Genomic DNA, 112,484 nt, shown 5'->3' on the forward strand with positions numbered 1-112,484 from the left:
TAGTAAGCGATTGGGTGAGTATATAGAGATGAGTTCAGAGATGTAGGGTAGGGCAGAGTTATGAAGTGCTTTGAAAGTCAGTGTCATTAATTTGAATTTGATTCTGAAAGGTAACGGAAGCCAGTGCAGGGATTGACAGAATGGCGAGGCAGAGGAGGAGCGGTTGCATCTGTATGAGCCTCGCAGCAGTGTTCATTATGGACTGGAGAGGTGACAGTCTCTGGAGGGGAAGGCCAATTAAAAGAGAGTTACAGTAGTCTAGACATATGCTAGAGAGAGACCAGAGGGTGATTTGCCTATGTGGGAAGTATACTAGCTAATACAGGTATGTCTGTTATACAGAATGCTCAGGACCTGGGGTTTTCTGGATAACATAATTTGAATCTTCATACTTTAAGGGGAACATTTACTAAGCTCGAGTGAAGGATTCGAATGAAAAAAACTTTGAATTTCGAAGTTTTTTTGGGGTACTTCGACCTTCGACTACAACTTCGAATCGAACGATTTGAACTAAAAATAAAAATCGTTCGACTACAAGTTACTGTTTTATTACTACAGAGAAAAAGGAAATAGTTTTTAAAAATTGTTTATTATTATTATTTGGATAAAATGGAGTCTATGGGAAAGGGCATTCTGAATTTGGAGCTTTCTGGATAATGGGGTTCAGGATAATGGATCCCATACTTGTAATACTAAGAGAGAGGTCAGTAATCAATGCATGGTGTATGCAAATAAAGAGGTCTGTAACACTAGGCAAGGTCCAGGGCAGGCAGCAATGTCCAAAGGACAGGAGCAGGTGGAAGACATTGAATAGGCAAGTTGTCAAAGTACATATAAATCAAAAAATCTGGAGAACCATTGAAACAACCAGATAAATGCAAGGGCATGGCAGGAACTTGTCAAAGAGATAAAAGGGCCCATTTACTATCGCAATTTGTTTCCACGAATCTCGATAAAGTTGTGATTTTCCTATATTTCTTATTTTTGTTCACACTTTTTATATTCGGATCTTTTAATAAATTCAATGATAAATTCAATAATAAATTCACACTTTTTATATTCGGATCTTTTAATAAATTCAATGACAGTTGTGGTTTTAGAGTTTGTGAGTTTAGTCGTGGTTTCCAAAACCTCTAAAATCCAACTTTTGAAAATAAGCCTAAAAAAGATTACAACCAGCAGGAGAAAGGGACACCTATTCAGAACCTTCTGTGCAAGAGGTTTGTAAATGGTTTCATTTTTAAGCAACCTCCAGATTATACGAAAAGCAGGCTAAGTATTATATTCTGCCTATGGAGTAAAGTTTGGGCCTGACCTTAAAAACTATAGAGAAGAAGGTTGTTTTCCCTATGGCTTTACTTAAGGCAAATTTAAAGCAAGATTTGTGGCCCGTTCCTTCACACAGGGATAATTGGAATCCTTTTTATTTTGCTTTCATTTTTATATGATTGCATAAGAATTCGATTATCAACAGTTTTGAGGGCCCTAAAAAACTATCTTCTGGGGTATTTTTTGTAATATCATTACATATGACAGGGGCAATGAGGGTCCCAGTTCTTATCATAAATCTAAAGGCAGGAAGAAGGCAGCACCCTTCGCCAAATAAAACAAGTCAGGACTCATCTTGGGAATGTCAGTATTACCCTCCACTGGTATTGTCTGTACGTAGTGAACTTATATAGAATGGTCTACAGGGTCCATCTCCCTGGTGGTCTGAATACATTTGAAATGTTTTTACTACTGTGACCAAAGTGACTCAGTTGTTATATCTTACAACAATAAAATGTTGTAAGAGTCTTTTTCAAGTGTGTCAATAAAACCCCTAAAATAATATTAGCAAACATATAGCACATTTAACCAGTAACTAAAATGCTTTGCATTTAGCATTGCGTGTTGCCTGCTCCAGATATTGCATAATGCTAGTAGATGTGATGGGATGCCTAGAATGTGTTTCTAATGTTATTTTAAGACTGAAGTCATAAACTATGTTTGACTCTTCATTCTTTGTACTGTGTATAGGAGTGAGCAGGGCGGAGCTTTCAATTCCTCAGCAGCCCTTACTGAAGGCCATAAAGTCATTAATGATACAAGCTAGCTAGCACACTTTTTAGAGAACCCTGACCCATAGGAATGGACTTACCCTGACGCATGTGTGTTCAATGGAGATTCCACCACCTTCAAGTAATCATTCCAGGGTTCCCTCTAAAGGGCTTTGGCAGTACAGTAGGTGCTGCATCCACTGAATCCCACACAAACATCATTATAACACAGAGCCTGACACTGTCCCAAATCCCACACAAACTTTGTGTCTTATTTGATTGCGTTTGTTTAAATGCATCAGGTGCAATTATGGCATCAGGTGCAACTCAGCAACTGGCTACAATAACACTGGAACAGTGTGTAAAATGCCTGAATGTGGGTCAGAACCATGGCGAATTGTGCCATAAATTGCACTTTGCACTTGTGTTTGTATTTCAGCCCTCATATTTCAAACAGGAATGGTTATACTGAATGGGACTCTAGTCTTGAAAAAGCTTGAAAAAGGACCAATGCCGGCCTGAAACGTTGCCTGGATCAGAGCCCATATTAAAAGTAGAGTTTAGTTCCTGTGTTGTGTGAGGCCTTTTACACCATGTCCAGCTGCCTCCATCAATACTGAGTGCAATAGGCAGTGATTGACTGTGCTTGAAAAATAATCTGTACAGTGTTGCAATAAATGATTAGTTCTGTGGATGAAGAACAATGCATTCCTAATCAGCTTTCATCCATACATAAGAGCAACAAGCTGGAGTTAATTCTACAGGCATAAACTAAAGCCACACAATGTAATGCACTGCAAGCTCTGTACATGCACAGGAAAAAGAAACTGCTCTTAAAGTAAAGTAAAAAAGATTGGGGTTCATATTTAGTATCTGCTGTTAGCATGTATATACTGAAGAACATAAAAATCCAAATGTCACATTTCTGAATCCGCACTAAAACGAGTTATGGAATCCCTTATGTGAAAACCTGTTATCCAGAAAGTTCCAAACTACAGGAAGGCCATCTCCCATAAAATCCACTGTAAGCAAATAATTCAAATTTCAAAAACAATTCCCTTTTTCACTGTAATGATAAAACAGTACATTGTACTTGTTGGTAACTAAGCTGCATAAATCAATATTGGATTTATTTAAAGGGATACTGTCATGTGAAAAAACATTTTTTTCAATATGAATCTGTTAATAGTGCTGCTCCAGCAGAATTCTGCACTGAAATCCATTTCTCAAAAGAGCAAACAGATTTTTTTTATATTCAATTTTGAAATCTGAAATGGGGCTAGACATATTGTCAATTTCCCAGCTGCCCCAAGTCATGTGATTTGTGCTCTGATAAACTTCAACCACTCTTTACTGCTGTACTGCAAGTTCAAGTAATATCATCCCCCTCCCTTTCCCCCCAAGCAGCCAAACAAAAGAACAATAGGAAGGTAACCAGATAACAGCTCCCTAACACAAGATAACAGCTGCCTGGTAGATCTAAGAACAACACTCAATAGTAAAAACCCATGTCCCACTGAGACACATTCAGTTACATTGAGAAGGAAAAACAGCAGCCTGCCAGAAAGCATTTCTCTCCTAAAGTGCAGGCACAAGTCACATGACCAGTGGCAGCTGGGAAATTGACAAAATGTCTAGCCCCATGTCAGATTTCAAAATTGAATATAAAAAAAAATCTGCTCTTTTGAGAAATGGATTTCAGTGCAGAATTCTGCTGGAGCAGCACTATTAACTGATTCATTTTGAAAAAAATGTTTTTTCCCATGACAGTATCCCTTTAATGTTTTTTTTAAGCTGACTTCAGGCATGGTGATCCAAATTATGGAAAGACCCCTTATCTGGAAATCCCCATGTCCTGAGCATTCTAGATAATAGATGTTATACTTACATTTAAATTGGAGAAGATGGTAAGGATTTGGTTGTCTATGGTAGTACCTAATAATAACATTCTCCTAGGAAAATACCCCTCCAAAAAGAGGTGAGTCCCTAAAACACACCTAAAGCTTTAAGTAAAATGATTCTCTTGACCTTTCTTGCAGGTATGGGCGCCTCTTGTCTTGTCTTAAAACATGTTCTCTCTGTAGCAGATCTTTCTGGTATTTAAATAAACCTGTTTCCGCTTCTTCAGGAAATACCTTTAGTATTTAAGCATTTTAACTATTCAGCTTCAAAGGAATGTGCACCTTGTGTCCTTGACAACTCATTGCTTGGCTGAAAATCTGTGTCACTACACACAGGAATTCTTCTTTGTTAAAGCAGTATATTTGTCCCAGTCAGTAAATAGGGTATGACAACCAAGACACTACCCGGTATAACGGCTTAGGCTCTCACCTTGTACAGCCCTTTTTATGTTGTGAATACTGTCTTCTTTCCCTAAGCTGAACAGTAAAAACTCCAGAATGATTTCCACATTTATCGTTTTCAGACAACATAATAATTCCCAAGGAAATCACCATATGGCTATTACATACATGACTATTTCTAAATGCATGCTGAATGCAACAAGCAAATATACAGGTATAGGACCTGCTATCCAGAATGCTCGGGACCTGGGTTTTTCCTGATAATGGATCTTTCAGTAATTTGGATCTTCATACTTTAAAGGGGACCCATCACCCAAAAAAAATATTCAAAATCCTATTTTTTCACATTAGTCAAGCACAATTTTATTTAATTACGCTATACAAAATGATTTGAATAGCCGACTTTGGCTTTTCGTTCTACTGTGCATGCTCACCCACGCAAAGAAAGATTAAGCTGATCGCTCCGTGGAGCTGATAGGAGCACTGGCCCGGATTGTGAGCTAAGTAAATACAATCACTTGGGGGTGCCTAACTTTTGGCACCCCCAAGTAAAGAACGTGTTTCCTTCTCCTTTAAATCTACTAGAAAATCTTGTAAACTTTAAATAAACCCAATAAGTTAGTTTTGCTTCCAATGAGGATTAATTATATCTTAGTTTGCATCAAGTCCAATGTACGGTTTTATTATAACAGAGAAAAAGGGAATGTTTTTTTTAAAATTTGGATTATTTGATTATAATGGAGTCTATAGGAGACAGTATTTCTGTAATTTGGAGCATTCTGGATAATGGATCTGATATCTGTACTGCCAGGGTTGGACTGGGTCAGCGGGACAACGGGAAAAAAATTCCAGTGGGCCCATAAGACCTGGTCCTCCCCTAAAGTGTACGTGGGTTCGGATCTAGAGTTTGGAAGTTGGCGGGGCCCCTAGTGGCTGCCATGGGGGGCATTTCATGTTGCAGCCCCAATGGGCCCCAAATGTTCCAGTCCAACCCTGTTTATTGCATGTATATGTTTCACCAAATCTAAAATCTAAGAACCTGTGAAACTATCAAATATTCATTATCACTCCTGCAGTTATGAAAATACACAGCTCCATGACTTTCTCGGATTAGAAAAGGTCAGTAGAGAATGACAGTGTGCAAAAGGCATTTCAAGATCATATCACAAAACTCTGCTCTCATTGCTCGTGGCATTGTCATATGGCCTTTGGTATTCAGCTTGCACAGTGGAATGCTCGTGTCAGTCTGGAGGCTGAAGCTAAAAAGCATTGACATTTCTCAGCCAATTATTTATTAAAAATGTCCTCTATTCACTTATTACATGTTGTAATTCTTCATCTGTACTTAAACATCAACAGTAATAGTAATTGGCTAAATTGTACAATTGAACACAATCATGCGCCAGATGCACTCCCCCTGCATGTGACCCTTACAGCTTTCTATTAATCTATGGAAGGAAAGTTGTGACTCATTTGTCTCTAGTGCCAAAGAGCATGTGTCAAGATAAAATGTTATAATCCCACTGCTTGTGGTTACAATGCTAACAGTACAAAATAACTCAGCTGGATATCATTTTAGTTAAAGCAGAATATGCACTCGAGCAACAGCAGCTCAGTTACATCAGATAGAAATATATAGAAACAGCAACATAATTGCATTAGATAGAAATATATAGAAACAGCAACATAATCACATTAGATAGAAATATATAGAAACAGCAGCATAAGTTAAAAAATGAAATATAACACTTTTGGGGTTATTTATGAAACTCAAACTTTTTTTTTTTAGGATTTTCTGATTTAACCTCATCGGGGACAACCTTGGTAAAATCAAGTGAAAACCCGAATCATGAGTTTTTTTTCCAGAGTCATACGATTTTTTCAGGCTTTCTCCTGAAAAGACTAAATTTTTTGGATTTTTGCCCGAAAAGTCCAAAATAGTCGGATTTTCAGGCTAATTTTAGCATAGACCACAGAAACTTCAAAATAGAATAGGAACCTCTCGCATTGACTTATGTACAACCTCTGCAGGTCTGAGATGCTGGATTTTCGGATTCTGACTTTTTCCATCCTCGGGGTATAATAAATCTTGAAAAATTCTAGGTTTTTTTTCCACTAAAAATTCGGATTTTATGGTAAAAACAAATAAAAATTTTTCAAGTTTTTGGCTAAATTTGATTGATGGCATATTTACACAATTTATTTTAGGAAAGTTAATTGGAACAATCATCACATTGTTCCGTTTATTCCAGATTATTTAACTGATTTCTAAAGCAGCACACAAGGTTTTAGTTGGTGAATAATTGCATTCTAATATTTTCGATTTTTTTTTTTGATTGATAAATCTCAAATTCAAGTTCAAGAACTTGAAAAAAATTCAAGATTCAAAAACTCGAGAGGGAAATATAAAAAATTTGAAATCGTTACCTTATCCCATTCATATTTTCTTAAAAACAATCATTGTCATTATATCAACATTTCCAGTTTTAAAGGAGAACTAGACCCTAAAAATGAATATGACTAAAATGCCATATTTTTTTATACTGAACTTATTGCACCAGCCTAAAGTTTTGGCTTTTCAATAGCAGCAATGATCCAGGACTTCAAACTTGTGACAGGGGATCACCATATTGGAAATTGTCTGCGACACTCACATGCTCAGTGGGCTCTGAGCAGCTGTTGAGAAGCTAAGCTTAGTGGTTGTCACAAATTATCAAGCTGCTCAATTATCATTGCTGCTCACTGGTAGGCTGAAATCAATAGATGTAACAGGGCAGTCATTCTATGTCTAACTCAGCATCTGCCTGGCATTCAGATGTACAGGGAAGTGTGCATTTTAGGTACATGATATGAACTGCAGGGGGTTAATATAGGTATAATATTCCCTCTTAATCAGGTAATTAGGTGGCACATACAAGTAGAGCTGTCTGTAGAGGTAAAAGGGGTGCCCTTTAATACCTGGGGTTCTGGATGTTCCCAGTATGTGAGGGAAAGCCAGAGAGAGACACAATGGGGCCTTTGGAGCCTGATACAAAGAATAGGTGACTGTGACAATGCCTGGAAAATGGCAGTGTTTGGGAAAGTGCAGCAGTGCAGCTGATTTGGAAATAGACTGTATGGCCTGGCTGATAAAGAGATGTTGATCTCTGAACTGTGAGTAACAGGGGCTAAACTTGTGATGGCCAATAGTCTGGGAGAGGTCCTGGAGTAGTCAGGAAGTTTATACTGTATTTTGAGCTGTAAGAGAGACTTATATTGTTGATGCTTTGTGAAGACAAGCACCCTGATAATGTGTTTTTTGAATGAATATAGTAAAGAGAAAGTCCTGTTGTTGGCACTTTCCAAAAATATGTGTATGCGAAAAGCATAGTACAACAGTTTGTTCTTTTGCATAATCTTATTATACATACAGTATGCTTAATATATTATCATTTGTTTCTAGCCATCCTCATTCTTTGTCTAACTAAGCACAATCACCAGGGCTTGCAGTCAATTACTCACTGCTTCACTGCCCCCCAATATTTGCAAGTAACGGTTAGCCAGAAGATAGCTAGATACAGGTATGGGATTCGTTATCCGGAAACCCGTTATCCAGAAAGCTATGAATTACGGAAAGGAGGTCTCTCATAGACTCCATTTTATCTAAAGAATCCACATTTTTAAAAATAAAACAGTAGATTGTCCTTGATCCAAACTAAGATATAATTAAACCTTATTGGAAGCAAAACCAGCCTATTTGGGGTTATTTCATGTTTCATTTCTTTTCTAATAGATTTAAGGTATGGAGATCCAAATTACAGAAAGATCTGTTACCCGGAAAACCCCAGGTCCCATACCTGCAATAAAAGAAAGTTGCCAGCTACAGCAAACCAATTCGTTTTTTAATGTTAGGTGGGCCATTGGTTGGGGTATGTACTATTTTTATATATATTAACTTAATAAAAATTATATATTTTTAATAAGCAGTTCATGGGATGAACATTGAGAATGCCCTGGGTACTGGGTTAAAATCCTGGAACTTCATTGCCCTGTATGGACTGGCAAATTAGACCCCCCCCCACCTTATAGCTTTCTTAATATTTTAATTTACACAGGTCTTATCAAACTGCCCATTATCAGCCTATCAGTGTTCGAGCTACCTGAGTAAAAAAAGCTTAAGAAAAGAAGACCCAGTGATGGGACCCCTAAGCCATAGGTTTGGCCCCATTGGCAATTCTAGAGTGGACCACTGGTACTAGTAGTTAACAACACTCTTTTGGGCCCCAGGGCATAGCAGAAGTTGCTGCACAGAAGAAGCATAGACCAACGTTCAGACCAAGGGTAAAGACAGACAGCAAACTGCAATCCAATCAACAAGTCAGGACAGGTGGAAAACAAGCATAGTTCAAGGTCTTTCAAGCACCAGCTTGGGTGACCAATTTCTAAATAAAAAGACTCTTTGTCACGAAGAGCTGATGCAGGAGTAATACAAAGCACACTCACTTTGTGCAAGGGTGGGTGCATACACACAGGCTATAAACATATATACGTGTTCTTGATACAATAGCCGTGGGTTAAATGATTCGTTTTGATTTGTAGATCTTTTAGATTAGTACTAAAAATTGTATATCATGATTGCAGCTAAAATTTCTAATTCATCTTGGCTTTTAAGACCATGGGGCACATTAATGCTAGCGACTTTTCGCCAGCGTTGCCACCCGCACGGACATCGCATCGCAGGCGCCAATTCGCTAGTGAATGGGACGATTGCTAGCGTTCATTCGCTCCATTTCCAGGTGACTTTTCGTTCTGGCAACCGGTCGTTACTCCGCAAATTCAGTGAAGTGTGGATTTTACTGAACGTTACCTCTTTCACCAGAGTTGAGTTTGCCACCTCAGATCAGGTGAAGTGCTAAATAGAAGCTAGATCTTACTCAATCTTTTGTCACTTACATCATATTCTGTGTGCTGAAAATGCATTAAAGTTCAAAAAACACTGTTGACTTTTCCTTTTTTAAGGGGGATTGCCTGCAAAAGTCTATTTTAAACCCGAAGTGACATCATCGGAAGTAGGTGTGATCAGAAAAATCCCCCATAGGCTAAAACATCAATTTGGCAGGTTTTAGATGGCGAATAGTCAAATTCGACAGTACATGATACATTTCAAAATTCAAATTTTTTTTTTTTTAATTTCTTTTAAATTGAACACAATTCGATCCTTGATAAATCTGTCCTTTAGTATTCTGCCCAATCTGAATCCAGAAAAAGTCCTGGGTTGAAAACGGATCCTGAACTTGTGTCTTTACAGCTTTTATCTTTATTTACTTTGAACTATGTATCTGGTCTTCTTTAAATAATGCTATACATGTAATAAATACGTACCCTTTCAATTTGAGTTTTTGTTTTTTTATATTTCTTCTGGCTGGGCATCCGCTAGCTGGACAGTGATGATGCCTATTTAATTGCTTGTATACGCCTATGCTGAAATGCCTGTATGCTACAGTGGGCTTGATGGATAAAGGTATAAAGAAACTATTTTGTTAATAAATATGTGATGAGCATGTACCACATATGGTTGCAATGATTTAAATGACAACCCCTTAAGTAGCAGTAAAATTACAGATTTAAATTCAAGTTACGAAGTGAAAGCAAACTGTTTTGCACTGTTTGCAAACTAAAATAAATACCCACCAACACACACTGACACATAATAGAAAACTAACCAAAGACAACAGAGGCTTTACTACCAAACTACACAAATAATGAATAGTGGGATTTTATTATTTGACTGCAATTTACACAAGACATACTGGTCTTATACGTACAGAAACACCAAAAATGTAAATGTGACTAAACATATATTTATATGATGTAATTGTAGAAATATTGAAGCACACCACATGGATCCGCTGCTCCTGTTCTGCTGCACTGCCTGCACCCGCAATCATTACCTCCATTTGGGATAATGTGACGGATATCGGAGCCCAAGATTTTGCATTTTGAAATGAAATCCGTCATGCAATCATCACGGCAGAAGAGGTAAAGTGGCCAGCGGATTCTCGGCCTGTGGAGAATCCTTGTCATGTGGCCTAGCCTAAATCTGCTAAAATTAGCACTAGGAAATCCAACAAAAATATAAACTTTTAATTCCACAATCTGCTACTTACTATTGATGCACTGAATCAAGGATTTGGTTGAATCTGAATCTGAGTCTTTTTCATCAGCATTCAGTTGAGTTCAAGAAAAGGCAAATTTTTAAAAATTATCTGTTCTCTAAGTTGTAAACATATTATAAACTGCAGAGAAGTAGAATATTGAAATATGATTGACATCAACATTGCACTTTTTTCAGCCGCTCTAGTCTAATCATTGTTTGCATAGAGACACATTTGTTGGGCCTCATTTATCTGCAAACTATTCTCTGAACTGTCATCACCTGACCTAAAATGTCACTTCTCTCCCATTGTAAATGCATCCGTCCTACTAAACAGTTCTCTGTAACTTCTTTTGTCTTATGCCTTCCAAAAATGTATTCCTACTCTATCTTCTCATTAATCAAATTATTACTGATATAAGGGTTGTTCATTTAAGTTTAACTGTCATATATTGAAAATGGGCAGCCATTAAAGGGGATGCCTTATTTTAGGTTTAACCCAGAATTGTTAATGGTACAGGTATGGCATCCGTTATCCGGAGACCCGTTATCGAGAAAGCTCCAAATTATGGAAAGGCCGTCTCCCATAGACTCCATTTTATCCAAATAATCCACATTTTTGATATCTTTTTTCTCTGTAATGATAAAACAGTAACTTGTACTTAATCCCAACTAAAATATAATTAACACTTATTGGAAGCAAAAAAGTCTGTTGGGTTTATTTCGTGTTTACATGATTTTCTGGTAGACTTAAGGTATGGAGATCCAAATTACTGAAAGATCTGTTATCCGGAAAACCCTAGGTCCCGAACATTCTGGATAACAGGTCCCATACCTGTACATATAGGATTGCTGTACTGTGTGGGGACGTCCATATGACTTATAACAATGAAATTTTCCTCCATACAGATTAAGATCATTGCCTCTCCAGAGTTGGACTGGCCTCCAACAGCACCAGAGAATTATAACTAGTTTTAATTTTAAGGTTTCTTAGAGTGGTCCCTGGCTGTTGTGTACACTGGTGACCCTATTAGGCCTAGTCTGATTGCATATGTGCTACACATGCATGTTAGCCATTTTTGCATGAATTAACGCTCCATTTTCTAACATATGGAACATAAACTATACAGTGGGCTCATGTGTAGGGCATTATAACAACTCTATTTTCTTTTATTAAGCTTCCCTGGACTTTTATTAAGCTTCCCCTGAATTAGCGTTGTCCTAGCAAAATTTTGCGATGGCTGCGAAGCCGTCTGTGGCGAATTTTCGCCGGTTAGGGAATTTACCCCCTTGTCTAAGACTTTTTCATCTGCAAACCTGGGACCGTCCCTTAGGGAAACATTATGGATCTACAATACATTGTCAGAATACGTTATAGGAACACTTCAGTGTAAAAACAAAATCTGGGTAAATAGATAGGCTGTGCAAAATAAAAAATGTTTCTAATATAGTTACTGTAGTTAGCCAGAAATGTAATGTATAAAGGCTGGAGTGACTGGGTGCCTAGCATAACTGAACAGAACACAACTTCCTGCTTTTCAGTTCTCTAACTCTGAGTTAGTCAGCGACTTGAAGGGGGGCCACATGCGACATAACTGTTCATTGAGTTTGCAATTGATCCTCAGCATTCAGCTCAGTTTCAAAAGCAACAGTTATGGCCCATGTGCCCCTCCCTCAAGTCACTGATTGGTTACTGCCTGGTAACCAATCAGTGGAACCCAAGAAAGCTGAAAAGCAGGAAGTAGTGTTCTGGCTTTTATGTTAGACATTTGGAACTTTTTGGATATTGGGTTTCCGGACTCCCATACCTGTTCTCCATTATGAGACCCGCAGTAAGTAGGATCTTTGAACACTTGACAAATACTCAATTTCTCAGTAAGAGCATTTATGTAGTTCCAGGAATGAGTGGAATTCCGATTTATGACTTCGGTAAAAGACTTAAGGGACCCAGGATGTCAATGCTGCTCTAAATGACTCCCAATCTCCCTGTCCCTTTCCCTAGATTTTCTTGTTGTGGGCAACCTAACATAACATACATATTGAAAGAACACCCATAATCAAGACATCCCCTCAGCCAAAGGTGGAATTGTATCTTGGGCCAGAATAAACAGTGTAATAAACTGTATAAATACATTAATTAAAAAAGCAATCATGTCCAGCACTTAGGGTGCCCACCCAGGGGTCAGTTAATGGCATTTCTCCACCCCACCCAAAGGATAATTAATACTACAACAACAATATAAGCTCTAGATACACTCATTGGAAAACTCAACATTGCACCGATTAGCTTAATAGGTCTGTAGTTGAGAATCCAATCAGTATACTTCCCTGGCTGTGCTTTAAAACCCAGTGGGTGAGGCTCATTCTCTAGGCGTTCCAATTCCTTCTGCTCTGCAAATGGATGAGCACATCTCTCTTCAATCAAAACGGTTTTCTAGTTAATACAATAAAAAAATTACACCATTTTTTGAGCCTTAAAAAAATATATAAACAAGACCAAACTAAATAACGTGTATGGGGGTCTTCATCCTGTAATCATATTACAGACATTGGGGAGTTAATTGATTTAAATAACATTTGAGGAAAAAGGCAAAATGGTTGCAAGTCTGGGGTACACTGCATGATAGCTGTCAAACACTTCAAAATCCCTTATTGTGCCTTATTTTCTTTTAAATGATTTAGTTTAAATTGTAATGCTCTCTAAGTGCTAGCAATCACAGCCACACGAATCAAAGAAATGCTGCATGTCATTAAAAGCAATTAAGCAAATGTTGTTTGTGTTCCTATGATATGTATATATGTATACAACAGGAGTAATGCATTTTATTTGTAGCTGAGATGATTTAGGAAAATAGCTTAGAAGACTTGTGGGCAGGTGAGCACTGAAAATGTTTATGGCAAAAAATATGCATTTCAGTAAATGTTGAACTGGGTTCACAACAGAAAGTTTCCATTCCCAGAAAAGCATTTTGACAGCAACACTGCAAAGAGAGAGTATACTACAGAGCTTCTATTAACAAGGCACTTTATATAGATGCTGAAAAGCTGTGATGACATCACGGCCATAAGAGCCAGGGATCCAATGACTGGAAAAAGTAATCGAGTGAAAAATCCTTTACACTTTTCTGTTTGAAGACTGCTTTAAAGGAGAATTCAACCCTTTACCCAAAAAAAACCCTACTCCCCACCCCACGTAGACCCCCTTCCCTCCTGCCTAACTGCCGCCCCAGGGAATGCCCCTAACTTTTTACTTAACCCTCGGCGCAGATTCAGGCATCGGAGTTCCACGCAGACTTCTTCTGGGTCTTCGGTAAGCTGAGACGGAGACCGGCAAATCAGTGCATGCGCAGTTGGAGTGATTTACTGGTTTGCGACAACTGCGCATGTGCCGAAATGGACGGAAATTGCAGAAGTGCCGGAAGAAGACATGAAGACCAGGAAGATGGCTGCGGTGAACTCCGATGCCTGAATCTGCTCCGAGGGGTAAATAAAAAGTTAGGGGCATTTCCGCGGGGGGGGGGCAGTTAGGCTGGGGGGAGGAGGGAGGGGGTCTACGTGGGGTTGGGGTTACAGTTTTTGCTAAACGATTGAATTCTCCTTTAAAGGGGTTGTTCACCTTTAAATGAACTTTTAGTATGATGTAGAAAGTGATATTCTCAGACAATTTGCAATTGGTTTTCATTTTTTATTATTTGTGGTTTTTGAGTTATTTAGCTTTTTATTCAGCACCTCTCTAGTTTGCAATTTCAGCAATCTGGTTGCTAGGGTCTAAATTACCCTAGCAACCATGCATTGATTTGAATAAGAGACAGGAAGGTTAATAGGAGAGGGTCTGAAAGATGAATATTCGAAGCCAAAGGATTTTACTTCGATGGTCGAATATCGAGGGTTAATTAACCCTCGATATTCGACCCTAAGTGAATGTGCCCCTTAGTGTTGAAATGTTGTGGGAGATCCTTTTTTAAAGCAGTTCTACATCATTCTGATGATGTGCCTTGCTAGGTGAGTTTTGGCTATTTGACTATTGATAGTCATCATAGTTCTGGACAAAAAGTGACATACAGTACTGTACAGTTCTGAAAAAAACTGACAATTGTGCAAGACAAAACAAAAATTGAAACATCTGAAATAAGAAATTGATCATTTGCAAATGTCCCATTATGGTAGCAGCTGTTTAAATTCAGAGCACTAACTATTCTCCTAGGGCATGTTTACACTTGCACTGCTCACAGCTAATACTTTATAGAAATGATTTGTGCTGTTTAACCATTTTTTTAAAATAAATCTTGATTTGAACAATTTCTGCAAAAAAAAAAAAGAACGGCTTACAACCTAGAGCAAAGTTGGCAATTTAAGAAATTCGGTGTTGCTAGCTTACAGTTTAATCAGCAATGAATGTACTGCACAGAGTTCTAGAAAGTTTGTGGGGAAGGGATAGTTATCTGAACCCTATCAACACACTGTAGGAGGAAGGAAGCATTGTTTAGACACAACAGTGCTCAAGAATAAATAAAAAATTAAACTCTACCATTTTTTACCCACAATACAGCATGTTACCAGAATTCCAGCATATTTGCAGGTGTATGCTACATTGCAACCACTACAAACTTGCAATGAGTACTCAATTCTGCATCCACATTTGCATCCACACTTGTGCTTGCAAACATAAATGAGGTTAAGTGCAGCTTTGCATTTTGCTCTGACTGCAAAACTGAAGCTGATGTAAGCTTACAGTTTGACAATGCATTCAGTATATACATACAGTAAGGGGGAAAAAACTTTGAATTTCAAAGTATTTTTTTGGGTACTTCGACCATCGAATAGGCTACTATGACCTTCGTCTTTGATTCGAAAGATTCAAACTAAAAATCGTGCGACTATTCGACCATTCTATAGTCGAAGTACTGTCTCTTTAAAAAAAACTTTGACTACATACTTCGGCAGTTTAAACCTACTGAGGTACAATGTTAGCCTATGGGGACCTTCCCCATCACTTTTCTAAGCTTTTTTTGATCGAAGAAAAATCCTTTGATTGGTCGAATTCGAATCGTTCGAAGGATTTTATCTTTCGATCGAACGATTTTTACTTTGATCGATCACTCGTAGGATTTGCGCAAAATCCTTCGAATTCAATATTCGAATTCGAAGGATTTTACTTCGAGGGTCAAATTCGAGGGTTTATTAACCCTCGATATTCGACCCTTAGTAAATGTGCCCCTATGTGTTCTGGTGAGAAATTAGACATTATTTTTCTCTCTTTCAGAGGGTGGTGTGACATATATACCTTCATTGACAAGTGTTCAGTTGGCAAAACAGTAACTGATTATATAGATAATATTGGTTCCTTGAAAATGGATGACATAACTGCAAACAAAAAAAAAACAACACAAACACAGGTACCACTTATATGCAAACCTGTTGACTCCCACCATAAGTATATGTAGAATAGTACAGGAAGCATTAAAGAGGGCCTGTCACCCAGACATAAAAAGCTGTATAATAAAAGTCCTTTGCAAATTAAACCAAATTCTTTTTTTTTTTCAATAAAACATCCATACCCGTTATAAAGGTGTTTAAATATCTGAGGTGTCAATCATATATTTCCTGTCAATCAATGACTTTCACTTTCCATTCAGCACTTCCTAAATGTCACTGTTCTCCACAATTCCCCCTTCACTCCTCAATCTCTATAACTGATTAATTAATTAATTACTGAACGTAAAAAAATTGCATAATATTCGATTGACTGATGATACACACCACTGCTATATACTACTATTTAGACAATAAATAGAGATCAGGATGAAACATCTTACTCTGCCATTTGTTAAGCGTATTTAAAGATAGCAAACAAATATAAATAACAAATTGTCAGGCTACCAAAAAAGTAACTAAAAAGAAGATGCCAAGAGGATGTCTACTTCTCCCCCCCCCCAAGAAAAACAGCTCACTGTGGTAGAAGACATAAAACTGTGCATGAGCAGAGTGCAAAGATGAATTACAGATGCAAATCTCATATTTGTATTCACAATGCAGTGTTTTTTCCAGCATAATCAGCTTTCCAAGTTTCCACAATTGTGGCAGATTTACCAAAGCAGATGCTATTACACATGCAGTTTGACACAAATTAAATGCAAGGTGCATCTAACATTTTCAGAGTGAGGTTGCATCACTTCAACAGCATGCTTTCAAAATAGCAATTGCATCTTATTCACTGGGTCTGGTTCAATCCTGGAGCTATCCCCAAGACCAGGGTGGGGACAGCTTCACAGCTTTAAAGTAGACCCGTCACCCAAAAAAATTATTCAAAATCCTATTTTATCACATTAGTCAAGCAAAATGAACTTTAATTACACTTTATAAATTATTTGAATCTTGTTTCCTTCAGAGTGGAAACTCATAATTATAACAAGCAGGCAGGAGCCATTTTGTGCACACTGTTATTAAGACAAGCCTTCCATAATCTCAGAATCTTGTTTGTGCACCAGAATGGGGGACCTGAAGTCCATCCCCATGCCCTGGTTACACAATTAAATGGTGAAGAGAACGGGGGAATGTGTGGAGATCAGTGACATTTAGGAAGTGCTGAATGGAAAGTGAAAGCAGTTGTCTGCCCCGCCTCAATGCCTAGGCATAGAGGGGGGCAGACAATATTTGATTGACAGCTGAGATTTTTAAATGAGTTTACAACAGCTATGAATGCTTTAATAAAAAAATAGAAATTGGATTTCATATTTAATTTGAAAAGGACTTTTATTATGCAGATTTTTGTGTCTGGGTGACGGGTCCACTTTAATTTGTGCACCGCTTATTAGAAGATCAAGAGGATGGATGCACTGGTTGCCACATGCAGGAATGTGTCTGGATACAAGTATCCTAACCAATTGGGCCAATGTGCTCTCTTCATTGCATCAATTTATGAACACCCGCACTTCAGAGTGTATTTGTACCCCTTATGTGTTTTTGTCAGCAAGATAAGAATCTGAAATTAAAAATACACTACAGGTATAGGACCTGTTATCCAGAATGCTCGGGACCTGGGGTTTTCCGGATAATGGATCTTTCCGTAATTTGGGTCTTCATGCCTTATGTCTACTAGAAATTCATTTAAACATTAAATAAACCCAATAGGCTGGTTTTGCTTCCAATAAGGATTAATTATATCTTAGTTGGGATCAAGTACAAGCTATTGTTTTATTATTACAGAGAAAAAGGAAATCATTTTTAAAAATTTGGATTATTTGGATAAAATGGAGTCTATGGGAGACAGCCATTCCGTAATTCGGAGCTTTCTGGATATCGGGTCTCCGATAAGGGATCCTATACCTGCATAAGAATTATATGATCAAGGCATGCCTTGATCATGCCTTGATCGGTTTAACAAAAAAACTAATTTATGGTCCAAAAACTAATGCAAAAAAAAAAATGTTCATCAGTTTCCATGTCCCTATCCTAGTGGATCTGACAGTCTAAGTCTCCTGTTGCATTCATGTCTAGATAATGAAGATTACATTACTGCTTGCTGGATAATGCAAAAAGCAGGTGAGTTTGAAAAAATTTAATTTACACCTGCTAATGAGGGAAGCTCTGCTTTTTTTCTTTAATGCCTAGACTCTGACCCAGCAAGCTCAAAATGAAGGAAGTGAAATATTTAGGCAGGCAAGTGTGATATTTATACAAGGGGCTGCAAAAGTCACATAAAATGTGTCTTTATCAACTAAAATGCAGTTATAATTATTTTACCCACATACAGTATAAAATATGAACAGATACAGTAGGTAAGCAGATCTGACAAACCAGAAGTGTTCTGGGGTTTCTTTCTACGTGCATTTGTACATAGTTGAGTTCTACGAGGAGCTTTGGAAAACAAAATACTGTACCTTTGAGAAGGGATTAAATTGCCTAAAATGAAGCAGTTAAGAAAAAAAAGAGTTGTGACACAATTTGCTCATTTTCAAGTAAAGATTGTTGCCATGGAGCGAATATTTGATTCAAAATTACGTGGGAGATACCTTACTACTCATTCCCATGTAATATACAACAGTAACATAAAGTTATAAATGTTAAACTCCTTCCACATAGATGTTAGTGCTCTCAGAAGTACTAAGGGGTGAGATGATGATCCCTTTTTTAATGCAAATAATAAAAACTGAGCTGGAAGTTCATATTAAAAAGGTGACATGGAAGTTTTAGACGTAATCACCCCAAGTGACCCTTCCCATAGTGGATCTGGCAAGAATCCCCCCCCCCCATCACATAAAAGCTTTTGAATGAATGAATTTTCAAATTTTCTTTTTTTTTGTTAAAACTCTGAAATTCGAATTGTGAATTATCCGAACTCGATTCGAGTTTTAATTCGAATTTTGAGATTTATCATACTCTGGCCCTTTAAGAACTCGAGTTCAACTATTTGCCACCTAAAACCTGTTGAATTACTGTATAAGTCAATGGGAGAGGTCTAGGGATCAATTTGGTGATGTCTGTAGCCTTCCTCACATTCGATTTTTTTTCTGAGTTATCGAGTTTTTTTAACTTCGAATGGAGTTTTTATAATTCAAATCAAATTCGAGTTTTTAGTTCTTCAAATTTGTTTGAGTTTAAACAATTCTATTTTATTAATAAATTTTGACTAGTTGAATTTCGAATTTAAAAAAAACTCACATGAATTCGAAATTCGACCCTTGATAAATGTGCCTCTTAAAGGAGAAGGAAAGGTTAAAACTAAGTAAGCCTTATCAGAAAGGTCCATCTAAATATACCAGTAAACCCCCAAAGTAATGTTGCTCTGAGTCCTCTGTCAAAAGAAACACTGCATTTCTTTCCTTCTATTGTGTATTCATGGGCTTCTGTATCAGACTTCCTGCCTTCAGCTTAAACCTCATTGCCCTGGGCAAGAGCATGCTCAGTTTGCTCCTCTTCCCCACCCCCCTCCCTTCTCTACTGTAATCTGAGCCCAGAGCAGGGAGAGACTCAGGCAGGAAGTGATGTCACACCACATTAATACTGCAGCTCCTATTCTAAACAAACAGAGAGTTTCTAGAGCTTTTTACTCAGGTATGGTAAAACATTCTACAGAATAAATATAGCATTCTAGCTTGCACTATTGCGGCTAATCTATTGGCAATAAAATGCCTCCGTAGCTTTCCTTCTCCTTTAAAGGAAAACTATACCCCTCAAACAATGTAGGTCTCTATAAAAAGATATTACATAAAACAGTTCATATGTAAAACCCTGCTTCGTGTAAATTAACCATTTTCATAACAATATACTTTTTTAGGAGTATATGCCATTGGGTAATCATAAAAAAAAATTGAAAAAAATTGCCATTTTAAAAAATAACGGCCACCCCCTGAGTTCGTACAATTCACGGTACACACAAACATACCAAACAAACCATACAGGTTAGGTTACGACATGAGCCAATTAACAGACAGAGTTTCTGTCTTTTGCTTCTACACTTCTTCCTGTTACAGCTAGAGCTGGAGTATTTCTGGTCAGGTGATCTCTGAGGCAGCACACAGACCAATCACGAAATTGTGGGTCAAGGCAAGAGATGTAAAAGGGCAATATTTACTTAAATATATATTCCAGCTTGGTAAGATTCTTTAATATATTCTTTAATATGCCACTTAATATGATGTAATCTATCTGTTGCTTAAGTGTTCATTTTGGGGGTATAGTTTTCCTTAAAAGTGAGCTAATGTAATTATTTACCATGTGGTAATCATCATAATAAATCAGACCTGCACTAAGTCAGGAAGCGACCATACCATCTGAAAAACCACAGATTTCTCAACTGTATGTGTCATGGAGAATGAAAATTTGTGGATAGGACCCCTGTATTCTCTATTCTTGGCTGACCACCTCCTCAAGGAGCATCATTTCTGTATTATTAGAATAGTGTAACCATGTGAGAGTTAGGAACAAACATTGAGTAACTGCTAGTAGTGCTTTATTGTATGGCCACACAACAAGTCTGAATCATTTTCATACTGCAACAGCATTTTAAAGTTACATACAGGAAGTCCTTGCCACAAATTTGCTACAAGTAATCCATATTCAACAGTGTCCATGTGAGAGGTGAGCTATAGTTCATCAAGGTAATTGTCTGTGACGTAGAAAGTCCATAAAAAAGTCCCAAAACACTGTGCTTTGCTGTAACATGCATTTTGTACCCTTTAGTAAATGAGTTCATGTTTTTTTCTACTTCTAATAAATAATTAATATACAGTACATGTGAAGCTGTGATTCCTATTTTTGTTTTAGTGTTTTTAATAAATTTTGACTTTGCACTTCAGCATGCTGTATAATTATTAGGATTATTGCAAAGAAACGTGAGGATTTAAATGTGACTATATGCAAGCCAATAATGCTTTACACCTGCTTACATAAGGATACATCACCTATAATCCCAACACATACACAAAAGACGTAAGTAAACTGCACGTGATCTTCCACACTACTAGAATATTTCTATAAAACATGCTGTATATAATTACACAGAAGTTGTAAAATAAATCATCATAAATCATAAATGCAAAGTTAAATCCATGCTAATAAACATTAGTACTAACACCCAAGTTAAGCTGTTAAGACTGTGGTTATGGCCTGAATACCAGAACTAAAACTAAATTTATCAACAATTTGAAATAAAAAACAATTTTTTATTTACATATACATATCACAGAACTCCAACGTTTCGGTCCTTATTTTCATCCTTTAAAAAGTTCCCAATAAGGACAGAAATGTTGGGGTTTCGTGATATGTGTATATAAATAAACAAGACACATCACAAAAGGGAAGTGCTGGTCCAGGAATTTTTTATTCCAGATTGTGGTTATATGACTAAGATTGACTGTTCACCCCTAAAGTTACTGCATTAGAGTGAAGGCACTTAAGGATTTATTTGGTTACATTGAAGAGAACTTAGTGATTAGGGTGGGCTAAAGGGGGAGCTGATGGAGCTGGGAGAGGGTCCTGGGATCTGGCCACTCGGTCCTAGCGCCCGCCCGCTTATCCCCTCTAGTGCGCGTCTGCACCAGAGTGCTGGGAAGCTCCCTGGGAGGTGGCTGGGTGGCATGCTGCCCCTAATATTCTGCCGCCCTAGGCCCGGGCCTTTGTGGCCTCGCCACAAATCCGGGCCTGATCACATTGGCAAAAACTGTGATTTAGGGCATTTCTATTAATTGCTAAAAGCCAGAACTATTCCAGGTGTGTCTGAGTGCATATTATGATCACAAGTCAAGGAACCCCATAATATAAAATGGGTGAAATTGAACTTTACTCTGTCTCAGTTCTGCTTATAGGAGAAGGGAGGCTGTATAGAGGAGTTCTGCTTGTAGGAGAAGGGAGGCTGTATAGATGAGTTCTGCTTGTAGAAAGGAGGGTGTATAGAGGAGTTCTGCTTGTAGGAGAATGTAGGATGTATAGAGGAGTTCTGCTTGTAGAAGGGAGGATGTATAGAGGAGTTCTGCTTGTAGCAGAAGGGAGGATGTATAGAGGAGTTCTGCTTGTAGTAGAAAGGAGGATGTATAGAGGAGTTCTGCTTGTAGTAGAAGGGAGGATGTATAGAGGAGTTCTGCTTGTAGTAAAAGGGAGGATGTATAGAGGAGTTCTGCTTGTAGTAGAAGGGAGGATGTATAGAGGAGTTCTGATTGTAGTAGAAGGGAGGATGTATAGAGGAGTTCTGCTTGTAGTAAAAGGGAGGATGTATAGAGGAGTTCTGCTTGTAGTAGAAGGGAGGATGTATAGAGGAGTTCTGCTTGTAGTAGAAAGGAGGCTGTATAGAGGAGTTCTGCTTGTAGTAAAAGGGAGGATGTATAGAGGAGTTCTGCTTGTAGTAGAAGGGAGGATGTATAGAGGAGTTCTGATTGTAGTAGAAGGGAGGATGTATAGAGGAGTTCTGCTTGTAGTAAAAGGGAGGATGTATAGAGGAGTTCTGCTTGTAGCAGAAGGGAGGATGTATAGAGGAGTTCTGATTGTAGTACAAAGGAGGCTGTATAGAGGAGTTCTGCTTGTAGTAAAAGGGAGGATGTATAGAGGAGTTCTGCTTGTAGTAGAAGGGAGGATGTATAGAGGAGTTCTGATTGTAGTAGAAGGGAGGATGTATAGAGGAGTTCTGCTTGTAGTAAAAGGGAGGATGTATAGAGGAGTTCTGCTTGTAGTAGAAGGGAGGATGTATAGAGGAGTTCTGCTTGTAGTAGAAAGGAGGCTGTATAGAGGAGTTCTGCTTGTAGTAAAAGGGAGGATGTATAGAGGAGTTCTGCTTGTAGTAAAAGGGAGGATGTATAGAGGAGTTCTGCTTGTAGCAGAAGGGAGGATGTATAGAGGAGTTCTGATTGTAGTAGAAGGGAGGATGTATAGAGGAGTTCTGATTGTAGTAGAAGGGAGGATGTATAGAGGAGTTCTGCTTGTAGTAGAAGGGAGGATGTATAGAGGAGTTCTGCTTGTAGTAGAAGGGAGGATGTATAGAGGAGTTCTGCTTGTAGTAGAAGGGGGATGTATAGAGGAGTTCTCATTGTAGTAGAAGGGGGGATGTATAGAGGAGTTCTCATTGTAGTAGAAGGGGGGATGTATAGAGGAGTTCTCATTGTAGTAGAAGGGGGGATGTATAGAGGAGTTCTGATTGTAGTAGAAGGGAGGATGTATGGAAGAGCTGGGGCAGACTAGGCCGAGCAGTTGGGAAGATTACACAATATGTGTCAGGTAAAAGCAGGAGTGAGGGCAGCTTTTGCTCTATGTAATGTAGGAAGGGCTTAGTTCCCTGGTGGAATTCCACTAGTGATCTGAGGAGTTAAAGATCAATCAAAAGAACAAAATCAACAAAAATGAGAAACATTATTTGTTGACAACCACAAGTGGCCTGTGTATGGTTAGAGGGTTTACATTACAAGCTACTTGTGGCCTCTGTGTATAAAATTATGATTTTGTAAATTAATAAACAAAAATGTGGGTGAGTGAAATCGGGTGAATTCGCATGAATTGAAAAGCCTGTGGATTAAAACACCAGCATCTAATGTGGATATTTGTTGGACACGGTTGTTGGCACCATTTGTGGAACAAACCAGCAGCCTTCCTATCCCCTTGTGTTTCCCCATTCCCCCCTTTGGCTGACAGTCTAACATCTGCGCATAACAGTCTCTTGGCAAAAGCTGCTGTTTTATTAGTGAAAGATCCACTTTCCTCTGTGTATTTACAGCTCTCTCTCTCTCTCTCTCTCTCTCTAGACACTCACAACAGGTACATGACAAGTGTTTCCTTTCCCCCACAGTTTGGAGCCAAATCACCCATTCTACAAACTGGGCAGACGTGACGTAGCGCTGTCCAATAACCAATCAGATTTCAGCCTAAGCACCTGGTACGAGCTGTGCGCCGAGGGCTCCTCCCTCAAGGCGTCGGCAAGCGAGTTGTATAGAGCGATTTTCTATCGCGAGATTATGCAGACGAGTACCGTGAGCGCGCGTTGTGTGTGCGCAGCCGGTCGGGGCCTGCAGCCGTCTGAGTGTCAGTGAGAGAGCAGCAGGCAAAGAGTGGGAGGAAGAAGGGTGTGGGCCCCGGAGCTGAGTAGAAGCGACTCCGACGACTCTAGTCACTCGAACACCGGAGCGGTGGTTCAGACCGAGAAGGATAGGTGATAGGAAAGTGCCCGTGTCTGGGAGGGGGGTGGGAATGAAGATGGCGGACGCCAAGCAGAAGAGGAACGAGCAGCTGAAGCGCTGGATCGGCTCAGAGACTGACCTGGAGCCGCACGTCATCAAAAGGAAGAAGACGAAGGTGAAGTTTGATGATGGCGCTGTCTTTCTGGCCGCTTGTTCCAGCGGGGACACTGAGGAGGTTCTCAAGTTGCTTGACCGTGGAGCTGACATCAACTACGCCAATGTGGACGGACTCACAGCTCTGCACCAGGTACCGACATCCCCCTGTTCGCACCTTTCCTATCTCAATACTACTATTATTATTATTATACAGCAGCATTCCTACACTCTCCTCCGAAAGGGATGCTGGGAGCTGTGCCTCAATAACACTTCCAGCGCCCTTGCTTGTACTTTTCAGCTTCTCTAAATTCCTACAGCTGACGGGGAGTCACAGCATCTCCTGAGCGATGAAGTTCACCAACAGCTGAAGGAACACAAGGCCGAAGGCCACACACGGTGCCCTGTTATTTATGGGAATGAACCTACCTCGGGCTGCTGTCATTTGGGACATACCTAGAGGGAAATATGCACACCTGTCTGCTGCTGGGCTACTATTGCACCCTTCTATTGCACCCTTCTACTGCACTCTTCTATTCCACTAATACACCCTTCTACTGCACACCAGGAAGGGACACCCCATCACTCATACAGTCATGCACTTCACTAACCCATTTGCTTTTGTTATTTTAGCATTGCTGCAGCAAGTTGAATTCCACAGATGCCTTTAGGCCTGCTTCACATTGCAAGCCATCTGATTGCTTCTCTCTAATTCAGACACACAGACAGTAGAGTATCTCATTTAATTATGGTCACCCCAAGCAAAACGGCAACCGCATTTAAATATAGAATGATGTTCAGTGCTGCATATTCGGCCAGAATAATGCAAATTAAATAAATCAGCAAACTTTGCTATTGTAGGTTCTTAAGCGCAGGCATCATCTGCTGGAAAATGTTTTCAAATATAGATGCACTAATATTTTGAAAGCACACCGTGTTCTTGTTCGATGGTTATAATGCTACATTTCATTTTAGTGTTCTGTACAATGTGACGTAACTACCAGTTATTGATGGAACATCTCCATGACTAAGAACTCCCATATACATGTGTAGGGATGCTGTTGTCTTCTGATAATTGTGACATGCAGTAATTACAGAGCACAGCAACTCCATCAGACGCTGTTGTGCAAAGTAGATTTCATGTTGTACCACTTCACTACTAATACAATTGGGTAGTGCTGCCATCTAGCCTATCGGGACAGCTCACTCTTGCTGAATCTACTGAACTTTAAGCAGTTTCATTTTATTGCAGACGTTTTCAGGCAAATTTATTTCTGAAAGATAGTGTTTTTGTCCTTGGTTTGCAGCTTTTGGTCCTCCATTTGTAGTTTGAACTACAGTTGTCATGATCTCGCATGTCATGGTGCAGTGATGTCTGGTTCAGCGACAGCTGGATCATAAGTTCCTCGCTTGAACTAGCAGACTAGGCCTAGTACATTGAGAATATTTGTCCTGTTTTTATACAGTGCCATTTCTTTGTTGTAATTTCTGTCAGTGGCAGTTCACAATTATTTCACATTTTGTTTTGTGCAGGTGTCCGTCTTGGAGTTTTACCAGCTCACTGGTTGCTAGGAACTAATCATAGCAGCCAGGCAACAGTTAGGAATGCAGACAGGAAGATGAATAGCAAACAGAAAAATAAGTAATAAAATGAGTATCAATAAAACTATATCTATATTTTGGTGTAAGGGTTAGCGACCCTGGAAACCAGAAAGCATTTCATGCCAGTAAGAGTCAGGTTAGAAAGTCTAACAATTCAAAATCTATAGAAAATGAAGGCCAAATAAATAATCGGTCCATCTATAAGGTGTTATAAGTTTGAACTTCCCTTTAACAACCTTGACAAAAGTGCTGCAATTTAGAGAGGCAAGGAGGTAAAATGTGCACTGCAGTGGTTGCGTGTTTTAACGCTGTATTTCTGGGCCATTTTTGGCAGCTGTCTAAATCACGCACATTAATGCCATTTGATATGTGATTTAATTGGTGTTCTTTGTTTTATTTTTCCTGTTTATCTTAATGTTTGCCTTTGCATTGCATATGAAATTATTTTTCAAATGCGGTTTGTCAACACTTCTAAATAATCACCATGTGACAGAAAAATTATCTGCAATAAAGTTAAGTAGCCCAGTTTTCTATAGATAACTGCTCAGAGTTCACGGTATCAGACCATTTTGCAGGTTTTGTGGCTTTTCTTTTTCCTCCCTTCATTCTGTCGCTGTAGTCTAAAATGTTCATTCAAAACTGTTTTTGGGATGATATATGACACTTTTCTTGTCATTTGAGTTGAGAATTTTAAACCATCTTTTTAAATTAATATATTTGTGGAAACCGTCTCCTGCTGGGCAAGTTATGTACAAGTTTTTGCATCAAAGCTAATTCTTAGTTTAACATTTCTAGTTTCATTTGTTGAAGAGAGAGAAGTGCAGTGGACTGTAGGCATGCGGTGCCTGTAAAAATGTATGCTTTGTGCATGTTCTCTTTGTAGCTGACTGATTGGAATCTCAGTTGGCCAAATAAGGGCAGGTTAGCAATGGGAGATAATGCAGAATGAAACAGGCTCTTGCAGCGGTCAACTGCATAGTAAAGTTCAACAGCTTTTTATTTCTGAAAAACCCTATTGAAGCTAAATCTGTGGACAATATTTAAACACATTTATACCAATGTAGTTCTAGAGCAATCTAAATCTTAGCTTCATTTTTAATAATAAGCATTCCTTTCAGAAAGTTCTGAACAAGTTCACTTTTTAGCCTTTTGACTTTTGATGAAATTCACTTGTCTTTGTGTGTACCCAGTTGGGGCTTGTTCTAATAAAGATAATTAGACATTTATTAGAACACGTGTCTGTAAGGAATATAATATTCACACATTAATGCCTGTGCATATATGTATGTTTGAATAGTATTTACACATACATATATAGTTGTCCATTGCATTGCTGCCAGTGTTATTAACTGTACTCCTTTCTTATTCAAGTTATACCTTTAATTTATACTGCAAAATGTTTTTGGTTTTTAGGCAGCAAGCTGGAATATTCTGGTTTGTAACCTTATTAAAGGGACACAAAACCAGACCATAAGGCTGTTCCACTGTGCCCCCTAGTTGTTTATAGAAGTTGATTGAAAACTCAATAACACATGGAAAACCACTAATGAGAATTATACTGGACAACTTAATTATCAGTACAATATAATTCACCACTGATCGTTAAATGTTTGTCAGCACTATACAGGTATGAGATATGTTGTCCAGAAAGCTCCAAATTACAGAATGGCCATCTCCCATAGATTCCAATTTTAATCAAATAATTCCATTTTTTTCTCTGTGTTAATAAAACGCTATTGAATTCAAAACAATCTTATTGGGTTTATTTAATGTTTTCATTTTTTTGTAGACAATGTATTAAGATCCAAATAAACTAACGAAAGATCCCTTATCCAGAAAACCGCAGGTCCCAAGAATTCTGGATAACCGGTCCCATACCTGTACCAGTCATCTTGCACTTATTTTGCATATAGAGATGATGTTATTTTGGCTTCATTATATTATGAACCTTACTGCTTCCAGATGCAGGAGCAAAGAACATAGAGGTAGATTTACACTGATCAGGTAGAATACATATTGTAGGATGGTTTTGCAGTCTAATGCAGCCCAGCATTGCTGCCAGAATGCTTTAAACTTGATAACATGTTAACACATTATGGGGCTTTTGACTGCTGCCAACCATATGGATTGTACTTCTGCAAAATGTCCTACATTCTGTTTAGATCTTCAGGATTCTGAATGGTATGATCATGCTTGTGATTGAACCTAACCATCCTTGGTGCTGGTCATCCTTTTCCTCATTTCCCATCAAATCTTCTGAACATTGGTCATCCTTTTCCTCATTTCCCATCAAATCTTCTGAACATTATTGTGACCTTGTGAACTGCTACACTATGGCTAACACTGGGGAACTAGAACTTGACTTTAACCACTGGTTGCTGGGTGTACATGGTTGCTTGGTTTCATTTGAACTTGATGGACTTTGTTTCAACCCAACTTACCTATGTAACCCATTTATTTCTTAAGTTGTAAGTATACATTTCTGGCACTAAAACACATTTTGTCATTTAGGTCTAATATAAATATTGTACCTACATTCAAGTACATGTTTGTTTCCCTTGTCTCCCTTACTCCTGTTCTGCTTGAAGTTTAGCAGCCTCTAGATCTCCAGCTTTGCTGGTGCTTGGAGAGGCAGGCATAACTGGACCAGTATGTCTGTGTACCTGAAAGATTTCCTTCAACCCATATCTGGCAGGTATACATAATGGTTCAGCACTGGCTTCTCCTCCAAGCATTAGTGAGCTGGACTTCAGGGAATGCTGCAGGAGCAATCACATGTACCTGATAGAATATCCATGTATTTATTAATAAACCGTTTAATTTCTCTCTTCAGTGCTAGTAACCTATGCTTACCTTATTAAAACAATACCTCTAGATCCCCTTTAAATCTTCATTTGTACATGGCTTTCGTATCCTCTTAAAGGGATTCTGTCATGATTTTTATGATGTAGTTTTTATTTCTATATAAAACTCTGTTTACACTGCAAATAATTCACTGTACAATATAAACTTTCATCCCTGAACCAGGAAGTGTATTTTTCTAGTAGTAATATTGGTGTGTAGGCAGCCATCTCAGGTCATTTTGCCTGGTCAGGTGCTTTCAGAAAGAGTCAGCACTTTAGGATTGAACTGCTTTCTGGCAGGCTGTTGTTTCTCCTACTCAATGTAACTGAATATGTCGCAGTGGGACCTGGACTTTACTATTGAGTGCTGTTCTTAGATCTACCAGACAGCTGTTATCTTGTGTTATGGAGCTGCGATTTGGTTGCCATCCCATTGTTCTGTTGTTGGGCTGCTGAGGGGGGGAAGGAAGGGGGTGATATCACTCCAACTTGCATAAAGAGTGACTGAAGTTTATCAGAGCACAAGTCACGTGACTGGGGCAGCTGGGAAACTGACAATATGTCTAACTCCATGTCATTTCAAAACAGATTTCAGTGCAGAATTTTGCTGTATCAGCACTATTAACTGATGTGTTTTGAAAAAAAAAAAAAAACACGTTTTCCCATGACAGAATCCCTTTAAGAGCACAACATTCTGCAGTGTACTATTTAAGTACACTGTAAGGCCGTTTCTGTGGATATCATAGTGACATAAAGAACTATATTGTGACTCCATCAGTATTCTTGTAAAATATAGTGATAATTGCTTGCTTGTAACCCAACTAAATTTTGGCAGTGTTCTTAAAGCATGCTTCTGGTTATATAGACACGGGTATAAATATGCATATAGGATCATTATCCGGAATTATTAGGACCTGGTCTTTACATAATTTTATTCAAGGGTACTTTTTTCAATTGCTTACCATTTTTTCATTTTGTCCGTTTTTCCAAAATTTAATCTTAAAGTTTATATTCGCATATGTTGCTGTCTCAGATGTTTGTATGGCAAATCAGCAATCCAGGTGCAGATTTTAAACTGTTCCAATTTGCTACATTAATTGATACATTTCTCAGCAGCATCTGTGGCAAATTTTCCACTATTGTATCAATTCTAACTGCTGCCTTTAAAGCACCTTCCAAACACGTTTTTTCATTTCAGTTGGTTTCAGATAGTTCACCATAAACAGATTGTTTTTCAGTTGCTTTCAATCTTTTATTTTTTACTGTTTTACCAAAATTTAAGTTTAAAGGAGTTGTTAACCTTCAAACACTTTTTACAGTTTAGTTGGTTTCAGACAGTTCATCAGAAATAAATATTTTTTTTCATTTACTTTCTATTTGTAATAGTTTTACTGAAGTGTAAAGTTTTATTTTTCACCTTCTAAACCAGCTCGGGGACGACGACGACGACGCAGACTCTTTAAAGGACCAGTAACATCAATTTAAAAAAATATGTAAATATATATATATATATATCTACTTAAAGGGATCCTGTCATCGGAAATCATGTTTTTTTTCAAAACGCATCAGTAAATAGAGCTACTCCAGCAGAATTCTGCACTGAAATACATTTCTCAAAAGAACAAACAGATTTTTTTATATTCAATTTTGAAATCTGACATGGGGCTAGACATTTTGTCAATTTCCCAGCTGCCCCTGGTCATGGGACTTGTGCCTGCAATTAAGGAGAGAAATGCTTTCTGGCAGGCTGGTGTTTTTCCTTCTGAATGTAACTGAAGGAGTCTCAGTGGGACATGGGTTTTTACTATTGAGTGTTGTTCTTGGATCTACCAGGCAGCTGTTTACTTGTGTTAGGGAGCTGTTATCTGGTTACCTTCCCATTGTTCTGTTGTTTGGCTGCTGGGGGGGGGGTGATATTAGTCCAACTTGCATTATAGCAGTAAAGAGTGATTGAAGTTTATCAGAGCACAAGTCACATGACTTGGGGCAGCTGGGAAATTGACAATATGTTTAGCCCCATGTCAGATTTCAAAATTGAATATAAAAAAATCAGTTTGCTCTTTTGAGAAATCGATTTCAGTTCAGAATTCTGCTGGAGCAGCACTATTAACTGATTCATTTTGAAATTTTTTTTTTCCCATGACAGTATCCTTTTAACAACGACAGGGCGACGATCCATCGTGCAGCGCTTGATTTCTCCTCCCTGCCTTCTATAGGAGATAGCCAGGGAAAAGAAATCGAGCGCCGCACTATGGATTGTCGCGGTTTCTTAAGAGGAGCACAAGGGGAGAATAGGTAAGTTATTTCTTAAGAGACTTAACAAATTTAAAGTTAAGTGTTTTGGTGTTTTTTTTCTTTCGTTAAGTAGAAACAAATTTGTTATTCGTCCTTTAACTGTTTTAAATTGATACATTTAGTTGATACATTTGTTATCCTTAGCCCTGCTGAGCAGAATCCCTGAGTTTCATTAAAGGCAGCTGTAAGAATTGATACAATAAAGTTAAAATCTCCAAATACTCCATGAAGAGAGGCAGATGCTAAGAGGGAAATTGTGAAGATTAACTTGATTTGTAATTAATTATATTTAGAAGGTTTATATCCATATGGTGAGGCTCATAATTTATTTATTTTTTTTGTTTTTGCAATGGTTCCCCGGAATGCTGGCATTCAGCATAGCAGTTGAGACTGATGGAACGTTTATGGACTTTTTTAAATAACTTTCAAACCTCAGATTAGCTTTATAAAAAATTAAATTAATACTCGCTTTATATAAAACTCTGTGTGTTTTCTGAAAAAGAAATGTAATGTATAACCTCTCCAAAACGTAAGGGAGTTGAGAGCTGAAATATTTTGCCATAGTTGCTCCCACACTCCAAAAAGAGACCTGCTAATTGACTCCTGAAACATTTGTCTATAGTGTGTCTTGTGTGAATGTGTTGGGAAACTTAGTTTGTAAGCTCCTCATGAGTAGGGATTGAGGTGATAGACATAAATATATATATATATATATATATATATATATATATATATATATATATATATATATATATATATATAATAAAATGATTTGTAAAATCTGCACTTTTTTTTTTTCTTATTGCATTCATGTCAAAGAGCAAGATCTGCCCGCCACTGTTTAGCTGCAGGTCTTGTGCACATCAGGAAAATGTTCTGTTTGGGGTAGAACAAAGGGCTTTTATAGTAGTATAAAATAATGTAGTTTTGGGTCTGTTTTTTTTGTCAGTAAGCGGTATCAAGTATTAAATAGGATACATATTTATATCTAAAAAAATATAAATTTTCACCACCCCTGTAACACTTTTAGTAAGCACAAAAAGGGATGTTAGACCCCTACGGGAAACTGTAGGTATCAAAAAACCTGAAATGTTCTTTTGCATGGCAGATTGCCATTTGAATCATGCAATTGGTCGTACATGACAATTCAGGTAAGGTGCCATGTAAAGATATTTTCTTGCATTTTGTTGCCCATGAGTAGGTTAATTTCCCACAGGTGACAACGCCTTTTGTGCCAATTCAGTGAATAAGAAGCAGCATGGGCTGTTTTGAAATGAATGATTAGTTGTAGCAGCGTAAAAATAAGGAACTCGTACTGGTTAAGGCAGCTGAATCCTTCAGGATAGCTGGCAGGGAGCCTATATCTTGTTACCTGCCCATTGCTCTGACCAGATTTGTGCATGATATCTTTCTGTGGCGTAAGGAGGGATTGACATCACTCCAAATTTGCAGCAGTAAAGAGAAAATAAAACTTTTCATAGCACAGTGAGAAAATAGCCTGCATCATGCCAGATTCCAAAATTACATTTTCTTCTTAAATTTCAAAAAAAAGATTGTGTTTGAGGTGTGCAATTAACTTTTTTTTTTTGTAATGAATGTTTATTGGAAAGTTGCTTAAGGTTATTTGTAATGTTTTTTTTTTATAGTTATTTTCAAGAACTAAGCAAAACAATTGTATTTTGGGCAGAGGAACTCTTGAATACACGTATGGGATCTGTTATCCAGAATGCTCTAAATTACATAAAGGATCTCTCCCATAGACTCCGCTTTATCCAAATAATCCACATTTTTAAATGTGATTTTCCGTTTTCTCTGTAATAAGATATAATTAATCCTTATTCGAAACAGAATCAGCATATTCGGTTTATTTAATGTTTACATGATTTTCTAGCAGACTTAATGTCTGAAGATCCAAATTACAGAAAGATCCATTATCTGGAAAACCTCAGGTCTTGAGCATTCTGGATAACAGGTCCCATACCTGTTATTTGACAAATATACAGATTGATTATACAGATTTCATATAGGATGATGCCATTTTCATCTGGAATTCTTGGGAACTGGGGATTTTCACATTTTTTAAATTGGATCACCACGCCCTGATTTCTACTAAAATAGAAAAAAATGAAATAAACCCAGTAGTATTTTCGTTTGACCACCAATATAGATTTATGAAGCTCAATTACTATGGGCAGCGTCATTTTTAGTTCTTAAATCATCCTTGTTCCATAGAGTACAACTAAATGCAACAAGACCTATTCTTCAGTGGTTTCGGTAGGCTTCACTCTACCATACCTGATTTACACACCCACCAACTAATGGTAACTAATGGTGGGGTTTTTTTTTTTGGAAGAGTACTGAGATTGTGGTCTATTTGCTTTGAAACTGTTTGGCTTATTTCTACATGTATTTATATATCTATATCTATATATATCTTGTTGTAGTGGACAGCACTCCGTTCCAAGTCCTTTGCCTGGGTGCTCGGTAAGACCAGTATATAAAATAAAAAAAGACCAGCAACACCAGGTTTTTTATAAGTAGAAAAGTGTTATTGCATATGTAACCGACGTTACGTTTCGGTCCCCTTTGGGACCTTTCTCAACCTTGAGAAAGGTCCCAACCTGGTGTTGCTGGTCTTTTTTTATTTTATATATATATATATATATATATATATATATATATATATATATATATATATATATATATATATATATATATATATATATATATAATATATATCGGCACATTTTTTTTTTTTTTTTTTTACCCTTATGCTGTAAGTGTAACATCAAAATTAATTTTTGTGAAATATAGTTGTAGCCTGTTAAGCCATTTGTGTTTGCAGTAAATGTTACCCTTACTTTACTGTAAATACCAGCATTATGACAGTAATGTGTAAATGGAGGTGGTTTACATAAAATCAGAATCACCAGCTGTAGCAGCAAACTGAATGTTACCCTGGTAACAAGTGCAGAGTATTCATTAAATGCATCAAAAAGAAAGTAACCGTATTATGAGTCACAGAATAAATAGGTTATTAAAGACAACAAACCTGAAAAGATGTGTATTACCTCTAAGGAGAAATGCAAGTCTTAAGCAACCTAGGATACAAACAAGAATACATTCGCTGCTAGTAAAGGTTATACAACTGTAATTATAGCTAGTATCTCTTTATTAGTAATGTGTTTATTTGTAAATAAAACTAAATACAAGTGACAACATAGTTTACTAGTAAATAAACATACTTTTTGCTACCATGACTTGCTTCAAGTGGGCAGTGGTAGAGTCCTGCACGGGTCCATTTTTTGGGACCCGTACCTGCAATCCGCAACCCGCATTCTTACCTGCTTGGACCCGCTACCCGACCCTACCCTGTACATTCCATCCTATAAACCTGCATAGGAATGGAGCAGACTTTAAAACAACAGATAATATACACACTCACTGAAATATACACTAAAAGGTTGTGATAATGTATGCAAGCTTCACAAGTATGTGCTGTCCCTATTTAGACAGTAATTCTGTACTTAAAGGAGAACTAAAACCTAAAAATTAATGTGGCTAAAAAATGCAATATTTTATATGCTGAACTTATTGCACCAGCCTAAAGTTTCAGTTTCTCAATAGCAGCAATGATTCAGGACTTCAAACTTGTCACCGGGGGTCACCATCTTGGAAAGTTTCTGTGACCCTCACATGCTCAGTGGGCTCTGAGCAGCTGTGAAAAACTAAGCTTGGGGATCGTAACAAATTATCAAGCAGAAAATAAGATATGTTTGCAATATAAGCTGATGCCACAGAGCTGATTATTAAATTCTGATGCTAATCGCACTGGTTTCTGTGCTGCCATGTAGTAATTATCTGTATTAATTACAAATCAGCCTTATATTTTTGATGGCAGCACAGAGCATGTATTTTACTCATTGTGATCTGATCATTGGGCTTATGGGGAAGAGATCAGCTTATTTGCCGACCTCACGAAGCGATGGGATCTTCCTATGTATGGCCAGCTTAAGTCATGCCCCCTCCCTCACCTTGTTTCAAGTAAAAGCAATGCACTTTGGGAATGCATCAAAGTTCCCATTCGATCAGAACTTTAGATTGTAAACTCATACTGTTGGTTTTACGCTCAAGGAACATGATTTATTCACGTATATTTAACTGGTTCTGCTATTCTGTTCATCTCTGCAACTAGTTAGCACTTACCTGCAGAGAAACTGAACCAAATACAATATAGTCTTACCTATTGTTGCCTTTTGAAAGCTGAACCTCTTGCTAGTGATACATTTGATAACGTAGTAGAACATATTTCTCTACAGGTCTGTCAACTGAATAAAATTGCTTTTGTTGTTGCATTTCTTAGAGATGCTTCATAGTTTAGACAAGGCCATGTCTTTTTTTGTTTTGTGCGTTCTCTGTGGTAGGCTCGATGACACGCCTAGGTAATTCTCGATACCTTTTCTGCCACCTAATAAATAAAAACGTAAAGTTATTGAATTTAGCATTAACATTATTTGGGTGGGAGTTATCTCTGTTTGTCTTCTTAGAAGTATGGTCATAAATGGAATCTGAATTTTTTTTATTTTTACCCATATTTAAAGTATTTCTGGTCTAAAGGTGGCCATTTGATCCGCTCATTTGGCATGGTCGCCAAACAAGCGGATCTCTCCCCGATATGCCCACCATCGGCAGGGCGATATCTGGTTAATCTGAACGTTTGGCCCATTTTTGAATGGTATTGCCCTTTTCACCTTAGAGCTTGCCATTTGTGTAATTTTAATGTAAGTGTTTATTTGAAAATGCTCAGATTAAGGCCATTTTACTATTTGGATCCCTATTTGATGCATTATTTATGCATCTGCTCCTGTGTGTCACATGGGGCAGATTTACAAAGGTTCACATGGTAAATTAGAATCTGAATCTTAAAATTTTTTTTTCTCAAAATTTAAAAACCACCAACTCGAATTTGAATTCAAATGTGAGATTAACCACACCTCGACCATGGGAACAGTTCTAATTCAATACTTTGTCTCCTAAAACCTGCCGGGTTCATGTAGAAGTCAATGGCAGAGGTCTGTTGAACCATTTGAAGATGTTAAAAGCGTTCCTGACATTCAAGTTTTTTTTTTTTCGGAGGAAAACTCAATTAGAATGCAATTCAAATTTTGGATCGTTCCTATTTGCTCGAATGTTAAGACGTTCGAGTTTTTTCATAAACCTCCCATTCAAGTTGTGAGTACATTCAAATTTATAAGTTAAAAGAATTCACATAACTTCAAAATTCGACCTTTTATAAATAACCCTGTAAATGATTGGGGCTTCCAGGCTGGTTTATTGAGATGTTGTAAACTTACCTGGAAACCTGTCGTCCAGAAACCTCCAAATTATGGGAGCGCTAACCACATAGACTCCATTAAAAAATAATTGTATTTAAATTATTTCCCTTTTCTCGGTGATTATGAATTATGTAGCTGGTACTTGCAAAAATCATATTAGTGGAAACTGTTGGTTTATGTAATTTCTTTTTGTTTGCTTTATGTAATGTTTAAGGGGCAGATTTATCAAGGGTCAAATTTAAAATTGTAATTTTTAAATTCAAATTTTGAGTTTATTTTAGTGTAATTCCACTAGGGAATAGTCCAAATTTCTATTTGAATTTAAAAAAAAAATATAGCATTTTGAAATGTATCATGTACTGTCCCTTTAAGAATTCAAATTTGACTATTCACCATCTAAAACCTGCTGAATTGGTGTTTTAGCCTATGTGGGATTTTCTACAATCAATTTGGAGTCGTTTGGTGGAGTTTTGAAAAAATAAATTTTTTGGGGTAAAAAACTCGAATCGAATTTGATCGAATTCAATTCAAATTTGATTAAAATTTAGATTGTTCTTTTTTGTTTCTTTTACGAGCTTATGGGAGTTGATCGTAGTTTTAAGAAACCATAAACTCGAAAATCGACCCTTGATAAATAAATCTGCCTCTAAATGGTTTTAGCATACTAGTAGGCTTTTTATCAAAAATCGAATATGTACAATTTTAGTAATAAACTCGCAATTTAAAGGAACTTGAATGTTTGCTTATTTATTAAAAAATACAAATATAAAAAAAACATTGAGTACAATTGTGGAAAAAAAACCCCCCTCAAATTTGTGAGTTTACAAGCTCCATAAACTTGAAAAACATGAAAATGCAGAATTTAAAAAAAAATGGCTTGAATTTTACATAGGAAAACTCCCATTGGCTTCTACATGAACTCACAAGCCCACACGCCTCAGTTGTGCTCCATAAATATAAACATTCAAGTTTTTGAAAATATAAATATCAAATTTGTACATTTTTGTTAAAAAAATAAATCAAATTGTGGTAAAAAACTTAATTTGAAAGTTGATAAATCACCCCCTTAATGTAATGAGATTCAAATTAGGGAAAGATACGTATCCAGAAACACCAGGTCGTGCATTCGGATATTAGATCTGAGAGTGTCTTACCGCGTCCAACTTTTTTGATTTTCTAACCTGTGTGTGTTGAAGCATGTGTAGGTAGGCCACAATATCTGCCTCTTAATATTTATTAAGATTTATTCATATGTATTTCCCCTGTCCACCTTATGAGGTGATTGAGGATTCCAGAGTGATTTATGCAGCTGCTTTTAAACTTGACAGTTCCCACTCAGTTTGGTAGTGCAGATTGCTTGTTGACATATGGTATTCGAGCTTTTGGGATGTCACCGTAGCTGAGAAGCTGTGTTACAGCTAGTGCTGCTTTAGGCACTATAGGGGGGAAATTCACAAAAGTGGAGGAAGCATTTTTTTGTGCAAAGGTGGTGTAAATACAATTTCCGTTTTCATAAACTGAAATCTTCCAAAATACAGACTTAAACTTCACTTTTCATTTTGTTGGTGAACGAAAGAACAGTTTACAGACACTTTTGTGGATATGTTGTTAAAATAACAAAAACAGAGAAGAAAACAAAATTTTTATCATTTTCTCCTGACATTTTTGTGTCACACATTCCTCCCCCCATGCCAGCTCTGCATTGTTTCCTTCTCCATTCACCCCACTTTTAGGTGCAGTATAGGGGACTAATTAGCATATTCATGGGGATTAGCAGCTTGTTGTCGGGGTACAAGCCCTGGTTTCTGTACAACTAGAAATCAATAACAATAGGTTTATATGCAAAAAAGCTTATATTTGATATATATATATATATATATATATATATATATATATATATATATATATTTCTTGTTGGATTGGACAGCACTCCCGTCTTCAATAATTACCCAGGTGCAAGGTAAGGAATAGTTATATCGAAAAAGACGACAGACAGGGGAACGAATGCTTCCTCCACTTTTGTGAATCCTATGGATTATGTTGATATTTTCACAATAAATGAAAAGATTTTTCACCTGACATACAGTGTGTGCTGATCCTTTCTACAATATATATATATACTACAATTGATCTTGCACCACTGGAATTACCTTCGTCTGGAGTGCTGGTACTGTGGGAAAATATATATATATATATATATATGTGCACAATCTGGTCACTCCCACCTCAAATGACCAAACTGCACTTATCCAGTCCTTTGGCCATGGATCCATATGATTGGATCTGAAGGTAATAGGCCAATTACTTCCACTACCCACCAATTGTATCTCACACACTATGACAGAACTATATATATATATATATATATATATATATATATATATATATATATATATATATATATATATATATATATATATATATATATATATATATATATATATATATATATATATATATATATATATAATTTTTTTTTTTTTTACGATATATATATAATCATTTCTATAACCAGCACCCAGGCACATGTTCTGCCATATTGTCCATTTAAAGTGGCAGGGAATCTCTTCTCTGAAGGGCACACTCATTAGTATGAGACAAATGTACAGCCGAGAGTCATCTGATAGCACACTGTCAGGTTTAGGAAGAGCTAAAGATAAATTCAGAAACAATGTTAGTAAAATGTAATGCGGAAGACAAAATCTGGAAACTGTTCTGTTTTATAAACGAATCCACAGAAGTGGAAATAGTGGTTTTACAATGCTGTCCTGGTAAAATGGTCATCAAAAATTGTAATAAATTAAAAATAAATATACATGGTATCAAATACATGCAGAAGGGAGACGGTCCCTGTCCCATAGAGCTCACATGCCAAAAGGGTCTCAGCTAAGCTAAGTAAAAATGTTGGTATTGCCAAATAGTTTCATATTAAACTGCTTCATGTTAACATTTGGGGAAAGAAACACATGCTAGATAGCGGTCACATATTAAGTTATCTGTGTATATATATGAAGTAGTACCAGTATTTTGATAACTTTGTTTGGGTAAAGCATTAGCAAAACAGGTGGGACTGCACTCTAGCTAACAAAAACCAGTCTCTCCAGTTCGTCAGCAGTATCTGCTCTAGTGATGAAATCTAGATCCCATAGTGTTTTTTTTTTTTTTTACTTACCTGAACAATGGCTACCTAGGCTGGTGTTAAATGACCAGAAACACAAAAGAAATCAGCCTGCTTTCTCTCCATGTAAATATGAAATGAAATGTACATTTTCACTATACCCTTTTGTTAAATGGAAAGTATCACCTTATTAATGAAAATTTGCTCTACTGATTTTCAGTGGGAGACTGTCATAACTTTGTACGATTGCTGTCAGGGGCAGAACATCGGCTGATCTGTTCTTTTGTACTTTATTTGATCCGAATGGTTAGTGGCGGGTCAGGAGATGGGGAAGTCCGATCGTACATTCACTCGTATGAATGGATCTTTGCGTCTGTGGCTAGCTTAAGTCTTTAACTGGAAATCTGATGCGTTAGCCAATAAAGGGCAGATTCAATTCAGTGAGAAAAAGATTTATCACATGAAATGTCATGCACAAGATTCAATTTGGTGCAGTTCAATTCAGATAAAATTATCTTACGGTTTATCACGTGAAAACTATTTGTCTATGGAAAGTGAATTTGGAGAAGTTTTTTTCTCCTGGTATTTGCTGCTTTGTGTCCGTTTCTCCTTTTGTGTCCAAAAAGTCCAGTGAAACTGAAGGGCAGTTTGCTGTGTAGTTTTTGTGCAAAGTCCAAACCACAGCTTAACTATTGCATTCTTCTGGGGCTCAAGAAGAATGTAAACTACAAGCTGCTTTATAGCAGAGACACGTGCAAAGATTCGGGGAGATTTAGTCGCCCGGCGACAAATCGCCTCTTCTTCAGGCAACTAATCTCCTCAAAAAGCCTCCCTGCCTACGATTTAGATTCTAGATTTAGTTTCCTTGTAAGGCAACTTTGGGCGACTTCGGATAACCAAGCACTCAGAGTGTCATCCTGACTGCGATTTAGATTCTAGCCGGCGGGAAGGCTTTTCGGGGAGGTAAGACATCTGAAGAAGAGGCGATTTGTCAACAGGCGACTAATAGCCCCCTCAGAGACACACGGTCAGATTCGGGGAGATTAGTCACCCGGCAACAAATGTCCTCTTCTTCGGGGCGACTAATCTCCCCGAACTGCCTTCTGAAAAGCAAAAGTGTGGAATTTTTACCTTTTTCTAGATTATTAATTGATTTAGCAATGAATAGGTTGCACAGTATTCCATGGAACATAAAAAAAATACCATATTGCCTCTGTAATGATTTTGACCGTAAAAAGTTGGCTCACAAAAATGTACCTTGTTTTTTTTTTTCATTCTAATTTTTTTTTTTTCAGGCCTGCATTGATGATAACATAGATATGGTCAAATTTCTTGTGGAACATGGAGCCAGTATCAATCAACCAGATAATGAAGGCTGGATACCACTACATGCTGCTTCATCCTGTGGATATCTTGACATAGCAGAGTAAGTTTATTTCCGAATTCTAATTAAGAGTTCAGGGCTGTGTTATTGTAGGAGTTCCCTCTTTTTTATTTACTACCATTATGAATTCAGAAAGTGAACCTTTTGTGTTACAGCCCACATGGAACTATTGATCTTAACAAAGTAAAGATCAATGGTTATCTACTGTCAACGAGTCCCTTCAATTATATGTCTCTCATTTTGTCTGGTGCTTCAGTTCCCCACTACCTTCTGATTCTCCCCATGCTTATGTTCTCCATCTCCCTTCTGGCACACCCCATTGGTTTTTTTTACTCCCTAAGAGATCTCCTTTTAACCCCCTCATCTGTGACAGACACTTTATTTTGCTGCAGTGTGCTCTAAGTAGTGTAAATTTTCCTTTCAAAAACCTCCGGTCTTAAGCTACAGTAGGACTACATACAAAGTATTACTATCCTCTTAAAAGGGCAATAACTAGATTTTGTGGCATATAGCCACCAGACAGTAACAGCAACAACAGCAACAAATGAAAATGGCAGCATGATCATGAAGGGACCTCATGGAGGACAATATCCTGTGGTTGCATCATTTTGTTAATAGTTTTATTTAATGTCATGGTCAACAGAGGTAATCTGATCTGCCTCGCAAACAGAGCCAGGCCAAGGGGTTTGAGCACCCAAGGCAAGGACTTAAATCAGCACTGCCCACCATGGTTCCTGCCTAGCACACACCCAGCAGAATTGCACCCACAAACAGTCTGTCTAGAAATGTGCCTTTTTGCCGACCCCTAGTTCTGGCCCTGCTTGCAAATGGACTGATTCATGCATGAATTGATTATTCGCTGCCTCTTTTATGATTTCATTTCATGCTATTGACAATACTTTTCACAGACCCCATCTAATCTTGAGACAAGTAATTCTTTTTAGAGGGTAGGAAAGTTTAGCAAATACAGTTAAAAACTACTAAAAACAGGGGTTAATTGCTTCAATGCTGCTATTTGTTTTCAGAAGCATTAGGTTGAATTGATACAATAGTTGCTAATATTCCAGAGATGCTGCTGAGAAATGTAACAACTCAATGTTGCAAAATTGTAACAGTTTAGAGTCTGCACCTGAATTACTGAGCTGCCAGACTCAAATACCAGAGACAGGGACATTCAACTTTAAACTTTTTGGAAAAACAGTAAAAAAAAATAAATAATGGAAAGTAATTGGAAAAATTCATTATTTCTGGGGAGCAATCTAAAAACAACTGAATTTTAAAAAGTGTTTGGAAGGTGAACAACCCTTTAAAGACATGTGTTAGAATTGATACAATAGTTGCTAAATCCAGAGATGCTGCTCAGAAAAGTATCGACTACATTTTGCAAAATTGTAATCTGCGCCTGAATTACTGAGCTGCCAGATTTAAAACACCAGAGACACAAACAGCGGGGAACATATAGTAGGGAAGCCACAGGTAGTGTAGAGTAGGAGATACGAAACTGATCAGAACTACTTTAAGATGAACAGTACAGTACTGTCTGAGGTGGGAACAGGTAAATCTTGCAGGGGTTTAGAGGTGTGAGCAATGCAAGGGTTTACAGTCTTAATCTGAGGAGTGAACAATACAGGGGCCATTTAATCTAAATACTAATACATTTTAAATCTAACACAAGGCAAGCTGTCACCGCAGCCAGACTTCAATGCTGTGGCCACACAAGGTAGACAGGGCTGCCAGTTCAACAACACTGCCTTAGGCGATTCATTACCTAATCTGTGTCGGAGCAGAGTTACAAATTGATACATTTCGTATCACCATCAGGTTAATGCTTAAGGATCTAACCGTTTTAACAATATAGAAAGCCATTAGTTTACCAATGCTAGTACAATATGCATCAATTAATAGTACTCCAGCAGAATCCTTCATAGAAAATCCATTTTTCAAAATTAACCTATATTTAAATCAAGCATAATAACCATGAAGGTGGTTTGGCACTTAATCATTATTCTAAATAGAATATTTGACTGGTTGCATCATGTAATCAGTAAGAATTGGATAACAATTAAACAGCAAGCCTCAGAAAGTTAAGTCTATCCAAGTTCTGTGCTTATACTAATTGCCTCGTCTTCTGAGCGACAATCTCTCCAAACTGCCTCAGCGTGTTTTCCCATAGACTACAATGAAAAGTCGCCTGCGATAAAGCACAAGTGGCGATGCGTTTTCAAAGTTGCCTCGCAGTAAAGAGTGACTGTTTATCAGAGCACAAGTCACTTGGCTGGGGGAATCTGAGAAACTAACATGGCTAGCCTGTTTTCAAATTTCAAAATTAAATATAGAATTTTTACCTTGTAGTGAAAATATCTCGTTGTAACTGACATTTGTTATCACTGAAACATGTATAATTATCAAAACATTATATTTGAATTACTTTAATGGGCAGATTTATCAAAATGTGAGATTAGAGCTCGCCACATAAAAACTCACCTCAGTTCATTCCTATGGGATTTTTAGAATTGTATTTAGCAAACGGTGAACCCCATTGATAAATGCACATTTAAAAATCACATAGGAATGAATAGAAAGTGGGTGAGTTTTTCTGTGGCGAACTCTAATCTCACATTTTGATAAATTTGCCCCCAACTCTTCCAATCCACAAGATGGGTTTTTAGACCACTTGACTGATTCAGCTAGAATTTTGTTAAGTTTATTTAAATGTAATTCATATACTTGGTAATAAGTATTGCAAGATATTTTATTGCTCAGTTTTTATAAAATGTTCTTGTAGGTCTTGAATCTTTGGCCTGAAAGATTTCGTACAAAGAATTTGAGTTACGTTTTTAAATGGCAAAGGCACAAGATATATTTTGGTTGTAGCTATAAAATCCAAGACAATGGCTTGCCACATAGGATCCTGAGAATTGTTTCTGCTAAAACACTCAACCTTTATAGGCATTTTTGAGCAATTATGCAATTTGGTTGTTTAGCAGAGAACTCTTTTATATGGAAAGTGTGTAGTTTTTTAGTTTTTTAAAACTCATTATGTCATTGCTTTGAGGTCCCATTTAATTCTAGTTCTTCAAACGAATAGTTACCTCAGGATTTGTTGGAAAGGAGAAGAGATTGCCGTTGTATATTTCATTGTAAATTTGTTGCGAACACCCCCCCCCCCCCCGGTTCTCGAAAAAGAAAAAATTTTGGCCCCGGTCCAAAAAAGGTTGGGGACCTCTGTTATATTGGGTTTCCTTTCCAAGTAGATGAATTAGAGCTCACTTAAATAACTGATCCCAGTACAAACAAAATCTAACAAAATAACTGCCTTTTGCACAAATTCTGCATGTAGAGAGACATCATGTCTGGTGATTTTAATAGAGTGAACTCTGATACATTTTCTAGGCAAAAGGAGCCCCCCCTATTAGACATATTGGATTTAACTGTCAATGAATATCTGACACCCAACTCCTCCCATGAAGACAGAATGAAGAGGAACGGATGCTGAGAGGAATAGAGTAGGAATAGAGGAATTTCAGAAACTGACGTATTTTTAATTGAATGTATTTAGAAAGTTTATTTCAGTATGATGAAACATATATAAAATGTTGATTTTCGCGATAGTTCCCCTTTAATACCTTGCATAGCTTAATTTGCACTAATGCTGTTTACTAGAGGTTCAAGGGTCTGTAAAAATCTCAAGATATAAATGGCATACTTTTGAGTTCCATTCTTGAAAAGTGTTGAGTGCAATTACACCTCATAAACGTAACATTATCAAATTTACTGTTGAATATAAAGAGTTCATCCTTTTGTAGGGGTGGTTAACCTTACTAAAAAAAGTTATTTTTTTAAGCAACATTTTAATTAGCTTTTTTTTTTTAATAGTTTTTGAATTTGCCTTCTGACTCTTTCCAACTTTCAGATTGTGGTCACCACTGACCCTATTTATAAATAAATGCTCCGTAAGGCTGCAAATGTATTTCTACTTTTTATAACTCATCTTTCTATTGAGGCCTTCCTATTCATATTACAGACTATTGTTCAAATCAATGCATTGTTGCTATGGTAATTTGGACCCTGGCAACCAGATTGCTGAATTTTCAAACTGGAGAGCTGCTGAAGAAACCGCTGATAACATAAACCACAAATAATAAAACATGAAAACCATTTGCAAATTGTTTTGGAAAAGCACTCTCTACAGTTTAAAGTAAATTTAAAGGTGGACAACCCCTTTAAGCGATTTAAGACCTTTTGCATACTGCTCCAAACATGCTTTCATGATTGGATATCTAACTCAACAGTGCATTCTTCAACTGCAATAATTTGCCCCAGTCCTCCTTTTCATGAGTGTTGACTTGATAAACTTGAAAATGAATATAATCCAAATTTACAGAAATTCCATTAAAGCTTGGGATTAGAATGTATCAACTTGGATTTAAAATGAATGTTAGAGAGAAAAATATTTGTCTTGTAGAAAAAAGTTCTTACGCACATTTCTGCTGTACACCAAAAATAATTTATTAATCAAGTGTGAAGTACTTTTTAGGGCTATTCCACACGGGGAGATAGCGACGCGTTTGCGGTCGCGGCGACAAAGCGCCGCGACAGTCGCCGCGACCGGCGCAGGCGACAGTTTTGTATGGGCGCCTATGTAAAAACGCCTGTGCTAACCACACGAGGCGATGCGCTTTTCAACAGTCGCCTGAAAATGCCTCGCCAGGCTTTTTCAGGCGACTGTTGAAAAGCGCATCGCCTCGTGTGGTTAGCACAGGCGTTTTTACATAGGCGCCCATACAAAACTGTCGCCTGCGCCGGTCGCGGCGACTGTCGCGGCGCTTTGTCGCCGCGACCGCAAACGCGTCGCTATCTCCCCGTGTGGACTAGCCCTAAAGGTTCTATTTCATTATACACACAGAGTAGGCACTCCGTAATAAAAAATAACCGGAAACACACTTTAAACCTTTGATATGTATTGAACTAAAATATTTTTATTTGTTTAAGGTATTTAATTAGCAAAGGAGCCAGTGTAGGAGTAGTAAATAGCGAAGGTGATACACCTCTGGATATTGCAGAAGAAGAAGCCATGGAGGAACTTCTTCAAAATGAAGTTAATCGTCAAGGTAATATCCAAATACTTAGTGGTTGATTTTACTGTATGCTATCCTTCATTTATAGTTTGTTAGAGCTTTGTGTTTAATCCCTTAGCACCCCCAAATCTCTTATCGTATCAGAGGTTGGCAGTATTTGCTTATTGCTAAAAGCCTTACATGATTGCTTAATGTCAAAATGGCAGCACGGACTTATTGTAATAATTGGTTTTTGAAAGACATTTGAAATATGGTGCCCAGTAATAAATATTCAAAGTACTTTATTATATATAGTAAATAACTTTACTATTGTTTAAAAAAAATATATATGTTTTTGTTCACTTTGCCAGTTTACATTTCTCAGTGTTTTGTATTTTGCACTTGTCATGCAGGTATCGATGTTGAGGCAGCTAGGAAGGAAGAGGAAAGGATTATGCTGAGAGATGCAAGACAGTGGCTAAATAGCGGGCAAATAAATGATGTCAGGCATTCTAAATCTGGAGGTACAGCACTTCATGTAGCTGCTGCTAAAGGATATGCAGAAGTTTTAAAGTAAGTATTTCATGGTTCAGACATGTATTCTGTTAAACCAATAACCCCAAATACAAATAACCTTTAGTTTTTCCTATTGCTAATTCCCTCTGGATTGTAAGCAAGGTGATCCTTCATACCTCTGTCCGTGTATCTTTGCATAAAACCTGTTCCATTTCTCCTGGGCTGAAAGATAATCTGTCACTTTAAACACTAGATCCTCAGAAAAAATGCAGAATATAAAAGATAGACTGCTGACAGTGAAATGATTGATGAGGGAAATTTGCCTGTGCCTATACAAACATGCTTCAGATATTTGTTTTAGCCCACTTTTGAGAAATACATTACATGATTAGTTTATATTTCAAGTAAATCTTAAATTCCATAAGTTATCTCTGTCATTAAAGGGGTCGTAAGCCCAAAAATATATTTTTCGGCAACGTTTCAATTAATGTCAATTACAAACTGTAAATCGGTTTAAAATTGTTTGTACATGTTATTACAGTATCTGCCCGTTGCTGTTTATCAGTATTGAAAACATTCACTAGAAGCCTGCCAATTAAAGTAGAATACATTGTTAGTCAAATGTTATTTTTGGAATTCTGTAGCAATCAAGGTCACCATCCAGGGGGCCCTGTATGACAAGTTTCTGGGGCCCCCGCACTCCCACACCACATGCCCCGCCTCAGACGTCACACACCACAATAAAAAAGCAAAACCGTCGTGAGCGCTAAAGCATGAGTTCTAAAAACCCATAGGTCAGTATTTACCCTATCATGTTTAGTGCAAGGAATACTAAAAGCCATAGATTTCTCAATTTAAACAATATATCCCCGTTCACAGATCTGTGAAAATGCAGATAGGCTTTGTAGTCATTGAAGTCTTGGCTAGAGGAGAAATTAATTTATGCAGTGCAGAATTAACATTTTGTAATTATGTGTATTAGAAGTTGCCAACCTATTTACTTCCCACACATGCACATATGGGATACTCCTTTTACACCATTTAGTGTTTGAATTCTGTTGGTCCGCAGCTCCAGTGGAAAAAACAATTTTTGGATATGCAAAATGTAACCTGCAGTGTAATATATATGATGTCTACATTAATACATTTCTCCTTTTGCAGGCTTTTAATTCAAGTAGGCTATGATATTAATGTAAAAGATTTTGATGGCTGGACTCCACTACATGCAGCAGCTCACTGGGGTAAAGAAGAAGCTTGTAAAATCCTTGTAGAAAATTTTTGCAACATTGAGGCTGTCAACAAAGTGGTAGGTTGCTTCTAGGGACATTGTAGTTGGATTGTTGCTGGTCACAAATGTTTTATTATACCTTTCCACATAATGTGCTGCATCTGAGAGACTTAGATGATACACTTGTTAAATTTAAACAGATGGATACAGTGCTAATAGCTATATACATGTATGGCCACCTCCCCATTGCTGAGAGTCCAAACTATCACAACTGGTTAAGACGGTAGCACTTGACAATGTTGCATCCACAGATGAACATGTGCACGTCATCTACAATGTGTCAAGATTGCCTGTCAAAACAGACCCTCAACTTGGTACACATACCCCAGATAGTCTTGGCAGTATTGTTGCAATCTGTGAATCTTTTCGGCTACATCTGGGCATGTATCGGCCACTTAAAAGGATACTGTCATGGGAAAAAAATTTTTTTTAAAATGCATCAGTTAACCGTGCTGCTCCAGCAGATTTCTGCACTGAAATCCATTTTTCAAAACTGCAAACAGATTTTTTTATATTTAATTTTGAATTCTGACATGGGGCTAGACATATTGTTTTCCAGCTGCCCCCAGTCATGTGACTTGTGCTCTGATAAACTTCAGTCACTCTTTACTGCTGTGCTGAATGTTGGCGTGATATCGCCCCCCAAGGACCTTACAAAAGAACAATGGGAAGGTAACCAGATAGCAGCTCCATAACACAAGATAACAGCTGCCTGGTAGATCTAAGAACAACACTCAATAGTAAAAGCCAAGTCCCACTGAGACTGATTCAGTTACATTAAGTAGGAGGAAATAACAGCCTGCCAGAAAGTAGTTCCATCCTAAAGTGTAGGCACATGACAGCTGGGAGCAGCTGGGAAACTGACAATATGTCTAGCCCCATGTTGGATTTCAAAATTGAAAAAAAAAAAAAATTCTGTTTGCTCTTTGAGAATTGTATATCAGTGCAGAAGTCTGCTGGAGTAGCACTATTAACTGATGTGTTTTGGAAAAAAAACATGTTTTCCCATGACAGTATCCCTTTAAAGAGATACTGACACCTGAAATTAAACTTTTTTTTACATCTATTATAATATTGGCTTTGCAAGCTACTTCTAACTTTGCCATAAAGTATTTGCATGATGCTTTTACATTACCTGTCTGATCCCTCATGTTCCTGTATGAGGGGGCTGCCATATGTGTGCAGCAGGAGTCTGTTAGCATTAGAAACTGACAGGCTGAGATGGGACAGTCAGGTTGGCAAAGTCAGAGTGTCAGAGAGTCAGGCTTAAGAACTTCAACTAACAATTATATACAAAAACAAATCTCTCAAGCAAAAAATGATCAACATGACCTATAGGTAACATTTAATGTACATTCATATGCTAAAATTCATTTTTTAGTGTCAGTATCACTTTAAGGATAAGTAAATCTAAAGTTTTTACTTTTTGCACTATGATGTAGCCTTATGCTGCTTGCCTATATCTTGTTACCAACAGTAATAAGGTTAATAAAATACATTGTTGCTCTTTCCTGACACGTAATACAATTAATTTCATCTGCCACCTCAACCACTTTTTACACGTGATCCAGTTCAAAGCAACGTCTTAAAAAAAAAAAAAAAACAGTTAAAAGAGATTTCCAGTACAATGAAAGTGGGAGACTCTCCCTTTTAAGGGTATTTAAGGGTGATCTCCACCCCCAAAACTTTACATAATGGAATATTGTTTAGGAATACATTTCTTCTAATATGACAAAGATTTTTATGTTATTTGTATATGTATTTAGTCTCAAAAGCAGTTAGATTTCCTTTCAACTCTGTTGGGCAGTGCACATAGGTGTGCCTTTTTTGTTCATGTAGAACAAGTTGTTTGCGGTCATGCAGTTGTGTTCTTGTCTGATGATAAATGGCAGTGTTTTTACCTAGACTGGAGTGTCAGTGATTTGAGAAATTCTCTTACTTAAAGAGGAACTGTCACTGTTGGCGGGGAAAAAAGATACTGTACTATAGTAGATGCTTTAATAGTTATTCTTCGCAACTAGTTTCTTCTGTGTCTGTTAATTTTTTGTATGACTTATATTAAAATGTCTCAAGTAAAAACATAATATTTGCATGTTCAGGAGAATGGTACACAAGAATATAATTTCACTTCTGTCCATTCCATGGAGGAGGGGAAGGGATCTGAAAGACCCTTGGAAAGTTTTTTGAAACAGAATATTAGCCTAGGCCTTCATAATGCACATTGCACAATGCTACACAACCTGTAAAAAGTTATTTGTAGTGAGTGACCGCTCAAAGAATAAAAGTTCAGTTATGGCAGGTGCTCAAAGCCTGTCTATTTTCAGTTCATAGTTCCAGACATTTAAATCTGGATCACTTTCTGGCCACATGTATAGTTCTTTGTAGATGTTGAGCTTTATGGGAGAGGCCTGTTCTAACTTGATTATTCTGTTCTCTTAAATAGACCATTTATTTTACTGTCAATTTAAATAGGTTTTTTATCATCCCCCCCCCCCCCCCACAAATATGACAGGCTCGATGGAACAGTGTACATTAATGTGCATTAGCTGAGACATCCTTTTGTGAACTTATTTCTTCAGAGTGGCTCTAGGAATTAATGTCAGAAATTAGAGCTTTGTCTTGTAAACTGGAGGATTGAAGGGCTCATTATTTGCTGCTGTGTGACAAGCTCTGGTCTAAAATTAGTTGAAGATTAATAACAATTACCATTGATTGTTTTGTTTTTCTTTTAGGGTCAAACTGCATTGGATGTTGCAGATGAAGATATCTTAAGCTATTTGGAAGAGCTCCAAAAAAAGCAAAATCTGGTTGGTTACACGTGTATAGATTGTGTTTTACTAATCATTTTTTGTCAACTACACCCGTTTTTTTGTTTTCTACACCGAAGTTTCTGATACATAAAGACGCACCACAATTTGTATCTTAGCATTCCGTTTGCCTTAATATATTTTTCTCTCACCTAGAATGGTGGGATACAGGCACCGTGGGGACTTGGAACCTGCAGTAGGAGAGTGGATACTAAAAGCTTAGCTTACCTCACCTGCCAACTTCCTATCTGACCTCAGTTTTCTTTTAGTGTCTTTAAAAGGAGGACATACACTGCTGGCCAGAAACAAGTTGTCAGGACTATGGTTCAATACCACACCACTCAAGGGGCCAGTAGTACTCAAAGCCCCAGCAGTCAAGTGAAGAAAAGTGTCTTCTTACTCAATGGAGGTCTAGGCAGGTTCCCCCTATCTGCGGATATGGTTTCTGCTGTCTGATATGCCTGCACCAGCCTATTTACTTCACAATAGGGTAATAGCTTTGCAGACGCAGGCTACAGTCTCCCTACAATAGGCCATGCAGGCCCTGGGAACCATTGTGTCCGCATTCCCCATGATCCCTTATTCCCAGATTAATATCAGACCCTTCAGTAGCTGATCTTTAAAACACTAGAAGCGGTATAGTTAAAACTAGGACCGCATGTTCACTTTCCAGCTACCAGTCCGTCTCCTACCAAGGAACAGTTTGCTAATCAAGGCCCATTCATCCACCAGAATTTGTAACTTCTGGATCTAACGGTGTAGCTCTTGAGGCCTTCGTTCTGACAAAAGCAGGGGTTCCACTGTAGGTCATACCGACTATACATTGTGCGCAAAAACTGGTCTCTGCCAAGATATATCCGAGTCTGGAAGGCCTCCATCTTTTGGTTTAAGTGCAATGACAATTATCCTCAGTTACAGAATGAGAGACACATCCTATCATTCCTTCAAGAGGGTCTCTCAAAGGACCTAGTTCTCAGCTCACTTATACAGATTTCTGCATTTCCATCCTTTTCCATCTATTAACAGCAGCTTGCCTTACGGCCAAACATGAGACAGGGAGCAACAAAACGGTCCCCTTTGTATAGGCACCCTGTCCCTCCCTCAGACCTCAACTTGGTGCTTTCTGTTCTATAGGAAGATCCTTATGAACCTCTAGATACCATTCTGTTGACTGACCTCACGGAAAAGGTAGCATTCCTTCTAGTGCTTACCTCCACAAGAAGGCTTTCTGAACTGGAAGCAGACTCCTGCAAACCTCCATTCATTATCCTTCGCTGAATTTCTCCCTAAGGTGATCTCCAAGTTTCACCTTAACCAGGACCTGGTGCTCCCATCCTTTTGTCCGTATCCAAAGAGCCCACTCTAAAAGAAACTCCACTCCTTGGATGTAGTGTGGCCTTGAATCACTTTATTGCCACATGTCCCATCTGAAGTGTGGACTTCCTCTTCATTTTGTTCAAGGGATCCGAAAAGGGACTAGAGGTGTCCAAGTGGACCATAGCCAAGTGGATTCTCTCGTCCATCATCAGAGCCTATGCAATCAGAGGCACTGTAGGTCTCCCCTTCATTCAGGATTCAAGCTCATTTCACCAAAGCACTAAGCACCTTTGGGGCAGTCCCACATCAGTCTTCCACTGAGGAGGTTTGCAGAGCTGCTACCTGGTATTCCCTTACACACCTTCTCTCGTTCTCTCTCACACTGTCATCGACCAAAGCTAGCATTGGGAAGAAGGTGTTACAAGCAGTGGTAGCTTGAATAGCATACCCCACCCTCATGAGTAAATTTGGGATATCCCCATGGTGCCCATGTCACCCAATCTAGGCGAGAGAAAGAAGGATTCTTTTCTCTTCACCTACATTGGGAACACAGGCCTTTCCTCCCATCCCATTCCTCCCAGTTTGGGAGGTGCGGTACAGCTGCTGATGGTTATAGAAACTGAATGTGCCAGGGTGGTTAGCTCCTTCTTCTCTGTGCTTCGTATGGATGTCTCACCTTCCTTCTTCGGTACAAGAAAACTGAGGTTGTATAGGAAGTGGGCAGGGTAGAAGCCTGGAGCAAGGGAGGAGTCCACTCTCCAATTGCAAGATCTTCATCCCTATGGTGCCTGTGTCCCCCAATGTAGGCGACAAGAAAGGGATTTAACAGTAAGTATAAAATTCCCCTTTGAAGAACAAGGTAAATGTAAAAAAAAATGTCCTAATAGAATTAAAAAAATAATAATTATTCTTTAAAGTTCTCTGAAACTGCTAAGATGTAACAGAACCCTTTCTTTTAGGAAGCTGATGCACGTTCTTGAATAAAAAACCCTGTACTGTTGGTGTATGCACACTGCTTCAGCCCGCAAACTTGTTACTGCAGTCTGCTTTGCAGAGGATGATTTTTATTGTGTTTCTGTAGATGGGTGGGGAGGAGCATAGTATTTAGGCTTTTCTTGTCCCTTACACCTAGTCAGTAATTTCTTTTGAATCTACTGAATTTTAGCAGCATAAACTTTTGTTTTTTTTTTTAGCAATTCTTTTGCCAAAAACTGTATAAACTGTAAAATATACTATTTACAGTTTGTTTTCCAAATTTTGGAAATATGTATAATTCTGTCAGTCTTTCAGTATTTCTAATCTGTATTTCCAGCTGCTTAGTGAAAAACAGGAAAAGAAGTCACCATTAATTGAATCTTCAACTACAGAAAACAACCAGTCCTTGAAAACGCTAAAAAAGTAGGTGTTATGATAAATTCTTTAAGACTCCTACATGAAGGGGATCTACTATCCGGAAACACGTTATACAGAAAGCTGTAAAATTAGGAATGCCATTTCCCTGTGTCCTATGTAAACAAACAAATCTTCAACAATATTTTTTCTCTGTAATAGCAAGACCATACCTTTACATTATCTTTTTTTTTTTTTTTTAAGCCTTAAGGCATAATGAAATACCTGTTATTAGAAAACCCAAAGTTCCGGATAATTGATTCCTGACCTGTAGTTTAACTTTTTAATTGACTAACTCTTTTCAAAATATGTACTATATTTTGTTGTTTTGCTGTATCAGAAAAAGTTAAAATGCGCTATTCTCTTGCAGATAATTGTGTGAAGGTGTTAATCACAGCAAGTACAATGTACTTACTTTACAGAACTATTCTTCTTTCAGTGATGGCTTAACTACTATCCAAAAAGACACATTGTTAACGCAGGCTGCATACATTATAATGATTACAGAATATGAATTTATTAACAGATGCACGGTTTCTTTTAATATTGCCTACCTATTTGCCAGATTCACACAGCAGTGAATCTTTACAATCAAGTACCAGAAATGATTACCTGTGCTCATGGCCTGGAAGGCTGTCAAGTGCAGGAATGTGTTTCACGAGTGGCAAGTATCACCACTTAACACATTGGAAGATGTACTAGCAAACATGAGACCAGCCTTTGCCTGCAAGCAAGGGGAGTCTGTGTGCATGCATGCAAGGGTTAAAGTGACCGATATAAAATCTGTATTATATGCTTTTTGAAAATGCTTAAAGGAGAAGGAAAGCTACAGAGGCAGTTTATTGCCAACAGATTAACTACAATAGTGTAAGCTAGAATGCTATATTTATTCTGTAGAATGCTTTACCATACCTGAGTAAACTGCTCTAGACACTGTCTGTTTGTTCAGGATAGCAGATGCCATATTAGCTTGCTGTGACATAACTTCCTGCCTGTGTCTCTCCCTGCTCACTCATAGCTCTGGACTCAAATTACAGCAGGAAGGGGAGGAGGGAGGGGGAAAAGGGAGGGAAAGAGGCGCAAACTGAGCGTGCTTAAGCCCTAGCCTTGAAAGTGTATGCTGAAAACAGGAAGCCCATGTGTACACAATAGAAGGAAAGAAATGCTGTGTTTCTTTTGACTCAGATTCAGGACTGAGCATTAGTTTGAGGGTTTACTGGCGTATTTATATAGACTCTTCTGATAAATCTTACTTACTTTTAACCTTTCTTTATCCTTCAAGCTATTTTTTGGTTAGTAGGATTGATACAACATTCAGGCAGCATTTCCATGGGCGATTTCCTTTTTAGGTAGTTCACATATTCGTTTACTAATATTTTTTGTTATAAATATTTAGCATTTATGTTTTTCTCCTATTTAGTAAAGAAACCTTAATTATTGAGCAAGAGAAGACTGTGTCAACTATTGATTCTATTGAACAAGAGAAGGTTGATGAGGAAGATGAAAGCAAAAAGGATGAATCAAGCTGTTCTAGTGAGGAAGAGGAGGAAGAAGACTCTGAGTCTGAGGCAGAGACAGGTACGGTTTTCCCTCTGAAGCAGGATGCTATAAATGCAAGATTACATATTTTAGATAACCAAGCATTTTGTACGAAAACACAAGTATGCATTATATATTTCGTTTTAAAATGTTCACATTACTATTGCTATATACAAAAAGCTGCATGCGAATGTACTCATGAAATGTATACCATGAGGCATTTAATATTCAGAGAAGCTGCTAATATTAATACTCGACTTAAAGAGAGAATGTTACATAATTCCCCCTTGTTTTAACATTCCATTTAGAGTTTTCACATTTTGTATTTAAGATTTTAAGGCTAATTGGACACCAGGCAGACAATTTTATCTGTTATGCAGCCAAATAAGAAAGACTTTGCTGGCAGCTGTGTAGTTATATAGCCTTATCTGATAGAGTAATTAGTTCTGCGCTGTATTTTGTATGTTGGCATTAATGCATTAATGGAAATTTATTTTTGAGGTTTCTTTTAAGTCTAAACTTAATATCCTATTTAAATCTTTAGACAAAACAAAATCTTTGCCACCTGTAAACAACATGAACAGTAATAGTATACAACAGGCCAGTGTTACGTCATTGTCATCTACATCTGGGCAAGTCACACCTACATCACCGGTGAAAAAGGTAATGGATATTTCCGTGTTGATGATTTAAAAACTGTTTTGTTTTTTTTTTGTTTTTTTTTTTTTAAATATTTACTCAATGTCTCTACAATTGCCTGGAACATGGCAGATCCTGTTTGTTTACTCCTAAGGCTACTGCCACACTCTGATGCCCGAAAATTGGCTGACTCTCGGCCCTTGCTTACATGCAAGCCCAGAATCAGCCAATCTGCGGGCATTGTTCCCAAAATGCATGTTCTTTAGATGCAGAAGGTAAGAGCAGATGGCCTGTGCTTATAAACATTTGACTTTAGCCTAAACCTTTGTATTTGTCTAATAGAAAGATTGGATGGTAAATGCATTCCACTACTTCCCCTCCATCCCATAATAGATTTGCTGTCTCATCTTGCAATTTCACTTTTGTTCTTGTAGTGCCCTATACTGTTTTGACCACACGCCACCTAAGCCATCCTGATATATATATTAATTTAAAAAAAAAAAAAGAACTGTAAGGGGACATGACCCAACAGCCCAAATGGTGGGGGCATGGTGTCACGACCGGCACCCAATACAAGAACAAGTGCCAAGCACCCTGGTCTCGGCTCGGCTTCACCAGTAGTGTGACCACCGTTGGGCTTCGGGAGGAGCCCTCAGCTTACTTGGGTGCCACCTGGACTTAACGAGAGGTGCAAGGCGAGATGTTCTGGCTGGCAAAGGGGCCGGCTGTTAGCAGAGTCTTTTGGGTTGAAGGTCACGGTACAAATGGAGCAGGCAAGAGAATCATCAGACAGGCTGGGTCGAGGCAGGCAAATATCCTTAATCGTCAGGCAGGCAAAGGTCAAACCGGGTTGTCAATCAAGGGGTTAAGCAGGAAGAGTTGTCGTAGGCAGGCAAGGGTCAGGATACAGAATGCAGAATAGCCAGGATCAGGCTGGGTCAAACACGGGTAATCAGACAGACAAGATACAGATCCGATGCACAAGGCTCAGGAAACCACTAGAAACAAGTTCTATCACGGGCAAGGGGCTGTGCACTGAATGGGCCTTAAATAGCTTTCAAAATTCACGCCAAAACATGCGCAAAACCGCGCTGGTGCAAACACGCCAGTGTGCCTGCGCCTTTAAGAGGCGCGCCGCGCGTGCCCTAGAACCAACATGGCACCGGAGCTAAGTACCATGCGCCGGGCGACCCCGCCACACAGGTAGTTTTCTTACACATGGTTAGCCGAGCAGGGCACTAACACTTCATACCAAAATCACCAGGTTTTCTTAAAGCCTTTACAATGAAATACCATAAATTCATGCCAATATAAATAGGGCTTTACCTGTGATATGCACAATTTTCCTTTAAAATGTTAGGTTATTTAGCACGTTATTAAGCTTATTTGCTCTCTTTTTGTATCTAACTTATAGACAGTTTTATCATTGTTCTTTTTTTCTCCTGTTATATTTTTCAGAAAAATGCCATTTTTCCTTCTATGAATATTTTTTTCCCCCATTAAAAAAAAAAAAATCTTTGTCAAAACATAGTGTATACTGGGGACATTAAAATCAGTATTTAAGTTTTTACATTCAAGGGAGGGACCACAGATCACCCTCATTTATGACTATATAAGTTCAGCTCATGCCAAATAACTTGTCCACCTTTAGCCATAAACTACCGTTTTCTAAACTTATTTTTCTTTCTAAATATAAGATTTAATATTTATCAAATATGCAATTATGAAGAATTCTTATGAGTTTTTTTTGCCATGGATTAAGTTTTAGTATGTTTCAGGTGCATGCCAGGTCAAGTTCAGCTTGTAGACTGTTTTCTTGTTTACTTTCCTGCCTTTAGTACACAACCTTAAAGGGATTCTGTCAGTTTTTCATGGTGACATTTTTATGTCTAAATTACACTGTTTACACTGCAAGTATTCAACTCTACCATGTAAAATGTAGTTCCTAACCCAACAAGTGTGTTTTTTTAGTTGTAATATTGGTGTGTAGGCAGCCATTTCAGGACAATGCCTGGTCATGTGCTTTCAGAAAGAGCCAGTGCTGCATTATGGAAATGCTTTCTGACAGACTGTTGTTTCTCCTGCTCAATGTAACCGAAGGAGTCGCAGTGGGACATGGATTTTTATTATTGAGTGCTGTTCTGATATCTGCCAGGAAGCGGTTATCTGGTTACCTTTCTATTGTTCTGCTGATTGGCTGCTGGACTGCAACTTGCAGTTTAACAGTAAAGAGTCACTGAAATTTATCAAAGAACAAGTCTCATGACTGAGGGCACCTGAGAAACTGACAATATGTCTAGCCACATGCCAGATTTCAAAATTAAATATAAAAAAATCCATTTGCTCTTTTGAAAAATGGATTTTAGTGTAGAAGTCTGCTGGAGCAGCACTATTAACTGATGCATTTGAAAGCATGTTTTTCCATGATAGTATCCCTTTAACAAAATTAAAATGTGTATGTAATACATGTCTGGGTTGTATTTCTTCTAAATTTTTGTAGCTCGCAAATTTCTCATGGGCTTATTGAACACTGCAGCATCTCTGCTGGCATTTTCCTGCTGCAAAGAAAGCACGGATCAGTTTTCCTTCCTCCCAAAATGTGTTTACATTGACAGGAGTGAAATCTGCCTGTCACTGCCTACACAGGACAGAATTTGACCCAAAATACACCCTGTATATGTACAGTGACCAGCAGATTCCAGTAAATGCACACACAAGTGTATGGAAGGGGCAGAAACCACTTTTCTCCATCAGCTAAAACATAACGTGTGGCCTATATATCAAAATTTTAGTACTTTTAGAGTTTTTTCAGCCTTGACTAAACATTTTAAAATAAATTGGCTACCTATTTACTTAAAGATCCGAATATAAAGAGCATAAATGATTAAAAACCCCAGCATGAATATGTATAAGAATACGAAAATGCATTTGCAAGCAACAACCTCCCCAAAAACCTCTAAAACCTCAAATAAAGAAAAAAAAATCTCAAATAAGAGAGATTTTACCATTGAAGAAGGATGGCTCCCATTGACTTCAACATGGACCTCACTTTTATGTGGTGTTCATTACAGAGTTTTGAACATTTTGTGGATTCATATAATTTGTTAAATGCACATTTTTTAACATTGGGCTCCTTTGTGTCAAGGCATTATTCAAGCATGGGTTTGATAGCCTATACAATTCTTCGTACAATTAATTAGAAGCGGATCATAATACATGCTGTTTTGAGATGTAGGCTGAATATGATTACATGCCTTGTGCCGTTGTTTGGTTGCAGCATGTTTTAACTGATGGAATTTGTTGAACATGTGAGTTTTTCTAATTTTACTGTTTTATTCTGTCTTGCTCTGCTTGGGCTTAGTGTGAATTCATTACACCTTTTATGCCAGTGGTTGAAACCATGCAGCCTACATCTTGGAGACAGGGCTTGCGCAAAACTGGCATTGTACTTGTGCCAAGTAAAGGTGACAAGTCTCTGGTGAGAAAATGGTGTGCACACTTAATTGAGATTTCCGACTGCAGAATGTTAATTCACAATGCATGTTTTTCTTTTAAGAATATTTATTCCAGTGGTGCAGATTTCATATTTTGGGCAGTTTTCCTAACACAGACTTTGATTATAAACCGTTTTACAATATTAACAATTGTTCTGCGTGCTGGCTTCTACAATTTTAGGATAACCCCCATGAAGATTTACTCTTGCAGCATGTGTTGTAAATTGTTCTATTACTACTTAAAGAGTGCTAAGATGATTGAAATGTATTATATACCATCTGTTCTGGCTATGTGTGAATACACACACATATAATACATGAATATTACAAGATAATTTTTTTTTATTTGCTTGCAGTTTCCAACTCCACCAAGCAAAACTTCTCCAAAAGAAGAAGAGCGAAAAGATGAATCACCGGCCTCCTGGAGACTAGGTCTTCGTAAGACTGGAAGCTATGGTGCATTATCTGAAATAACAGCTTCAAAAGAAGCCCAAAAAGAGAGAGATTTCACTGGTGTTATGCGTTCAGCATCAAGCCCAAGACTTTCCTCCACTCTAGACAACAAAGAAAAGGTAATTTCCATATAACAGAGTGCAAACATTGCAGTGTCATTCTGTATGTTTGATGGTTAAACGATGTGTGGCTCCAGGAGCATTTTGCATTAAATCTGCGAAGCACAGCTAAATGGGCAACTGAAGCAAAAATTCGGGTACCTGTTGCCTTCGAAAAGGTAATAGCAGCAGCAGTGGCAAAATAATTAAACGTATCTGAGATATGACTGTGATGATACAACAATGTATGGAATCACACCTAAGCAGTTTAAGTATGAGGAAATTGCTGCTGATGTCTCCAAACATATTTGAAAAGAAGCATGCCCTGTATGGTAGCAATTATCTTCACCACAACTACAAAACATTGCAAGACTCTACAAAATAAGGCAGATGCCGAATGCTGGTCTTGACTAGTTCTCTGGTTTATATATCATAGGCTTGTCTTTCCCTGATTGATAGCATTTCTTGTTAAGTGTCTTCAGAGCTCTCAGCTCGGTTCGTTTGGGCAATGGGGACTGACTTACATGACCAACACATTATAAGGGGGTTATTCACTAAAGTCCTGATTTTTTTGTTTGCAGTTTTAAAGGGGAAAATAGCATTTTTTCGTAGGGGGGAAAAATGTAATTCTATATTTATAATCCCCCGAGTCTGCTAAAAGTCTGAATGCAAAAATACTCCATCTCAAACCTGTCGGTCATATAGAAGTCAACGGCAGATGTCCCTTTTACAATTGGAAAATATCATTATCTGCGCTCGGTTTTGTACAATAATCCGATTAATTTGTGTTTTTTTGGCATCAAATCCAGAAAAAAACCCATAAAATTCAGATTTGTTTCACGATTTTCCTGCACCAGTTTTTTTTTTACTTCATTTATTGATGAATATGGTAAAAATGTAGATGGGAATTGGGTCGAAATGGTTTTTCGGATTTTAGTAAATAAATAACCTCCCTAAAGTGTAAAACACCATTGAAGAGAACATTTTGGGATTCATTCTAATTTCTGCAGGATAAGATAAAAAGATTTATGGGCTGCAAGTATTTTGAAGTACTTATTTCTGAAACATTTTAGCGCACAAATAAACCTGGCCCCAAGACATGGTGCCCTTTCTTCATACATATAAGAGGACACTATATCAGCTGTAAGCAAAACCCGCAAGCCTCTTTTTGTCATAATCTAGTCCTGCTTGTTTATATATCGCCCTAAACATCATATTCAAGTATTTTGCACAATGTGATTTTTCCCAAGGCCTAGGCACATGTAACAGTTCTTTTCCAGATTAGAAGTACCCGATACACCCCGTTCCATTCAAATAAATAGAACGAGCATGGGCAGGTGGTTTCCATGTATAAAAAATAATCGGTGCATCCGAAGTAATCAACCCAACCGCATAGCATCAATTCTTATCCCAAATGTAACTTTTCTGCTAATATTGTTTGTCAACATGACCCAGAGCACACGGAAGGTGCAAAAGACAGACTAGTAATATGATAGGGAGCTCATTTGCACTACCTTAATGGCAGGGATCATTTCGCCGTAATTTCAGTGAATATAATACAGTATTTTTAGTTGTACCTTTAGTTGACTTTTAAGGCCAACCACGCATGGAAAGATTTTTTTTTTTCAAAATGTCAACGTACTATGGAAATTGTTCTAATCATGGTATATCCACTATTTTTCCTGTATACAGGAAAAGGATGGTAGAGGAGCCAGACTTGCATATGTTGCTCCAACAATTCCAAGGCGTCTTGCAAGTACTTCAGATATTGAAGAAAAAGAAAATAGGTAACTGTTTTTTTTTTTTTTAAATTATATACTGTTGGGGTTAGCTAAAATTTGTTTTGCTGAGGTAAAATGGCCCTATATAAGTAATTGTAATATAATATTTTACTTTATCCAGGTAAATGCCTAAGGAGATGCCATTCTTATAATGGTTTTAAGGGGAAGTAAAACCTAACTAAAGAAGTAGGCTAGAAATGCTGTACATTATGTTTTGGGCTTCTGTACCAGCCCAAGGCAACCCCAGCCGTTTACCAGGGAAGATTTTTGTCTCCAAAGATGCCCCAGTAGCTCCGCATCTTCTTTTCTACAGATTCACTGCACATGCTCTGTGCTGCTGTCACTTACTGAGCTTAGGGACCAACTCACAATATACTGTACACATAGAATAGAAATGTCACAATATAAGGCTGATTAGTAATGAATACACATAATTACTTCATGGCAGCACAGAAACCAGTACAATTAGCATCAGAATTTAATAATCAGCCCTGTAGCATCCGCTTATATTACAGACCAACCTCATTTTCTGCTTGATAATTTGCTATGACCCCTAAGCTTAGCTTCTCAACAGCTGCTCAGAGCCCACTAAACATGTGAGTATCACAGAATCTTTCCAAGATGGTCACCTCCTGTGAGTAGTTTGAAGTCCTGGATGATTGCTACTATTGACAAGCTGAAACTTTAGGCCGGTGCAATAAGTTTGAGCAGGTGCTTGTATTTGAATTTTAGACTGAGGCAAGTTTTGGTTGTATAAAAACCAGATGTACTGCCATCCTCATAAGGATTTCCAATAATAACCCTTATTTGGCATCTCCAGTGACTTTTTAAGTTTGAATGTGGCTTACAGGCATTGTTCCCTTGAATTCCTTTCCTTCTTGGCTATGTGTGAACAAAAATTCTTCTGTGGGCACATTTTAAACGTGTGCATATTTCAAAACTCTGTGAGCAGGTCATGTTTTGACACAATTTTGTGTGCACCACAATTTGTTGTGTGCACCGCAATCAAAATTAGTGTGCGTGCACAAACTCACAACTTAGAAGGAACATTTCTCACGGTTAAAAAAGGGACCCCTGCCTTAAAATACACAAGGTTAGATCCTGTTTTAGTTTCTTATAATATAATAAAAAGGAGAGAGATTTTCAGCGCCCAGTTTGCCTTTATAAATGAAGCGTACAAAAAATTGGTATGACACTAGCAGGTATGGCCCTTTAAACAAAGGAACACTACAACTGAATAAAGTAAGAGATGCAGTGGGTAACAACAAATAAAGATGCTCAGGCCTTGTTTTTATTATCTTTGGCTAAAAAGTTTAAACCATACAAATACAAGCTAGTTCATATATCCATGTCCACAGAGTTGTTTGGGTATGCAACCATTACTGCTGATCATGCACACTTGAAAAAATAAATTTATCACGTGATTTATCATTTAGAACCGTTACAGAGTTGGAGATCCTCTCCCAGAGCTGCTTCAGAAAGACTTCAGAAGTGAAAAATTCAATTGTAAATTCCAATATTAGAAAAACTGCCACAAATAGAAAGTAATTGAAAAATTCTTTATTTCTGGTGAACTATCTAAACAACCCCTTTAAACTCTAGTTTTCATAGAATTACAGTAGAATTGGGGGGAAAACGGGCAGAAACCTTATTCCAGTGCTACAGAGAGAAACGTTGGAAGAGTGTGTCTACTTTTGTAAACATACCTTGCAATACTCTCTGTTGAAAACTGTAGAACTTTAGGGCTCTCCCTGTTCTGACCTTGCCATTCCCTATATCCATATATAATGATTGGTGGTCTTAGAATTTGAATACTATATTGATAGAAAAAGGAGTTCTTCAATGGGACCACTCTTCTGCATTATTTTAATAAAATTGACCCTCATCTTCTAACATAGGTACCTTGCTGAACCATCCAATAATACATAGCAGTCAGTAAGTAATGGAATGGAATGTCCATGGATTACTAGACAGGTGCAGAACTGGGGATTGTGTACTATTCTCTGTGACCACAACACTTTAAAATGGTTTCTTTTTTTGTTCTAGAGAATCATCTTTAGGCTTTTTACGTGGCAGCAGCTCTTATACAAGAAGAAAATGGGATGAAGAGTTCAAGAAAAATACTTCTGTTAATGAACTTCTAAACACGAGTTATCAGAGAAGGTACAAAGATTTGTTTCAAATTTATTCCACTTGAGTGATACATTAAATATATGTTACAAATTGTTATACTGTATTACATAGAATACTATCACAGAATGTTTCGTTAAAATATATTTTTATTTATTTGTTGATCGCCCATATTCCTCCATGGAAAGGCTGCCATATTTGTGCAGCAGCAGTCTGTTAGCATGAGAACATCTAATCTACAGGGTTGAGAAGGCAGTCACATTTTCAAAACAGTCAGGTTAAGGTAAAAATTACTTACAAAAGTAGACCTAACAACAAAACATGGTTGACATGACCTGATGTACATTAATATTTTTTTAGTGTCACTGTCACTTTAAAGTCTAAACACTTAAAGTCATAAAGTTTAAAGGTAATGCCTTTTTTTTACCCTTAAAACATGAAACCAAAGTAAGGATTCAATCCAGTTTGTATTTGTTCAGTTTGTTGACCTTTTTGGTGGTTGTCTGAACCCAAAAATCATGAATTTGATGCAGCTAGTGATATCAAACAAATTTAAAGTATTTAAGTTATAACCATTATAATCAAAATCTCAATGTTCATCCACGGAGAATTGATTTTGTTAGAGATGCATTTTTATTTATATGTGGATTTAGTTTTACTGCATTTAATTTGATCTTAAACCTGAGCATACAGTTCCAGTGTTAAGTCTACTGTATATTTTAAATCTTAGTGTCTGCAAAGTAATATTGTATACTCAGCCCTAATGCTGGCCATACACAGGCTGATAATAGGTGCCAACTTAAACCAGACAAAGTCTTATTGGCCCATGTATGTGCCCTTCCAGTGGGATGGTTTTTAAATGTATGGCTAGGTTAAAGGGGTTGTTTTATTTTCCAACACTTTTTTTTTTTTAAGTTGTTTTCAGATAGATCACCAGAAATTAAGACTTTTTTCGATTACATCTATAAACTGTTCTAAATTGATACGTAGGTTATATTTTATATCTTTTGCCCTGCTGAGCAAGATTCCTGAGTTTCATTAAGGCAGCTGTTGGAATTGATACAATAGTTGCTAATATTCCACAGATACTGCTGAGAAATGTATGAACTAATGTAGCAAATTAGAAACAGTTCAGAATCTGCACCTTGATTGCCGGGTTTCCAGACTGAAACACCAGGAACATTACATTTTAGACTTCTATTCTGGCAAAACTGTAAAAAAAAAGTAAAGCAATTGAAGAAAGTCTTTATTTCTGGTGAACAATTTGAAACAACTGAACGAAAAGTGTTTGCCAGGTGAACAAGCCCTTTAAGGTATGGTGAAAAGAATTACAGAATTACAGAAAGATTCCTAATCCTAAACTTTTCATCAGTTCATTTGATTTTGCATAAAAGGTAAAGTATTTGGAAGGTGAACAACCCATTAAGGGTAGAACTCCATGAGTGTTTTTCGTCGGTGATGGCCGGCGACAAAACTCACGCGACACATGATATATTTTGTTTCTTTTTATATGTTGCTTTGTGGAGGCCTATTTACTAATTTTCGAAGGTCGGGAAATTACGCCAGCAAGAATCGCATTCAATTTTCAATGAGACTAAAATTACTCAAAGTTTTAATGAACTGGGATAATAGATAAAGTTGTTAGAGACTATTCCATTGACTACTATTGAACATCGTTTTTTCTTTAATAATTACTGACTATTTGAGCTTGTGAAGAATATTTTTGAGTATATTCACGTTTGCATTTTTTCGTTAATCGTAAAAAAAAAAAAAAACTACTTTTGATAAATTGGCCCCTTAGTGTCTAGTCAGCATACCACAATGTCTTTGGTATTATAAAAAAAATATATATAAATTTATTATAAAAAAAATAAATATAAAGCTTGGTGAGTTAATGTTAAAATCATCCCATTGCCTCAACCAGCATGTACAGCAGATTCGTAAAACATGTTTTCTATATAAAAATGTAAGGAGCCTTTTATGATTTACTTTTTATTTCTAAGTTACAGTTTACATTGCAAATAATTCACTCTATCATTTAGTGCTGCACAATAGAACTGCTTTGAGATTGCAATTGTTTTTTTCCCCCTTCTCATTGTACTTCACTACGACCTAAGTCATATTCCCTAGAATGAGTAGCATTCGAGCAGTAAAAAAAAGTTTTGTTTTTTTTTGTTTTTTTTTTTAAACAATGCAAACAAATCCTTCAGCAGAGGTATCAAGTAGATGCTATCTGGTTATCTGCCCATTGTTCTGTTGATAGGAGTTGGGGGGCTAGATATCGCTCCAACTTGCAGTGTAGCAGTAAAGAGTGACTGAAGTTTGAGAGCACAGTCACTTGGTTAATGGCACCTGGGAAATGGCCAGCATATCTAGCCCCATGCCAAATTACAAAGTTCAATATAAGAAAAACTGTTTGCTCTTTTAAAAAACAGATTTACTGCAGAATTCTGAGAATGTTTAGTGGATATAAAATTGATACAGATTTTGCATGCCTTAATAAAAAGAGGCAGTGAGTTTGCTAGACTGTTTTTACACTGTCTTTAATTGTGTGTTTTCTCAGTTCATCATTTGGTCGACGGCAAGATGATCTTATTTCAAGTATACCTCCAGGGTCCACAGCAACTGTTACCTCTAGTGGGCTTGCCCGAAGTTATTCTAGCACTATTAATAGTGGCAGATCTACAGTGGGCTCTTCTTCAGGCTTACCTAGCAGGTAGATAATCTACCATATCCATATAAATGTATTCAGTTTTGCTTTCATTTTTAAGTTCTTAAATTTGTAGTGAATATATAACATGAACATAGTAAGCTGGTATTTTCAGTTTACTTATATGCGGAAGGTGAATTTTTGCACAATGAACAGCCATTGAGGCATGGAAATAGCATTCCCATTGAATCTGTATGAGCAGGTTCACAAATCCAAAAAGTTCAATGCTCCACACAGCTCCAGCATCCAAAACCCAAACCATGTATATTATTTGAGCACTATGATGTGCAGTGAAAACGCTTCTGCCCCGTCAGTAGCCCATACAGGACTTCACTATCCGCACATTTGCTCTCATAGAAGATCCCAGTATTGTATTGTTACTACTACAAATAATAGTTGACAGCTGGCCAGCTCTAACAACACACTACAACTGGTTTGCATTTTTTTTTACACAAAGGGGCAGATTTATTAAGGGTCAAATTGAAAATCAAAATTTTTCACAATTGTCAAATTCAACTAGGGAATTATCCAAACTCGATTTTGATACTCTGGCCCTTTAAGAATTCAAATTTGACTATACGTCACCTAAAACCTGCTGGATTACTGTATAAGTCAATGGGAGAGATGCAGTGACCCATTTGGAGTTGTTTGTAGAACAGAGCAACTCAAAAACAAAACATTTGCGTTTTTTGCGGACAAAAAACTCAAATCGAGTTTACGAGTCAGTAATGTTCATCCGAATTTTACATATTCAATTTTATTAATAAATAGTCGAATATTCGAATTTCGAGTAAAATCTAATTCATGTGAGTTAAAAAACAACCTCACATTAATTTGAAATTTGACCCTTGATAAATGTGCCTCTAGATGTATGTGGAGCGCATTCCTATTGTCTGTGTGTGTGAGAGCTAATGACCTTACCTACATCCAGCACTGCATGCCCTAAATATGCCCACTTTTCTTAATAGATGGATGCCCAGTTGTGATGGTGACTGCAAGGGTGGATTATAATAATATTTATGCCCAGGAGATTGTACAGTCCTGCTTGCTATTGTGCATGCACTGTCCCTTTATTACTTATTTACATAGTCTTTAATGATATTTTCTGCCGATAAAATTCATTCCAAGCTAATGAATGAGGAGATGTGGTATGCGCAGGCAGAAGAGTCAGGGTAACCTTCAACTACTGAGGCCAAAATGTTTATGGCAGTAGTGACAGAACAGGGATGAATTTTAAATTGCACATCCCATTTCAAACTGCACATTTAACCTGTTGTGTTGTCGAGTTTTGATTTTACAGTAAACTGACCTGTTAGATATTATTTTGCTGGAAAAGGATTATAATGATTTATGAAAAATGTTCCTTTGGTTTTCTTACCTTTTTCTGTGCATCTTATAAAGTTTCAGTACCTCAAATCGTTTTTGGGCTGATGATAGTTCTGAAAAGGATAAGGATGCGGTCTCTACTGCAATCACTGTTCCTGTTGCACCAACCATTGTAAATACAACTTCTACTTCCACAACGATGACCACAACATCTACTGGAACTGTCCCATCCTCATCAGAAGGCAGAGAAAGACGCAGGTATGTACATTATTGGATAAATTGCAATTTTATTACAATAAGTGCTTTCTTACATTACAAATGATGTCCGTTGTTTTATTCTCTATATACTGTGCATTGGCTAGAGATATTTCATTTTCTTAAAGTTGTGCTGTCTTGTTAACAAGCATTTTTATCAAACGTACCTATGCACTTGATCAGAACCTTATAACTATTCGCAAAGTTCATAGTATCACATAATGATGTGCCAAATCACAAATGTAGTATGCCCTATTGATTCTAAATAGTATTAAATGAGTGCTAATGTTTATTCTACAACTACTGTATTCTTTTCAGCTCCTCTACCAGTCATTTAGCAGTGAAATCTGTTACTCTGTAGTAGTGATGCACCGAATCCAGGATTCAGCCTTTTTCAGCAGGATTCAGCCGAATCCTTCTGCCTAGCTGAACCCTAATCCTAATTTATGTATGGAAAAACGCGTGATTTTTTTGTTACAAAACAAGGAAGTAAAAAAATGTTTTCCCCTTCCCTCCCTTAATTTGCATACGCAAATTAGGATTTGGTTTGGTATTCGGCCGAATATTTAGTGAAGGATTTGGGAGTTTAGCCGAATCCAAAATAATGGATTCGGGGCATCCCTACTCTGAAGATGGCCCCAGTAGCTACCTTCTGCTTATTTACGTAACATTCTCTGCTGTCAACTGAACTTTTTTCATGATTTCCGGTGATTTAGCTTCCTAAAATTAGCATAGGGCACACTGTAACACATTAATTCTGAGATTTCTTGATAATGGGTTTCCAAAAAACCCACAGAACTGTTTTGATGTTTCTGTAGTTCATTATATAGACTACAGCTTTTTTTTTTTTTTTTTTTTTTTTTACCATATTCTTTCTTTAGGAGGAGGAGGACTTTCTCCAAGAAAGTAGGAACTCTACTATTACATTTTTTTTTGTGATCCTAGGTCATATCTCACTCCAGTTCGTGATGAAGAGTCTGAATCCCAAAGAAAGGCTAGGTCAAGACAAGCCAGGCAGTCAAGGAGATCCACACAGGTAGGTGTGCCATTAAGAGTTTACAGTTTAGAAATTCCATATTTTTTTATTATTTTGGTCATTACACCAAACCCCTCCACAGATTTGAGGCCGTTAAAATATATCTGCTCCTTGCAACTTACCTGAGCAGGCATCACCATGGCATTATGTATATATCCAGCGTGATCCTGTCACTACTTTGTATGATTCTTATTCTACTTCTCTAACACGCCAATCTCAAACCGCAGAAACATATGTTTCAGTTTTGTTGTTAAAGAGAGAAATTAAATATTTACATGCCTGGATTATAAATTAGATTTGTCTACCAAAATGTATTTTTAGATCTCACTTCCCACACTCCTATTTTGCACAATTTATATATGGGAGCTCAGAAAACGCTTACTGATTTGTTCATCGTCTTGTTGGGAGCATTGGCAGAGTCCAGGTTATTTCCATAACAGATAATTGAAAGACGATTTTGCTACTTTCCCAGACTCTAAATAGTGCAGTAGACAAAATGCTCAAATATACATTGCTTGCCAAGCCTAAGGCCGATATCATGCTACTTTTTTTTTGATATTGGTTTCTTTTCATTTTTGTGCTGATGGGAGACTGCAAGTTTGTCCCACTACTTCACCAATTATTTGTGCAGTTGGTGATTTTGGGGAATGAAGGTTTTGGCCTATGAGGCATTTTTTTGAGTGGTGACCTAACTGCTGGGAGCCTCTGCAATCTGTTTTCTTTAAATGACAAAAAAGAAACCTGCCATAAGTAGCCCTAGTACTGCAGTTGTCTAGCAGATCTTTAGTCATATTAATACCAAAACCATACACTTGATGACAAAAAATGGATTGGTGCCACCCACAATATTGCCATGATAAACTAAGAAGTTTGGGATCTCATTATTAAATTATGCGTTAAAATTGAACTTAAATGAGAGTTGGGTAAACATGTCTTCCAGGTGAGGTGATTCATACATTTGTTATTGCTTTCTTTCATAGGGTGTTACATTAACTGACCTGCAAGAGGCAGAAAAAACAATTGGCAGAACTCGCCCAACTCAAACTAGGGAACAAGAGAATGAAGAGAGAGAGAAACAGGATAAAGAAAAACAAGAAGACAAGAGAGAATTTGAAACTAGAACTGATGACTTCAGGCAAAGATATCAGCGTAGCTCAGAAGAGGTAACTTTGGGCAATTATCAAAGATTATTGCCACCTTTCTTATATGTTGTAGCTTAGGTTGTTTGTTTTTTTTTTGATGACATGTGTTAATGTCACACAGAATTACATATTATTATTATCAAGCTCAGCAATGGTGATTCACAAAGAAAACCCTTTTCAGTTTTAATGTTCAAAAGGGATATTTTGTGTTTAACCAGTGTCACTCAACTGTCATGTAATCTGTAGCATAACATGGACATGACTGTGGATTGTTTCTGCAGTATTAATTGTGAACCAAATTTGCTAACTTTAATTTATTTTTCTTTAACTGATCACACAGCGATATAGGCCTTCATTAGCTGCAAGTACTACTCCATCAGCGATTTCCCTGTCCTCCTCCGGTAGTTCAATTTATACATCAAGTCAACTGAACCGCCCGAATAGCCTAACTGGTATATCCTCTTCCTACTCAAATTTGTCGAGGATTTCATCAAAAGATCCTCTGAAAGACGAGCTGGGTATGTAAATACTAACTGTACAATTTTTTCACCCAATTTTGTTTTCAAAGGAATTGTTCAGTGTAAAAATAAAAACTGGGTAAATAGGCTGTGCAAAATAAAAAATGTTTCTAATATAGTTAGGCAAAAATGTTATGTACAAAGGGCTAGAGTGACTGGATGAATAATATAATAGCCAGAACACTACTTTTTGCTTTGCAGCTCTCTTGGTTTCCACTGATTGGTTACCAGGCAGTAACCAATCAGTGACTTGAAGGGGGCCACATGGGTCATATCTGTTGATTTTGAATCTGAGCTGAATGCTGAGGATCAGTTGCAAACTCACTGAACAGTTATGTCCCATGTGGGCCCCCTTCAAGTTGTTGACTAACTTAGAGATAGAAAGCTGAAAAGCAGGATTCTGGCTAATATGTTACATTTCCAGGCACTCCAGCCTATCTATTAAGCCAGTTTTTATTTTTACACTGAACTGAATTCTCTAAAATATGACACATTCTGACAAAATTATGGAACATTAACCTAGCTTTCTGAATAATATTATTGTATTTCAGCTTTCGCATTCATGTTCATTTTTTCTGTTTTTTCACAGATGGTGAAAATAAAGAAGAGGATAAAGAATCTCAACCTAAATCCATCAGAGAAAGACGACGACCAAGGGAAAAGAGAAGGTCTACAGGTGTTTCATATTGGACCCAGGATGTAAGTTCAGAACTTGCATTATTTGGAAGTTTTATCTATCCATTGCTCATGCAGAACATAGAAGATAGCAGCATACCCCTGACCTTATTTTGAAATAGGATAGTGGAGACATAACTGCGTATATAAGGATAGATCAAGATCAATGAATGATCTGATATATCTTATAGGTGGGGGGGGGCGTCCTTTCCTAGCAGATGTATTAGAGTTCACTCAACTAATTCCAGTACAAACAAAATCTAACAAAATAACTGCCTGTTGCACAAATTTTGAATGTAGAAAGACAGGATTTCTGGGGATTTTTATTGAGTGAGCTCTAATACATCTTCTAGACAAAAGGAGCTGCTTATAAGATATATTGGATCATTCATCTGACACCCAACTCCTGGGCCCGGATTTGTGGAAAGGTCACCAATGCCTGTGCCTAGGGTGGTAGGATTTTACGGGGCAGCATGCTGCCCAACCACATTGGTTCGGAAACGCTGAGTGTGCACAGAAGATACAGTAGTTTTTTAAATCTGCCTTGTGCCAATCCCTATTGCTCCGGTCCTGATGATGAAAATTTGCATGAATAAAGGGTAGGGGACGGGGAGACGAACGGCAGTGGGCCTAGGGTGCCCATTATGTAAATCTGGCCCTGCCAACCCCTGAATGCAGACAGACTGAGGAGACGCTGAGAGAGGAATAGTGAAGATAGACTTGATTATTTCAGAAACGGTACCGAATTTGTAATTGATTGTATTTAGAAATTTTCTTATTTTAGTATGCTGAAGCTTATATTGCTATGAAGATTTTCATTCATCCAGGTCATGGTAAATCTAGTATAGGTTAATTTAAAACAACTGGATTTGCTGAGTAATCAGTGAAGACGTTTCACTACTCCTCCGAGCAGCGTCTCAAGTTCAACTGGCTTGTGTGGGAAGTTCATTTTTGTGATAGTTCCCCTTTAAAACTGACTGATAAAACAGCTTAATATATATATATTTTTTTTGTCTTACTAATATATATATATATATATATATATATATATATATATATATATATATATATATATATATATATATATATATATATATATATATATATATATATATATATATAGCCTTTAAAGGGATAGTCCACAAAACCTATCCAAACATATATAATAACCAAACTACAATAATACATTTTCATTGAGCTGTATTTTAGTAAGCACAGAGACACTCTAAAACAGAGGTTCATGTGCTGTCACTGCATGTGGATATCAGCAGGATGCTTCTTTTCACTGCACAATCAGTCTGATTAACAGTGAGACACAGGCACTTCAGGACCACACAGCTGCTGCTGCTTTCTAGTCACTGAAAGCGTTCTGTCTAACAGGAATGAGCTGCACTCTAATTAGATAATTCAACTTATTCTTTGATAAACATGCTCTCTGCCTAAAAGCAAGGAGAGTCTTGCTTGGGAAAAGTATGCTAATTGATGCAGGGGGCACTGGCATGTTATGCTTTAAATGTTGTTTATTCTGTTAGTGCCTTCATATGCAGTGGATCAAAGTGCAGTTTAAATGTGTGAATCATTGTGCCTTTTGATGCACGGTCACTGTAAGACAAGGCAAAAGGAAGGAAATTACTTCCAGTGTTTGGATTATAGCTATGAAATGAATTGCATATTACATATACATGACATCCAACTCACAGGCTTAAAAAAAAAGTTATAATCTCGTCATAATTCTTTAACAGTTTATAATTGCCTTTTCCAAACATAATCTTTATTTGTCTTATTGACTTTAATTATGTATATGGTATGTCTCCTAATGCAGAAAAACAGGTATGTCTTAAGTACTACTAATATAGAATTAAAATGTCTGTATTATATAGAATTAAAATGTCTGTATTATTTTATTTGTACCCACTGGGTACATCATATTCATGTTTTTACTGTGGTCTTCTGCTTCACTTTAAATATTTTAAATGTAATTGAAATCCCCTTGGTTATTCAACCACAGAGTGATGAAAATGAGCAAGATCATCAGTCTGACACAGACGAGGGCACAAACAAGAAAGAGAATCAGGTACATTCAAACCGCTGAATACTATTGTGAGTTTACGAAATATATATTAAATGATCTTTGGAACAGGTTTTTTTTTTTTCCGAATTCTAGTGCCCAGATACGACAGTTTTATCAGGCTTGAGTTCCGTGCATTATAATGAAATTAGCCCCTGCATACTTAGCAATACTACACAGTCCTTTTGCATGTTAAAACGGCCAGTTTAAACCTATATGCACCTTTTAAAATAGATTATATGTAAACATTATAGCGCAAAAGGACTTGTGTTCTATGAAAATTTATAGAACAGTAGAAGTTGTGGTTTCCTTGTTTGCCCTGTTTAGCGCAAGAAATAAAAAAAGATTTTTAATAATTAAAACGAAGTTTGCTCATTTATAATCAATAGGCAAATGTGTACCTGGGCAGTATTCATAGGAATAAACCTGTGGTTAGATTTTTTTCAGCCAGCTGCAGGTTAAGCACTTAAAGCTATTATCTGGTTGTCATTGGTTACAGCTCAGGCGCAAACGTGTCATCTGATTATAAATTAACCCCCTGTTTGTTCAGTATTAAGCCCTATAGAGAAGACTGCATCCTCTGTGAGCAGGTTTTCTGATCAGAGCAGATAATCATGTTCCTATTTGTCAGGGGAACTTCCATGTCCGCTGCATCGAAAAACTTTTAGTAACTAAAACTAGCGAGTTCCAGTTATTTACTTGCACTCAAACTGTTAAATTGTTGAACTTTTGGGTCATTAACCAATGCGCAAAAACAGACTCATTTTCAGATCAGCAAAGTTGGTAATAATATTGCTCAACTATGCGCCTCAACAACTAAAGAACATCCATGTAGAGGATTTGTATATGCAAATGGGAATAAGCACTGTGTCTTGTTGGTGCTATATAAATAAATGATGATGATCTGCCAGCATAAGTTTGACCCTTAATCCAGACAGTTGAGCTGGGATTTAATGAGATAAAAAGTTATTTTTGACAAACATATCATTTTGTGTATGGCCATATTTAGGCATTAAAATTGTTTTAATCTGCTTTGTTGTGTTAAAGAAATTGTTCAGTATAAAATCGGGTTAAATAGATAGGCTGTGCAAAATAAAACATGTTTTCAATATAGTTTGCCAAAAATGTAATGTATAAAGGCTGGAGTGATTGGATGTCTAATAATAGCCAGAACACTACTTCCTGCTCTCCACCAGGCAGTAACCAATCAGTGACTTGAGGGGGGGGCACATGGGTCATAACTGTTGATTTTGAATCTGAACTGAATGCCGAGGATCAATTGCAAACTCACTGAACAGATATGTACCATGTAGCTCCCCTTCAAGTCGCTGAGAGCTGAAAAGCAGGAAGTAGTGTTCTGCCTATTCTGTTACACATCCAGTCACTCCAGTCTTTATAGATTACATTTTTGGCTAACTAAATATATTACAAACTTTTTTCATTTTGTACAGCCTATCTATTTACCCAGCTTTTTTTTTTTAGACTGAACTGTTCCTTTAAGGTGGCCACTGCCAACTCTTGGCAACTAACTGAGCAGTGATATCCATAAGGAATGCTAATACTTGCATAGCATATTACAGTAAATTATTGAATACATTTTTATCACATTTCCAACGTAAGTGCCTATGTGTCACCTGCTTTTTCCATTCAACTGACCTATTATGTCTCTATTCTTTTTTTAGACTGACACATTTTCAAGGTAAGCTTATGGCGAAGAGATTTACATAAATCATTTCATCTACCCTTTTTATTTCCATAGCATTCCAGAGGAAAACCAATGCTTTAAAACTCATATTGGGGCAAAGTGGTAAAAAGCCTGTCCAAACTCTGCTGAATATATGGTTCTGACCTTTTTAGTTTCTAATACCTGTACCAAATTTCCCAATCTTGTAGAAAATTGCCACTTAATCTGTCTGTGTGTATCCACCTTACCTGAGGCATTTTTTATCATTGATAATTGTGGCAATAATTGAAATGTCAATTTATTTTATAAATAAATAAAAAAACACTATTGGCCCTGAACAGTGCATTGTGATCAAGATGGAGCTACAGGCTATGCTTCTACAAGCAAAGGTGTATTGAGATAAATAAGGAAGGGATTATTTTATGTAGTTTTAATTGCTATAGCCAGGTTCTAGGACAGTTTAATGTGTATTGTGTTTTAAAACACTTTTATCAATATACTTTTATGTTTGCTCGTAGCATTGAATGTTTACATTTTTGTTCTTGCAGGTACACCACTGGTCCTACTTCTGCAATATCGACTGACCGATATGATTCAATTATTGGCCAATCAGGAACTTCTAGTTACTGGGAAAGTAGAAGACTTCACAGTAGACTAGACAGAGAAGATTTAACAGATTATAAAAAGGTATATCATAATTTACAACAATTTTCCCTATCGTATATGCGCAAGAAAAGTCTTTTTTGCGGACATTAATCAACATTTGTGTGTTCAGTTTTTTAAAATAGAACTAATACAAAATATTGTCTTTACACAATTCTTTGTGTGTACATCAAGTGTGCTTGAGTCCCTCATTTCACATTGAAACAAAATAAGGGCAGGTTTGCTTTACCTTGTGTCTCTAATACATTTTGAGACATTGCTTGTACAAGTTTCTTTCATTCAGTGGATATATGTGTAGGAAATGAAACATTTATTTCTGCAATGTTCTCTTTATGCAACTTTCTTATATAAGCCCAGCTTAATGTGTAGGTTCCCTTTAAATCCATAATAGCCTAAAGATGAAACATTTTAAAATTAATGTGATGACTTTACCGCCTGTTTGAAACAGAGGCCTAAACTTGTGTTATAATGTTTGTGTTATAAAGAAGTTGACATAACTGAATTTCTATCATTTAAAGGGGCATTGGACTTATTCTAAGCACCATTTTTGTCTTTAGTATTTTAATTGCCAGGATTCATCTGAATTCTGAAAATAACCTTGGATTTAGTGCATCCATCTTTTATTCTTTTGAGTGTTAAAATGTTTTTAGTAGCCTTATAGTATGGTGCTCCACACCTTGAGAAGCATTCCAAGCATTCTGGTTAACCGATCCTGTACCCCTATTTTGGTAGTCTCATTTTAATTATGGAATGCTGGACAATTTTCAGTAGCTACTTACATGAATTGTTATTGTGGCTTATATTGGCAAATATTTTTCTAATTTTCAAGCTATATGAACAGATCATAGCAGAAAATGAAAAACTAAAAACCCAGTTGCACGATACCAACTTGGAACTGACGGAGTTAAAGCTGCAGCTTGAAAAGGCAACTCAGGTAAACTGATTATTATTGTTTAATCACCACTGCAAGTTTGTACCTCCCTTATTTAAAATCGACTTGGGGCCACTAAGTAGTACAAATGTGGTCTAATTTCAAATTGTGAGAACATGCAGTCTATAATGCCACCATTTAGTGGCTAAAAATACTATGATTTTTTTTTTTTTTTTTGGTGTTTGATTACTCTAGAGTGGCAAGCACAAATCCAGTAGCCTTAGGCCTTACTAACTGGAGCAGGTCTCTGTGCACTCAGAGGAGGAAGTACAACATCACAGTCCCAATAGATGTATTTTAATGCTTTGCATCCTAATTTGGCTTTTTTGATTGCCGCTTAGTATGTAATAATGTATAAAAATGAAACATTAATGCTCTCTAAGATATACAACTGGCTCGGCTTTGGCCAAACTTTTTTGCCAGCTATAAAAAATTTGACGGTGCTAATGCAGGCTCTATATGTCTGTGTAGCGAAGACTCTGGTTAGATTAGCTAGATTGTAGGATGCCTGTAAATTCTTAGTCTCCATTTTACTGTAGAGTACTTTTACTCTTCAAAGACCCTGTGCTGTTATATGACAGTTGAATGTAGAAATACTACATAACCATAATCCCACTCAAGTGACACTCTGAAGATGGTTAATGCACTGTTTGCATGCAAAATTACTGTCTAATATATCTCTGTTGTAGTTCCATTATGAAATAAGTATTACACTACTCTGTTTTTTGTTTTAGCGACAAGAACGATTTGCAGACCGATCGCTGTTAGAAATTGAAAAAAGGGTAAGTTTGAAAAACCTTTTTAACATTTTTGTTGTTGCTGCTCTCTTGCCTTTTAGTTTATATAAATATTCCATCTTTAAATGTGAATGATATAAGAACTTCATAGTGATTACTTATTCCAAAAATGAAATATCCACAGTCATATACAGTTGTCAGAATAATAGCAGTTCAACGTTCTTAATCTGATTAATCACAGTTTTGCTAGAAATTCTATTTCTGCATGGCAAATAATTTACTAGTAGGTGTAAAAGAGTCATAGAAAACTATCAGTCATAACATGCACGCTGCTGATTCTGTGTAATTAAATCATTCATTTAGACTTGTTCCAAATAATATCAGTATGGTGTTCAATTTGTGAGGTCATTCATTCTGTTAAAAATCAGGTGCCCATTAAGGAAGGAAGCAAATGTGACCTAACCATTTAAAAAGCCAGCAATAATAAAAATCAACAAATGCAACTTAATCTGTTGGTGAAAACTTGTCACTGCAAAACACATTTTTTTTTTCTCAAAATGCAACAGGTAATAGTGCTGCTCCAGCAGACTTCTGCACTGAAACAGATTTTTTTTTTTATATTTAATTTTGAAATCTGGCATGGGGCTAGACATATTGTCAGTTTCCCAGGTGCCCCCAGTCTTGTGACTTGAGCTCTAATAAACTTCAATCGCTCTTTTCTGATGCACTGTAAGGCTTGTGACACATGGGGAGATTTAGTCGCCTGGCGACTAATTGCCTCACAGGAAAACTTTGGGTGACTTTGGAAAACGAAGCGCCGCGTGAGCTTTAGCGCAAGCGACTTTTCATTATAGCGGACGGGAAGACACGCAAAGGCAGTTTGGAGAGAAGAAGAGGTGATTAGTCGCCAGACGACTAATTCTGCCTGTGTGTCACAAGCCTAACACCTCCCCTGCCCCCCAGCAATCCATCAGCAGAACAATGGGAAGGTAACCAGATAACCACTCCCTGGTAGATATAAGAACAGCACTCATGTCTCACTACATTGAGTAGGAGAAGCAATAGCCTGTCAGAAAACAGTTCTATAGTGTAGCACTGGCTCTTTCTGGAAGCACATGACCAGGCAAAATGACCTGAGATGGCTGTTTACACACCAATATTACAACTAAATGAATGAAATTTTGCATGGGAGAGTGAATTATTTGAAGTGTAAACAGTGTAATTTAAAAATTAAAACTGTACCATAAAAATCATGACAGAATCCCTTTAAAGTTCTGTAAGGCAATGTATGTAGCTAGTCCAGACTTGCTTGATGGCTAAAGAATTGCATGCTCTCACAACATAGGTTTATACTGGAAATAATGAGAACATAAACATTTAACAAAACCACTTTTTTAACTTGGGTGTAATTTTTTTTAAATCAGGAAAGAAGAGCTTTAGAAAGACGGATATCTGAAATGGAAGAAGAACTTAAAGTAAGTATTTGTAGGTCCAAAGAGGGTCAACGTTTTCGTCAGGTGTAAAAGACTTACAGAACTGTCTTTCTATTTTGGGCTTTTTAGTTTAGAACAGGGATCCCCAACCTTTTGAACCTGTGAGCAACATTCGAAGTAAAAGGAGTTAGGGAGCAACACAAGCATGAAAAATGTTCTTGGGGTGCCAAATAAGTGTTGTGATTGGCCATTTGGTAGCCCCTATGAGGATTTTCAACCCAGTGCACCTGGTTTTTATACAACCAAAACTTGCCTCTAAGCCTGGAATTCAAAAATAAGCTCCTGCTTTGAGGCCACTGGGAGCAGCATCCAAGGGTTTGGAGAGCAACATGTTGCAAATGAGCTACTGGTTGGGAATCACTGGTTTAGAACATCTTAACGCTATTTACTCCTGTGTAGCAAGGTCATTCGTGAATTGGATCAGTGTGCAGTTAACTGCAAATAGCACCCATACATCAATGGTATGGAGTTTCCTGCATTTCTATGTATATAATAGTATGCTGCTCACACCAAGTCATATAAAGATTTCAGAGCAGTTTCTGTACTACTGCTTATACAGTGTATACTCTATACCAGTAACACCATAAATGATGCATGTATGTCATCCAGCATTTATAAATATTCTCTTTCTTGGCTGCAATTGTCCAGTTCTTGAATGTCGTAAGAACTAAAACCATTGTGGTCTACGGAACCTATCTGTTTTCCACTGTACATTATAGCTCAACTTCAGATGATTGGCTGACCATATGCCTACATAGCAGCTTATTATTGTAGTAGTGTTTCATAGGCCAGTCTGGCCTTAGGCCGATGTCTTCCATACCTTGTATGTGTTCACTGATATTCATGGGATCTGCCTGCCAATGAATGCAGAGAGTGGATTGTAGCACAGAAAAACTCAACTTTCAACATAATTCTGACTTTTACAAGGTGCAGAATGCAGCAGATCAGTTCTACTTGTGTATACCATATATCCATATGCAATTAGCCTTAAGCAAACTTTTTTTTATATCCGTGCAGGGTAACCATATGTACTGTACATAAAAAAACTTGGTTCTTTAAACATTTTTAGTGTAATCGCTAAAGAGTTGAACACAATTGTATGTTCAAGGTACATTTTGGCTTAGCAAAAATAATGTACGCACAGGTAAGTGAATTCATATATTTCACAAATAGGTTTTCCTTTGTTCTCATAGTTCTTAAGATATAAAAGGTTTAGTACAGGGGTGTTCAAACTTTTTCCACCAAGGGCCATATGCGGTAAAATACACAACAGCAGGGCCATTCACTCAAGGTGAAAAAGGACATGCTCAGCCTTGGAACTGATGACGTACACCCCCCAGACTCTCACTGACACTACTGATGTAAGCTTTCCGGACAAATACAACTTCTATTACACCAACCAAGGGCTCATGGAAACACTGAAATATACATAACAAGCTGTCTTTATACACATTACAGTCAACCCCATCCTCCCACACCCGGTCCATATGGTTCCGCCTCCACGATAATGTACCAGTAACAATAAACTGCACGTCACGCCGGGTACCAATCACAGAGCAGGGTGCGACCCGCTGAGCTCATTCACACCAGCCAGCTACCCTTAGTTTGAGCGACCACTATCTCCGCCAATCCGAACGCTCCAAAAGTTTGCCACATCCTTTCATTGCCACACCCAATTACATCATATGACTCCTTGGTGGCTTCCTTCCAGAAGCTGGCAGGCCGGTGCTATCCGCTTCTGCACATGGGCAACCCAGGTAGAATGAGTTGTCATGTGGTAGTAATACGCAATTCTCTGTCAGCGAAAGGGGTAGGCAGGAATTAGGAATGTGGGGGTAGGTAGCGAGTGGAGATGTGCTGCAGGCCAATTAAAAATGGATATCGAGCCGTATTTGGCCCACGGGCCATAGTTTGGACACCCCTGGTGTAGTACTATTCTACATAAACTTAACATTTTTATGCCTTAAAAAACTCTGTTTCAGTAGTGTATTATCTCTTTTTAGTTCAGGTTTATATGTTTTTGCATCTGAAAAGTGTTAGGCGAGGACACCCCCCCCCCCCCCATGTCATCTGTTTTAGCTATGGAAAACATTTTTAGGTTTGCTTTTACATGCAAGTGGGAGGTTTTTTCAGAGACCACTTATGGGTAAACATAGTATGACCAATTGATGTGTATTGATATTGTTTCATGTTATTTGGGGTAAAGCGCCTACTGTTATCCCCTTTGATTTCGTATGTCTGTATATATTTTTTTTAATTTCAAAGTGGGTTCCTCCTAAGATACGAGTTTTGGAAATGCACCTATAATGTAGAGTCAAACATTTTCCTTGTTCAGAAATTGTCAGTAAACTTTCAGGTAAGGGTACAGTTTGCATTTTCACAGCTAAGGTGAAACACCAGTGGACACTTTATACAGCCTCTGCCTGAAACTGTGCACAGAATGGATTTAAGGACACTCAGGTGTCAGGAGGTTACAAATTAAGCAGAGAGGTTCCACCCACCCCTCTTTGGTGGAGTATTTTCCACAAGCCCCTTAGACTCTAAAGTCCCTTACCAATGTGAGGAAACAAGACATTTTATCCACTAACTTTTTTGGTAATAGGAATTTTCTAGTAGGTGTGTACTGCTGAATTGTCTTCCTTTAATTCCTATTATTTGAAACTTGATTTTCAAATAACCCTTATCTACAGTAACTATTTAATACAACATATTTATTCTAAAGGAAAATATAGCATTTTCTCTAACCAACTGGATGTGCAAGAATCCTTTGAATAAGATAGTGCCGGAGTCATTGCACAGTATTTTGATCTATTTGCCTTGATGAAGACGTTTGATCAAAGGAATACTTTGAACTCTTACTGAGGGCTGTCATGCAGAGTTATAAAGCAAAAACTTTTGCAAATCTTCCCCCCCCTCCCTGACAGTGACTCTTCAGATTATGAAACCCACATATCAGTAAGACTCTGTGACCGAAGAAACCTACTTTAAAGCTGGCCATAGACGCAAAGATCAGATCGTTCGAATCCTCGAACGATCGGACTTCCCCGTCTCTAGACCTGCCACTAACCTTTCAGATCAAATACAGTAGTAAAAGAAAAGATCAGCCGATGTTCTGCCCCTACAGCAATTGTACGAAAGTTTTGTCCGACAAAGTTAGTGACCGTCTCCCACTGAAAATCATCCGATCGGCAATACATGCAGAGATATTATCGGCAGCCATCAAATCGTTTAACCTGGCCAATCATCCAAACGACCGATCTCCATGGGACGAAAAATGTGGGGACTCTCCACACTCGTTCCGAAAATCGTATGAATCGAGGTTTTATACGATCGGATCTTTGCATCTATGGCCAGCTTAAAGCATTTATTTACATAATCCAGTATCCAGGCAAAAATGAGCGCATGTAACGGACCAGTAAATGTACAGTTTTTGCCAAGCAGGAGCATTGACAGTGGAAGCCAGTCTGGTCCATTGCACATGATCCCTGTTGGCTATTGCTGCTAGACGGGCAAAACCAGCATGTGACATTGCTGCAGTTGTTATGGGGAATCGTAGGACCTTTACTTGCAGGCATCAGTGCAGTTGGGGATGATTCAGGGGCCCTGGGGGGGGGTTCTTGTTTAGAACAAGGCGTTGGAGGGCAGTCTCCATTAAGTCTGTTTACCAGAGTATATTGTATATTTTTGCACTTTTTCTACAGCTGTCTGAAGAGCAGAGGGTGTGCTGATAAATTGGTTCTCTTCTGCCTCCTTGAGAAAGGGAGTTCTTTAACCCAGAGAATCCCATTGACATATAGCAATATATTTGCTTATTTTATAAAAACTCCTGTGGTATTTATATATAGTTAATAAGTTGGTGAGCGTATTCTGAATTGGGGGAAATAATTGCATGCCATTGTTGCACCAAATGTTTTATTTAATAAAAAAAATATACTTTGCATATACATAAATTGTTTCGTTTTACCCCTCTTTATATCTGTCCTGATCCTGCAGAATCGACGTGAAGTAAAGCAGATACAGACTTTGAGGCATTTAAATGAGCGACTGGTGGCTGAGAATAGGGCTTTGACAAGAGTTGTTGGGAAACTCTCTGAGGTCCGCAGGCAGCTCCAGTCTGTGGACCTATAATTTCTCTCCTTTGGCTAGCCAGGCAGGTTGTGTGTTTTTAGCAAATAACTTGGCTTGATATTTGCTTTAATACGTATGTGTTCCTGGAGACTTGCGTGTTCATTGAAGTGTCGCATTTGCATGCTGTGAAATATGCTTGAAATAGTGATCCAAAGAGCATTGATTTACCCAAGATAAGCCAATGCTTATGGGACGTTTCCAGTGCCAAGGAAAATACTTAGAGATGGGTGCTGTAAATTGGACCATGAATATAGTTGGAGCATAATGCAAAAAATATCTAAGGAAAGGAATTAAGATATTTAGCTGCTTGTTGACAATTTCCATAGTCATTTGTTAATGTTGGGGCTAAACTGCTGCTATGTCATTTGACTTTTGGAAGGACACTTTCCTATAATCCTTTTTACAATATAGAGCCCAGGCCTTAAAATAAGTTGTTCAGCTTCATAGTTATTAAACATAAACATGTTATATTATCTATGCATTTATCTTCTGTACAATTACAAAGCCTTAATCTATAGTAAAATATTCAAAAATGGCTTCTGTTAGCCCTCTGAAAATCATCAAAAACTTCAGTGTTTCTTTAACAAATGATATAGTCTGTATTGCACAGCCATTACTTATGTTTCAGCAATCTGCAAGAGTGTATGTTTCAGGCCTCATGCACGTCTGCAAGTGTAATGCAAGCGCAATTGTTTGATCCAGTACCAGCAAAATCACCTTTCCCAGCATGCCATTCTTTAACCCTTTCATTATATGCAATCTACATTGCTGGCAAGAAAACTAGATTCTAAGTTTCTGTATTCCATTCCAATGGGAAGGGGTTAAAAAAAAGATAAACGAGGGGGGTGTGAATCTCATGGCACTGTATGGATCAGACTCAAGTTATGCTGTAACTCCTTGGGACTGGTCAGAATGCAAGATATCCAAGGGCTTTCATTGGGTGTCATAGGAAAAGTTCTAACATGACTAGTCATGGGGATTGAGTAACTGGATTTAGCTACCAGATCCAGGGGAACTCTTGCCACGAGGAAACCATTGTCTCTGGCCGCAATATTACCAGGAGGCAAAATAAAGCTGCACATGTTTACTTTAGAGCACAATTTCTTTTTTTTTAATGTTTTGATGGAAATTTTACTCCATGCAAAGTGCCCAATTGCACTGCCTTGAGTTGTTCTGTGGGGGGCTCCCTCAGACTGCACCCCTAAAAACTGCACCCCTAAAAACTGCTTTGGCAGAGCTCTTGTGAGGAGCAAGTATTGCTCAGGCTTATGTGGCACCTGACATTTTCTCCACTGCTGGAGGTGCATTTGTGGGTGAATTTAGTCTGTAACTGTAAGTATTGTCTGCCATTGTTTTTTTACAGTCAGGTGGGAAAGTGTTAGACTAATCTAAGTTTGTACCATGTTTTACTGTTAAAAAGTTGTATGAAATGAATTCAGTCCATTGAACCTAGGCTGTGTATGGCTGTGTATAGCTTAGCTCTCAGTGGGAACTCTCCCCCTATTGGTCGAAACAGTGCTGCAACACTTTTCTATCTTTCTTGATAAATCATTTACATTAACTGATATTGCCGTGAATTCATTTTATTGCTGAATAAAATTCCCATATCTAGCAAAATTCTATGTAATATATAGCTGAAGATTGGGAATTTGCTACTTGCATTACTCATTGAGCCACTGGATTAAACCTGTATTTATAGATGGGCCTTGATTTTAACTAGGCTATGTTTCCCCATGTGAAATGCTAGCATGGGCTTACTTTGCTCATATGTATGTCATTTAATTGCTGGGCACATTATTTATTAGCATTAACCCGTCTTGCAAAACGAAATTGCTGTGCACTCACAGTGCAGTTGGTTCTGTTTGCCGCTGTTTGTTAAAACTTCTCTTTCCTTTCTGTCTTACAGATGTTACCTGACTTAAAAGCAGACAACCAGAGGCTAAAGGATGAAAATGGGGCCTTAATCAGAGTCATAAGCAAACTTTCCAAATAGTCCCAAGGTTTCCAGCAGCAGCGATTTAATGAAACTGCACATAGACCATTCCAGTGGACCTTAGTGTGGCACTCACTGGATATATGGGAGAATATTCCTTGGCAACAGTAACTCTGAAATTCTGCCAAACTCCCTCTTACCTGTATTTAGCCCATTTTGTACAAAACAAAAAAGCAAAAATAAAAAACACTTTTGTATTAAAGCGCAGCTGCTCAGAAGAGAATGACTATAAATTCTTGTTTACAGATACAACGTGCAAGGAAAGTGTTCAAGGCCAGACGCCTCCAATATTTAACCAGTAAGCCTTAGTTGTACATAGACTTTTTGCAATCAAAACGCTTTCTGCTATCACAGAAGACAGTTACCTTTTTTTTTTTTGTGCCACACATTTTTGTTTCACCCCTCCCCCATACACACTTTTTATTTTTATAGATGTTTGTTGAGCTTTTAACGTATCCCATCAATGAGTGTGTGACAGTGTAATTCCTATGACAGCTTATTGCTTTCCAGTAGCTGTACATGTTACCTGAAGCTTACGTGGACGCTAGCCTTCCCTTCACTATGCTACTCAGATCTTCCATTGCCAGTTGCATTATCTGTGCAAAATGCATTATTTCCATGTATAAAGCTAGCACTGTTTTTTTTTTTTTGTTTTTTCTTCTAACAATCACTGTTTTAAACATTCTATAAAGTACTTATTCCTTTCATACTCATTTTAGCAGGTACTGAGTGACTTTGTGTGTATGTGTGTGCTTGTGTGTACATATAAATAAATAAATATATATATATATATATATAAATATTTGTGTGCTTGCATATATATATATATATATATATATATATATATATATCTATATAGAGATATAGAGATATAGAGATATATATAGATATATATATATATATATATATATATATATATAGATATACAAGCCTGTATCTATATCTATATATATATATATATATATATATATATATATATATGTGTGTGTGTGTGTGTGTTATGATACTGTATTGTGTCCAAACCACTGTGTGGCATGCTCAAATCAACTTTCCGCAATGTCTGTTACTCCAGATTAGATTAGTTCCTGAATTGTTATCTTAATAAAGTTCCGTCATTTTTATGGTATATTGTCTATTTTATGGAGGTGTGACTTCAGAGATATATATGTAAAATATTCTGGTTTGTTATTTTTATTTTAAGTCACCATTATTAAAAATATTACTGTTCACTACATTTCATATTTCTTTGAGTGCTGTCATTTGTGCTAGACCAAGTATTGCCATTAAGTACATCTCCCCCTCCATATCCATGATTCTGTTTGTTTCTTTAATTTGCACTGTCGGCAGAGCAAGGCATGTCATATGAATCTCCAGAGCCTCCTGGCTCCTATCTTGTTCATAAACCTCTTTCTTTTTACATTTCAGTGGCCTTTTTGCAGAAAGTAACCTATATTCTATAAATATGTGTGTATACAGCAAAGCAATTGTTTTTGTTAGATGGCTTTTTCTATCCTCACCAGTCCATGGAAAGTGATGATGATCGGCACATGAACTATCTAATCTACTGAAGCGGCGCCGCCTTGAATTTGAACCTGTAAATTGTAAAGCTTTCAGCAGCTATAGTATTGTTGATTATAATGTAAACTATATTAAATGTGAAATTGTACCCCTCTCATTTATGGAAAAAGGTTGTTGTGATCTACTGCCGATTTCTGTGGGTTTAGTTTTCAGTAATACAAACTTGATGTCCTGTTCAGTTAACGCTGTTTCATGGAGATGCACAGTCTCTCTCTTGCTCCCAACCTCAGGACTCTTGCATTTTTTTTTTTAAAAAAGGTACAAAGTTAGATGTGGATTTTTGTTGTAGTTATTTTGATGTATGTGGGTCATTTGGGATATGTATAAACAGTGCAAAGGTAAATAAGTGTACAGCAAATTCCAAGATTTGCAAGACAATACGTAATAAAAAAAAGATTAATTATATTATGGATTATATTTGGGAAAGCTTGGGTGTCAGTGTAGAATGATGAACAATTTCTAATGTAGTATTTTATTTTTAGGTTATTTATTCTTTATATAAAACAGAATGGTTACTGTACTTCAATGGTTTTATTGGCAGTACAGAGAAGGCTTTTGCATCTGCATGAAACTAGTTTCAAAGCTATTTTTTTTTTTTTTTTGGAGAAAAATGTATTTTGACATATACAAATAAAAAAGAATGAAACTATTTTCGATGTGTGCATCACCATGTCATCATGGGATATTCCTAATTGTATTCCATCCTTTTCCTTATGCATTGTTGGGCATTAAATGTCAAATCTCAAACAAAGAATGTCTCTGCACTTTGAATTTGCATGTGTTAAAATTGCATCAGTGAAACGTTTGGGTAAAACTTTGCACTGCTTGTGAAATAAAGGACAATGTAAAAATGTTTGCAAACTGTGAGGTTGAATTCTCTCATGGTCTTCAAATATGTACAACTATTTTACAAACAAATAATCTGACCAATTTCGCAAATAGAAGTGGTGTATAGATTTTCTTCACTAAGACAGTTTGCGCATTAAACCGCTAATTAAACTCAGAGTTTGTTTTATTGGGAGCAAGCAGTTGGAGATTTTTGCCCCATCTAATAAGACGAGATAGTAGACCCCTCTCTTCTTTTTTACTGTAGCCAAAGATGTGGAGGCATGGAAAGCTATGGGAACTGAACAAATATGAGAAAGTAAACTCTTACAAAGTTATTTTACTTAATACAAGTATGGTATGATCTTATCAATAATATCTACTGATGTCTAATGCCACCTCAGGTAATTTAAATGCAAAGCCACGCAAAGTAAACTTTTTGTTCCATTAAAAGTGGTCATACCATAGCAGATTTAAGATACCGATTCGACAGTTTATCTGCCCGTGTATGGGGCCCTGAGACAGGCCTTAACAATTGATATCGGGCCAAAATTACACGGGCTGCATCGCTCATTGATGTGGTCCTCACTGACTTTTCGTATTGCATTAGCACGATATTGGGCACTCAATCATTGTTCCATTCTGTGAAAAAACAGGTGTCAAATACAGCCTTTATTTAAAGGGATACTGTCATGGGAAAAACAATTTTTTTCAAAATGAATCAGTTAATAGTGCTGCTCCAGCAGAATTCTGCACTGAAATCCATTTCTCAAAAGAGCAAACAGATTTTTTTATATTCAATTTTGAAATCTGACATGGGGCTAGACATATTGTCAATTTCCCAGCTGCCCCCAGTCATGTGACTTGTGCTCTGATAAACTTCAATCACTCTTTACTGCTGTACTGCAAGTTGGAGTGATATCACCCCCCTCCCTTTTTCCCCCAGCAGTCAAACAAAAGAACAATGGGAAGGTAACCAGATAGCAGCTCCCTAACACAAGATAACATCTGCCTGGTAGATCTAAGAACAACACTCAATAGGAAAAACCCATGTCCCACTGAGACACATTCAGTTACATTGAAAAGGAAAAACATCAGCCTGCCAGAAAGCATTTCTCTCCTAAAGTGCAGGCACAGGTCACATGACCAGGGGCAACTGGGAAATTGACAAAATGTCTAGCCCCATGTCAGATTTCAAAACTGAAAATAAAAAAATCTGTTTGCTCTTTTGAGAAATGGATTTCAGGGCAGAATTCTGATGGAGCAGCACTATTAACTGATTTATTTTGAAAAAATTTTTTTTTCCCATGACAGTATCCCTTTAAGGAAGGAAGGCAAATGTTGTGCATGCTGGTTATACTGCATTTCTGGCTGAAAATCGAAATTTACCAGACATTGTTCAGAAGAACAGTGTACTTTGATTAAAAAGTTGATTGGAGAGGGGAAAACATATAAAGAAGTGCAGAAAATGATAGGCTGCTCCGCTAAAATGATCTCAAATGCTTTCAAATGGCAACCAAAACCTGAAAGATGTGGAAGAAAACTACCATTCCAATGGATAGAAGAATAGCCAATACAGCAAAGACTCAGCTCCTGGAAGATGAAAGAAGGTCTAAAGTTACCTGTGAGTACTGTTCAAATTAGAAGACACCTATGTGGAGCCAAGCTATTGGCAAGAAGCCCCCACAAAATCCCGTTGTTGGGGGGGGGGGAAAAGGCAGGTGCTGAGGCGGTTTCAATTTGCCAAAGATTGGGCTGGCCACTCCATAATGTCAGTCTTGTTGGTCTGGAACAAGATGTTGTTCGTTTACTGGTGTGAATTTAATTATAGGCTTGTCCTTTGTCTCAGTCTTGTTGGAGAGTGTTTCTCAACAGTTTGCAACCCATGTATGTTGCACCAAATTCCAAATAGACAAAATTTAAACCCGGAGAGCAGTATACATTTAAAACATCATAGTGTATTTATTGCAGGAGTGTCTTGCACAACATGTTTCAGTATACTATCCTTCCTCAGAGGCATGAATCAGTGACATAAGTAAACCAACATATAGACCCTTCACCCCACCAACAAGTTCTACCAGCTCCAAGGTGTGGCCAGGTACATAGACTATCATACAAACATCATGATAACATTATACAGAAGGCTACTAGATTTTCAGAGAAAAATGTGCTATATCAACATTTCCTTAATTCCTTCCTTAAATAAGGGCTGAGTGAATTAATTATCTCACTTATTGAACTCCACACACTGCTATTATTTTGAACAAGCCCTAATGATTCAATTACACAGAAGCTGCAGCATGCATGTCTTGACTGATGGGTCTGTTTGTTTTTTTGTAACTACTACACCTACTAGTAAATTATTTGCCATGTACAAATATAAATTGACCAAATCAGTGATTGATCAGGTGATGTCGAACTGCTTTTATCCTTAATACAACTGTGCTATGTGCACACAAGTATATATAAGTCCAGTTACTGGGCCATTCCTTTGAACACCGATGGCTTACAAAATCCAACTAGGTTTCAATCCAAGGCTGGCATTTGTAATATTTGACCCGAGGGACCCACATCCAGGAAGAAGAGAATCCTGGTCCAAACGATTGCTCAGTTTCAGTTGCCTGCACTTGAAATCCAGGTCACCAGCGGAATATTCACTATACACTGATGGATCTAAACACACATGGCACCAACATGCATGGAAACTTGTGTAGTGCAAATAGTTTAGTACTTCATTTGCCTAGTTTTTTTTTTTTTTAAAAAAAACCCCCAAAGTAATATTTTTGAGGAAGGGGCGTTTCTGGGTTAAATGAATACACAGACCCACAAAATTTTAGGAAATCTGTCTGGATTAATGTAATTCTTGTATAAAATTGAAAATTGTGATGAAGAAATCTGTTGGACAATCCAAACTTAATTCAGCTGAAGCCAAGGCCGGAGTTTGAAGTCTTGGGATTTTTAGTAAAGTTAACCAGTTTTCACAGTAATACTGGAAGTGTATTTTCTAGACTATCTCTTAATAAATGACATGACAGTCATATGTAACAGGCCTTTACGCAAGGGCTCCCTGCCAGCATAGAATATAAAACAAAATGGAGGTAATGTGGCACTTTTAGGTCGAGTCTAAGTTACAGTATGTATGCATAGACATTCCTTTTGTTTTCTCATACAGGACAGGGTGGCCATACATGCACAGATATTATTGTATGAAACAGTTTTGTACAGTATTCAATGTGTGTGGTGGGAGACGAGGCAACCTGTTTCCACCTGTATATCTGAAAATTCAGCTCATGGGGCAGATTTACATAGGGTCGAATATCAAGGGTTAATTAACCCTCGATATTTGACTGCCGGAGGTAAATCCTTCGAATGTTGAAGGATTTACCGCAATTAGCTTGATCGAATCAAAGATTCGAAGGATTTTAGTCCATCGATCAGACGATTTTTCTATGACCAAAAAAAAGCTTAGAAAGCCTATGGGGACCTTCCCCATAGGCTAACATTGCAACTCGGTAGGTTTTACTTGCTGAAGTAGGGAGTCAAAGTTTTTTTTAAAGAGACAGTACTTCGACTATAGAATGGTCGAATAGTCGAACGATTTTTAGTTCGATTCAAAGTTGTAAATCGAAGGTCAAAGTAGCCAATTCGAGTGAAGGAATAGAATAAAAAAAAACTTTTGAATGTTTTTTTTTGACTACTTCGACCATCGAGCTAAGTAAATGTGCCCCTTAATGTTTATAATGAAAACAAAAGATCTATCCTGCAACCAATAGTTGCAGGAAAGATCATAACTGTAACATGGATGGCCACCTTTAGTTTTAGAGGACTTCTTTGTGAGACCCCACCATGTACAACCCCTATCAATGCTTTTTGCCATAAGCTTGTATAAAACATTCAGCCCCAAATAATTTAGAGGGAGGAAAACATATACTAGAACAATGTACAGGTAGGTATCTATAAATTTCTATTGTATGAAACAGCTCATATGTAAATAAACCATTTTCATAATATACTTTTTAGTGGTATGTGCCATTGGATAATCAAAAATAAAAAAAAGGCAATTGATTCTCCCTATATTTTGTAATCTTCTTCAGGCAACAAACCTTGAGCATTAATGGGAATTGAATCCCAAAAACTGAACTTATTCAGAGTGGTCCTCCGAGCATTTTTACATCAGTGTCAGTCAGTGACCCCAAGGAACTGATGAAGTCATGAATTGAAATAAGGGTTTATAAAATTCTGATGTTTGATATTTATTGCGCTCAAAAAAAATATAAAAACTTAAATGTAAAACAGCATCTAAAGGCTTGTGATTTCAACTCAATGAAAGTTGTCCTAGACAAATTTGAGTGATGTTTTTTTTTTTTAAATTCTAGTTCTAATTAATTTTAGGAATCTGTAGACCTATTGAAAATGAGTAGAATATGAGTGATGCATTTGTTTTGTTTTTTTGTTACAGTTTTGAGTTTTTTTAGTTTCCAATTTTTTAATAAAGTTATCAAACATTCAAGTTTGGTACAATTTTGAGTTTATTTTTTATTTGTTTAAAAATCCATATTGGAATTTTGATAGTCCTCTAGATGTCTATGTACTTCCTATGCATTTCCTGGATACGGTTAACCCTTGGGTTTCTGACTGTCCATAGATTTAAAACCCTGCTATGAGTACAGGTATGGGACTTGTCATCCAGAATGCTCAGGATCTGGGGTTTTCCGGATAAAGGATCTTTCCATAATTTGGATCTTCCTTTATTCTACTATAAACTCATTTAAACATTAGGTAATCCCAATAGGCTGGTTTTGCTTCCAATAAAGATTACTTATAACCTAGTTTGGATTAGGTACAAGGTACTGTTTTATTATTACAGAGAAAAAGAAAATCTTTTTTTTTTAATTTAGATAAAATAGAGTGTATGGAAGATGGCCCTCCCATAATCCAAAGCTTTCTGGATAAAGGATCCCATACTGCTATTAAAAAATGTCTCAAAATCATTAAGAATAATAAATTATTGTCAATTACAAACGCGCTCAGAGGTGCATGCTGAGTTTACATCAATTTATTTTTTGGAGAGTATTTTAAGTAAAAATTTGCTGTTATGCAGGTAGGTCTCCTGGGCGCAGTTTGTGCATATATAATATCTAATGCTAGCCCTACACATTACTCATAATAATGTACAAAATTATGATTAGTACAGGTATGGGATGCATTACCCGGAAACCCATTATTCAGAAAACTCTGAATTACGGAAAGGCCATGTCCCATAGACTCCATTTTATCCAAATAATCCAATTTTTTAAAAAAAACTTTTAAAAAAAAATTATTTCCTTTTTCTCTGTAATAATAAAACATGGTTCAACAATAAAGCTCATAGACAATTTTGCAATAAAAGAACTTTATACATATACAGTAAACCGCAAATTAGGATGATGTCAAAATTCCTGCCTATAAACTGCAACCCCATTGTTAACCCAAAGGGAGACCACTTTCCTCTTTCCACAACTTTCATAAAAATAGTTATTTTATAAGAATACTTTGATTTCCAAGGAGTCATAAAAGAGCCTGAGCATGGGAATGACTCATTAGGACACCTAATACCCCTATGATATTTTTGAAGCCAGCTGAATGATCTGAGATACAAGAGCCTTCATGTTTGGAACTGAAAATGGATATTTGTCTGGAATTTCCAGGTGAGGAAAAGTGATTACATTTCTTACTTTGGGTGTGGCTCCTTTGTTGAATGAAACTCCTGTGGCCAGGCAGTTGTCCAATAAAGCATTCCATCAAGCCAAATCTTACCAGTTGTTTTATAAGACATCTTTATATTTTTTAATCTCTTGTTCCATTGGCTATTTTCACATTATTTTTGGTTTTAACCCCTATTTTAAAAATATTTTCCTTGATTTGCCTAATGCAAGCATCATGAATTTTGTGAATTCACAGCATTTTTTAATCCTTATTCCATGCCATACACAGTATCAGGGCCACCATCAGGGGGTACTCCTGCACCTGGCCTTAAGGGGGGCCAAAGCCATGGCGCCTCTCCCAAAGTCCCAAACAGCTGAAGTCCTGAAGCAGCGAAAAGACCCAAAGACACGAAAATAGACTAAGTCGAAGTCCAGAAGCGGCAAAAAGACCCAAAGACACGAAAATAGCCGAATTTGAAGACCTGAATCGGTGAAAAGACCCAAAGCCATGAAAATAGACAAAGTTGAAGTCCTGAAGCCGCAAAAAAAGACCCGAAGTCACAGAAAGAGATGAACGTGAAGTCCCGAAGCCGCAAAGAGACCCAACGTCACGAAAATAGCCAAAGTTGAAGTCCTGAAGTGGCAAAAAGACCCAAAGTCACAAATATAGACAAAGTTGAAGTCCTGAAGCAGCAAAATTACCTGAAGCCTCGAGTTCAATTCTACTGAACACTAATGTGTATTTTTTTTTTTTTTTTAAACCCCTGGCCACTAATTTATTATTTATATGTTTTGGTTTTTTTTAAAACAAAATGTCATAATCATGTTCGTGTCCCTATCATTTACAGCTGGCAGACAAAATACTAGTAACATCTGCTTGTTGGGAGTTACAGGCAATGCTTATACTATCAATTTAGAGGCAACTCAGACATTAACTTTACATTATGCTGGCCACATTTGTGAATTCACTCTTTTACATAATCCGGTGCCATAGAGGGTAATTCTGACAAGTTCATGTTTCTGAATTTCCCTTTATTAGTACAAGTAAAATACTGTTCATGAGATCCTTTTAAATAACCCCCTGGGACACACAGACAGTCATGCCCTACAGAAGTAAAATAGTTATGGCCAGACATCAAGTAGACAATGCCCAGCAACTGCTATTTTCAGCTATAACTTTTCCTTCGACTTACAACAAGAAAGATCAGAATTTGTAATCTGGCTGTTTTCCCAGGACCTGGTAAAAACGTACATATGCTGTGAACACACAATCTCCATGCAGTGCCCTCTGAAACTCAGACCTAATGTTTTGAAATGGTTCAATGTATGCTGCCTCAAAATTAAATGAGTAGAATTGAATCAGAAAAACAGAATTATGGTAAAAAATAGGACACCCAGGACAATAACTAGGTGGCTTTCGATGGGAGAGTAGTCATGTATAAGCCTAGCACCACCCTGCAAAATGCCAAGTTTTGGCTGGGATGGTGTAGTGGTTTTTGCCACTGAAAAACATTTTTAATTATAAAGTTGCTCAGTTAGGTTTAATTGGGTGGATGTTGCAGGGTGGTGGGTGTCACTAGGCAATAAGTCGAACACCATGATTTTCCTGACAACAGGTGAGCCTGACAACCCACAAATCTATGGTATTTATCATTTTATTAAAAAATTCCAGTTATTGTCACTAAAAAGTGTTATAACATTTTTTTAATGATGGTAAATGTCTACTAGCTTGTAATTCCTGCACCAACCATGAAGGTGCACAAAGGGTTAAAGCCAGAGCATTGGCAAATCACAAAAGCACAAGAAGAGGTATTATTAACATGTATTTATATAGCGCCAACATATTGCACTCAAGGCTGGGACATGTTCGTTACCTTCTACTGACTTCCCAAGCAACGGTGTGCTGGACATTAAAGAGGAACTCCAGCTTCAAAATTTGATAAAGAGGCCCGCTTAACACAGAAACCCCTAATATACCCATCACAGTTACCTATTTCTTCAAAAAGTATGAATAAATGCCATTTTCTATGCTGAAATCCAGCTGTTTAACAGTTCTTCTCTTTCTGCATCATTTGAAATCCTGACAGGGATGGAGGGACTAAACACTGATGTTACAAATTGTAACAACTTCTCCACAGCTTAAAGACAGCAGGAACTACATTACCCACAATGCATTGCACTGTGATGTTCCTCTCCTTATTGAAATCACACGTGCAGGGAATTGTGGGGTTTGGAGGATGCAGGCTGAGGACAGATGGCTGTTGATACAAAGTAACAGTAGTCAGCCAGCTCAGCAAAGTAGTCAGAAAGATCAGCAGGAGAGCTTAGGGAACTGCCAGAAACCATAAAACATCATGAAAAGTTTGCATATTTTTTAAGTAACTTATATTGCAAAGTTACTTGAAGTTTACTTTTCAAAAAGCTTAAGTTATGTTTTTGTGGAGTTCCCCTTTAACATAGAATTCAGTTAAAGGGGAAACGCCTCCCAAATGATAATAATAATTTAAAAAAAACCCAGAAAACAGTTTTTGCTTAAAGAAACCAATGTTACAAATTAAAAATGTCAGTGATGATAGTTATTTGTAAATGTAATTACTATTGAAAGCAGATGTCTGTCCTCTTCTATTCCACGGAGACAGCGTAACAGGAATTCCCTCTCATTCAGCCAAGATTCCAGTTCCCTTGCACGGACTGTGCCGAACAGAAGCAGAATCCCAAAATCCTGCAAGGCATTAAGAGATGTTGGAAAATTGCTAAGAATTGCACTCTTGTGTTGCGTCATACGCAAGAAACTTTTGAATGACAGTTTTAGCAGACAGCTGATTGGCAGTTTGCAAAGGTTTCAATAAACACTTGCATTGTTAAGTTTACTTTGCATTGACATTTTTAATGTCCTAATAATGTGTTCCGAAAAGCAGTAAAAATACATCTCTAACACATATTTGGATTTTTTTCACCGTGCAATGTCTCACTGAGGGCGACCCTGCCAGTGTAATGATGGTAATGCTCCAAAATGGCCAGTATCACATTATCGACAACATGATTAACGTGGTAGGGTCAGATATACTACAAGGTTTGCAGGGTTTGGGGTATTTTGTCACCTGCCTCCAACACACACAAGATAAAATTCCCAGTGTGCCATTGTCCTTGCCCTAAAGAGGCATATCCATTTAAAGGAGAACTAAAGCTGAACTAAAGAAGTTGGGCAGAATATCTATAGTACTATGTCAGTAATCAACTGTACTTGTGTATTTTTTCCCCAGTCCAGTTGATTTGACTTACTACTATAGATAAGTATGGCAGACATGTTGTACATTATGTTTTGGGCTTCTATACGAGCCCTATAGTTTTGAAGATCTGTGTCTCCAAAGATGCCCCAGTAGCTCCCCATCTTCTTTTCTGCTGATTCACTGCACATGCTCTGTGCTGCTGTCACTTACTGAGCTTAGGGACCCACTCACAATATACATTATATACAGAATTGAAATGTCACAATATAAGGCTGATTAGTAAAAAAAAACTCAGAAAGCATCACAATTAGCATCAGAATTTAAAATTCAGCCCTGTAACATCAGCTTATATGGCAGTCAAATTTCTGCTTTATAATTTGCGACAAACCCTAAGCTTAGCTTCTCAACAGCTGCTCAAACCATACTGAGCATGTGCATGTCACAGACACTCCCAACAAAATTCAAGATGGGATGCTGAAACACACTTTAGTTCACCCACACTTTTGTGATAGGGGCCTTAAAAAAATTATTGTAATGGAGGCATGGCCCCCACAGTTACTCCTCTAATAGTATTTCCTAAAGTTCAAGCTCTGGATTATGCCTCCCCTGCAGGACCACATCACTTCAGCTCAGTTTATCTTTAGTCTCTATAATAGAGAGTACAAGGAGTTATTTCAACTTTCTACACACAACAGAAACATAACATTTCTACAGCAATGAGCTCTTCTGACAAAGGCCTAAATAAAAACTAAAATGCACAGTAAGAGGCAGATTTATCAAGGGTCGAAGTGAAAATTAGAATTTTTGAATTTGAATTTTCGAGTTTTTTTATGGCCAAAACTATGAAATTCGACTAGGGAATTGTTAAAATTCGATTCAAGTTTTTTTTTTTTTATCATACACTGGCCCTTTAAGAACTTGAATTCGACTATTCGCCACCTTAAACCTGCCGAATTGCTGTTTTCGCCTATGGGGGACGTCCTGGGATTAATTTGGACTTGTTTGCTGCCTTCCTCACGTTCAAGTTTTTTTCGGAGAAAAAACTCTGAATTCGATTCGAGTTTATGGGTCGATCCCATTCACCCGAGTTTAAAGAATTCTTTATATTTTTTTTTTGTAAAAATTGCAGTTGGTCGAATTTTGAGTTCATTGGAGTTTTAAATAACTTCTGCGAACTCAAAATTCGACCCTTGATAAACCTGCCCCTAAAAGTTTGGTTTTTTTTGACCCAATGTATAAAACAACAAAGCAAATTCCTCAACCCCTATGTTGTTATCCAGTGTGAGGTGCAAAACACAGCATGACTCTGGACACAATTGAAAACTAAGGGGGACACTTTTGTACCCCTTAGGGCTCTTGCATTTGTTTCCAGGGTGTCAGTAAATGACCTCAAATAGATTTTTGCTGGTCAGAAGAGCGTATCTGTAAGCTGGTATTGGAACTGCTGGGCATGTAACTCATGGCATCATCTAAAATTGTTAAAATAAAGGATTAAATAGATTCTAAAGCTGAAGCATGAGTCATGATCCTGCCATTGCACAAGAATAAAAAAAAGGAAAAAAAAGTTTCTTTAATCTTTAAGCCAAAGGGCATTTTTGGGAAGCAAACTTTCTTTGCTGCATGCAGACTGCAGAGAATAGATAAAGCGTTATTGAGAGGTTCCCAGATGTATAGAATCTTATCACATAACTAACCCCTACATACATCTGCTTTCTACTTGCACAACAGAAATATAACTGCCGTTAGCTGTTGGTACAAGGGTGTGTTTGAGAAGCCCTACAGTATCGTTTATAAGTTTGCCAAAGTTTCTCTAGTCTTGAGAAAAACTTAAAGGGTAACTAAGGGGAATGAAAATTAGAAATGTCAATTCAAATTTAACATAAGCTTCATCTCGTGGAAAAATTAAACTTTTTTAAATATACTCAATTTCTTAAATAATAAAGTTACTCCACTCTCTCTTTATTATGTCACTTTCCACACTGCTTTGCGTCAGAATTGGTTTAAAAGTCTAATGTATTATCTAAGCAAAGGTAGCGCAGGCTTAAGGGCTCTTACACACGGCCGTTTTTTTCTGCTCTCCCCTGCGTTTCGCTTTCTTCCGTTCAGCCACAGGTGAGCGCAGGAGTGAACGCACTCAATTATTGTGAAGGGGGCTGTACTCACACAGACGCATGTGTGAAAAACCCATAAACTCGATTTTCGAGTTAGAAACAACCAATCAAAATTTGTTTTAAAAATCAAATTTTTTTTCAATTCAGGTGAATAGGATCAACCCACAAACTCGAATCGAATTTGATTTGTGTTTTTTCTCTGAAAAAAACCAAACAACTCCAAATTGGTTCCAGGATGTCCCCCATAGCCTAAAACAGCAATTCGGCAGGTTTAAAGGAGAACTAAACCCTAAAAAGTTTCAGCTTGTCAATAGCAGCAATGATCCAGGACTTCCAACTTGTCACAGGGGGTCACCCTCTTGGAAAGTGTCTGTGACACTGACATGCTCAGTGGGCTCTGACAAGCTAAGCTTAGGAGTTGTTGCAAATTATCGAGCAGAAAATGAGGTTGGCCTGTAATATAAGATGATGCTACAGGGCTGATTATTAAATTCTGATGCTAGTTGTACTGGTTTCTGTGCTGCCATGTAGTAATTATCTGTATTAATTACTAATCAGCCTTATATTGTGACATTTCTATTCTATGTGTACTGTATATTGTAAGTGGGTCCCTAAGCTCAGTAAGTGACAACAGCACAGAGCATGTGCAGTGAATCAGCAAAAAAGAAGATGGGGAGCTACTGGGGCATCTTTGGAGACACAGATCTTTACTGCTAAAGGGCGTGGTAGCCTTGGGCTGGTACAGAAGCTCAAAACATAATGTACAACATTTCTAGCTACTTCATTAGTTACTCTTTAGTTCTCCTTTAAAGTGGCGAATAGATAAATTTGAATTCTTAAAGGTCCAGTACATGATACATTTCGAAATTTTAACTATTCCCTAGTCGAATTACACTAAAATAAACTCAAATTCGAATTTTCACTTTGACTCTTAATAAATCTGCCCCGTAATCTCTTGGTGTCCTAGTATGTTCTTATAACAGCTGCCTTGATTGCTCTAAAACACCTCTACAGTTCATTGGCCAAAAGTGCTTATACCCATATGGGGGCTCCAAATTGTACCACTTAGTGCTCATGTGAAAAGCAATTGCAACGCTCTATATTAATAAAGCAGCCTTGTATTTATTAGGAATGCATGGGTCCTTGCACTTCATCTGTAGCCTTGGGCTCAGGGAGCAAAATGTGTAAAACATACCACAGACCCTTTGCTTTTGAAGTATAAAGTTCAAGATTTTGTGTTTTATTAAAATCAGTATGTTTATATCTTGTTTCTGTTTCTTTTAGTAGCAGTTCCAAAGGTAAAAAGCAGGACCAGAGTTACAGTGGAAAGTTTATTTGGTCATTTTGCTTCCATGGCTGCTAAACATAATGTTAGAATGCTGTAAGTCTTAGGTACTTCAACACATGAAATGTGCCCTGTTACAATCTGCATTAAATCTTAAGTTTGTTACTGTTGTGCTCACTGTGTCCATATTATATTTCTAAAACGTAAACAAGATTGTAAGCAACTCATCTCTGGATAATAAGGACAGGGGCAAAGCCAAATAAATAGTACAAAGTGGAAAAAGGAATCATCTGCCTCCAAAGTGGAAAAAAACAGCGCAGATCAGTAAATTCCAGCATCACTGAGCCTGCAGTCAAATTGAGAAACTACTGCAAGACTCATTGTTGTGCATTATGGGTATCACACAGCCAGGGCATGGACATTCTCTTACTTACCCTGTTTATCTGTAATTCAGTTGGCTTAAAAAAAGTGCAGATACATTTTGCAATGGGGTTTTGTACTTAAAGAAGACATATTATGTTATCCTAATCTCCTCGTATTTTACCCCCTTCGTATAAATGTAGCATATTTCATATCAGAGCTGCTCAGCGTAGAAGCTTTCCGTTTCTGCTCATGGTCGTTTGAGGACCTAAAACTTCTACCAAACTGTAAACTTTTATTGTGCCCTATTGTCAGATTTGACAGATTCTCTCATTCCCAGCACTTATCATTTACTGTGTATAACAGTGACTAGCTCATATATATTTATATATACAAGGAGCACTCATAGAGGACCTTTATCAAGACGCCCCAAACAGTTCCACAAACTGCTGGACCGAAATTTCGACTTACACCATTAAAGTTTTGCACATAAATTAAGTCCCATGAGTGCTCTTTGTTCTTTATGCTGATATTACTGATCTCTCTCTCTCTCTCTCTCTCTCTCTCTCTCTCTCTCTCTCTCTCTCTCGCTCGCTCTCTCTCTCTCTCTTTCTTTAAAGGAGAAGGAAAGCTCCAAGACAGTTTATTGCCAACAGATTAGCCACAATAGTGCAAGCTGGAACGCTATATTTATTCTGCAGAATGCTTTACCATACATGAGTTACCAGCTCTAGACACTATCTCTGTTTAGGATAGAAGCTGCCATATAAGCTTGGTGTGACATCACTTCCTGCCTGAGTCTCTCCCTGCTCACTTACAGCTCTGAGCTCAGATTACAGCAGGGATGGGAGGAGGGAGGGGGAGAGGAGCAAACTGAGCATGCTCAAGCCCTGCCCTGGAGGTTTATGCTGAATACAGGAAGTCTGATACAAAAGCCCATGTACTGTATATACGTTTGAAGGAAAGATATGCTGTTTTTCTTTTGACAGAGGACTCAGAGCAGCATTACTTTGAGGGTTTACTGGTGTATTTATAAAGACCTTTCTGATAAAGCTAACTTAATTTTAGCCTTTCCTTCTCCTTTAAAGGAGAAGGAAAGGTTAAAACTAAGTAAGCCTTATCAGAAAGGTCTACCTAAATACAGCAGTTGTAAGTAGGTGGCCCAGGATCACTTACAGTAATAGGCAACAGCAAGCAGTTAAAAAACCTTTTTATTTTCTTGAATACAATTTGTTGATGCAACTTCACACTGACAGTCAAGTCTTCAGTCACATATAACATAGCCATTTCCAGAATTAACTTTCTTACTCTCAGGATTTTCCGGTATTACCTCCGAATACCAAGGAGCCGTATCTGTTCCACTGCCCTCGATGGGATCGTTAGCGCCCCCTTGCTATTCCAGACAGGATTTTCCACGGTGGCCACAGTCTCAAAGCCTTCTCTTTCACTATCCTGTTCCCTGTCACTTTATCCCTCACTGGTAGATGATCCACCGGAAAGTTAGTTCCACTTACTCCTGGTTGGGGCTCTTAGCTGCCCTTACTACCTTTTTCCTAACTGCCTTGTACACCTAGTGCACACTATAACACAAATCTCCTCACTCTGGCTAAGCCTACTACTTACTTCAGGGCTGGGCTCTTCTTTCCTCCAGCAGGTGTTCTTCACTGGACCACGCCCACCTACGAACTGTCACTCCCGTGGCTGTTTACCCCTATTTATACTATTTCCCTTCCCTTTAGCTCCCTCTAGTGGCCGGAGAATATTACACTTTACATAACACTATTATATAACTAGTGAGAACCTACTGCCCTCGTGTGGCCAAACCCTGTAAAATTCACTTTTGACACTATAGTTTCCAACATTAAAAAATCATACATACACATAACAAACATTCTTACAGTTACACCATCATTCACTGCACTTTTCACATAACACCATTTTCATCCACCTTACACAGTAAACCCTCAAAGTAGTGCTGCTCCGAGTCCTCTGTCAAAAAAAACACTGCATTTCTTTCCTTCTATTGTGTACACATGGGCTTCTGTATCAGACTTCCTGCCTTCAGCTTAAACCTCCTTGCCCTGGGCGTGAGCATGCTCAGTTTGCTCCTCCCCCCCCTTCTCTGCTGTAATCTGGGCCAGAGCTATAAGTGAGCAGGGAGAGACTCAGGCAGGAAGTGATGTCACATCAAGTTAATATGGCAGCTGCTATCCTAAATAAACAGAGAGCTTCTAGAGCTGATTACTCAGGTATGGTAAAACATTGCACAGATTAAATAAAGCATTCTAATTTGCACTATTGCAGCTAATCTATTAGCAAAAAAATGCCCCCGTAGCTTTCCTTCTCCTTTAACAAGAAGCTAAAGCAAACATCTACATACAGTATGGATTGGCTAAAGCATTATTTGCAGTAGTACTACTTCTTGCTATAAACTATAAACAGCGAGGGAAGTGGAAAAGTGTCCTACTATGAACACAGCAGAATATAAATATGTGGGACTGCATTATTTTTGGAAGGTGTATACAGCAGCAAAATATATCAGTCGATAAGGAAACCTAATAGGCATAAAAATCAGAGCCCTCCAGCAATATATTATTGTATTTATTTTTTCACATTCAATTATGAGGGATGTACTATATCCATCATTTTTTAAATCATTTAAATCCCAAACCAAATCCTAATTTCTATATTCTTTTTCTATAATCTGAAAAAAAGAAAAAATATTGCACATCAAATTGTTGCACTCAATTGTTCGGAGCTTTAAAGTCACGACTTGGTGGTTTAGTTCAGCAGGACACTTAAGATTCAGAATAATCCTGCAAAAAGTGCTAGGATTTGGCCAATTCCCAAACTGAACCCTGAACCCTGAACCCAGTGCATCCCTAGTGGTTAAACAGCATATAAAGAGACTTTGCCAGTGTGATATCAATCTGTAAACAAGAGCCATGGTTTTAATTCACTATTCATATTTGTGAAAGTAAAATTGTCGCAAATATCGTTTGTAGATTTACATTTGGGTTTTACAGTTTTTGTAAATACTGGAAGTATTTGCCAGTGGCACTCTTTGATGGTTTCTCCCAGTATCATGCCAAAATGTGAAATAACTCCATGACATCAGATAATGCTAGGGGTTCTTGCCTTTGTTCATTTCTTCCTTGTTATCATTTAGTGCTAAGTGTAATGCAGTGTTTAAAATACCCAGACTAGATTATGCATCTCTTAACATGTAGGAAGGAATACAGAATGAATTACCCATCCGTATATATATAGAGAGAGAGAGAGAGAGAGAGAGAGAGAGAGAGAGAGAGAGAGAGAGAGAGAGAGAGAGAGAGAGAGAGAGAACAGGGGAAAAAACTTGCACTCACAGGTCTTAGCGATGAAAATATAGGTGTTTATTAGCAAAAATTGACAGTCAATTTTTGCTAATAAACACCTATATTTTCATCGCTAAGTGCAAGTTTTTATATATATATATATATATATATATATATATATATATATATATATATATATATATATATATACAGTGGTGTGAAAAACTATTTGCCCCCTTCCTGATTTCTTATTCTTTTGCATCTTTGTCACACAAAATGTTTCTGATCATCAAACACATTTAACTATTAGTCAAAGATAACACAAGTAAACACAAAATGCAGTTTTTAAGTGAGGGTTTTTATTATTTAGGGAGAAAAGAAATCCAAACCTGTGTGAAAAAGTAATTGCCCCCTGAACCTAATAACTGGTTGGGCCACCCTTAGCAGCAATAACTGCAATCAAGCGTTTGCGATAACTTTTACAGCGCTCTGGAGGAATTTTGGCCCACTCATCTTTGCAGAATTGTTGTAATTCAGCTTTATTTGAGGGTTTTCTAGCATGAACCGCCTTTTTAAGGTCGTGCCACAACATCTCAATAGGATTCAGGTCAGGACTTTGACTAGGCCACTCCAAAGTCTTCATTTTGTTTTTCTTCAGCCATTCCGAGGTGGATTTGCTGGTGTGTTTCGGGTCATTGTCCTGCTGCAGCACCCAAGATCGCTTCAGCTTGAGTTGACGAACAGATGGCCGGACATTCTCCTTCAGGATTTTTTGGTAGACAGTAGAATTCATGGTTCCATCTATCACAGCAAGTCTTCCAGGTCCTGAAGCAGCAAAACAACCCCAGACCATCACACTACCACCACCATATTTTACTGTTGGTATGATGTTCTTTTTCTGAAATGCTGTGTTACTTTTACGCCAGATGTAACGGGACGCGCACCTTCCAAAAAGTTCAACTTTTGTCTCGTCGGTCCACAAGGTATTTTCCCAAAAGTCTTGGCAATCATTGAGATGTTTTTTTAGCAAAATTGAGACGAGCCTTAATGTTCTTTTTGCTTAAAAGTGGTTTGCGCCTTGGAAATCTGCCATGCAGGCCGTTTTTGCCCAGTCTCTTTCTTATGGTGGAGTCGTGAACACTGACCTTAATTGAGGCAAGTGAGGCCTGCAGTTCTTTAGATGTTGTCCTGGGGTCTTTTGTGGCCTCTCGGATGAGTTGTCTCTGCGCTCTTGGGGTAATTTTGGTCGGCCGGCCACTCCTGGGAAGGTTCACCACTGTTCCATGTTTTTGCCATTTGTGGATAATGGCTCTTACTGTGGTTCGCTGGAGTCCCAAAGCTTTAGAAATGGCTTTATAACCTTTGAAATTGAACTCAGGTGTGATAAACCACAGTTAAGTTATTTTTTAACAAGGGGGGCAATCACTTTTTCACACAGGCCCATGTAGATTTGGAGTTTTTTTAATAACGTAAACCTTCATTTAAAAACTGCATTTTGTGTTCAATTATGTTATCTTTGACTAATAGTTAACGGTTTTTGATGAGCAGAAACATTTAAGTGTGACAAACATGCAAAAGAATAAGAAATCAGGAAGGGGGCAAATAGTTTTTCACACCACTGTATATATATATATATATATATATATATATATATATATATATATATATATATATATATATATATATATATATATATATATATATATATATATATATATATATATATTTTGTGAAAGACACACAGTGGGGACAATTAACCACTGGGAAACTGAAAATATAATATACCGTATATACTCGAGTATAAGCTCGGGTCAAGCGCAAAAACAGTCGCCGGCGCCTAAGAATAGTCGCCGGCGCCTAAGAATAGTCGCCGGCGCCCAAGAATAGTCGCCGGTGCCCAAGAATAGTCGCCTGATCCCAAGAATAGTCGCCGGAGCCCAAGAATAGTCACCGGCGTCCAAGAATAGTTGCGGCATCCAAGAATAGTCTCCGAGAATATTCGCCGGCGTCCAAGAATGGTAGCCAGCATCCAAAAACGAGACGCCGACACCTCCAATGGGAGCAGAAACCCTCAATTTTTTGATTGAAATTTACCAGAAGCTGTTGCATTTCTCACCCTCGGCTTATACTCGAGTCAATACGCTTTCCCAGTTTTTGGAGGTAAAATTAGGTACCTCGGCTTATACTCGGGACGGCTTATACTCGAGTATATACGGTAAATGGAAAACAGTCAGTAATGCCATTAACCACAACAGATCACCTTGAAAATTACCAAAGCTGTAAAACTGGATAGATTGCATGCATGAATCCTATGTTTGGGAACAGACATCCTAGGGTGATATTGTCTTTATTCTTTATCACTGCAGTTACTATTTGTGGCTTTGGCAAACCTACCTACATACTGTCACGTTTTAAAGGGGTAACAAACCCTTAAATATATTATTTTCAAAGATGGAAAAAAAGTTAATTCTCAGCAATATACAGGTATGGGACCTGTTATACAGAATGCTCAGGACCTGGGGCTTTCTGGATAATGGATCTTTCATACCTTAAGTCTACTAGAAAAGCATGTAAACATTAAATAAACCCAATAAGTTGGCTCTACTTCCAATTAGAGTTGCCACCCGGCCGGTATTTTACCGGCCTAGCCGGTAAAACACCTGCCGGGGCCGGTATTACGAATTTACCGGCAATGCAGTTGCCGGTAATTTGTAATACCCTTTAAAAAAAGCCCCTGGCCTGCCCCCATTTCGCACAGAACTTACCTTTTTTCCAGTGCTGTGGACATCTCTGCAATGTTGCCCCGCCCCTTTTGTGGCACACCACGTAGCTCCACCCCTTTTGTGTCAAGGGCCGCCCCCTTTTGGTGCCCGCCCCCCACTGGCCGGTAATATTTTTCAGTAAAGGTGGCAACCCTACTTCCAATAAGGATTAATTAGATCTTAGTCTAAGTACAAGGTACTGTTTTATTATCACAGAGAAAAAGGAAATCATTTTTCAAAATCTGGATTATTTGGATAAAATGGAGTCTGTGAGAGACAGCCTTTGTGTAATTCTGAGCTTTCTCAATAATGGGTTTCTGAATAACAGATGCCATACCTGTATAATAACTGAACAATTGTTTGCGACAGGACTGTCTCTGCCTGTCCCTTGCTAGTCTCTGCTTCAATTAATTCTAATGCCTTTCTAAAATAATTATATATAATATTATATATCATTATAATGAAATATTTAATTAATCGTAATGAAATATTTCAAAAACTATTTGTACCGGCACTCACCTTTCTAAAGAGATTGTGCTGGTGCAAATAGATAATTACTTCCTTGCTCAAAAATGCACTCATGGACCAGGAAGAAAGAGAAAAGTGGGAGACGGAAGAGAATGGCTCCATGGTGCTCACTGGTATAACCCCAGAGTTAGAGAGCTGAAAAGCAGGAAGTACTGTTCTAGTAGGAAGCAGGAAGTAGTGTTATAAAAATGATGATGTAAAACAAGGAAGACCATAGAGGCATAAAAATCCCCATAGGCCTCCTTTTGGACAACCCTGAAATACATAAAAAGAAAGAGTGTTGTTAGGGTTAATGACCTCCCCCCACCCAACAATTTGACATTTTGGTATGTTTAAAAATAATATCCTTGTTTTATGTCATGGGAAATAGACAGCGCAGTCTGATGACCATTTGCACTAATTAGTTTCCATAACACTCGATATCAGCTGCCTATCCATGAATAAATATTATTACAACTTAATCTACACATATGAACACATTCATTTGATGGTATTTCATTACAGCACTGTCATTTGCTGTGCCAAAATATCTAGGCCCTCTCTAAGTAAACAAGATTTTCCTCAAAAAGGGTATCATTCTGCATAATTTCACTGTTATTTTCTCACACTATCACATTCCAAAAAAACATTCCAAAAATGTTCTATTTACTCATTTTTTGCTTTGCTGCTTCAGAGTTTCAATATAACGCTGGCTGGTGAGCACAATTCAGAAGAACACATATTCATTCATTCGCGTAAATCTGTAATTCTAAAAGCCACATAAACAAGTCAAGGTAGGGTGCACCAAGTAAAGGTGTAAGTGGTTTGTAAACTACTATCCTGGCCATCCAAGTGCACTAGAAGGTGATCAGCCTAAAAGGGAGAAATTTGATTTGTCACTGCTTTAATCTTATTAATCTTGTTTTTCCATTTAACTATAGGATAGGGACTGTTACAACCTTATTAACCGTATTAGTGATGCATGGGTCAGGAAAAACTCACCAGACCAGACCCTAACCTGCAGAACCTTAAAGGACCAGTAACATCAAATTTTTTTTTAAAAAAAAAAATTCGTAAGTATACCACGAAAAAAACCCATCAAGACTAATTAAACTTTAAAATTGCACCGCCTTTATTAAGAAATAACTTACAGAAACTCCGCCCCTCTTCAGAAAAGGCGTCACGGCGACGATCCATCATGCAGCACTCAAATTCTCCTCCCTGGCTATCAGGGAGGAGAAATCAAACGCCACACAATGAATCGATGGATTGCCTTTTCTGAAGAGGAGCGCAAGCGGATTTTCGATTTTATTTCTTGATAAAGGCTGTGCGATTTTAAAGTTTAATTAGTCTTGGTGTTTTTTTTTCGTGGTATACTAACAGATTTTTTTTTTAAATTTTTGATGTTACTGGTCCTTTAACATCACCATATCTTGTTGCCATTGTAGGATCAGCGCCCAAACAGTACCCACATCTTCATGTTCTGTATGCTACTTCTGTGCACACCGTTGATTAAAAGTGGAGTAGAGGAGACGTGTACTTCCTCAGTCTTATCTGCACCTAACCTTAACCCGCAGTGGTTGGTTACCCAACCAGAGGTAAACCGTAGGCCACTGTGGGTTTTGGGTCAATCCACACATCTGTAACCATGTAATATTTAAAGGGCCAGATCTAATGTTACAGAAGTCCTAAAAAGTCTATAAGAAGATAATAGAGCTTGTCTGTGGCTGCAACTGTCAGCCCTTGTTAGCCTTTTTCAGAGATTTTCTTTTCAAGCCTATTTACAATCAAATATGTGGTCATGTCCCTATGAGTTCACAGTACAGAGCAGTTATTGTAAAAGTACACTAAGGGGCCAGTTTATAAAAGTGTGAGAAAAAATGTTGAATAAATACAATTTACATTGCTTCATTTGCTGTATTGTGTATAAAAATGCATATTTATACAGTTTTGCGAGTGTGGCCAAAAATAAAAGTGAAAACAGCTACATAACTTTGCAATAAAAAGCTGCATTATTTCTTGCCACGTCTTGCATTTGGTTATATATTTACAACCTGTGCCATACATTACTAGACTACACCAGGCCTAGAGTGGTCCGATATATTGACAGGTTAGGCAGAGGACTCTTCTTGCTTTTGACAATAATTGTTTATACCTGAACAGGCACTCAGCTCTTACATTTTATTGTAGCCTGTTTCAGAACAGAGCATAAAAATATATGTAGAATATGCATTTCCCTGTATCAGACCAATTTACCAAAGAGAAATTTTGGCTTAATGTATGTCTCGTTGATTCAGGGAACTATACATAAAACTTTTTTTTATTGAAGCTCGAGCATGCTTCGTATCACCCAGTGCAAGTGTCACACACAATGTGCACAGACAAGTGCAAGGGGTGCAATGGAACTTAGTCTTAAAAAAGACTCCAGATTATCTGGCCCAAAAGGCATCAAGATAAACTGGTCTTCAGCACCACTGTTGCCCGAAGGCTAAGGTGAAGCCTTTTATCCTGACCCCCCGGCACAAAAGGCACAGACAAGGGGCAAGGGTCTTCAGGCCCCCTTCACCGCCAACTAGGGGGGGGGGCCCTTTCTCCGATCCCCGCAGGGAAATGAACGAGTGATCTACGAAGAGGTCCATTTGTGCCCACTCGGGGCTGGGTTCAGGGGGAGAAGGAACCAGATGGCCACACATCTCCCCCCTAGACAAGTACAAACCCGGAGGTATTGCACCCATCCAAAAAAGTGCTAAAAGTTTTTAAAAAATAAATAGGAGTGAGGTAAATTAATGAATTTAGGCAGTGTGCTGCCCCAGCCTATCGGCCAAATTATAAACGTTGTCTCAGCTCCTAGCCATAAGGCCCGGGGCAAAAGAGCATAATGTAAGTAATAAAGTGCAAGAGTGCACAAAGTGCCAGTGCCCATAGTGGTCAACCCACCAGTGCATTGTTCTGACACCCCAGGTTTGCAAGGCCTGGGACGCATAGCTCGAGCTCCAAATTACAAGCCAGCTTTTGGCCAGAGGATCAAGTGTTTCTCTGCTTTACCATTGAGGGGGCTACTCTATGGACATCCCTTAGCTAGGATGCCTCCCCCCATGGCTAGGCAAGATACTACACTTGATCTTAGCCAAAAGGCCGATACTGTACTTAGTCTTTTCATTCCCGTATGGGGTATTGCTTATTCATTTTAACAAATGCAGTGCCTTGAGTTATATGGGCATGGGTCTGAATACTGCGAGACACTGGGGGTCATTTATTAACACTGGGCAAATTAGCACATGGGCAGTTAACCAAAGCAACCAATCAGATGTTTGCTTTCATTGTTATCCTTGCAGCTGGCTGAAAAATCTACGCACTGATTGGTTGCTATTGGTTACTGCCCAGGTGCAAATTTGCCCAGTGTTTATAAATGAGCCCCACTGTATTTACTTTCTTTCCAATGATTAATACTGGCAGCAATATCTGGCCAGATGATAAAATGAAATGGTTGGGGGATTCAGACTACGGGGCAGATTTATTGTGGGTTATATTGAAAATTCGAAATTCGAATTTTCGAGTTTTTTTTAATGTCAAAACTGTCAAATTAGACTAGGACGTTACTCAAATGAATTTTTCAAAACATTTTAATTACATTTTCAAGATTTATCATACTCTGGCACATTAAGAACTCAAATTCAAATATTTGCCACCTAAAACCTGCCAAATTGCTGTTATAGTCAATGGGAGATGTCCAGGGATCAGTTTGGAGTTGTGTGCAGCCTTCCTGACATTTATATTTTTTTCGGATAAAAAAACTCGAATCAATTCAAAACAAATCCGATTTGATTCGAGTTTTCAGGTCGATTCTATTCACCTGACTTTGAAAACTTCAATCTTTTCATTGATAAATTTCGATTGGTCGAATTTCGAGTTCATGGGAGTCTACAGCAATTTTAAAAAACTCCCATGAATTCGAAATTCGACCCTTGATAAATGTGCCTCTAAATGTCTTCCTTCCCTGCAAATAACTCAAAAAAGAGATCATATATTAAAATATATGTCGTAAAGCTATAGGGCTCAGTAACAAAAATAAGGCAAGGTGCAAAGTGCATAAATCAGATGGTAAAGTACATTTTGGGCAATACCTTTTTGCTGCTATTCTGCAACTATTACTGTCAGGTATGAAACTTTTCATGTCCTGATTATAGTGCAGATATTTGCACCTGACTGTAAATAGCGCACAGGCGAATACAAATTTTGTCTTCTGTGTTGATAGAATGTGGGTGGAGTATGGGTGTTCACATACACAGGAGATTGTGTGCAAGTACAAAGCACAAAAGGAGCCCTGTATATACATTTAAGTACAGGACAACCTTATCCTAGACAGTGGCATAACAGGAACAACATGCAGAACAGTTTGTACTGCCTAATTCAGTTGGCTCACATTAAATATACATTCTTATTTTAAACATTCTTATGTTTAAACTTAATTAGCACAGCTTTGGAGGTCAGACATGAAAACTAAAAGGGAGGGCCGCACAATGTGGCACAAAGTTTTGTAAAATTGGATCTGCTTTTGCATTTCTGGGCTGTTGCAAAATAAAATTGCTTTCCTATACAGTTAAAAGCATAATGTATGTATAAAATCTGAATTGTACTTGCACCTCTCTGCCATGGTTGTAGCTTTTAACCTGGCAATTCCTCTGCATTCCTGCAACTAATTATAGGATAAACTTTCATCTGAAGATAATGCGTCAGGCATACGATGAATTGAGACAATGAAAACCACAGTGAAATATCACAGGTTTATTCCCAGCGCTTCCCTCAAACCAGGAAGTTGCAAAGGTGCAAAATCCATCTGGTATGTGAGCAGATACACAGCAGTGTTGAAAAGCTCATTGTGATAATCCACCAACAAGCACTCACTGACCAGTATTCAGCTGCCAGATGTTGGCGTGGGATTTCATATACTTATACCATAGTAATACTGTTATGATGCCAATCTACCCAAGTGAAAACCCAAAATGGGTATTTTTTATGTTTAAATACGTAAGTAGTAATGAGTGGAGAAACATCTTTATTGCAATAACCTTAAAGAGGAAGATCATTTCTAATATCGTTATGTGGCTATTGAACACCTGGTTACGGTCACCCTATCCGCTATCATTATTTTCCAAAAAAGCCCTACTATACTCAAGTCTTGTGATGTAGGGGATACTGCAAAATGTTGATTATTGTGAATGACATTTTGGTTGGCATCGTCATTACTTTCCTTTATCTGAGGTTGTTTTTGCATTTTGAATTTCTAGCTGCTTGCTACCTTTTAGCAATCCTTAATGCAAGGTGAGTAGCCTGGAACCGAGTGGGATTTTTTGGCAATGAGACATTAGGCTTTGTACTAGGGATGCACCAAATCCACTATTTTGGATTTGGCCGAACCCCGGAATCCTTCTTGAAAGATTCGGCCGAATACCAAACCGAATCCAAATTTGCATATGCAAATTAGGGGTGGGAAGGGGAAACATTTTTTACTTCCTTTTTTTGTGACAAAAAGTCACGTGATTTCCCTCCCCGCCCATAGTTTGCATTTGCAAATTAGGATTCAGATTCGGTTCGGCTGGGCAGAAGGATTTAGCCGAATCCTGCTGAAAAAGGCCAAATCCTGTCCGAATCCCAAACCGAATCCTGAATTTGGTGCATCCCTACTTTGTACTAGACAGTTGGTGATGATGTATGTTTATATCTGAAGAAGAAAAAATGTGATATTACACAGCAAGCACTGTGCTTGGGCTTCTGCTTAAAGGAAAAATATACCATCAGAGTAAATAATTTCCAAAATTGACACATACTATATATATAATACACACACACACATAAATATATTTCATTAAATAATGCCCTTTTACCTTAACCCACCATTATGTGATGATCTGTTTGCTATTTACTAGCACTTTTTCAGGAAATTCTTAGACATCTGTTATCCAAGGACATGGAAAACAAATAGTTAATTCTAAATTGGCGGCTGACTCTTTTACAAGGGGTATGCATTAGTACAGCTTGTAAAACGTAAAAGATAGTTAACAAACGCGCCCCATAGTCTTTATTATGTTTTCCTTACAGTTGTTTATATATGCAACGATTTATTTGAGCTGCTCAGCCTAACATTTTTCCCAGCGCA

The 112,484-nt window shown here is 37.6% G+C and overlaps 1 protein-coding gene across 3 annotated transcripts; it reads left to right on the forward strand.

Annotated features, from left to right (window-relative positions):
- Positions 1-23,885: 23,885 nt before the first annotated feature.
- Positions 23,886-85,024, forward strand: ppp1r12a.S (protein phosphatase 1 regulatory subunit 12A S homeolog). Of its 3 annotated transcripts, none has more exons than XM_041588586.1 (26): positions 23,886-24,380; positions 40,716-40,846; positions 45,797-45,915; positions 46,275-46,434; positions 47,539-47,683; positions 50,398-50,472; positions 53,102-53,187; positions 54,599-54,756; positions 55,262-55,380; positions 58,718-58,834; positions 59,207-59,422; positions 61,094-61,188; positions 63,229-63,345; positions 65,876-66,028; positions 67,424-67,606; positions 68,549-68,639; positions 69,620-69,802; positions 70,122-70,299; positions 70,889-70,998; positions 72,983-73,048; positions 74,725-74,741; positions 75,275-75,413; positions 76,231-76,323; positions 77,055-77,102; positions 78,482-78,532; positions 84,585-85,024. In XM_041588586.1, the coding sequence occupies exons 1-26, from the start codon at positions 24,144-24,146 to the stop codon at positions 84,669-84,671; spliced, it is 3,174 nt and encodes a 1,057-aa protein (XP_041444520.1). In that variant the 5' UTR covers positions 23,886-24,143; the 3' UTR covers positions 84,672-85,024. The 3 variants fall into 3 exon arrangements, with proteins under 3 accessions (XP_041444520.1, XP_041444519.1, XP_018111412.1); XM_041588585.1 differs by having other exon boundaries at positions 23,887-24,380; positions 76,219-76,323; XM_018255923.2 differs by lacking the exon at positions 58,718-58,834 and having other exon boundaries at positions 23,888-24,380; positions 76,219-76,323.
- The last annotated feature ends 27,460 nt before the right edge of the window (positions 85,025-112,484 follow it).

Source organism: Xenopus laevis, chromosome 3S (genome assembly GCF_017654675.1).
Source record: "Xenopus laevis strain J_2021 chromosome 3S, Xenopus_laevis_v10.1, whole genome shotgun sequence".
Lineage (NCBI taxonomy): Eukaryota > Metazoa > Chordata > Amphibia > Anura > Pipidae > Xenopus > Xenopus laevis.

What these genes read in the sequence shown, in the direction of transcription:
- ppp1r12a.S (XM_041588585.1), top strand. Translation starts at nt 24,144, where the DNA reads ATGAAGATGGCGGACGCCAAGCAGAAGAGGAACGAGCAGCTGAAGCGC. An exon ending in GGATATGCAGAAGTTTTAAA is followed by an intron (nt 46,435 to 47,538) that starts GTAAGTATTTCA and finishes CTCCTTTTGCAG; the next exon opens with GCTTTTAATTCAAGTAGGCT. An exon ending in ATTTAACAGATTATAAAAAG is followed by an intron (nt 75,414 to 76,218) that starts GTATATCATAAT and finishes CTAATTTTCAAG; the next exon opens with CTATATGAACAGATCATAGC.